The sequence below is a fragment of the Thamnophis elegans genome, chromosome 5 (assembly GCF_009769535.1).
Source record: "Thamnophis elegans isolate rThaEle1 chromosome 5, rThaEle1.pri, whole genome shotgun sequence".
Lineage (NCBI taxonomy): Eukaryota > Metazoa > Chordata > Lepidosauria > Squamata > Colubridae > Thamnophis > Thamnophis elegans.
The window spans coordinates 70,310,579-70,454,757 of NC_045545.1; positions in this window are offsets into that span (position 1 = coordinate 70,310,579).

The window sequence follows — 144,179 nt, forward strand, 5'->3', positions numbered from 1 at the left end:
CTCCCGGAATCAACAAGTAATACCTCGCTTCTTCGCCACCTCTCCAGGGTGACCCTAAAGACCTCCTATCAGAGTAGAATCAGCCGGGATATGTGGAACACCCAAATGGAAGTCCACAATAATAAAAATTGTTGATGACAAGGGTAAATTGGTTATGAAGCTCACGTTGGAATGCCGTAGTCCAAACAGTATGTTAGTAAAACAGTCCATTAGTAAAACAATATCCAAAAAGGCCCAATACGTTCTGGAAAACCAAAAGAATAAATACTTGCTGATACTTTTCCAGTTTGTTCATTTAATCATCTTGATTGCAGTAACAGTAGAAGCAGCAGAAATGAGATACAAGTATATATCAAGATGGAATGGATGGGGAGTTTCAGGCCCTCCCTCATGGAAGTCATTTAAGGCTATCTCAAGCTACTTATTCACCTATTGCTTGGATTCTTCAGGGCATTTTCTCTGGATTCCTAGAGCCATTCCTCCAGATTGTTTTTGGCTTCTTCTGGGGATTCTTGACTGAGTTTTTGCAGAGATGTTTGTAGCTATACTCGCATATCTGTTTTGAATGCAGTAGAAGCAGGCTGTCTGGAACTTGCTAAAGATGTTTGAAGCCATCCACCCATCCTTCAGTTTCTTTCAGAGCAAGCAGGTTCTACCCAAATCACTCTCTCCTTCGTCTTTCCCCTGCTTGTTTTTGATTCCTAAGATTATTTGACATCCTGGATGCCCTTAATAGATGCTTCAAGCCATTCCTGAGGACCTACATGGGATGCTTCATGGTCCTTCCTCTTTGAAGCTGTTTAGAGATTCTTCAAGCCATTTCTGGCATCTTGTTTGTATGTTGCAGGACCATTTCCAAGTTTTTCAGGGATTCCTAAAGCCATTTTTCAAGAAGTGGTATAGGTTCTTCAGAAAATGCAGAGCTTTCTAAGGATCCTTGAAGCCATTGTAATATATTTTCCATGGTTCCTTCAGAACATTGCTTCTTGAGGTTCTCTATTGATTCTTCAAACCTTCTCATCTGGACTTCTGTAGATCCCGAATGCTTTTAATAGAGGCTTCAAGGCATTCCTGAGTATCTAGGAGTGGCGTTTTAGGTCCTTCTTCTTCAAGATTCTTTACAGCTATTTCAAGCCATTTTTTGGCATCTTGTTTAAATACTTCAAGACCTTCCACTTTCAGATTTTTCAAGGACTGATCTAGGTTCTCTAGAAAGGGACAGGCTTTCTAAGGATCCTCGAAGTCATTTTAACATATTCTTCAGATCCTTCAGGACATTACTTCTTCAGGTTTTCTATTGATTCTTCAAGCCATCCCTTTTTTTCCCTGCTTCCACGAGACTCTGACTTAAACTTTTGTAGGATATCTCCTTGTCCGTTTAGGGGGTTCCTCCTATCCATGGGGGGATTTGCCTTATCACCCCAGCATCTACAGAGTATCCCCTTTAATCTGTTGACCCCTTCAGGATCAACACTGCTCAAAAAAGAGCCCAAACAAAGGAGTTAGAGTTAGAAGTTAGGAGAGCTTCCTTCCCTCCCCTCTTAGCACGGTGACGTCACCACAGAAAGTCCCCTTCTTCAGGTTTTCTACTGATTCAGCAAGCCATCCCTTTTTTTCCGGCTTCCATGAGACTCTGACTTGAACTTTTGTAGATGTTGAATGCCTATAATAGATGCTTCAAGCCATCCCTCCACATCTAACTTGCACGTTTCTGGCCCTTTTTCCTGTAGATGATTTATTGATTCTACTAGCCAATCATTCACATCCTCCCTGGCTGCCTTAGCACATTCCTCCGGGAGGTTGGTGACAGATGCTTTAAGCCATTCTGGCAGAGTGTGTTTTGACTGTTCAGAGGAATCCTCTTTTTGGAGTTTGAGAGTTTTCTGCAGCCACCCCAGAATATTTGACCCAGGTTCCTTCGTTTTTTTAATTTTTTCTACCGAAGCTTTAAGCCATTTCTGATTCAATTCATATTCCGCCATCTGAGGCTTCATTTTCTCTTGAGCTTCTGTCTTGTCTTCCATCTGGTCTCTGTGTGTCAATAAGGTGCAGCGGCCTATCCTCAGTAGTTCCTTTCTGGAAAAAAATCAGAATGTTAGCTGTGAATCTGGGCCAACAACAAAATATTCTTAGTTAAAATAACAGGAACTTCTTTGATGTCAGGAAAGTCTCACTCTGAAAGTTTATAAATATTGTTGGGCACCGGGGGATGGAGATTGAAAAGTCTCTTCTATACTTATCTTCCCATTCCATGAGACTAAGTCCTAGATTTCTATATGTAAAAGTATAAGAGCCATAGTTTGTTAATTTCTTTCCGAAGTAAGGAGAATGTCAGGTTTTTCCAAGCTTTCTAAGATAAGAAGACCCTAATATGAAATTCTGGAATAGTTTGTGGTGTCTATCTAAAAATTTCTCACCTGCACAATATTTCTTCGTACGCTCTGAAGATCTCATCTTTCTCATCGCTAAGTTCAATATTTTTAAACGTTAGAATTTCTGTTTTGTTTCGGAGCTCTTGACTTTCTACGGTCAGTTTTGACATCACTGCCATCTTTCTGTAAATTATGAGGACCAGAGAGATATTAGCCCTCTTAATTTGTTACTTGAATTACTAATTATTATTGCATTCCATTATAACTATTGCTCTTCTCTTACTCAGTTATACATACATATATACATACATATATACATACATGAATGGAATACTTCTTTTATCCAGTATATCTGGCCTAAAGGATCTAATAAATAAATCTGAATTTGAAAGAAAAAGTCAAATTGCTATCTAAATATTTCTCACCTATAAAGTTCTTCTTTGAGATCATTATTCTCGTGTAGGAGCTCTGCTTTCTCCGCAGCTTCTTTCTGAGCCTTGCAGCGGAGTGTCTGGTTCTCTTGCCTCAGTTTCTCCAGCTCCCCAAGTTCCTCTAAACTCATTTTTCTGTAAAATATCAAGAGCAAAGTGTAATTAGCTCCCTTAGGTTAAAACTTGTTTAAAATTAAAACTAATTGAAATAGCTGAGAAAGGAAGAGAAAGTCAGGGTGGTTATCTAAATCTTTTAACCTGCTCATCTCTTCTTTGTACTCGTTATACTCTTCGCAGAGCTCCTCTTTTTCTTTGGCCAGTTGGTGGTTTTTCTTTATAAGCTCCTGAATTTGGACTTTCAGCTCCTCTTTTTCTTCCAGAAGTTTTGAGATTTCCATTGTCTTTCTGCAAATTATGAAGACCAGAGAGAAATTAGGCCCTTGGGGGTTTATTTTTTTTACTTGAATTATCAAACTTTTGATACAATTACAACACATTCCACCTTTTTTTCCCAAGCTTTACTAGAATATAATTTTCCATCCCTTGTTTCATAAAATGGCCAGTCCCATTGCCAATGGAGAAATGATGAATGTTGTATTGAAAGTGTAAACTGAATAGGGTTATAAAAAGATGTGATGAACTATGCAAAGACTTACATATAACTCTGGTCCCTTGTTCTCTTCAGATCTCCTTCCAATTTTTCTGTTTTTGTCTGAACAATCTAGAGAAGTCAAAATACATCACAAGTCAGGAATATATTTCCATATCAGCCCACTCACTACCCCCTACCCCCACCCCATCACCCCCACTGGGCTTCTTCACCTCTTCTTATGACATGAATTGTCTCTTGGTACTGGACTCTCAACAGATTCCTCACATGCTAGGTTGCTTACCCGATGGGAACGCATCTTTAAACTGATGTTCTGGCCCATGTGCATTTCTGGACTCCGGAAAACCTGGCAGTTCCATGAAGAATGAAAAGCAAAATGAATTTTAAATGCTTGCTTGATAATTTCCTTCATTTCATGGTCATGAGAAGAATTACATGAATTTGTTTTCCATAAATTCTCTCATGTCAGTGTAAAGAAGATATTTGTTGAAACATCCTCTTTAGGAAAAAAAGTCTGGGGTGTATACAAGCATATTTGTGCATATTAAAATCATGCATGTCAAGATTAGCACAAATGTGCAACTCCCGATTTATTGCTGTAGGCGTTCAATACAGGCAATAAAGGTTATTCTCACCGTGATAGAAAAAGAAAGATTTAGTGTTAGTTCATTTGTTTAGGAAATGCAAAACCCAGTGGTTCAAACAAAATCTGAATCATCTACATTTTATTTCACTTCCATTGGTGTTGTATGTGGCCAAAGAAACTAGCTAATATGGCAAAGAAGGAACCAACCAAGAATGAGCATGAACTCTGATAATTGCCATTCTTGGATAGAAGTTACAAATAAACTAGTTTGTATTGAATAGATGTGTGTGTATGGATTTCATCCATATAGTAGAAATATAAAGCGAACATATATACTCTATAAAATATGCTGCACATGCATTATTCACAATTACCAATTGTGAAGAAATCATTTGTTTTTATTTTTCTCATAAATATATTCTAAGGTGAGCTACAAGTATACATTATATACCTCAGCATGTCTCCGTTCTTCGGTGGTAGATGACAGAAGAGGAAATCTCGATTGTTCCTCCTGCAATGACCAAAGACCCTATTTTTAATGATTCTCAGGGACTGGCTGGATGAGTCCCTGCAGTTTTCTTAGCAAGGTTTTTCAGAAGTGATTCAGTGTTGTTTTCTTCCTAGGGCTAAGAGAAGCTGACTGGCTCAGGGTGACCCACTTGGCTTTGCTTCTAAAGTGGGGCAAGAAATGTCAGTCTCTAAGTTTGCAGGTTGATGCCTTAACCGTGGCGTAACAGAAACCACAATTAATATTCTTTCTGTCTATCTCGAACTACCTAATCTGTCTGTCTGTCTTTCTTAAATTTCTATACATTCCATCCAGTGGTGGGATTCAAATAATTGAACAACCTGTTCTCTATCCTAATGACCAGCTGGGTAGGCAGGGCTTGGTGGTCATGTGTCTAGGTGGGCGTGGCCAACTCAATGTCACTCACATCAATGGGGGCTTCGCCTTAGCTGTTACAATGTAATAAGGGTTAACCAGAGAGGCAGTTTCTGTAAGCAGTGCAATAAAGATTAGGCTAGAAACAACACCAGAATGTTTCCTCCCTGCCTTCCTTACAGGATTAGCCCTGTAAAGCGGAAAAAACCAAAATCAGATTTCTTCCAACAACCGGTTCTCCGAACTGCTTAAAAAGTTAACAGCTGGTTCTCCTGGATAGGTGCAAACTGGCTGAATCCCACCACTGATTCCGTCACACGTTTACTGTGACAGCCTATGAACAAATATTTTCTCTTACCTCTTTATGGAGACACTTCATGTTTTCTCTTAATTTTCTCAACAGATCGTTTTCCATCGTAAAATCAGTGATGGAAACTAGAAGATAAAGAAATAGGTGACAAGGCAGAATAGCTTTGGCATTTTTTTTTCAAAAATTGGAATGTAAACTTGAGAGACAATGTCTAGAATAGGGCATGATTGGTTAATTACATTTGCCCTCAAATTCCTCTACTCTGATCCTTTAGGACAAGCGTTGCCCTTCCCTCCCCAGCAGTTTTCCCTTTCCTTTTTTTCTTTCAACTAAATATTTGGCATTTCTATTCCAATTGATAACGTCCCATAACCTTAAGCTACTTTTTCTCCTATGACTTACAGGGGAAGTTTTGATCTTTTTCATGAAAGCAGATGGATAGACGATTCAACATGTGAGCGACATTCCTGTTCCCCATGCGATTTCCACCCGTTCAATTATTTCTAGAAACTACAACCTACATATCTAAACCCCACATAATTCAATTTTCCTATTTATGTGTGGCCCATCTTACCTAAAGGCAACACTAGGCAGCTAAATGAAATAAAACATTAACAGATTATAATGGGTAACATCAAAACTAACATTGCTTTAAAAATGTAAATCCTACAATGTAGGGGTTGCAGCAGTGATGGGATTCAAATAATTTAACAACCGGTTCTCTGCCCTAATGACCAGCTGGGTAGGTGGGGCTCAGTGATCATGTGACTGTTTGGGTGTGGCCAACTCAATATCACACAGGTTGATGGGTACTTCACCTTAACTGTTACAATGGTAATAAAGGTTAACTGGAGAGGCAGTTTCTGTAAGGAGGGCAATAAAGATTAGGCTAGAAACAGCACCAGAATATTTCCTTCCTGCCTTCCTTACAGGATTAGCCCTGAGATTTCTTCCAACAACCGGTTCTCAGAACTGCTCATAAAGTTAACAACTGGTTCTCCCGGATAGCTGCGGACTGGCTGAATCCAACCACTGGGATACAGCCATGGATCTGTGAACTATCTAAAATGATCTATATAACGCCATCAATATTCCCCATGAAGAGCCTTTCAATTCAAAGAATGTTTTTTCTCTTTCATACCACAACAGACACAAACAATTCAAAACAATTTCTAGAGGTACATGTTTTGATTTAGTGTGTGGGAAAAGTTTTCACTATGCAAAGGTATCCCAACAAGTTACTTCCTCACAGTACCATTTTGTGAGGTTGCATGACATCACAATTGCATCAACAAAATTTGCAATAGTGATGAGAGCTTATTATGCAAAACAAGCTCAGCTATTGATGTTTGCAGCTTTTTTTCTTCAAAGTTTGATCAGAACGGAGGTCGAGAAATAGCAGAGGTCTTCTTGATACTCTATATTGATTCTATGATTTATCTGCCTTTAAAATGGTGATTGGCAACAGGATTTTACAGACATCCACCAAAGTGTCTGCCCCTCCCCCCCCAATTTCACTGCAAAAACTAAATACTGAAAGCAAACATGTCATCAAGGCTTGGTGCAAGGTGGGCAATGACATCTCAGCTCTAGAAGTGTGACCTGTGACCCACTGGACCATAATTCCAGAAGTGTGTCCTTACCCGGATCTGCTGGTCCTCCACACGTTAGCACCTCAGCACCTTAGCACTTCTGCACCTGCGCACTTCAGCTCCTCAGCACTTCAGCACCTCCGCACCTCAGCTCCTCAGCACTTCCGTACCTCAGAACCTCAGCACTTCAGCACTTCCGCACTTCAGAACGTCAGCACCTCAGAAGTCAGCACTTCAGCACCTCCGCACTTCAGCACCTCAGAACTTCAGATCTGTAGCACTTCAGCACTTCAGCACTTCCGAACCTCCGCACCTCAGCTCCTCAGCACTTCAGTGCCTGAGCACTTTAGCACCTCAGAACCTCAGCACTTCAGCACTTCAGAACCTCCGCACTTCAGAACCTCCACACTTCAGCACCTTAACTCCTCAACACCCCCGCACTTCAGCACCTCAGCACTTCAGCACCTCCGCGCTTCATCTCCTCAGCACTTCAGCACCTCAGCACTTCAGTACCTCCGCACCTCAGCTTCTCAGCACTTCAGTGCCTGAGCACTTCAGCACCTCAGATCCTCAGCACTTCAGCACTTCCACACTTCAGCACTTTAGCACCTCAGAACCTCCGCACTTCAGAACCTCCGCACTTCAGCACCTTAACTCCTCAACACCCCCGCACTTCAGCACCTCAGCACTTCAGCACCTCCGCGCTTCATCTCCTCAGCACTTCAGCACCTCAGCACTTCAGTACCTCCGCACCTCAGCTTCTCAGCACTTCAGTGCCTGAGCACTTCAGCACCTCAGATCCTCAGCACTTCAGCACTTCCACACTTCAGCACTTTAGCACCTCAGAACCTCCGCACTTCAGAACCTTTGCACTTCAGCACCTTAGCTTCGCAACACTTCCACAATTCAGCACCTCAGCTCCTCCGCTACTCAGCACCTCAACTCCTCAACACCTCAGCACAAGGATTGGGATCCTGGATATATATATGTGTAGCAGTCAAAGTCATCACAATCAGTGTTTCATGACACAGCCTTAATATTTTATCTAGCTGTGGATAGGTGCTAAGGGTGAGCCTTATATGGCTCACAAGAAATGGGCACCTTTGAATATGAAGGGGGACAAAGGGTGCCCTCATGCCACCAAAATAAGGATATCATAGTTCTAATACCAAAGGCAAATGGCAAACCTTTACTCTAAAATCCCCATGGTTCCTCATATATGTGGTGGTCTCATCTGCTATTTTTGCATTTTTATAAACTTGAAACAGCAGAAACAAGAAAGAAATCCTACATGAAGGTTTTCCTGGGGAAAATTATATCTACCGTGGTATCCCCTTTAGCCGAAGAATTCAATTTAATTCAATATTTTATCATCCCAGTTGTTGAAAAAAATGAAAGAACATCACCAACTTGCTACATAGGAAACACTGTAGAAAATACATTTTCCCCCATGTTTAAATTTGCAAGATGAGATCTAATGGAAGAGAATCTTTGTAGCTCAGGGTTGAAATGTAGAGTCCTTGGTGCTCTCTGAGCTTGGTTTATTGCTTGCAGACATTTCATTACCCAACATCATCATCACAGGGACATGCAGTCAGGGGAGGTGGGGCCTCACCAGCGTCATGAGGAAAAGAAAAGTATAATTAAAAAGAAAAAGGCTGAGGTAGTTGCTGCCAGAGTCACAGTGGATGACTCTGCTTATTGCTTAACTGCAGTGGGAGGTGAGAGAATTACGGGCCTCCTTTACTCTAGCTTTATGATCACTTGAGCAGAGTTAAGCAAGGGTTAAAAGATGAAAAATTTCTTATGCAAAGGAGGCACGTGTTCTCTCGCTTCCTGTAGAGGGCATTTTTAGAGGCTTTTTTTTTTCTTTTCATGAGGGTAGGCAAAAGCCGAGTTGAAATCCTCTCTGTAACAGCTGGAAAAGGTCCTTGTGTGGGGAGGGGGAGGAATTCAAAAAGTTTGATTGCATGCAGAACCACGTTTCCTTTTCAAACACACACACAAACACACACACACACACACACACACACACACACACACACCTGGATAAAAGTATATAAGCCCAGCTTCACTGATTACAAGTTTGAAAAGGCAACGTGATTCACCTGCAATCAAATGCTCCGATCAGAAGGCAGCAGGGGAAGGGGGGGTATGGCAGAGGAGCTGCTTTCAAGCCTTTGGAAAATATATCCAATCCAACTTCTGTGTTTGTGTTTGTTTGAGAGTGAGTGAGTGAGAGAGGGATCCAACTTCTCTGTGTGCATGTGTCTGTTTGAGAGAGGGGGGAGGGAGGGAGAGAAGGAGGAAGGAGGGGTAGGGAGAAGAAAAAGAATGGGAAAACTTATTTTGCAAGGGGGAAAAATTCTGTCGCTTTAAATTGGAACTGAGCATGCCTGGCTGTGGAATTCTAGGAGTTGAAGCCCAGAAGTCTAAAAAAATTGCTGCCTCATCAGCCATAAAGCTCACCGCACGTCACTGGTTAGGCTGCAGTACTGCATTCTAACTACTGTGCCACCTAGTGATCAACATTGACAAAGGGAGGTGGAGGAAAATCCAGCAAATACAGACCAACCAGATCAATATACAGATATTACAGATCAATATAATTTTGTCACTGGAATTTCTGATTATTTATTTATTTATTAGAATTTTGTCTTGCCTTTATTGTTTTTATAAATAATTTGAGATGGCCAACATATTTAATACTCCTTCCTTCTGTTTTTCATACAACAACCCTGTGAGATGGATTGGGCTGAGTAAGAGTGACCCAGAATCTTTGAGTATGACATACAAAACTTCAGTATGTTCTCATAAACTCAAATCATATCCCTTCCTTATTATGAAATGTTGTTTCTCTAGCCCTTTACTTTCACTTTTGAATGTAAAAAATAAGTGCATTAAATTTTATGAGCAGGATTCAAAAGTCATATACATATACGTATTTCCAAGAACTCTTGGATCTCAAACTAAAGTGAGCAATTGTGGATAAGAGCATGGATTAATGCAACCAGCTGAAATTCTGATGAGATAGATGATTACCTAGAGTTCTAATGTCAAAGCTGGAACTGCAGGACTCAAAATGACATTCTGCATAAAAGTTTTCAAGAGCCTGCATACAAATTTCCAATTCTTAAGAAAATCAGTAAAACTGAAACATGCATATTTCATGCTAGGAGATATGAAAGCTCCTGAAAATAAAACAGAAAGAAAGTAGCAATCAGAATAATCAGAAATTCCACAGGTGAAAAAGTGCATATTCGGATGAGATACAAGGTCACCCATTTAATGTCATCATATCTGACAGTTAGACATGAAGGAATATCATGAATGAAAAAAAGGGAATGTGAGTTGCTGCTGTACATTGTTAAAATTATCTTCATTCTTCAATGGGCAAGTATGAAATCAAATAGGCAAGAAAGGAATTTTAATTTTTTTTCTACATTTAGACCACTTATCCAAATTAGGTTTAATAAGCATGCACACATACATGCACGGATACACACAGAGAGAGACATACAGACTACATATTCCTAATGATTTATTTTTTATTTGATCACTCAAATTTTAATTTACTCTTATTCATCATTAAGTGTGGTTATCTAACGGTTGTGAGGGACTCAAAAAAATGAGGAACAGCATTGGACTGTCACATTTTTCTTGAGATTGTTGAGTGGAAGTGAAGGTCTACAACTGTCCACTCACATATGTCAAGGCCCTGTTTAGACGTGACAAATTAACAGATTGACACATTGCCTGGCTGCTAAGTGGGGATGGGTGAATCCCTGAAGCTTTCAACTAACATTGCTAAAAATCATCAAATAATAACTGAAGGTGTCAGTAAAGCTTGTTAAGAAATGTATCCTGGGGATAGCAATTTCACTTTGAAGATCAAGTATGACACACAATTACTTTAGGCTGTTTGCAGGAATTCCCAAAGCCATAGTAAGTAAAATTACCATCACCCATCCCCACTGTTTTGAATTCATATTTAGATTATAAATTTAATTATTCTAAAAGATTTGCTAACTGAAATTTCTAGAAAGTGTGACTTCCTATAGTTTAGTGACTGTAGGGGGATCCTGTTAGACATTTTGCAGTGCCTGTCTTTTCATCTGGCAATGCTGACTCTCAACTGTACTGCAATGAGGTAAGCTTTAATGTGTATTTAAGTTCCTTTTGGCCAACTCTGCAGGACTGAATGGTGTTGCCATGAACATGAGCAGATTAGGCAATGCAGCTGAACTCAGCAAAGTGACTTTAAAATATCAGCTATCAATATCATACAAAAGGTTGTAAAGTTATCCCACTGAATGAACTCTTTCTTTGGACTATATTTCAGTAATGACATGCCTCTATAGTCTCATCCTTTATGTACACTACAAAGAATGACAGGCTGGTTTTTCAATAGTTGTGTGACTATGGTAGTAGAACCAAATATCCTGTCATGCATCTCTCTCTCTCTCTCTCTCTCTCTCTCTCTCTCTCTCTCTCTCTCTCTCTCTCTCTCTCTCTCCCCCCCCCCCCTCTGGCAATAAATTTAACTAATGAATGGAAACAGTGACTGACCCCTTCTGAAATGAACATCACTCTTTTTTTAAGATTCTGACATCAAATAGCCTTCTTCTAATATCTTCTGCTCTGTGGTTGGTTGCTCTTACTTTAACTTTAATTACCAGACCAATCTTAAATCAATCTGGATTTTTCATCTCTGTCGATCATGGATTTTGGCAGGAAGCAGTTCATTCATAGTGGTTAGTGCCAATGGATTAGAAGACTATAGTAGTCTGGTTTTAGCCGGTCTGTATAGCCAATATTTTCCTACCACTGGAATTAATACATGCTTTCTCCTGCACTTTTTCCTGTCCTGTCTTCTGGTTGCCTTCTCCAAAGTCATTGCCATCACTCCCTACAAAGCTTTATCTCTTCTTTTATTCACTTTGCAGAAAGAAAAACATACAGTGGTATTTTAGAAGTACTTTCTATAGTATTGGAAATTCTTAGTCATTCAGATTATGGTTATCCCAAGGGTGCTTTTTCAAAAGACAAGTGAACTTTGTTTTTTCTTGAAGACATTTCGCTTATCCTCCAAGAAGCTTCGTCAGTTTAGTTCAGTTCAGTTCTTCTTCAGACATGAAGAAGAATCTTGGATGAGAAGGGAAATGTCTTCAAGGACAAAGAAGTCCAGTTGCATTTTAAAAATGCATCTTTGGGACATCAAAATAAAAATTTCCAAATGGAAAGCTAAACATGAAACTTTCTTATTGGACTTTGTTTAATTTCATTTACTAGTCCAGCTGGCATAGAGAAATATAAGACTGTATTAGACCTTTAAATAATAGAATCAAAATGCTGTTGAAAACCCAGTGGTCTTTAAAAAAATTAACTGCTATTTTTCCTAGTCCATATTGGTTTACACAGTAAAATATAAATAATTATATTGCTAATAGTAGTCCAATGTTTCTTCTTTTTAAAATGTCTAATTGGAGCAACATTTAAAATTCCAATATCCCTTTTGTGGCTAATTGTTGGACATTTCTTTCCCCCACTTGGACACACTTTTAAAAATTTTACTGAATAGCAAATGCACTGACCTTTTCATATTTTAGAAATTCTATTGAATTATTTCAGTACTGATTATTCCCAATTATAGTTATTTATAGAATACTGGCCCATATGGAAACAACAGTTTCTGAAGTATACTATTCCTATAAATATAACTACTCTGTAATTATCTTGTGGCTGATTCATTGTATAGAAAGAACAAGGACAGTCACAAGTGCCTCCATTATTATTTTTGGAGATACAATCTCCATGTAATATTTAACCCTTGATAAAACTCATTCTCATGATTATATCATGAAAATATGAAAGTAAGATAGATTCCCTTCTATGTAGAAAAGTATAGATAATGTTATGCATTTTATTTTTTGTTACTTTATAAATCAGAGCACCCATTAGTACTTCCATGAATATAATGACTCAGTTCTCCATACTGAAGGTTGTAATTTCAACTCATCTACTTTGAAACAGGGATGAAATTCAGCAGGTTCTGACATTTTCTGGAGAATCAGTAGTGCAAAGTTTGAGTAGTTTGGACAACTGGCAAATACCACCTCTGGTTGGCCCCAGAGTGGGATGAGAAGGGAGATTTTGCAATATCCTTCCCCCAGGAGTGGGAAGGAATGGGGATTTTGCAGTATCCTTCCCCTGCCATGTCCATCAAGCTGCACCCACAGAACTAGTAGTAAAAAACTTTTTGAATTTCACCACTGCTTTGAAGGAAGAGAATTGGGTCAATAAATATGGCAGGCCTGCCACAAATGGGCTTACTAAATTACTAAATGGGCTACAATTATATATATATATATATATATATATATATATATATATATATATATATATATATATATATATATATATATAATTGTATATATATATAATTATATATATATATGCAGTGCAATCCTAAATGTTGAGGTGGGTTTTTTTGCAATTGAATGTGGCTTTCAGGTACTGAGGAAAGGACTGGAGTGTATTTGATTTGGGGTGAGGCTATAATTGGTCTGCTAACAGGTATAACCTCAATTGTTGTAAAAATGGAAGTTCACACAGCTAGAATAATACCAGCAACCAACTTTTTGTGTAATATACAGTATATATTTGATTTCAGTGTCATAGCATTAGAGGTTTTCAGCAAAGTGCTTTAACAATTTAACCATTATATTTACTCCACTCATTTTCCTACTTGTTTTTTAGCTCTATCAGACCCTAGTGTCATTTTCTTTCTATCATATCTGTCTTAGTCACGTTGCAATGAAAAAGAAAAGGAACTGAACTTAATATAAACTGCAGAAGACATTGGAAAGGAATGGAGGATTGTCAAACAATCTTCTCTATCTGTTTCTTTGTACAAAATGCCTCAAATATCTGAAGATTTCAAGATAATAGACCATAATCATGGCTGTCATTTTAGCAGAGGTTGCCAGATTCTCATTAACTCGTTCTTTGTGTTTGCCAGAGAAGGTGTGCAACTCCTCGGCAAATTATTTACCAATTATGTTGTTAAGAACAGTTGACTAATTTCATCTATTAATTAACACAACTTTCATAAGCAGACAGCTATGAATATAATTTTAGATACATGTCACCCTAGTGACAGGTCTTTTTCTGAGCATTAAAAAAATGCCTTCTTAAAAGCTATTTAGAGGGCTGAGTATTAAAACAATGTCATAGTCTAGAAATCTAGTTTTGTTTATTGAAAATAGTTTTATCCTTTAAGAAACTTGAGAAGGTGTACATATGTATACCAAAGCCAAGCCCTTAAACACTCTGTCTGTGAAGAACCTAGCAAGGTTTGAATGTAATTACTTTGCTTAGCACTTAGGTTCACATAAAGATGAATTTCTTAATCATAATCTAAAAAAATAAGAATCCCTAAACCTGTGAAAAAGTGGTAGGCTCGACTTACAGGGATTAATTAGAAATAAATATCACAGATTTTCTGTACTCCATAGCTTCTAAACTAAAGCATGAAATTGCAATAAATAATGGATACTTATTGTTTTATGTTTATTCTGAAATTACATTATTGAATGTAAATGAGCAATACATCCTCACTGCCTTTCTCTAAGTTATGCAAAGAAAATAGCATAATAATATGAAACCAGAAACAGGAGAAGAACCTTAAGTCATTCCTGAATACTTTCAATTCACGTTGTCTATGAAACAATCCTAACTAAGCTAATTTGCTGGTAGAGATCCATGAAGTGCATATACCATCCATTAAAATATCAAATTCTGAACAGGTTATTATTAAGAACAACAGATTCTTTGTTTCCAAGAACCAAAATTATTGCAAAGCTCTAACTTTGCAATTAGAAAAATTACATTACAAACACATTCAATACAAAGCTCATAATTTTCTGATAATGCATACATTTAAATCACCAAGATTCTTGGCCCTGGGCACCTGAAGCCGCTTTACCATACTACTGTACATTTTGCATACTACCTTTTATCTGCATTTCTTAATATTTCTCCATCCATTTTTCATCTTCTGTCAAATTATACAAATTTAAGTTTTCTATACTGATACCATGATAATTCAACCAAAACACCTAGTATCTCCTTTCATTATGTCTTCATCATTTACATATAATCTGCAGTTATCCATTCCACTTTCCATGTCGATGCAACATTGGCTTTCAATTTCATTCTCCAGGCTTACAACCAACCACTATTTACTGCCAGATCAGAGGGTCACTTTTTCCTTAGCTGTGGGATGTACTTTTCTTTTACTTTACCTCACTTGAATACTGTAGATTCCTGCAGGATGGGATGTTCCCTAACAACACCATTCCTATTCACCAGAGGTGGGTTGCTCCTGGTTTGGCCTGGATCGGCCAAACCAGTAGTAACATCAGCAGGAGGCTCCGTCCAACTGCCCAGTCACTTCTGGGCATGTGTGAGATACGCCCGAGTGCACCCAGACTGATAAGTAACAAAATTGGCAACCCACCACTGCTATTCACCAATATCTATTATTAGACTTCCAACTAATTCTTCAATTCTTACCCAAGTGCAGTTGTCTCCATTTGTAAATTATCCTCCCAGCACCTATCTTGGCAAAGAAGCATCCTGGGAGCTACAATCAATTAGGTTTTAGAAATACAATCAATCAGGTATTAGAAATTGTGCTAGCAGTAAGCTCTATAACTATCTCACTACATCATCCAGCCACAGAATTCTGCATCTCGATCAGATTGTTATGACTAGGGTAAACTTGATTTTTCACTAGACTAGATATTAAGATCTATCTGAATAGAACACAATTGTCCAGAGTCTCAGATATTTTCTTAGTATCACTCCAGTAGCATAATTTGGGCAGTAAAAGGCAAGAAAGATAAAGCAAGCTTATGCAACCTTCTTTAGCCTAGATCCATGACTAATTATTTAGAAACATGTTGGAAGTTGCACTCCAAGAAGTGGGTGGGACAAGGGCAAACAAACTAAGCGAGAACAAATGTAAATGAAACTATATTGAATTAACATTCATTTATATTACATTTATCAAAATTAAATTAAACAAACATAGTTAATATAACTTTCACAGTGTACTTAGTAAAAGTCCACCCAATGGTCACCTTACCACTGTAATTCGGTGACAGTTTGGAATGTCTTGGAAGGCTGCAAGTTATGTGTGTATAATGAGTAAGGAAGAATAAGGAAGTTTTTCTTGATGGAAATATGCAAAACCTATTGCTAGGATGGTGGATGTAAAACATATTTTAAGACTACACCTTAAAGATTTACAAGATTCTTTTATTATAGACAATCTCAATAAAAATAGTTTTAGCTTTCTCAGGGAGTGAATTTTTTTGGTCTGTTCTATCTAATTGCAAGATAGAATTTGTATCTTTAGAAAATTTTAGATACTCATATTCCATCATATCCTAACAATAAGATTTCCATATAAGCAGCATGGTTAAACAGATTTAACCTATGATATATAGTATACAGTAGACCACAGAATTATATTGGACTTTAGTAGTAAAGTTATTTTCAATACTCAAAAGCAAGGAAGATGCTTCATACACCATCATGAATGGTTAAAAGCAGACATCAGACTTCAGGTGAGGAACCTCTACTAAATCTTGGTAACAGTAACATATCATAACAGGGTAATAATAATTCACCTAACCATAACAAATTGATATTAGAGTGATCAAATAATGAAGGTCCATACATGCAGTCAGTTATACCTCTTCACGTCAGCAGCATCACATAGGCTATAAAATACTTTGCCTAACTTGGGGACAGGATCAACTCTTGTGTTGTAATTCCATGGATGTTATTTTTAGCATTCAAGATATAGAAGGCAGGACTTTGTCTTCTATTGCATATTTGTTCCCCGGCGGTCGCCCCACATATCCCAGGGTGAAATTCTCACTGACGCAGGCCATGATTTATCTGTTTTAAACTCTTTATTCTTAGTATGTTTTTCTACTATGAATTAAGCTGAAAAATGGTAAATGTGTCAAGAGTACCAATAAGCTTTGCAGTTGTGCAGCATCTGTATTTAGAATTCTTTGTGGCTGAAGTTGAGCATTATATAAAAAGTATTACCTGGCTCAGTGCAATGAGAAGGAGAATAAAGTAAGTCTTGACAAATATAAAATAAAATAAATGCAAAGTAAGATCATAAACATCAATAGGAAAATAAGAAAATAAATTAATATGACTTCTCTTTTCCCAAAAAAGAGAAGATATTTTTCCAGATGTAAAGAGGGGAGGGGAATATTCTAAGTAATGCAAATGTTGGGAGAACATAAACAACTTGGATATTTTAACTAGCACTGAACCACTACTGGTCGAAGTTTAAAAGAAAATTATTGAAACTATGTATCAGAGGTGAAAAGGAAGCAAATGAGAATCAAATTAAGGTCCAAGATTCTAAATATCTCCGTGGTCAGTAATTCCATGAAAGTGAAGGATAATCCATTCATAATTTGACCTGACTGTGGGTGAAAACTCAAATATTTAAAAAAAATAAGTGAAGGAACAATCATGGCATCACCTCAGTAATAGCTGTAATAAAATTGACTAAAGGTACACTATAATATAGATGCTAAAATAGTGCACTGTGGTTTATGTAAAAGATTTAGCTTTACTGTTAACAAAACCATCAGGGTCACACTCTTGGAGAAGTGGGGAAATTCTTAGGGAATTTCATGTTGTATTGTATTTTTATGTTTTTCCTTTTTTAAAGTTGCATTTACAGTTGTTTGGGAGGCATTGTGTTGCATAAGACAAGTGGCTATTTAAATCTTTTAAATGAATACATTAAACTGTTGAAATCCCAAAGGACTTCACCATATCTTTTAAATTTACTCGACACCACTGATGTTGAAGAAAAAATCAAAATGTAAAAGGACAAAAAATTAGAAAAACAGCCTTGTTTGGAATCTCTTACATATTACAAAGTTACACCCATGATTCCCATGGCTCACAGACTATAATGATAACTATGGTACTGACAAATCATGCAAATGTATCTAATTGAAATAAAGAGCACAACCCCTACGCATATCAGATCTACATATTTTTATTTGACAAAATTATGAAGTACTTCTATTTACAATTTCTACTAGGAAATAATGAAAACATGTTCTGCTCACAGATCTAGTTGTAATTCCAATCATAAAAAATGATATGATATCTTTACATTCCTACCTAAATTTGATTGATAAACAAACAAATAAATAAACAATAAATAAAAGTTAAAATCTATATTTTGGCTTTCATTCAAGAAGCCTCAGAGAATTATCTCTCGCAATAAAGATACTTTGCTTTGATGGTTTGTAAATCCCTGTTCAATAAAGGAAGCTTTATATCTATCAAGAAATAAAATAAAATATGCAATAATATTAATCATTCTGGAAATGTATGACTAGAAAAATATAATGATAAAAGGACACCTACAAAATGTGTTTCATATTATCTGTGAGTTACTGCTTGCACTTACTCTGTGCATTAACAAAGATTGTCAACATAAATCATAGTAGGCTGTGAATTTGTTTTTGTCTCCTGAGTGTGTGTCGAAGAAAGGTAGCTATTTTAAAGACTCTTCATTGCCGGCATGATCACAACAATTGGAACATTGCCACCATGATTATGGGAATAGTAGTTGGTCTTGTCTTGTTAAGCTTTCTATATTTTATCCATACAAGGGGACCTCAAGGACTGTTAATGGTACAACATTCTAGTATACATTTGGGCTGAATTTTTAAGCATTATTTATTTTTAAGCATTCTCATTTTACTCACCTCGGGAGGAGGGAAGGCTGAGTCAAGCTTGAGCCAGTGAGAATGCCAAACAGCAGCCTGAAGCCAGCAGAAGTAGCTTACGGTACTGAATTCTAACTATTGCTCGCCATGGCTAGATAAAATATTACACATAGATAGATAGATAGATAGATAGATAGATAGATAGACAGACAGACAGACAGACAGACAGACAGACAGACAGACAGACAGACAGACAGACAGACAGACTGACCTTGGAAGAGTTCTAAACAGCACTGTAGATTTGGGGAACCTCTTCTATAGAAGAGGTTACAACCGGCAGAAACCCACCCTGGTGTATGTGTATATGTGTGTATATATATTTGTTACACACATTGCTGTTTTTCTATAAATATAGGTCTGTGTGTGTGGAATGTTGGCTTTGTTGCTTTAAATGGATTGATTGGCTCTGTTGTCCCATCTTGATTGGTTGATGGAATTGTTGTTTGGTGAGGGTGATTGGTGATGGTGTCCTGTGTTGTTCTGGGTCCTGTGTTGGTTTTTGCGGCTGGGACTCATTTATTGGCTAGGGCTAGTTTCCAGATGTCTGGTAGGCAGGAGGTATCATCATGTTTATTCATGTTGTTGGGGTGTTTCTCTATTTCGATAGCTTCCATAATTATTCTCTTGTTGAAATGTTCAGTTTTGGAGAGTAATTTGGTTCCTTCAAATCAATTTCATGTCCTGTTGCTTTAAGGTGCTGGAAAAGGGAGGACGTTTGTTCTTCTTTTCTGACTGCGTTCTTGTGTTCTGCGATGCATGCATTTATTCTCCTATTAGTTTGTCCAATGTATGTGGCTGGGCAGATTTTGCATGGTATTTCATTGTCTCCTTGGTTTTCTAGCTGGATCTTGTCTTTGGAGTTTGTTAAGATGTTGGCTATTTTTTGGTCAGTGCCGAAGGCTGTCTTGATATTGTGTTTGTGAAAAAATTTGCTGATTTTATCTGTGGTGCCTTTTATGTAAGGGAGCAGGGTGATGCCATTGTCATGTTCTCTGTATCGGTTCTTGGGGGGTGTCTCCCTTTGAATTAGGTTGGTAATTGTGTTTTTTTGGAATCCATTGGAAATTAATACATTTGTGAAGATGTGTAATTCAGTTTTCAGGTGGTTTTTGTCAGTTAGTCGTTTGGTTCTGGAGATGAGGGTCTTGGCGACGGAGTTGATCTGTGCAGGGTGGTGATGGATTGTGTGTTTAAGTAGCGGTTGGTTTGTGTTTTTTTCTGGTAGATCTACAATGCCGTTTAGAACCAGTTCCAGCTCCCTCCCCCCGCATGTCTGCACATCATCAAGATGAAGAGCAAGAGGAGGAATTCTGGGAATTGAAGTCCACAAGTCTTAAAGCTGTCAAGTTTGAACACCGGGGGGGGGGCGGTTCTAAAGAGTTAGGGGTGCAAGGGTCTTGTAACTTGACAGCTTTAAGACTTGCACACTTCAATGCCAGAGTTTCTGAGCCAACATTTTGGTTGCTAAGCAACAGTGTTGTTAAGTGAGTTTCACCACATTTTACAAGTTGGACATTCCCCACCCAGTCACATGACTGCCAAGCCACTCCCATTTGATCACATGGATGGCAAGCATCTCCCACAAAGCAGGCCACACCTACAGAAGAGGTTCTAAAATTTTTTGAAACCTAACACTGACACATGCACATTGTTTAAAAAGAAATTCCTATATAGACTATAATTCTAACTAAAAACAATTCTTGCATATAGTCTTGTCTATGCATCATAACATAATTCCTCAAATCTGGTTTTAAAGTTTATATCTCAATTTAATATACAGTATATTCACTTTCTTGATTTAATACAGTGTATTCTTCATTATATAGATTTTGTTTAAAGTGACGGTCTATGTTAACTAAGCAGTTAGAGGTTAAAGTGGAACAATATGCATACCTTTGGATTAGAAAAATGGATATGAACTATAATATCATACTCTTTTATTGATGTATTGGAAAATATTCATTTATGGTATTTCAGGTTTATTTTTTATCCATTGGCATTTCATTACTCATGCCTGACTCTTCTGTTTGTATCATTTATTTATTTGAGTCTTTCAAAACTATATAATATTAAAATGGAAAATAGAAGTGAAAGGAAAAAAATAATTAAAATAGAACAGTTTATTTTATACTATTGTCTTTTTTGCATTTTTTTTATTGATACCTCCCATCTTTTTCTACTGCAGCATTTTACATGTGAAAAAATGATAGCTGGTCCAAAACAAAGCAGAGCAAAACAAAACATTGGGGGAAAACATCTACAAAGTGCCTTTCTTTTCTCAAAGATGTTCAATAAGAAAGGTGTTTTTCCATAAATATGACTTTGAGAAAATTCTCTTCATTTTACTGATTTGCAACCATAACATGAGAAGGCAGTACTCTACATGCATATGGCTTTTATTAACAATATGGTTTTCTTATTACTTCTGAGCAATGTCATGGAAACAAAGGAATAACAACAGAAATATCTCTCATTCCCCTCAGCAGTGTTTCTTTGAACTGCTTCTATCTCCTCTTGGTGCCTTTGAGCACCATTCCTCTCATCTGGAATCTTAAGTTCTCACTTGACAAGCTGAAGAAATGTGAATAATATTAAAGGGAGAAAATACCTTCCAATTAAAATAGCATCTTTCTTGTACTGAGGAGAAAAAAAGTTCCAAGAAAAAAAGGACCCAAAGAAACACATCTCAAGAAAGGCAGAACATGTTACTCTGTCATGCTTGCCCTACTATCGTTAATCAGACATATACTTTTTTATGTTTGTACGTATTTATCCTACACAGATAAGCATCATGCATGGGAGAATAGCTGTCTCTGTTAGAGATAGTGTCTGCCCTGTTGATTCAACCTGGTAGAGTAGTCATATTCTGGTTTCCTTTGATTAAACAATGTCATCTATCAGGTCTCTGAAAGGTTACCCTCTCTATAGCAATGCCTGTACTGGAATGCAATTCCCTCTGAAATTAGATATGCCACATTGCTGGAGTTTGGAAGAGTCCTGAAAACATGGTTCTTCACTCCAGCCTTTCCTTTTATCAAATAATATGAAATAGTAGCTTTTGTGAGGAAAAGGAATGAATAACTCTCTCTCTCTCTCTCTCTCTCTCTCTTTCTCTCTCTCTCTCTCTCTTTCTCTCTCTCTCTCTCTCTCTCTCACTGACTAACTGACTGACAGACCGACAGACTGACTGATTCATTCACTCACACACTCACACACTCACACACTCACTCACTCACTCACTCACTCACTCACTCACTCACTCACTCAATCTGTCTAAATTTCCATCTTGTGTAGGCAAAATGCAGAGCATCTTGAAGGGGAGCACTGTTCTTAGTTTTGTTAGACGCTCACAAATAAATCCATGTTAGCCTGATTAGGTATGACATCATGCTGATTGTGAAGTATGATATACATTGGGAGGGGCCTCGCAGAAGGTGTCGATTGAGATAAAGTGACTGAAGTAACTGAACTAAAGTCTGCTGTGTCCGTGAAAGCCAATTCTATCTGCTTCGAATGCTCACTGACCAATGCAGGATTTCTGACTAATACGAGTAGATTTACAGCTCCATGCAGTCCACTTGTCAATATATATCTGTCTATTCCTGCCTTGATTTTTCTCCTGGGTCTGGTTAACCTTTACATTCAATGAGCAAAATATTCTAATTTGGCAGAGAAGAAAGATCACCGGGACTCTCCATTTGAGAAAAAAAAAGGCCCTTGTCCAGATCAATCAGTTCAGCAGGTCTTGTTTTTACATAACCTGTAAGAAGACTAAACTCAATGCTTTGTGCTTCTGTGAAATTTGATATAGGCAAGTCAAATAAAAACCTAGGAAATGGAATACAATCTACTGGAGTCATGAACACAGTTGCATCAGTTTTAGAAAGAATACCTGAAAGTGCAAGATAAGCAAAGTTAAGCTGACTGAATATGAAGCCTTTTTGGTATTCTGTAATGGAAATCTGTAGATCTTTACATTTTCAGCCAGTTGGCAAATAACAGTCATATTGAAATAGTTGCTCTTGAATCAAAAGCCCTGGATCAAAGTGCTGTTTGAATCATATGTTCAGGACTGCCTTATGTTTTGTTTTGTTTCTTTTTTTCCACTTATGAAATACAGCCCACGTTCACTTACAAGTATGGTGATTGGGTGGTCAACACAGATCTGATTTGGGCTAAAGTTTCATGGAAAAACAAATATTACTGAATGAGAATATTTAAAAATCCTTATGAAGTTTTATTGGGTCACCTCAGGCATAGCATTTCCTAGTAAGAGATTTACAATTTTATTTTCTCTCAAAGCTTTACATATGGCTTTATTTTAGGATACTGTAGATGTAAAATGGCAATTCAATCTCTCTCTCTCTCTCTCTCTCTCTCTCTCTCTCTCTCACTCTCTCTCACTCTCTCTCACTCTCTCTCACTCTCTCTCACACACACACGGTTGGCAATGGTTTTACAATATCCTACTATAGGATGAGAACATTGTGTAACACACACAAAAAAGAAGATAGATAAAACCTGCGACTTTGAGAGGGATCTTGGAGTCTTAGTGGACAACCAGCTAAATATGAGCCAGCAGTGTGCAGTGGCAACCAAAAGAGCCATTGCAATCCTAAATTCCATTAACAGAGGAATACAATCAAGATCAAGTGAAGTACTAATACCACTCTATAAAGCCCTAGTAAGACCACTCCTACAGTATTGCATCCAGTTTTGGTCACCATACTATAAAAAAAAGATGTTGAGACTCTAGAAAAAGTGCAGAGAAGAGCAACCAGGATGATTAGGGGACTGGAAACATATGAAGAACGGTTGCAGGAATTGGACATGGCTAATCTAGTGAAGAGAAGGACCAGGGGAGACATGACAGCAGTGTTCCAATATTTGAAGGGCTACCACAGGGAGGAGGGGGTCAAGCTATTTCCAAAGCACCTGAAGGCCAGACAAGGAATAATGGATGGAAACTGACAAATGAGAGATTCAACATAGAAACAAGGAGGAACTTCTTGACAGTGAGAACGATCAACCAATGGAACAGCTTGGCCTCAGAAGTTGTGGGGCCTCATCACTTGAGACTTTCAAGAAGAAATTGGACTGCCATTTGTCAGAAATGGCTGCTGCTTGAGCAGGAGGTTGGACTAGATGATCTACAAGGTCCCTTCCAACTCTGTTAATCTGTTAATCTGTTAAATCTTGTGTAACATTCATGCACATAAACACACTCACAAATAGACACACATTTCCTTTAGAAGAATACTCAGTATTCTTTTACGGAGAATGCCAAACAAAAGTAAATCAAGTATATCAAGAAGAACATATCTATGGTAGCTCTTTAGCGAACTCATTGTCTTTCAGTTTTTGAAATTTCCTTCTATTTCAAGCATTCAGTCTTGACAAAAACTATAGGTATTTAGAATAATTCACCAGATAAAGGGAAGAAAGAAGAAGGTCATAAAGGGAAGGCATTTCAAAATGGTTCTATTAAAAAATATCACACTGAAACCTTGTTCTTGTTTTTTTACTTCACTCATATCACATTTTAAACTCCTACACAAATTAATGTAGTGTGGCATAGGTTGTAAGGGGAAAACAAAGGTTAATACATCTGTCACAAATGACTACATAACAATGCAGCCTATTTAGCTATTTTGGGAATACAGCCAAATAAAATATAGCTATTATCTTTTTTTTCTGTCTCAAAATGGTTCTATTGTTTAAATTCATTAACTCCTAAATTAATAATTAGTTTCTTCTTTTCAAAAAAAGTGGAGACAATCTGAAATTTGTTCTTACTTTGTGAATTAGAAAAAGTAAAATGGTACTTTTAACAATAGAAAATATAGATTTAAAGTTCTATTGACTTTTGGGTCCAATTCGGCACCAGGAAAGAGGAGAAAAGGCTTCAGGCAATCAGCAAAAGCTGTTTGCCCATGATATGATTTATGACCTTTCTGGATTGAATTACAGTTGTAAATTGAGGATTACCTGTAATCTATCTGTTACACTTCAGCTTCACCCATTTCAGATCTTGCTTGGAATATTGTACTCACATTTCAAAAAGGACATGGTAGCACACTTCAAATATCTAAACAGTAATAACACAGAAGAGGAAGTGACTTATTCTACATTGTCCAGAGAGCAGAACCAATAGGTTAAAAACTACAAAGAAGCAGATTCTGGCTAAACAAGTGGAGGCAGTTTATAAATATACAGAGAGTGGAAAAAAGCTGCCACATGACTTTTCCTTCCATGGAAATCTTCAAAGAAAGCCTGGCTTATCACTAATCTGAGATGCTGATGAAATCAATTATTAATTAATTTTCAAATTACCTTCCAACTTTATTAAAGTGTCTTCACTAAAATTCTCTTGGAAATTTCTAAAAAAAATCTTTCATCAGATTAGAAGAGGACTAGTAGAAGAGATACATAGATGGGTATATTTTGAGGCTGTCATTAATTTTATCTATAGATTGAGGCACGCATACATCACATACACAACTTGAAGCTACAGAGTTCCATGTGGTCCTTGGTACCTCTGAATTGTGATTCCAAATGGAAAAAAAAGGGAATTTGGGAGGGAAATTTAAAATGGTACTGCAAAAGGGGATGGAACTTTGGTCATATAATAGCTATTAAATAGACAATTACAATCCATCTATCAAGTTTACATATTGCTCTGCTTAATTTTTGGAGTGTGGATCTCGGCATGTTACGCAAAAATCAGATGCAATGCACAGACAAAAACAAGGTGTGGACATCTGCAATAGGTGACACTCATACAAGTAATGTTGTTATTTTTCTGCCCAATTTATTTTTTAAAAAAATTAAAAGAACAGACATAAAGTTCAAGTATCTGTGTAGCTGAATCATCTATGATCCGCCACTTAAGTGCTCAATCAGTTACTAATTTTCCATCCACTGCCTCATTTGCATCAATTTGGATTCAAGTGTGATTGGTACAAGCGTGATTATTACCAGCACTCCATTCGTTACAGGGACAAGCTACAATTCAGTATACAATAATTCAATTCACTTTAGGGTTGTTAGGCTCACATTCTGAATCATGTTTATATTTAGGATGAAATGTTCATTAATCCTACTTCATCACAAACAACTTTGCATCAGGGAAGGGCAATGGGGGAAAGAAACTTCAGATAGAAAACAAACATTCAGACAGGAAAATAAAAATAATGGGAACCTTTGCTTCAGATTGGCTTTTCACTACAAACAATGAGATAGTTAGTTTGTCTACATTTCATCAAAGTTAAAAAAAACCCTCACTTTTTAAATAGAACAGGTGTTCATATCCATATTTCTTTCTTTCTTCTGATTTAGCAGGGGAGCATTTATAGCAACTATAGAGAGAGCAAAGTAGTACGTTTAATAGGAAAGGACATATGATTTTTTTTTGTTTGTTTCTTGGCATCCATGACAAAAATGGCACTAAAAAACTACCATACAGGTTAGAGAGGAAGAACAAGCAAATTGAAATTCCAGGGAAGCAGATTTTAACCAGCATTATAAGTTCTTTAAGCAACAGAAGATACCCTCAAGCAATATACTCTGAGAGGGATATTCCAGCAGAGATTGCAATTGCATTTTGTGTAAAGCATACTTCAGCAAATAGGAGCTGACCTGAGTATCACCGTGTTCTCTTTCACCTGAAAAAAATAGATCTTAAAGCTCATTGCATTCTGAGGATTTTTCCTGCAGTACTTGATGGCATATAAATCAATTAAATAATAATTACTAGTGGCAGATGCTATCCCATATGATTCAAGTTTGGAAAATGCAGTAAAAACAAAACAATAAAACCTGGTTACTGATCCTATCTCCCAGTTAACTAATTTCACCATACTGTGCTGGCAGCATATGATCCTTGATGACTCAGTCATCGGGCAGCCATTAATTTTCTTTCTCCCACAAAGGAAATGGTGAAACTATTCCTTCCTTTCCACTTCTTACCTGTTGTATTTTAATGCCCTTCAGAAGTGGCTGTTCTTCAACAATAAGTGATGGGGAGACAGGACAGTAATGATAGAGAATGTATTGGCATTTCCTCCTAGCTATAAGATGAAGCAAAAACAAAACAATAATGGAGGGCCTAGAGAAGCCTTATTTTTGTATTCCTTTCTAGGGTTTTGTCTTGATCACAGACAGTAGAAAAAGAAATTAACTTCCCTGTATGTAGGACATGACTGGGTGGATTCATCAATATAATCAGTCATGACTAGAAATACTCACTCATCTGTTTGGGCTAAATTATTTGAGAGAATCAATTACATTAATGTATTCTTGTTTAGTGAGTTCAAAGCACACTACCATACCCCATCCCACTCTCTTAATCCAATTATAAATGTTCTAGGAACAGAGCCAATACAGTAGAGAGAAAGGGCAATAGTTGAAATGCATCACCTTTACCAGGTGACAAAGCGATTGCCAAGAAAGGACTGTTATTGTTTCACTGTTAAATAGCATTTTAATAATCTCCATCTGGATTGCAGATGCTGACCAGCAGAGCTGAACTTGGTTTTTCTTTTTCTTCCTTTTTGTTTAAGCCAATATATATGGAGTCTTGATATTTATTTGTTTTCATTTTCTCAGCACATTTTATTCAATTTTATTAGGTCATTTAGCAAATAATTTTAATTTTCTGCTTAGATCTGACTTTCTGGAAGTAATGTACTGTTGTACAGTTAATGAGTCTGCTAATAAGCTCCAAGAAAATGTGATTTGCAAATCATTCCCTGACATAACTGTCAGTCAGACCCTATGCCAATTAGCATAATCATTAGCAACTATCCCCTAAGAGGTCCTTGAAATTTAAATGAGATTTCCCAAGTTCCCTTTTTTACGAGGATAGTAGCTGCTTCCTTATATCAGGCCACTGTTGGGGAAAAAGAAGCAATAGTTCTTTAATAAAAATGTATCATTGAAGGTAAATGGTCTCCTGGGCTTTTCTATCATTGCACTGCATTAATATACAAAAATGTTTATTTATTCTGTTAAAGATATTTAAAGTGATTGAGATGCATGGAAGAGCACACAGTAATACAAAATGAAAACTCTAACCTCACGTGAAATTTTTGGGTACAATACAGCATACTATCAGCAGGCAGAAATTCTGAGGTGGCGGAGAGGCCTGCGATCTAACCCTATTAATCTGAAGAATTTCACCAAAAGTAACAACCAGCACTAGTAGTCTGAAAAGTGCCCTTCATATGCAAACTTTAGATGATCTTTATTTAAGAGGCTCCATTGCTCAAATATAGATTTGAAAACTGACATGCATTAGATTGAGGCAGTTGATATGCTTTACATTTAACTTTCTTTCATCCATACATCAAACTGCTTTCATTTGGATTCACTTTTGCTTTGGAATGTTACAGGTCACCACATGAATGGAATAGTAATATTTAGTTTTGATCTCATTATTCCTCTGAAATTGACAATGTGTGCCATCTGGATGTTTCTTGATTAAATTACAATAAATCTAAAATGCCAATTTTATATACTTCAGACTGGGAAAAAAGGTTCAGCAGGCTCCTGTATTATTGAGCAGGAGGTGTGCAAGACATATCTATAGGGGTGGATTCAGCCAGTTCAGACTGCTTCAAGCAAACCACTAGTTTTAGTGAGCAGTTGGCCCAGCCCACCCACCCCTGTCCTATATTTCCTTGTTTTTTTAGCTCAGCTGATTTACGCGGCACAGTGGATTGCCATGCACCAGCTATTTATGCATTGGCGCTGACATAAAAGGTAAATTTTTAAGCTTAAAATGGGCGGTTTTTAAATGTAGCAGGCATACGCAAAGCACACTTTAGATGTGTGTGTGTGCAAAGCACACATTTACATGCTCATTGACCTGGTTGCTAAACCGGTTACATCCCACCACTGCATATCTATGTTTATTTAACACTCACATTTGTATAGCCTCCCATCTCAACAAATGTGACTCTGGACAGGGCACAACAATCAGATAAAAATCACAAACATAATAACAATATAAACATGTAGAAATTAATATTAATAAACAGTATATATTGAAGGCCTTCAAGAATGTTAAAAGGGATGGAGATAATCTAACTTCATGGGGGGGAAATGTTCCCTAAGGCCAGTGCCACAGCATAGAAAGCCCATTTCTGGAACCCACTAAATGTAGATAACTATTTGATGGTACCTGAAGCATACTTTATATATCAGATCGAATGGACCACCTAAAAAATCTGTAGAGAGGCATATAATATAATGATATGATGTGAGATGAGAGGATATAATAATTCCTAAACACAATCAAAGAATTTCTTACAATCAAATAGTTCAATTCTAGATAGCAGCAAATGTTTATCTCCTAGGGCATTAAAAATATCTTCTGCAAACTCCATGTGGCATCAGAAAGGGTATCTGATCACTAAATGCTCATCTTCATCCCTTTTTTAAAGCTCCCTTTTTATGACCCTGTAATCATTTAATGTTGGTAGATCTCTGTCACCCGACTCTACCCAGAATTAAGGGATTACGGGGTCAAAAAATTAAGTTTTAAATTAAGAACCAAAGGAATATTGGAATAGGAAGGTTCAGCTTTGTGAAATGAAAAAAGGAATGGAGCAGCATACATTTCCACAGGGAGAATGTAGCAATAGCATGGATGGTGCTACTGAAAATGTCTGCCATATTATCTATATTACCATCAGGCAGAAGACATCAAAGTATAGCCAGCCAAACAAACAGGTTTAAAGATAGTTTCTATCCTTGGGTTGTGAGACTTTTAAATACAACCACAATCACTCCATGCAGACGCTAGTTTTTTTCTTTTCGTTTCTTTTTTCATTTCTGTTATAATTTTGCACCAGTGAGGTTAAAACCAATGTCATTGTATTTAAGTACAATAAGATTATACTTATATATCCCATATATTTCACAAAATGGAGGAGCTGTTGTTTTGACAATTATTATATCTTGCTTATCTATGATAAGCATTTTGAATTAGGTCTGGGGTAAGATTTAGTGTCCCCAAAAGAGGAGTTACCTTATAATATTGGATTTGTCTAGTTAGGGCCATCACATTCTGCACCAACTGTAACTTTCAAATTATCTCCAAAGTCAACTCCTGATAAGGTAACTTCCAGAATAAGTGCAATATTTTTTTGGCACCTTAGAATAGTGATATATAACTGGGCATCATCAGCATAATGATCATATCTGCTCCTGTACCAATGAATAACCTGTCCCAATTCAAGACATTTAGCATTAAAGATGTTAAATAACATAAGGGAGAATGTTAAATCCCATGGTACCTTGCTTTGGAACTACAATGGATTTAAATGATTTCCCTAATAATATTGCCTGGAGCATCCATTAGATTAAGAGTGCAGTTGTCATTGCACAATAACCCATACTCTCAACTTTGCTGGCCTCCAGAAGGATAAAACTTCTGAGAAGTCTAATAGGACCCAAAGGGATGAACTCCCGCCATCAAGAGCTAGGCAAATGTTATCCATCAGAATAGTCAATGTAATTTTTCTGGCTTAAACCTGGACCAAAATCTTGATGGAAAGACATCAGAAAATCTATTTATAGGTTTATAGGTTTATTTCACTTTTATGCCGCCCTATTCCCAGAGGGACTCAGGGCAGCTAACAAACCACGGGGAGGGGATAATACAACAAAAAACAAAGACAAACGAATAAAATACGAAGACAATTTAAAAGCAATCAACAGCCACACAATTCGAGCGGGGATGGGAACTCATCACCTCATTTCCTGTAGGATTCTTTTTTATTAGATTTCTACTACCTTTTCTGTTAAGATATTTAATTTAGTAGCTGTAACAGTGGGGTTCAGAACAGAACACACAGAACACAGTGGAATTTAGAACAGAACACTATAACAGAACAGTTATAGTTGATTAATTGGAGAATACTGGCTGCTACATGAGGCAATCTGCACTGTGATTGGTTGCTGTAGGTGTGGAGGGGAAGTATCCCGCCCGCCTGCCTTTTGTTTTCTGGGTCCTCTGTGTGCCCTGATGATTTATTTCATATTGTAGTGATGTACCTGACTATCTCTTTTGCTGTATATTTAGATGTAAAATATATTTATTTATATAAAATTACAAATTCACTCAGCATCTCTGACTCCATTTGGACGCCTGCTATGCAATTCCATGGCATTTTCTCCAAAAAGGAAATTTGAAGCCTGGGTAAACATGATCAAAAATAGGTCCTGATTAAGAAAAAATTTTTTCAAGTGAGGGAGCAGTACTGCAGGCTACTAGAGCCAAGGTGGCGCAGTGGTTAAAAAATGCAGCACTGCAGGCTACTTCAGCTGATTGCAGTTCTGAAGTTCGGCTGTTCAAATCTCACCGGCTCAGGGTTGACTCAGCCTTCCATCCTTCCGAGGTGGGTAAAATGAGGACCCGGATTGTTGTTGGGGGCAATATGCTGACTCTGTAAACCGCTTAGAGAGGGCTGAAAGCCCTATGAAGCGGTATATAAGTCTAACTGCTATTGCTATTGCTTTAAGGCACATCTTCAAAGAAGCCTCTTCAACCTAGTTGCTCCTATCCTGCTTTGTCGCCTGAAGGAGTCTGCATCAGCATAGATCTAGCAGACTGTGACAGAGTTCATTGTACAAAGGATCCTATTTCCTGAGGTTCCATAAAAGAATCCCAGATCATTTTACAAAGTGCTGCCCAATTCACCACAGTGAACAGGGACAACTTTAAAGCCGTGTGCATTTAACAAGCAGGATGGTATATTAATAATACAATCAGCAAACATTGCAGATGATGCTGACATTTCAGGTTGTGATTCTGACAGAGGGCATAGAAGCACAACAAATAGGTGGAGTCGGGAGTACTGAAATGGTGTGAAATGTCAATCATTAATTTAAAAGCTCTAAAAGAATTGCTCCTGTTCATAAAAGAATAAAGCTCTTGTTCTTTAGATAGAAGCTGCCATCTTCATGTCACAGCTGAAAAGATTTGCTGCCTTTGCTTTGTTGCTAAAACCTAAATTAAGTTGACTATACAGTGCGATCCAAACAAGGTTCAATTTTCTTTTTAAAGGGATGGACACAATCTATTTCACTATTTATTGTTGGTATAACTCCTATTCAATAACAAATAATTATTTTTGCATTTATTGCTATTACATTTTTTTCCAAAAAGAAGTATCTGTACGATTTTGTTCCAAGTTGTCAAAATAACTATTCACAAAGCTGGATTTTACCTTCGTCCTTTTTATGACTTATAGTAGGAAACTACAGAAATCAACAAGCAGAAATAAAATATTTAAGATTCCTTGGGGCAAAAATTATTTAAACTAAAATGAGGCTCAGCTTGGCCCTGCTGGAGGGCATGTCAACTTTTTCAACTTTCAACTTTCAAACATTAGGGGTGCTCAAAAATTATGACATGCCTTGGGTATTGTAAAGATATTTTGATATAATTTAGATGTGCTTGGTAAGTAACTACATAAATATAATAACTTTTTAACATTTTGTTTAGAGGAACCAATAATTAGCCTAGACTAGTGATGGCTAACCTTTTTGTTGTCATGTGCTGAAAGTGTGTGCATGCATGCACCTATAATGTGATGCACGTGTAACCCCCCCATGCTCCACCTCCATGCATGCATGCATGACCCCCACATGCTTCCTCCATCCCCACACATGCATGCATGACCCCCCCATGCTACCATGCCCCATGCATACATGTTCAACCCCCCACATGCACCCCTCTTCCTACACATGTGCCCTGCCCCCAATCATGCTTGCACAATCCCCGTGAATGCACCCATAATCCCCCTTCTCCCCACACATGTGACAGAGACTCAAAAACCAGCTGGCCAGCAGGTGGCATGCACATGTGCGGTGGAGGTGAGCTGGGGCGACGGCTCGTCTGTCTGCAGAGAGGGCTCTGCGTGCCATAAGTTTGCCATCACAGGCATAGACAAAGAAAATGCAACCAGATCCAGATTTTAATGGAATAGCTGTTTATATAACTTAGGATATCCATGCAGCCTGCATCTATGCATACATGACTCCTAGCTGGATCAGAGCACTATATTTGCTGATAGTTACATTAAGAGTTTGGGCTTCTCAAAATTGGTTGTACTTTTAGCAGCAGCATAATAGAATAAACAAAGAAGAGCAATATCAGAAGTAGCTTTCATTACAAGCAACTCTTTAACAATCCCTTGATGTATTATTAGCTTCAAACTCTTCAAGGATTCTGTTTAGAATTTTTATCTACAAACTTCAATAGATGAAGTTTTTTGGGTTTTTTTTTTACCAGAACAGATCACCACATCCATCACAGAAATAATCTACATAAATATAACTTCAAATCATTGGGTGTGTATGAATATGTTTTAAATATGTTTTCCATAGAAAAATAATTCAAAAGCTCATTTTTTAAACTACCTGTGAAAGAAGAAGCAGCAGAGGACTTTTGTTTGTTTGTTTTTGCAAAATGTGCATTTCTTTCTTTTTCTTTTGGAAAATCTGACACGTTAACATTCTTTACTCTTGTTAATCAAAAGCATAGTTTTGATAATTAGTACTAATGATGGGAGAGTTTCTGCATATATCTGAATTTCTGTAAGGAATTATTTAATTGGAAAAAATACTCTAAAAGTTGATTGGATATTTTGTCAATTTTTCTAAAAAAATTAGAAGAAATAGATTTTTAGAACTGAGTTTGAAGGACATTGAACATACTGTTTTTTCTGGGTCAGAGAAACAGTTTATTGATTTTGCTAGGGTTTACTAGCAAACCCATTACTTTATCAATTAGCACTGCCTGATTTGATTGAGGTGTCTTCTGGCACAGCATTGGGAAATGCTCAATATTCATATTATTTCCTATTATGATAATTAATTGGAGGTTCACAGTGACAATAACCATGAATTGTCTCAATATATCATCTGGCCTATGCAGAAGTAGAAGGCAGTTAATTAAATCCATATTTATCTGTTCCCTAATAGAAAACCATAGCAGAGAAAATGCCAAATGAGGCAAATTAAATTTAAAATTATGGGTACAATGCAAAGATTTAGATGACCCACATAGAACACAAAGACACTCATTTGAATTGCAAGTTTTCTACTTCACTGGTAACTCATAGTACAGAAAAGTCAAGCTGAAGCTAGTAATTAACACAGGGAGTCAGATGACCTTGGGCTGTGTATGCCTTGGGAGGTTCTTTATTTTGCAGAAACAGAACAGAATTGAATTTTAAAAAAGAAAAGTTGAGGCTTCTATATCTCAGTCAGGCCTCTACGATATCGGGTAGCAAATAACAGTACGGGCTGATATTGCTCCTCATTCAGACCTAAGTGTTGCATCTGCCAGTGCTATTGATCTGGCTGCCCAGGTCTTAGCAACATAAAAAATGCACAAAGATGCAAAGTACCAACAGAGTAATAATTTAACTATAGATTTCCTTTTGATTGAATGTGTATTTTGAGGTGAAAATAAGGTGAAATGATTTTTTTCAATCAGAAAAATGGGCAGATCCTTATTTTATATTTGATCTTCAGAGTATGGCCTCTCTCTCTCCCTCTCTCCAATGTGCATATGAGAGAATCAGATCCTACACCTTTTTTCCTTTCCTTTCCACCTGCCTTCCATCGAAGACATGTATACTGCACGAGCAGTGGTGGTTTGCAGGAGGTACGCCCCAGCACAGGCGTATCAGAGCCAGCCCAGAGCACCAGATACTGTGCCATTCTGGTGCTCCGGAGGGCCCGCCTAACCATGTTTTAAAGCTGTCAGCGCTCCCGTGCACGCACATGGCGCATACAGCGCCTGTACGATGCTCCACTGAGCATCTAGAGTGTCACAGAGGCTTGTGGAAGCATCATTTCCAGCTACAACACATGCACATGCCACATGTATATATGTGGGTGAGTCTGTGGCCGTTCCAACCATATTGGTTGGAGAGGAATCCGGAACCCACCACTGTGCACGAGTCAAAAAGAGGGCTGTGAAAATAACTACAGACCCTCACATCCTGGACATACATTGTTTCAACTTCTACCTTCAAAACAAAGCTACAGGATACTGCACACCAGAAAAACTACAGTAGATCCAAGGACAATTTTTCCCAAATGCCATCACTCTGCTAAACAACTATTTCCCACAACACTGTCATATTACCTTCTAAGACTGTATTACTATTATTCTTCTCTTCCTTCCTAGTACCCATCTCTTTCCACTTATGACTATAACCATGTTGCTTGTACCTTTAAAATTTATATTGTTTTATTTGTTTCCTAGTATAATTTGACTGCTTATTAGTAACCTATAACTATCACTAAGTGTTGTATCTTATGTTTCTTGATGTATTTCTATTTTATTTTTCTTTATGTACACTGAGAGCATATGCACAAAAGACAAATTCTTTGTGTGTCCAATCACACTTGGCCAATAAAGAATTCCATAAAAACTTATTCTATTCTATTCTATTCTATTCTATTCTATTTCCTTCCCTTCCTTTCCCTTCCCTTCCCTTCCTTTCCTTTCCTTCCTCCTCTTGTCCTGTTTAGACAGAAGTAGAATATTTATGTTAGCACTGCTAACCCCACTGCAAACAGCACAAACAAGACCTGCCTAAGTGTGTGTCTTTTTTCTGCTCCCTCACATATAACTGCTGTGATTTCTATAACAACAGCCGTACAACCTGCTCCAATAGAAAATTCAATTTCAAAGCTTATTTACTATATATGCAGTATCCACACAGAGTTAAACTTCTATAAAACTGCTATGCTGTGGACCTCAGCAAACTACAAATCTTACTTCTCTAAAGCACTCAGGCATGACTTCATGCTCTACATCATAAAAAGTCTTATGTTCAGTACGTCAGTATTTTGCAATCAAACAGGATTGTTACTTCATTGAAGAGCTTGTTTATTAGCAATTTTGTAAGTGACAGAAACCATACCAAAATCTATGCAAAACGTTTTTTAAAATATGCTTATTTATCTACTTATTTATTTAATCAGCATGGCAGGTAACTAACTACTAAGCCTCTCAGCAATTTACAATGAAAACCCATTTAAAATCAGGACCTTAAAACAGTTAAAAGAGCAGTCAACATAAATAACAAATTAAATAAAATTAAAATGTCAAATTAGCAATTCTTATACATTTACAAGCTTTTTCTAAAAGATGTACTTGAAAGGCATTTTTGGAAGCTAATAACTATGCCAGGGCTCAGTTGTTCAGCATTACATTTGCATGTAGCAAACTGTAGCAAATCAACCCCACATTGCTCACAGATGACCTTGTAACAAATGTAGAAAAACTTCGTCAGACAATCTCAGAAAGAAATATAAAGAGTCTTCTTTATAAGAGCCGAGGTGGCGCAGTGGTTAAATGCAGCACTGCAGGCTACTGCTAGATCAGCAGTTCAGCGGTTCAAATCTCACCGGCTCAGGGTTGACTCAGCCTTCCATCCTTCCGAGGTGGGTAAAATGAGGACCCAGATTGTTGGGGGCAATATGCTGACTCTCTGTAAACCGCTTAGTGAGGCTGAAAGCCCTATGAAGCGGTATATAAGTCTACTGCTATTGCTATTGCTTCTCAAATTGCAGTGTTGTTCTAGAAGATTGTTGTAATGGTGAGAAGTGTGCTCCTTTTTTCTGAATGCTTTTTCTTTTTTTACTCCTGTGAGTAGAATGGCCACACAAGAACTTAGACCTTTAGAAGCCTCTCTAGTACCCCCACACTCTGTTGATTCTCATAATTAGCAATATTCAAATATATTTATGCTTTTTTATCAAACACTTGATTGGATTATATGCCATCAGGTGCTTTTTGACTCCCAGCCACCAAACAGATTTTGTCCCTAATCTGTGGAGATCTTCCAATAGTGTACTCATTGCCACTGTGACTAAACCAGTGGTGGGATTCAGCCAGTTCGCACCTACCCGGGAGAACCAGTTGTTAACTTTCTAAGCAGCTGGGAGAACCGGTTGTTGGAAGAAATCTCCTTTTGCTTTTTTCCACTTTACAGGGCTAATTCTGTAGGGAAGGCAGGAAGGAAACATTCTGGTATTGTTTCTAGCCTCATCTTCATTGTCCTGCTTACAGAAACTGCCTCTCCAGTTAACCCTTATTCCATTGTAACAGCTAAAGCGAACCGCTCATTGATGTGAGTGACATTGAGTTGGCCATGCCCACCCACTCTCTTGACCACTGAGCCACACCTACCCAGCTGGTCATTAGGGCAGAGAACCAGTTGTTAAATTATTTGAATCCCACCACTGGACTAACCGATCTATCACTGCTGGTTGTCCTCTTCTGTTTCCTTCCACCTTTCCCAGCATTGAAGCCTTCTACAGAGAACTGGATCTTCATATAATGTGTCCAAAATATAATAGCAATAGCAATAGCAATAGCAGTAGACTTATATACCGCTTCATAGGCCTTCAGGCCTCTCTAAGCGGTTTACAGAGAGTCAGCATATTGCCCCCAACAATCTGGGTCCTCATTTTACCCACCTCGGAAGGATGGAAGGCTGAGTCAACCCTGAGCCGGTGAGATTTGAACCGCTGACCTGCTGATCTAGCAGTAGCCTGCAGTGCTGCATTTAACCACTGCGCCACCTTGGCTCTTAATTTGAAATAATTTGAGCCTGGTCATTTGTGCATTGATTTAGAACTCTGGGTTGATTTGTACAATGATGATTGCTGTCTATCACCATTTTCTCGCAGTCTAGCTATCTGTAGAATTCTCAGGAATCTTTTCCAATACCAAAGTTCAAAAGTCTCAATACTCTTCCTATCTTACTTATTGTTCTACGATGTTGGTTGTAAAATCAGCCAGATGTTTAGACTTGATTTGGTATTATCTACCCATTGAGTTCTTCCCAAGGATCTAAGAGAGACAGTTGTGGTTTGATTATGTTAAAGTATTGCCACAAGATTAAAAAAGTTGTTGTTATTATAATTTGTTATATCATTCTACCTCATAAAAAAACAAAATATGTTTCTCTTTTTTAATGATAAGTTGACGCTAGAACTTGTATATCAAACTGATCTTATGGGTCTCAATTCGGAGAATGCTGAAATAGATGTTTGAGAAAATCATCTCAGTACATTAATGGCTGGGGAATTTTCATAAAGAGAAAAGAGAAATCTTTTTTAATGTTAAAAATAATCAGCATGTCATATTCACTACAGCATGAAGATCAATGAGTTTAGCGTTATAGTGGCATTAAAAATGTTATTTGTGTAATTTTATTACCAAGAATAATGCATACAATTACATACACTTTTTGGAACAGTCAAACCATAGGCTGCTAATTTTAAGAAAGCAATTATGCCTGCTATTTTGTTTCTGACAGTGCTGCACAATTACAAGCTCGATAGTTTGGGTCTATTTTTAAGGGCATTCATCAACATTCATCTCATTATTTTCCCTTCAGGGCCTGGGCACATTCATTTAAGATGCTCAGTTTGGGAAGGTGGGTACAAGGAGCCTTTATATTATCAAGGCTGATTCTCAGCCTTCCTTCAAATAGACACAGGGCAAAACATCCACATTAGAACATGATATCAAAGCCCCTGGTCGTATGCTACTTTGTATTAGATCCCATTTTCCAGAGGTCATGGGTATCAGCAGCTAGTGTTGCAAGACTGATATGCTTCTCTCCATTTTACCAAATGAGCCTATAGGAATAGGTATTATGAACCCCACCACATAATATTCTGGGATTGAGTTTGAGTGGTTTTGCTTCAGGAGAACAGTAATGGGGTGAGAATTAGTGTTTAGTTTTCCTGATAAAATTCAACATTGGGCCATGGGTAGTGGACATTAAAAAAAAGAATAGTGCCTTACATTTTCTTGTTATAGCATTGCTATAAACTTGCTCAAATCACTCACAGCAATGTGGGCCTTCTTGGAAATGCCACTGGCTTTCACCTTTTGAAATTACAGCTGTGGCTTCCATTTGAATCAGGGTTCCCATCTCTATCTTTGTGACATATAGCACTGGCAATGTTATTTCTGAAAGAAAGGTGGCATAGCAGAGGAAATATATGTAGGGTACGTGAGATTGTGCTTAAGCATTGGGAAAGCTAATGATAAATCTATGAAACAGAACTGAACAAAACAAAATACTCTTTTGGACAATGGTCTAGGTAATGGAGAGAGAGAATGATATTAAAAGTTCTGGCAAATTAAAAATATTTTTCATCTCAATGTAATGCTGTTGAAGGGGTGGGCGAATATTACTCACCCTACTAGAAGCTGTCATTTGAAAATAAGCAATTATCTCTATGCTTGTATAAAATTCTAAAGAAACAAATGGATCTTTATAGTGCATTGCCCACAGAAAATGGCTTTATTTGGAGATCTAGCCAAACAAGTTAATTTAAGAAAAGCAGCTGGTAGATTACTAACATTGTCAATGTGTACTTCCTGGAGTATAGTCATTTTTACTAGGTAAACATTTGTAAGAGGTTCTCTGGTATGCAAACTAAATGATTAATTTGAACCACAGGTATGATTCTTTAAATCCCAAACCTTTAACTGTTTAATAGTTATTGGCAAATAGTTTTTCTTCTCTCTGGGCAATTCATTGAATGGTTCTGTTTAGAAGTTTGTTTCTCCTAAACTTCCATGGGAATGTGATTTCTCCTTACTTAAAACCATGATTCTATGCTCTGCACTCTGGAATCATAGAGTTTTAGATCTTAGAGCTCTTCCTGTGACATCTTTTCACATACAGTACACAAATATGCTACTGCCTTGGAAAATTTGATGGGATTTCTTTGGAATAATAACATAAATGATAGCAGATCACTTCATGGTGAAAACATCCTCTGTCTATTCCCATTCAGGACTGCTTGTAATTGGAGACAGAACTTACTTGGAGAAGGCTATTGTAATTGTGACACAATTGTGGTGCAAGCCAAGATCTTAGGTAAAGAGAATGAAGTATAAGCTGTGAATTCCAAACATGGGCATGGAACCATGAAAACAGTGGTGCTATTCAGCCAGTTCTATCCGGTTCAGGCTCTACCCACCTTCCCGGATGTCATGACATCCCATTTTTGATGCTCTGTGCATGTGTGGAAGGCCCTGTGCATTAGTGAAGGTAAGTTGATTTCACCCCTGCTTGAAAACATATATAAATTTTTGAAGAAAGAAGAAATTGATTGATTTAGCAAACTCTGTGGGAAGGCCCTATTTTATTGAGGGTCATTTCAGTAATACCTATACAACAAAAGCTGTGAAAATAATAATTAGAGAAGTTCAATTGGTAGAAACTAAGAGGTTGGTGGCAAAGAATGTAACTGAAGAAGTTAAGTCATCTGAATAAGTTTTTGCTTTGGTAACAACAAGAAAGGAAAACAACAAGGAAATAGTGGAGATAGAGCTTTTAACATCATTTATCATATCTCTTTTGTTTTATATGCTTTCCCATGGGCAACACACAATGATGCCCCTTATTCTGAAAAACCAAAAAGGGGCTGCAGTGTTACTTTGATGATATAATTATTTTTGATTATACATATTGATATACTGAGAAAACAGCCAAAAAGACATGAACATTATTTGAGGATAATTTGCAATTGTATTGTTAGGAAAGTTAGGTCTTAATTTGGAAAAAGTGCATCTGGAGGCAAACAGAACTTTCTTTTTGGTTCATCAGTTTCAATATATGGATTATATTGCTGAACATGTAGATGTAAGTATCCTTCAGTCATGGAATAGGTTAGACATTATGTCTCTTCTTTGCTCTAAATTTTTGAAAAACGTATTTCTGTGTGGAAAAAGAACATTCAGAGTGATTGAGTCTCCTGTGGCTTCTCTGTCTCATTCCTAATGTAGATGTAGATGTAAATCTAGATTTACATCTATCCAAGATATTAATGTAGTATTACCAATCTCCTTCTGTAACCTGCTTCTTCTTGTGTTCTTTTTTTTTTTGGCTTCTGGCCATAAATTAATTCAGTGATTAGTTATAGTCTCTTTTATGATTTCACCTCTTGGTATGAAAAATGAATTCAAAATAAAGTATAACTCCTTTGTGAGTTATTAAGGGGAATTACAATTTGGAAGTGGATAGTGACTGTGTTCAGACCGTTAAAAAAAGCTGTTAATCCTGATTTGATATTGTATGATCCTGAGTTAACAGATGCTTCAGATTATGGATTGAGATCTGCATGTAAATTATTACATAAAGGGACTGTAGACAAAACAATTACATTTGAATCAAGAACATTTAGTAATTCTGAAAATAAAGTGTTATTGACCAAGAAGCGCTTGCCTCTGTTTGGGCTTTTATTAAATGAATAACTTCTTAGTGGAGTCATACATTTAAATTATGTACAGACCATAAACCTTTGACAGCCTTACTGACTACAAAGGAATGAAATGGGCAAGCAATTTTATTGCTATGTGGTCAGCAAAGTTGTTTTCCTTTATATACGAAATGGACTATAAATCAGAAGTACAACATGTCTCGGGTAATTGAATTCAGTTTATTTAATTGGAATTTGAAAACTTTTTAGCAGAGGGCAATATTACACATAGGAAGGCATCAATGTATGGATTGAAAGTTTCAGTCGCATTCTGAAAGATAGCTTATAAGACAGCTAAGATCTTGTTCCTGAAGTCTTACGCAAAAATTACTCATTTCAAAAAAAAGAGATCATAAACTGAGATGATGAAATAAAGGGAAATACATATTAAGTTCAACATGGTTAGTTAATATAATCAAAAGAGGTTACATTAGAAGACTATATCAAGAAAGGGGTAGAAAATAATAAAAGGCATTCAGAAAATACAGTATATATAAACATTTGTGTGGCATTAAATTTAAATTTCTACATACAAGTTTAGAAATTAGAAATTAGGGGTAATGCGGAGATTAAATTCCATCACAAATGGAGGGATATCATATTTATAAATTGTTAGCTGGTTGAGTATGGAATGCTTTCTACATTGTTCCATTAATTTATGAAGGAGGAAATACAGCACAGACAGTATCTGATCATTCTAAATTAGCCATGGGATTAAAAAATAAATTAGAAGACATTCTTCAAGTGAATCCTACAAGTTAACCAAGTAATTAAACTGTTACTTTTTCAAGTATTTTTTTTTAAACTCATAACATGTAACATCTATGGAAATTGTCAGTCTTTCAGGTCATGGTTGTCCCAAAGGTTTTTTTTTTTCAAAAGACAACTCAATTTTCTTTGTTTTTGCTTGATTAAATTATGATTTGAATTGTATACTATGCTTTTTAGACATTGGTAGGTTAAATTCCCAGGGAAAGACTAAATAGGCAAAAATGAGAAAGCTTGAATTGGAATATAGGTAGTAAAGAACAAGAAAGATGCATTCCATCAATAAATTACAAATCTGTTTTTTATTGACTGATTCTTTAATTTTTGCATGGAAAGGCAATGACTTCCAGGTGAATTTCATTTCCCAAGCTATAGGCATCTGTGGAAGAGAATCAAGAAAGTCAACGTGATAGTTTTGATTCCATGACTGAAGCCCTGCCCCTTTTGTATATGTGTCAATATTGCATGCAAATACAAAGAACTGAGGCTTTCATAATATTATTATGGTTGGTCACACGTTCAGTCAGATGTTTAGATTGGATTTGGAAATTTTGTCCACCTATCAAGTACCTTCTAAGGACTAGGGATAGAAAAATATTATTTAATAATATTAATTGTTGTTAGTTGTGAAGTCACGCCCGACCCATTGTGACCCCACGGACAATGTTCCTCCAGGCCTTCCTGTCCTCTACCATCCTTTGGAGTCTATGTAAGCTCACACTGATTGCTTCAGTGACTCCATCCAGCCACTTCATTCTCTGTCGTCACGTTCTTCTTTTGCCTTCAATCTTCCCCAGTATTAGGCTCTTCTCCAGTGAGTCCTTCCTTCTCATTTGGTGGCCAAAATATTTGAGTTTCATCTTCAGGATCTGGCCTTCTAAAGAACAGTCAGGGTTGATCTCCTCTAGGACTGACCACTTTGATTGCCTTGCAGGCCAAGGTCCAATCTTTGCAGTCCAATACATTTCCAATATTAAATGTATCATTGTAGAATTTAAGCTGTTCAAAATAAAGTTGCCTTTTGCAATTGACTGGTGGTGAGTGTATCAGTGTCAATGGAATTCAAGTGGTGCTCCAGATGTTCTTTAGTTAAGCCCAGAGTGTTATATGGCAAATGCTAAGTCCCAGAGCAGTTTAGCTTCTTCATTTTCTATTATTTTGTCTATTTTGTGGTTCCATAAGTTCTTGCTTGCAGGCAAATGGTATTTCTTGCAGATATTCCAATACATCTTTGTTGATACTTTATCATGCTGTTGTTGAGGGTTTTGTTTGTGAAAATTCTAGCTGACATTTTAAAGTTATAGTACTTTTTTGTAATGCTCACTTATCCTACAAACTTGAATTCCTCCTCCTCCTTTTAAAAGCCATTTTAAAATGAGGTGGTTATGCAGTTCTTTAGTATCTATATTTCCATAGGTCTGTTATTTATGGTACTGCTGCATATATTTTAATTCTATTAAATACTCCAAGAACATTTCCTGTTTAGACTTGAAATTAAATAATAACATTTGACTTTTTACTTCTCATTGGATTATCCATTTTATATAGTGTTATTGTAGGTCATGAGATCATATAAAATAGGAAACCTTGCAATCTCACATCCTCTTTTAATTGTATTTAATTGAATGTAGTTGAATTTAATTAATTTAAATCAAATTAATATGGCCACCTATCACACAAAATGACTCTGAGTAGCATACAATTAAAAAAGAACACGTTGCAATATTAAAACGCAATCTAAAATTAAACATTAATATTATTATTAAAAAAACTAAGAGGCATTAGATGTTGCAAACAATAAAGCCACCACAGCAAGCCACTATTCCCTTGTGACCCCAAAGCCTGTTGACATATTTTGCAAGGAGGCCAAACTTATTTCAGGAGGATGATATTTCACAAGGCTGGTGCTGCAATAAAAAAGGCCTGTCTCTTAGGCCCTCAATCTATATTTATTATAGTCACAGACCAGTAATGGTATCCTCTTATCTTCACTACTGGTTCAGTAGCGGAAGCACGTGCTAATGCAATTTTGATCTTCACTCCCCACACTGAAGATTCTGAATTGGATTTACTGAAAAACATCCCATGATCATCTACTCTTACAGCACTTCCAATTAGCTTTTCAGATTTTATATTCCATTTTAGTAACAATGGAACACAAGAGCTGCGGTGCTGCAGTGGTTAGAGTGCAGTACTGTAGGCTACTTCTGCTGGCTGCCAGCTGCCTGCAATTTGGCAGTTCAAATCTCACCAGGCTCAAGGTTGACTCAGCCTTCCATCCTCCCAAGGTCTGTAAAATGAGGATCCAGATTGTTGGGGGGCAATATGCTGACTCTGTAAACAGCTTAGAAAGGGCTGTAAAGTACTGTGAAGCAGTGTAAGTGCTATTGCTATAATAGCATAGTTGATTTGTGAAAATTAGAGGAGTTCCCATTTTTGTTTTAAAATTAAGCATTTGTGGACTTACAGAAAATATCTTGAAGCAGTTGTACTTCTCTACTAGATGAATCATTTAGCTATAAAGCTTGTGAAGTGTAAGCTTTTAAAAAGAAATGTTAATATGATTACTATTCATAATTCGTACAAATCCAGAATATCAATTCCCAACAAGAAATGTGTCTGGAAGGGCTTTCCTCACTCATATTCTGAGCTAAATTAGTAACTGATTATAAATCCTTACTAGCACTTTCATCTTATTTGGACACACCAAAAGAAATGAAAAGACGAATCTTCTGTGTTTTTTTTAAAGCATGTAACATTCATTTCTCATCAGGCTGATACATCTGTCCTTTTATCTGCCATTTTATTTGAAGTGATGTTTCTGGGAATACCTTCTAGCTCCCACCCAAAAGCATTTGGGAATATTAATCAAAGCTTTAGCTATGAGTGATTGAGAGGGCAAACAGGTTGTTTTGTAAGAGTTCTAATTTGTCCTCAATTGGTGCATGGAAAGTAGTGCAACTGCTACTTGGGAATTGCTTTGTGGGAAGGCAGAGGACTGCTAGGCTTTTATTTGTTGTGCATCAAAAGTCTTGATGTCCTGGTTCTGATTGGCAATTATAGCCTGATTCCAAGCAGCAACATAGCAAATTATATCTGCTTTTCTTTGCCTACTTACTTACAAAAGCTTACTGTTACCCCATTTCTACCCTGGGAACTTCTCAAATTCCCCTAGTGGCTTTAAGAAGTTGATTAAATAAATTACATCCATGCTAATGATATCTCAAGATGTTCATTAGTGTTATCATAGTTTAATTTTTTTCCTATCCACACTGACCTCTCTATTGCATATGACCTCACTATGATAATATATCAAATAGCCTGAACCATGAAAGTTGTAGTTTGGAATATTTCATGTTTTTGATTAAGATAAAGTACAGTTTTCCCTTTTTTCCCTTTATCAACTGGTTCCATACCTTATGCTTAAGACCTGAACATTTATCCCCACCAGGGGTGAAATCTACTAACCTTCATTACAAGGCTGGGTTCCAGCAGTCATTACTGCCGGTTCACCAATGGGCGTGCCACACGCATTCTTGATGCACGCTGGGTGCATATGCACAGTACAATAAAGATTTTTTGTATTTGCACAGAAGCAAAAAACAAGATGGTTGCACCTATGGCGCCACCCAGAGAACTGACTTGGGGGTGTGGAAGGCTTGGTCGCTGCTGGTTCCAGAGACACGAGCCGCCAAATCACTATGGGTTTGGCCAAACACTGAACTGATAGGAACCAACCACTACTGGTTCACTACCAGTTCACAAATGTGAGTGCATGCGCAGAGCATCAAAAACGGACCTGATGACCTCTAGGTGGGTGGGCGGAGTCTGCTACCAAGCGCGCCTGCAAAGGTAAGTATAACAGCGAGGGGGGCAAAATCCGCTGTGCCCCACAATTTAGGGTAGCTAAATTGCACCTCACATTTTCAGAAATACCAGTTTGCTTGAAGCAGTAGCATTTTTTAAAATATTGGTTTGGGCAAACTGGTCCAAACTAGTAGCATTTCACCCCTGATAACCCCTGCCCCAGAAAAACACCAAAGGAAACTATATAAACTAACTAAAGAAGATCTGGAAAGAAATAATGGTTTTAGACCTTGACAACTGCTCCAAAGCTTCCCATCTGCTGCTCTTTTCTGCTTGCCAATGCAATAAACTTATCTCTAATTCTTTTTTCCACTTATGGACACAGTGGTGCCATTTATTAACCTCTATTGCAAACATAATCCTTTAGAAACAATTTTTTTACGTAGCTATAATTGCATTTCTTTAAGGAATTAAGAAATGTTTAACAGCTTCTATATCTTTCATTTACCAATTTTATATTTTTTGAAAGATATGTGCTTCTTTAGTAGGATACTCATATCTGAATTGAAATAGCTAGATTCCTATTGCTGCCATCCAGGGATTTGCCAGTTGTTGTTTTCAGAACAGATATGGTAACCCTGTTATGTCTCTCAAAGATGAAAAATTAAAGAGTGTATATAGAAAGGAGCATTTAAAACATTATATTATTTGCTTATTTACTAGATTAGAATACAATGAGCTGGAAGGAACCTTGGAGGTCTTCTAGTCCATCCCCTGCTCAAGCAGGAGAACCGTGTAGGTGTACATTTCAGATAAGGGTCTTGTCTAGTTTCTTCTTAGATACGTAAGATCAAGATCATACAATGTGATATTATGTCTGTTATTAAGACTAACATTTATCAGAGGAGAAATCCTGACACCATCGCTTGTCAGGGTGCATCAGAAAGTAACAACATTATTTACCTGCAGACTGTGTTGTATCCAAGAGATCTGATACCACAAATCTGGGTCAAAGCAGTTACCTAGTTGGCTAGTCTTTAGGGTTGTTGTAGGCACAACACTGAGAAAAATGGAATAATAAGGGGAGAAGTTTTTATCTTCATTAGATCCTAGAGATGAAAAACCGGAGCTTTTAAAGACGCTCAAAGTGAACATACATTGTTTTATCTCTGTTTTATATAAAGAAGCATAATATGAATAATGAACATATTAGGGGAAAAATAGACCTTTATTTCTTAAAATAACATTTTAGTATTGTATATATTGGTATTCCAAGTGAAATAAATATGTACATAAAACACATACCATATTGCAAGGCAGTATGGATGGTTTGAGAAGCACAACATTTTCAATTTTAATTAAGCAATAAGGTAAAGGTTCCCCTTGCACATACATATGTGATAGTCATTCCTGACTCTAGGGGGTGGTGCTCATCTCTGTTTCAAAGCCGAGCATCTTAGCCACTGAGCCACTGCATCTCTCTAATGAAGCGATATAGTAGTAATAAAGACATAAATAAAAAAGAGAATAAATATATACATATGTTTTTCTCTTTTTTTTAACCCCCCCTTCTTTTTATTTTTTAACAATGTAATGAAATGTGTGGATGGACTTTGGGTAACAAACGAAAGAGAGGCCACCTAGGAAACAGGCAAGATAAACCAAAGGCTTATCTTCAAAGGAAGAAACCTAGAAATAACCCACCTTAATTGATCAGATGATTAAAAGTAGGGGTGGGAAATCTGTACTTTCAGACTTGCAAGATTGTGTTAATGTAGCCTTACAATAAAATAGAATTAGCTCATCTAGTCTTGTTTCCTGTCTCATTTACCTGGGGGGACTGACAAATAGGCCATTTAAGCATTAATATGCTCTCCTGGTGTTTTGTTCAGTGATCTATGCTAATCAGGACTAAAGAGCAGCTGGAGAGTTCTGTCAAAGCCTGGTCAGAATTCTTTTCAGTAAGAAATAAACGTTTTCCCCTTCACCTTAGTTATCATACTGAGTGTCATTGTTAGCATCAGAGTAAGCATGAACATTGTGCTTCACATCAGCTACTGATTTCTCTCTTCTGTTCCCCTTACTTTGACTCCTAAAAAGAGGAGGGTTGCAAAAGCTACCTCTACCTGCAAGGTATCATACTAGAGCTTCCTTGGAATCTGGAAAAGAAACTGAAAGCAGAGCATCCTGCTGCACACCACTGTTTGAAGATCTTCACAGAACTCAACAAATTTTCCTTGCCCCCTACCCTAATTACTGATTAGTAATTGTACTTATTTAAATGGGTTCAGATAGCAATCCCATTTCTTCTGCTAGGGCCAATATTTTAAAATGTCAGAATAAAGAAACCTATTCTTATCTTTCATTCTCTTTATCACCACTCAGGATGACACTTGAAGCAAATTTTCTTAAGCTGCTGACAAAACCAGCCCTGCTTTTCACTACCAGCTGATTGTCAATTTGGGGTTCGGAGCTTTGCTTGATGCAATTGGTAAATCAGAGTGCCTATCATCTCCCCAGTTGAGAGACAGAAACACTGTCAAAGTGTGATGTGCAGAGCCCTGGGAAAACAATTGCAAATATCTGTGCAGCCTGTTTATTGGGGAAGGAATGTCACAACCTGAGATATTGATTCTAGTGACATCTGGGGACCTTGTTCAGAGCTCTGGGATGTGGTTGATTTCAGACGTTGGAGATTCTAGTGTTCTCTCTTCCTGTCCTATGGTAGACTGAGCTCACTAATAGGAGAAACTAGTTTGTGAGTTTTCCAGTTGGATTTTGCTGGAAAAATTTTCTATTTCATCTAGACTGCTCTGGATGGGGAAGCATGTTTCCCAGCAGCTTAGCTGTTTTATAATCGTCTTAGAAATGTTATGCTTAAATGTATTTGGCTTGTCTGGGGTATTTTTGTATATTGTTAACTGCCTAGAGCTTGTGGGAATCGGTGGCATAAAAACAAATAAATAGATAAATAAATCAAATCAATAAATAAGCTAGCAAACATATACAAGAAACTGGACAGCAGTGACTTGACCTCTTCAATCAATTGCTTTCATAGAGTTAACGCAGTAGGAAGAACCTGACTTGCTTGTTAACTATCTCATTAATACAAAGAGCACTAAGCTGGCAGAATCATTCATTTCTTTGAACAACCTAAGTGAAAATGCACCCAGAGAGACAAATGTAAATGCAACATTTGATGAAATAGTAATCAACCACAACAATGATGTACCTCCCAGCCATATAGTACTTGTGTGCCTCATTCACCATGCTCTATTACACAATTAAGCTTGAAAATATGGGTTGGGTTTTAATTAAAAGTCTGCTGGCATTTTGTCCTGCAACAGTGTATACATTTCAGGTTAACTCAATTAGCTCTCAAGACTTATTTTAGCCATATATAAAAACTTAAACATTTCCCTAAGGCAAGTTCAGCTTCTGCTGACTTCATGGACATGTTTATATTGCTTTTGGGGGGAAACATTAGGGTAGTGATTTACCCTTCTCATCATAAGTCTACTGTTATTATGTGAAAATTTTATTTTGTTTTGCTTATTTTGTGGAATTTTAGTCTCTTACAAATCTTCCATTCTATAGTAGTCTCCAAACATTAACCAATCCCAATGAGTTTTTGGAGCTTCTACAAGGATAGTGTAATTAATTTACATTGACCTGTCATGTCAACCTTTGGCTAAGGAAGAATGGATCCTACTTTCTGTCTCGTGCACCCCATTGTCCCTTGCACATAACATAATAGGATAGAACATCTTGGGGAATTGTACATTATACTGAAACTCCATTCCTTTTAGCAATTATTCCAACAGATGCTTCCAATTTTACTTACATTTCCATACATCACTAACTTCCCTAATGTTTCCCTTTCCTTATGTTATACTGAACTTCAGAGCTCAGGGCCCATATTGCCTAGCCAACTAAGGAGGAAATCTTTATTCAAGCTGCTACCAATAAGAGTCAGCCCCAAACCACAATATTTGTGCACATATACAATTTCCCCAATTATTACTAATGAGAAACAACTCTTATAGATCAGTCAACTGAAATCACATAGCATACATTATCCCATCTAAGAAATAATTATGTCTTCACAAGATCACCTGATTCACAGATATTCATTAAGTAATGATAGAACAAAAGATGAACATTAGGGATAAATGTATATTCATTAAAATATTTCTTTAAGTGAAAGAGAAGACATGTGATATTCCAAAATCAAATTATTTTAGATAAACTCAGTTCACTTTATAATTTGTATGTTACCTGATTTGTTCAGGGTTTTTTGTTCAAATGTAACATTTGCTATACATATCAAATAGAACTTTTATTTCAGGAGTCCCCAACCTGTTGGTTGCAGTTCACTAGTGGGCCATGATGGGTTTGCAACTGGGCTGCAGAAATGACTGGCAAGCATGCCCGCACATGTGTGTGCATGTGTGCACATATGTGCACCCCATTTAAGTGAGCAGCTGACTGCTTGCATGAAACCATCCTCTCTCCCCTTATGCCAGAAACATTGGGGAACTCTATTTTATTTCATTAGTAATCTTGTATATTTGTTTACCTTTGTTTTTATGGTTACATGATGTCACACAATAATTAAAAAAAAACACATTGCAAAGCAAATAAGAAAGCCTCCCCCAAGAAAAATTGGTAAGTGTCAGGCCTGTAGCCATCTTTTCTTTTGGATCTTTGGCCTGCCATACTTTCGATTATTCTATTATGCATTTTCTATTGTGGGAAAATGGGAGGAGGGATTGTATGGAATTAGATGATATGTAGCCATAACAAAATTATTTCTAGAAATCTAAGGTCATCCTTTGTCTTTGCACCTTTGCACCTGACCAGAACTGGATGGGTGGAACTTCTAGCATGACAGTGGAAGATTGGACCATGTGGGAATGGGGGCAAGATCTTGAACTTTCAACTGGGTAGGAAAAACTGGGAAGCTTTCAGATTCGGGTTTTCCCAGATGTGTCAACATGGCTCTCTTAATAAATTGTAACTTTGAGGAATGCTTTGCCTCAGACTCTGATTTAATTTTGGATGCTATTTGGAACCTTGACAGGTAAGATTGTTAGGGAAAACATTTAAGTCCAAGGCTCAGTTAGGATAAAAAAAACCTTGATTCAAGTAATGGAAAACAACAACCCTTATTTGTTTGTTTTCAAGTTAAAGATGTCTAACCTGCCCTCCTTGAGTCTGGTATGATAACACTTTGACCACAGAGAAGAAGTTCTCATAAGAGACAGAAAAAGAAATTGGTTATGGCAGCAGACCTATTTATTATCCAGGTGCGAGTTTTCAGATTGTAATGCAGCCAGCCAGGTCATCTCTTGGAATGCATGCACAAATTTATAACATTCTTCAGGCTTTGTTTGCCTGACAGCAAAAGAAAATGAAAACTTGGGGACACAGACAGATTTTCTAGTCCTTTAGAAGAAAATAATCAATGTATAAATATTCATCAGATCTACCTGAGTAAGGTTCAGAAAATTAGTATTGAAAAGAAACTTTGACAAGATATAAAATGCTTGATCTTAGAATTTTACAGATAGACACGTGAAATTCACAAACATCTATCTATGTGTTTTCCTGATCCAGTCGCACAGGAGGTGGCATATTAGATTGGTATTACAATATGTAACAATTTCTACCACTACAATGTAAACATTACGTAAATTGTAGTTTTTTTAATGCTTGTTTATTTTTCTAACAGTATCCCACTGTTGTCAATATCTGTAGACAGTAACAAATTTCCCTTAGTGCTCAATAGACCCCTGATTTTATTGTCTTTTTACAAAGTCAAAGTAGTGCCATCAGCATAGCCTAGGTTATTGATGTTTTTTTTCCTCCAATTTTAAAAGCAACTCATCCTCTTCCAATCAAGTTTGCCTCAATATATATTTTGCATATAGATTGAATAAACAAGAGGAGAAAATGAAACTTTAACTTGCACTTTTCCTTTTTTCACTATGTTCTGTCCATACTGATCTTCCTGATCTCTATACTGTATAAGTTTCCCAAAAGGACAAGGAAATGTTCTTTTAGGATTCTTTTTCAATATAATACATATGGACTAATGCTTTCAAGACAGAGAAAGGGGTAAACGTTCAAGACAAAATTAGCCAAATCTAATTAAAACTGTCATATTTTTAGTGATGCTCTAATTGTATGCTGAACAAAATGACTGGTACAAAACTTCTATGGAATTTATTCTTTATCTTTCAGATTAAAATTTCAATGATTATATTAGTACAATTAATCCATAGGATATCATAGTGTGGTGTAGGAAATTTTATCTTGATAAGGTGCTTGTTCTATGAAGTTAACACTGTTCAATTTTCTTAAGAAGAAAGGCCAAACAACTTGTCTCAACAAGGTACAGTACAACAAGGTCACAACCATAATTTGTTCCATAACTTTGGTCCCAAACTGATTTGTTCGTGGCCTGAACCTAATTTTGGAAATTTGGCACTTACAAAAAAAAAAATGGCATGGAAGGGGAAATCACCCACAAAATATTTTTTTTGGGGTCGAAACCCGATTTGGTCATGGTCAGAAGTGTTTGTGACCAGAAGTTTAACTGTACTTCCCTTTTTTGATTCATCTTTGCCTCTTCTGGTATTTACAAGGACCAGAAAAGATTTCTGTAGCAGTGCCGCAGAAAGCAATTGACCAAAAGTGTCAGAAGAGATTGCCATGGAAGGTTGAGAGAAACAATATGGGTATGTTTGTTCATGAAGCAGCTTTGAGTACTTTGCTCAAACCTTGTCAAGTTGAAATGTCTTCTCAAAGTTCTGCATCATCCTATGTGATCAATTACTTATATTAGAGGTTCTTTTTAGATGGACATTCAAGAGTTTCCAGTTAAAAGGCATTTTGTAATTATTCTGCCTTTCTTTATTCAACAATTATCTTTGTTGGGGCAGGAGGGGGAGTAGGAAGAGAGGAAAATGTAATTTAAAAATGTAAGATTGAATTGCTTAAACCAAACTTAAAATTAAATGGGAAAAAGCACTACACTACTGTATTTAAAAGCAAAAGCAAAACAAATGAAGACTTAAAAATTACTCACAGTATTTCCAGTAAGGTTCATGACTTTTCAAGCAGATTTATAGTGAACCAATACTGCCTCGCTTTCCCTCAAGATCCTTTTTTAAATAAAACAGAAATTCAAGAAAACAAGATTAATATTTGATTCACAAATCTGAAATGTGTTACTTGTTTTTGCTCTAATTTGCAGCATTACTAGTATCTGATAAATATCTTGAAACTAATACTGCAGTTATGCATATAAAATGTATTGCTTGTTCCATTTACTAAAAGAGAAGCTAATGCATTTCAAAATTATGTTGCATATGCAATGAGGAGATAATTTTACTTGCCTAAAAGACAATAATTAACCAAGTAAGATTATCAGTTGCATGGTACTGCCAAGCAAATGAGATAAATGTGATTGTTGAATTATTAAAAGAATTATATTTATTTGTAATAATTTTCTTGTTTTCAGATCTATATGCCTGAAGCAATCAAGCAGTATTACATAGATATTTTGGGTTCATGTTGAATTTTAATGTATTTTCGTATAGTTTGGTCATATTTCTGCAATAATATAGGTAGCTGATATTAACTTTTTAAAAATTTACTATCCCTCTTCCATGGCAATCTCATTTTTAAATTTTTATTGGTGATAGCATAACTTTATTATGGATAATTGGATAATTTTTATAATAATCTTGGATAATTTCCAAGACAGAAATAAAAAATGCATAACTAATATACATACATGCTCTATATGTAATTTTTTCCACAGAATTCACTCTGAAAAGGTCAGACAGATTATGTAGAGATGTACTTAGCACGCAGTGGTGGGTTTCAAAATTTTTAGATCTTCTTCTGTAGGTGTGGCCTGCTTTGTGGGAGTGGCTTGCTGGCAATGTGACTGGGTAGGAGTGGCTTGCCAACCATGTGACCGAATGGGAGTGGCTTGGCTGTCATGTGACTGGGTGGGTGTGGCCAACTTGTTAAATGTGGTGAAACTCACTTAACAACGTTCTTTCTTAGCAACCAAAATGTTGGCTCAGAAACTCTGGCATTTGAAGCATGCAAGTCTTAAAGCTGTTGTGTTACAAGACCCTTGCACCCCTAACCCTTTAGAAAAAACAGTGTTCAATGTTCAAACTTGACAACTTTAAGACTTTAAGGTGTAGATAGGGCTCTTAGAGGCGGACGGGCGATTGGTGAGCCAGCAAATCAGTGAGCAACGGGCAGGGCAAGCGTGGTGTAGATGAACAGGGGGAGGGAGCCGGAACCGGTTCTAAATGGCATGGTAGATTTGTTAGAACTGGCAGGAACCCACCCCTGTTAGTACGTCTCTACATAGTCTGTCTTCAGGGGAGGAGAGGGAGAAAGGGATTAATTCTGTTTTCCAAGAAAATATAGAATTCCAATACTTTTAATGAAGCATTTTTTCAAGAAATGCATCTGAGAAATGCATCTGAATTTTGGGACATTTGGGACATAAACTACATATCAAAATGAGTACCAGTATTTAGCTAACATTGACCAATAATGATTTTTTTTTTAAAGCTAAGCAATGTTGCACTTGTTTATGGAGATTCTCAGTCATCCAGTTCAGGGTTGTCCCAAAGGTGCTTTTTCAAAAGGAAACTGGACTTTGTTTTTCTTTGAACATATGAACCATATATATGTGTGTGTGTGTGTGTGTGTGTGTGTGTGTGTGTGTGTGTGTGATATTTGTGCTGATAAATAAATAAAGGGAGACTAGTATGGATCTATTTCAAGCTATTTAGCTCTCATCAGCTAGCCACAGAGTTCAACTCCTTATCAGCTGAGCCGGGATGATAGGTATCTATTCAGAGTTACAAGCTGATAAGGAGTTGAACTCTGTGGCTTAGTGGTTAACACATCTGCCTAAGATGCAATACAGCACAGGTTCGAATCCCAGTAAGGGTATGGCTAGCTGATGAGAGCTAAATAGCTTGAAATAGATCGATACTAATCTCCCTTTATTTATTTATCAGCACAAATACAACACATATGTAACAAAAAGGCAACAGTAAAAATATTGGATTTCTGTCTGGATGGTCTCTTGTGACAAGCCGATGGACAGAGAATGGAAGTAGTGAACTTCCTCCCATATTTGGGCATACCGGGGGTTGTAACTCCATATATATATATATATATATATATATATATATATATATATATATATATATATATATATATATATATATATATATATATATATATATATATATAAATAAATAATAAAAAAACACAAATATAACAAAAGGCAACAGTAAAAATATTGGGTTTCTGTCGTGATGGACTCTTGTGACGAGCCGATTGACAGATGTTGGAAGCAGTTAGCTTCCTCCCATAATTGGGGCTTACCAGGGGTTGTGACACTAATATATACCTTCTTCCCTGGCTTCTGCTGATAAGGAGGACACCTGTGGCTTGATGGCTAAGACGTTTGCCTAAGATGCAATACAGCACAGGTTCGAATCCCAGTAAGGGTGTGGCTAGCTGATGAGAGCTAAATAGCTTGAAATAGATCTATACTAGTCTCCCTTTATTTATTTATCAGCACAAATAAAAACACACACACACACACACACACACACACACACACACACACACACATATATATTAGGACAGGGAGCAGTGGGGAGCAGTGCAGGGAAGGTTCTTGGAAATAGCAATAGCTACTTATGTGCTATTTCACAACACTCTCTGGGTGCTGATACAGAATCAGCATATTGTCCCCAACAATCTGGGTCCTCATTTAACCAGCCTCAGAGGATGGAAGGCTGAGTCAACTTTAAACCTGTCAGGATCAAACTCCAGACTGTGGACAGAGTCAGCTTGCAATACTACACTGTACCACCAGGTCTTCTTATAGAAAACAAGGACAAATTACCATATTGTTGTCATGAAAACTGCATGGATATGAAAAGGACATCACCATAAGTTGGACTCAAGTCTTTACATGCACTAAAATCCATAATTATTAAGGCCCATGGTAATGAAAATGGGATACCACAGTGTTGCTGATAGAATGTGACAACAGTTATCTTCCTTCTCCTTCATTGTAATTAGAGTGAGGGTTTTAACTATGCAGCTGTAGAGTTTGCATGGCAGAAGACTTCTTTACAGAATAGTAGTTAATTTGAAGTTATTTGATCTGTGGATTCTGAATTACCATCAATATATCCCTTGGAGTTTTCAGTGGCATCAAAATCGGAAGCTTTTGGTATCCTAACTGTTGTTCCACCTGTGGTATTCCACCTGAGTTGATAAAGTGTCATTCAACCCCATTTGTTATAAGAGCTGGTCACAAATGGCCCTTTGAAATTCTTTATCAAATCTATGGCCAAATATATTGAGTAGATTACATTTCTACATTGTTTCAGAAGATGGAAGAATTTTCAGGTAACTTATGAAGCGAAAGATCTATAGATGATAGAAATCTAGTACTAAAAAAGACCAATGAGTGGAATTCATTTCATAAGCCTTAGAATTTTTCTCATACTTTCTACTATGTTTCAAGAAAAAGAGCCAAAATCAGTTATTTTCCTTCCATACATCAAACACTTTTGAATAAAGTCGAATCAGTTTATTATGAATAAACATAGATCCTTACCAGCTGTCTTAGCAAGTTGGAGATAGTGAACCATTGGAGAACATTTTCATTTGGTCAGTGCCATGCACTTCTACTGGCTGCCCTGCACAGCAAATATAAAAAGACATCATTTATTGAAAGACTATGTCCTTGTGGCTCTGGAGAGGTGGAGACTGTTGGACACGTACTCCATCAATGCTCTTTTAATAGCAATAGCAATAGCAATAGCAGTTAGACTTATATACCGCTTCATAGGGCTTTCAGCCCTCTCTAAGCGGTTTATAGAGTCAGCATATTGCCCCTAACAACAATCCGGGTCCTCATTTTACCCACCTCGGAAGGATGGAAGGCTGAGTCAACCCTGAGCCAGTGAGATTTGAACAGCCGAACTGCAAAACTGCAGTCAACTGAAGTAGCCTGCAGTGCTGCATTTAACCACTGCGCCACCTCTGAGTATATAGAAATATCCCCCCAAAAAAGGTATCCTGATCATTCCAGCACTATTTGTCTCCAGTGACTGCTTAAGGATGAACAGACTGTGATTGCAGTGCAGATGGTTAGATTCTGTGTAGGAGCACTGGGGATTCGTTGGAAACGAATGATTAATCCATCATAGCTATTTTACACAATTAATGCAGCAAATCCTTTTGCATTTTCACTCTCTTGCATTTTAGTATTTAATCACTATGGCCTTTATAGTTTAAGGATTGATATTATGTTATAGTTAGAGCATGCTGTGTTTTGTTCATGTGCAACTGACAGATTGGATGCCAAATTGTGATTTTAATATAGATTTTATTTATCTTTTATTTTAGTCTAGAATTTTTAACTGGGTATTCCTTCTGTGCTTTTAACTTGTTCTGGTCTCTGGTCTTTGACCATAATAAACATTGACATTGACATTGAATCAACATAGAAAGGAGTGGATCAGACAGATGAGAAATAAACTAAAGGGAGAATGTACTAGGAGGGCGGGTGATGAATTAGCTTATTCAAACATATTTCATTCATAAACAAAAGAACAAGAAATGTCATTGTTAAACATATATTAATTTTCTTGTGACCACAGTTTGTCCTCTGAGAGTTCTAGATGTCACAGGCTTACTAATCACATAAATCTAGGGTGAAATATCTGAGTAAATCACAGGCATCAGTAACAAATTATAGTGTTTCATTTCAAAACTAAAATATATCCTAACCAAAATTAGGGACATTCAACCTCATGTTGTACAGCTGGGACATTTTTATGACAGTCTTAAACTTCCCCGCCCAAGAAATGTAAACCAGGGGTTCATATTTACTGTATATTTCATTATGCAGACACTATTAATGGGCTATAACACTGAACTATAAACAAGCCAGAGAAATCAAACAAATTCACTGACTAATGAGGACTACTGGCAATGAAAATAATACAAAATAATGTCCTACTCTAAATCTACCACTTTCTTAATATATACAACTGCTTTCAACATATCACACTCATAAATGCACATTACATTATGTTTCATGCTGCAATCAGACACTCCAGTTCTTAAATTATGTCTTATTAAATAAATACTTGTGCTGAAGATATTTTTCCAGTCCTAAATCCTTTACTTTATAGCACAAGAAATGAAGGAACTTCTATACTTCACATCCCATTTTGTCTTCCTTTTCAAATAACAAAATGTATTGGGATTTATGGCCTAATATTGTTTTATGGTAAGTATCTATTGCCTGAAGTATAACATTCAGTTTGTGTCATCTGTGGTGAGACATAAAATCATTGGATACTAGGCAGGATAAACAGTTTACTCTATTTGGGAAAAAAAGTTCATATGTCAACTCTTATAAAAGAGTTATAAGAATAGTCGTATCTGGAGATATGACTATTACTAAGCCCATGAATATTCAGACATTCTTTTTCCTGATAAATATCATAAGCATTGGACCAAAGGACTAATTAGGCAAAACAGAGTACCGTATATACTCAAGTATAAGCCGAGTTTTTCAGCCCACTTTTTGGGCTGAAAAAAGCCGCCTCGGCTTATACTCGAGTCAGTGCCCGTCCCCGTTTCCTCGCCTGCCCGACCGCCCGCTCATTCATTCCGTTTCCTCCCCTGCCTGCCCGCTCGTTCATTCCGTTTCCTAGCCTGCCTGGCCACTCGTTCATTCCGTTTCCTAGCCTGCCTGCCCGCTCGTTCATTCCATTTCCTAGCCTGCCTGCCCGCTCGTTCATTCCATTTCCTAGCCTGCCTGCCCGCTCGTTCATTCCGTTTCCTCCCCTGCCTGCACGCTCGTTCATTCCATTTCCTAGCCTGCCTGGCCACTCGTTCATTCCGTTTCCTAGCCTGCCTGCCTGTAAGATAATAAATGACAGTAAAAATATAAAGCATAATTATTCTTTTTCTTTGCCATTCTTATATTATTATTATTCCATTTGGAAGGTTATAAGGTATAGTTTAAAATGCTTTGAAATCCCCATTCCCTCCCCACTCCAGGGGAAGGATACTATGAAATCCCCAAATCCTCCCCACTCCAGGGGAAGGATACTATGAAATCCACATTTCCTCCCCACTCCAGGGGAAGGATACTATGAAATCCCCAATTCCTCCCCACTCCAGGGGTAGGATACTATGAAATCCACATTTCCTCCCCACTCCAGGGGAAGGATACTATGAAATCCCCATTCCCTCCCCACTCCAGGGGTAGGATACTGCAAAATCCCCATTCCCTCCCCACTCCAGGGGTAGGATACTATGAAATCCCCAATTCCTCCCCACTCCAGGGGAAGGATACTATGAAATCCCCATTCCCTCCCCACTCCAGGGGAAGGATACTATGAAATCCACATTTCCTCCCCACTCCAGGGGTAGGATACTGCAAAATCCCCAATTCCTCCCCACTCCAGGGGAAGGATACTATGAAATCCACATTTCCTCCCCACTCCAGGGGTAGGATACTGCAAAATCCCCAATTCCTCCCCACTCCAGGGGAAGGATACTATGAAATCCACATTTCCTCCCCACTCCAGGGGAAGGATACTATGAAATCCCCATTCCCTCCCCACTCCAGGGGTAGGATACTGCAAAATCCCCATTCCCTCCCCACTCCAGGGGTAGGATACTGCAAAATCCCCAATTCCTCCCCACTCCAGGGGAAGGATACTATGAAATCCCATGGTGCAACGCGCCTTCAAGAAATGTGGCATTAGTAATGCTATGGATGGCAGTGAAGACAGCGCTTTGTATGAGTTTTGAAGTATTTTAACTCTTGCGTTTTAGCTTGGTTGCTGAATGAGCTAAGGTTTTTGTACTTTTAAAGTTATTGTTGATACCATATTGTTTTTATTGACCCTCTTTTCCACTTACAGAGCTAGTTTACTGTTTTTCTTTTAAATAAATATTCAAAAACATTATTGGTATCTATTTTTATTTTTGAAATTTACCGGTAGCTGCTGCATTTCCCACCCTAGGCTTATACTCAAGTCAATAACTTTTCCAGTTTTTTGTGGTAAAATTAGGTGCCTCGGCTTATATTCGGGTCGGCCTATACTCGAGTATATATGGTAACTGTTTGCCTTTGCTAATGAAAGGAACCTCATCCCCTACCCTGTCACTTTCATCCCCAATGTGTGTTGCTTGATTATGATTTTTACTGTGTGAGGCAAATAACTGTTTTGCAAACTGCGATTATGGTTTACTGTAGGTTTTTTTTTTAATGTGAAGGTTTCATTCTGACTTCATGAATAAATACATTATTTTATTTTGCCCCAAAGACGAAGATCCTGATTTATTAAACGTGTGTGAAATTTTCTGGTTTGTCCTGACAAAATTGCTGATTTTGACTCAAAACACTAGATAAGTCATGTGGTGGTTTCAAATTAAAGATAATATATCACTATTACTGATAATAGCTTTAGGCCCATTCCAAACCTGTTTTAGAAACAAGATAAATTCTTAAATGGCTTTTTAAAAGAAAAAAATATATTTTCCATGCCACTGTTTATATAAGGAAAAGTGGCTCTTTTGCAGTTGGAAATTACTTAAGAACTTTGAAGTAAGAACTTTAAAAATAGAACAATAGAACACAAATACACACCTACAGGTAGACTTCTTCCCACTGCCTCACAATAGATTGTTGTAATTAAACTTCTGCTCACATAAACAAACTAAGAAATGATGTAAAAGTAATGAGCTGACAACCTGGTGTGTATTATGTTTGGCTTCTAAGAGAATTTAATTTGAAGAAGAATTATGCACAAGCTGAAAGCTTAAAGCAACCTAACTGTCTGGAAAGAGATAAAACAAAAAAAATGTGTTCTACCTCCTGTGAAATAAATAGCAAGTTTCATGTTTCTTTCACCTTGTGGCTTTAGCACCTTTGCAGACAGGAAACATCTGGCTAGGTAAGAATGCCAGTTCTTCAGAAGTGGAGAGAAAAGCTTGCCAAAGTCTACTATGCTGAGTGTATGAAAAGAATTGCTTCTCAAGGGGGCTTCACGCTCTGGCAGATGTGGCCATCTCAATGCCACACAGGTCCTTGGAGATCATAGTAAAATAATGATATAAAAGAGCTGGAAATGGCAAGAGAACAACAAAAGTTATTGTTTCTTTTGAAAGTGAAATCACCTTTACTAATTCAAAGAAGAACCTTGAGATTTCAGAATTTCATGCAGCATAGATAAGTCTTGGTTGTGACTCCCAGTACACCTTCAAACGTTGGCAACAAAATTATAATTCCAAATGTGATTAAAGAAGAAAACAAATACATGGACAACCATCATGATAACTGTATGTATGTATGTATGTATGTATGTATGTATGTATGTATGTATCTATCTATCTATCTATCTATCTATCTATCTATCTATCTATCTATCTATCATCTATCTATCTATCTATCTATCTATCTATCTATCATCTATCTATCATCTATCTATCTATCTATCTATCTATCTATCTATCTATCTATCTATCTATCTATCTACTCTGTGTATGTGTGTGTGTGTGTGTGTGTGTGTGTGTTTTAAGGTTTAAACAATTTAGAATTAAATCAAATGTTATCCACTTTTATCTCTTAGACCTAATTGTTTTTCAGAGTATCATGCAGGGGTGGGTTCCTGTCAGTTCTAACCTCTTCCATAGAAGAGGTTCCACAAATCTACAGTGCCGTTTAGAACTGGTTCCTGCTCCCTCCCCCTGCTTGTCTGCACATCATCAAGATGAAGAGCGATAGGAGGAATTATGGGAGCTGAAATCCACAAGTCTTAAAGCTGTCGAGTTTGAAACCCTTGGTTTTTTTTTCTAAAGGGTTAGGAGTGCGAGGGTCTTGTAACTTGACAGTTTTAAGACTTGCTTGCTTCAAATGCCAGAATTTCTGAGCCAACATTTTGGTTGCTAAGCAAGAGTGTTTTTAAGTGAGTTTCACCACATTTTACAAGTTGGCCACTCCCACCCGGTCACATGGCTGGCAAGCGACTCCCACAAAGCAGGCCACACCTACAGAAGAGGTTCTAAAAAATTTTGAAGCCCACCACTGGTATCATGTCACTAAAAATAAGAAGAACAAATACAGCCTTTAAGCTCTTCCAATTCTTCACTCCTTTTCTAATGATTGGTGTGAAGAATTGCAGAGGTGTGGACTCTTAGAATGCTGAAACCAACTGTTTGGTCACAAGAATCTCTATGAAGATTTTTTTTTTGTCTGAGTAGAGGGCTTTCTCCAGACTGTTGCAGATTTTCTCCCCAGTGGCATACCAAATTTGAGGCAGTAGGAACAATCCATCTCAGATGCAGGCAATTAGGTGATGCATTATCTATAGAGAATTTAAAAATCAAAATGATTAAAAGTTTTCCCCAAACTTAAGTGGTTTTTCTACTATGAATGTTGATACCATAAGTAAGGTGGATTTTGAGGAGAGCCATTCTCATTTAATGTCAGATTCTGAAAGCTTTGGTTATAAAAGAAAAATGAAAAATATCTTGTTGGAAAATATTGTGAAAAAAAACCATGAAAGCTGACCTTGTTCAAACAAATAAATAGGATATAATTATCTTCTAATCTCAACTTAAAGTATGAAGCCAGCCAACTGACATTGGCCCAGTGTCTGTCTCTCAGCCCTAGGAAGCAGGCAACGGCAAACTACTTCTCAAAATGTTGCAGGGATTAGTTGGGGCAGTTACCAGAAATCAATAGTGATTTGAAGGCAACAAAACAAACAAACACCTTTCAAAGGTAGTTTAAAGCATACCTGACACAGATTCAGGCCGTTTTGGTAATTTTCACCTTTCAAACAGTAGAAGCACAGATTTGGAGCTCATAGAAAATTGCCAGCTAATTGCTGGTCCAGAGAAGCTAATATGACTTTAGAGCAGATGAAAAATTACAAGAGGTGACATACAGCCTGCTGGTCCTGTATTAGTCTTTTGTGTTGGTCAAAAGCTGCAATTCATAAAAGAAGTATGATTATTTTCTTTCAGTTACATTTTATGAAATTGGTGTAGTTCTGGAATACTTGGCAAAGTAAGTAATCAAGAATAAGAATGTGTTTTAACTACTGTTGGCCCTATTTTCTTCTTGAATGAAAATCTGAAGACATCAAATCCTAACACTGTGTGTTTTTTGAGAGTAATTTGTGTACATAACAGACATTCTGTGAGTCAGTTGATACATCTCAACTGCCCTTTATCATGCTTCCTATCTAAAAACATTACCTCCTCTTCTTGTAAGAAAATCAAAATCAAAATTAAAGCAAAACCTAATGAATTCTAGCAGAAGGCATTTGTTTTGCATACTGGCAATAATCATTTTCTATTCTTCTATAGTAGAAACCATTAGAATATATATGAATATATGAAAGAAATTCAAAGTATTTATCCTTTACCATCATATTTCAGAAACGTGGGCATACAAAAGGATACTTATTTGACCCTTTCTGATCCTCTTGCTGTATTCACAAACATGGCAGGAAAAGGGAGACTGTAAAACATTTACTGCTTCAAAAACTATTGTCACACATTATATTATCAACCTAACAACAATCTTTGCTAGAGTGCTGTATACCTTTAAATTTATCCCATTGTGAGAAATGACTGAAGGGCCGTTCTGCTGCTTGAATTTCATTAGCCAGTCTTCAAATGTCAGTAAACTCATTGCTAGATTGTTGAAATGTACTCCTTTCAGGACTGTCCTTGAAGATAATACCCCCCCAAAAGTATAATCATGCTGAATTCAGTCTCCAGGATAGTCTGCAAGACATTTAACCAGGGCCATGTCCTGCCAACCTTTAAATTACCAGTTTGGATACATGTAAATCATTATATCAACTTCTCTTATGGTGACCTTGGGCTAAGAGTATTCCAGCAGGAACATGCTGATTTCCATGAGAAAATACAGTATAAATAATCTAATCTGCATGGAGGGGAAACCTTAGGGAGATGGGTGATTCCTACGCTCTATAGGAGTCTAATTGGTTTACTGAAGGACCATCTTTCCCATCTGGTCACAAGGCATTATGCTCCCATGACCAGCTGTGCTTTGCCTGCTAGAAAGACCAGAGCTTCATCTGATAGTCACTTGTGCTAACATTGTTTGGTAAGGAGAGTATGTCTTGGAAGGCACAGAGAGGGAAATCACATGAACACGAATAAATAAAAATCCTTAGTGAAGTTGCTCTTCAATGTGCATATTTTGAACATTGTGAAAAGATAGTGATTTGGTTAGCTTGTGTACTTCTACTTTCTAGTAAGGAATTAGACATGGAAGGAGGGCAGATATGGAAACAATAACAATAGCATTTAGACTTGTACACCCACAATAGCACTTTATAGCACTTTCTGGTCTGGTCCATGTAAGCATTATTTGCATATTCCCCCCCCAAAAAAAAAATTGGGTCCTCATTTTACTGATCTCGGAAATATGGAAGCTGAGTCAACCTTGAGCTCATCAGGATCAAACTCCAGTCTATAGGCAGAGTTTGCCTGCTGAATTTTAACAATGGCATCACCAGAGTGATAAGTTGAAGCGTCAGAATGTTCTGTCCCACAGAATCCCTTTATGAGGGTTATGGCTGGTTTTAAAATTTGAAAATAAAAATAAATTATAAGGACTGAGTTTAAACAGATGAGGAAATGCAACATGGACAGCCTTCATTAGGATCAAAAGTTGCTACTTTCTGTATGGATAGCATAGAACTGCTTAGTTCTATTGTTATCTTTCTGAATACTGTACATGTCTTTTGGGCTTCCTGTGTCAGCACTCCTTCATTGGATAATCAGGAAACAAAACCACAAGACTCCATTGATAGAAATCAAGTGTACTTTTACTAATTATAAATGAACAGAAGCATAGCAAAGCGAAGACTGATTATTTAGGCACGAAAGCAAATGATATATAGAATCCCTTCCAGTCGGGTTTTAGGCCTCGCTACAGCACGGAAACCACTTTGGTCGCATTGATCGATGATCTCTGGAGAGCCAGAGATGGAGGTCATGCCTCCATCCTAGTGCTCCTTGACCTCTCTGCGGCTTTTGATACCATCGACCATGGTATCCTTCTGCGACGACTGCGGGAGGTGGGGGTGGGAGGCACTATTCTACGGTGGTTCTCCTCTTACCTCTCGGACAGGTCGCAGTCGGTGTTGGTTGGAGGGCAGAGATTGACCCCTAGGCCCCTAACATGTGGGGTGCCGCAGGGTTCGGTCCTGTCCCCCCTCCTATTTAATATCTACATGAAACCGCTGGGTGAGATCATTCGACGGCACGGGATAAAATACCACCAGTATGCGGACGATACGCAGCTGTATCTGTCTGCCCCGTGCCAACTCAATGAAGCGATTGACGTGATGTGCCAGGGCCTCGAGGCTGTTAGGGACTGGATGGGGGTTAACAAGCTTGTACTCAATCCAGATAAGACCGAGTGGCTGCTGTGCTTCCCTCCTACTAATTGGCCAAGTGTTCCATCTCTCAGGCTGGGGGGTCAAACAGTAAGCCCCTCAGACAGGGTCCGCAACTTGGGAGTCCTCCTGGACCCACAGCTGACTTTTGAACACCACTTGTCAGCTGTGACCAGGGGGGCATTTGCCCAGGTTCGCTTGGTGCACCAGTTGCGTCCCTACCTGAACCGGGAGTCTCTCACAACAGTCACTCGTGCCCTTGTGACCTCCAGACTGGACTACTGCAACATGCTGTACATGGGGCAGCCCTTGAAGAGTATTCGGCGACTTCAGCTTGTCCAGAATGCAGCCGCGCGAGCGATTGTGGGTGCACCTCGGTTCACCCACGTAACACCTATCCTCCGCGAGCTGCACTGGCTGCCTATTGGTCTCCGGATACGCTTCAAGGCGCTAGTCGTCACTTATAAAGCCCTTCATGGTATTGGACCTGGGTACTTGAGAGACCGCCTACTGCCAATTACCTCCACTAGACCAATTAGATCCCACAGACTAGGCCTCCTCCGAATTCCATCTGCCGGCCAGTGTCGACTGGTGACTACCTGGAGGAGAGCCTTCTCTGTGGCTGCTCCGACCCTCTGGAACGAACTCCCCGTGGAGATTCGTACCCTCACCACCCTCCAGGCCTTCCGCATAGCCCTTAAAACCTGGCTGTTCCGACAGGCCTGGGGCTAAAGATTCGCTGCCCCTATCTCGAAAGGTATGATTGTTGTGCTTTTTAACTATGTATAGTTTTGTGTTCTTGTTAAACTGTTTGTATCCCCCCTTCCCTTTTTGAGTTGTGAGCCGCCCTGAGTCCCCTTAGGGAAAAGGGCGGCATACAAATGAAATAAAACTCAAACTCAAACTCAAACTCAATAACCCATTCCCCACCCCGTGGCATCCCAGTCACAGTCCAATCATAATTCTCCCAAATGTCAGGTGTGAGATAACTTCGAAAGGCATCACCAAGATGGAATGTCGGTGCCGTTGGCCTTGGCGGGAAACCTCCTCCGCATGTGCAGTAAGACAGGCAGCAGAAACTCCAGAATCTTCCTCCAGCACAATTAGTAGTCCCCTCCCAAATACCATGCCCTCCTCCCCATTTCAATGGCAGCCGAAGCAGCAGCAAAGCAGAGGCTGACATCCTGCTTCTTACTCCCAAACCATCATTGGCTCCATTATTGTTGGATGGATCCTTTCTGAGAAGTCACTCAAACCCCAAAATGAATTTATTTCAGATGTCCGCAGTCAAATTCAATGTAACTAAAGAAAGTATCCTACCTTCTCAAAAGTACTTAGATGGAAAAGAAGCCATGCTGGTTACATTGAAAATTTAAGCTCCAATTTTTCACTTAATGATCCATGTCAGTAGCCAGACTGCATTTTATTTCCAGTCAGAATCCCGAAGCTTTCTCAGGATAGCTTTCTACACTCAATGTGGTACTGAAACTATTGGACATTCTGTTAGATCTTTAGCTTTCAGGTCATTTTCTTGTTTGTTATTAGCAAGGGATTAGAGGTTTAAGGTCTCCGTGTTTAATGGCCTCAGTGGGTGGAGAGCACAGCTCTAGCTGTGAAAATGACAAAAATCAATAGCTAATCCAGTGCATTCAGTCAACCTTTTCAAAGCCTCATCTGTATTGATTTCCAAGTGCTGCTCTTCTTGTCTCTTGACGTAATCAGCCTGTTTGCTAGGTAGATATACACTCTCGGGTGCCTTAATCATTTTCCTTTTCTTTCTCATGTTTAAACTTAGACTGCTTTACTCATTTGCTGCTGGCACCTGAGTATAAAGACACAAGAGGCTGAAATGGCTTTAAATGAAATCCAGAGCCTTATTAAATAATTGCTTCGGTAAGCGTAATAATTAATTGCTCTATTTCCCATCCCCCATGCATGGATACATTAGTATTACAGAATGAAGATCAGAGGATTATGAAGGGGAAGGGGGAAAAGATTTTTGCCTGGCTGTTGCCAGTTTTGGAGTTATTAGGTTATGGTGAGGCATATCTTGCCACTGCCTTCTAGCTGTAGGCCTCCAATATATATACATCACAGTGTGCGCGCGTGTGCGCGCACGCGCCCACGTACCTGGTGGGAGACTCCATCATATAGGTGAACTGCCACATTTGAGGACAGTGTTACTAATGATCAGTTATTTACAACACTTATGCAGCTATTTAGCAGGAAACCACCTGCTAAACAATTTAGCAGATCCTGATTCCTTCAGCCTCTTATGGAGGAACACTTTAGTTGTCCAGCATATTATTAATGATTTCAAGGTGATCATTACTGAACAAAGGTGTATGCATTGTTGTGGCCACAGCACAATAGAACAAAATTACTGAAGTAACAACATAATTTTATTATAGGCATATAGTAAATAATGTATATTGGGCTCCCAACAATATCACTCGGGATCAATAAAGCTTACTGTAAATGTTTTCTTACAACTACTATATAAGGAGCATCTCCAAGGTTTGGTAGGGAATGCACCTTACCTATGCGCAGTGGTTAGGGTGCAGTACTGCAGGCCACTTCAGCTGACTGTTATCTGCAGTTCAGCGGTTCTAATCTCACCGGCTCAAAGTTGACTCAGCCTTCCATCCTTCCGAGGTGGGTGAAATGAGGACCCAGACTGTGGGGGCGATATGCTGACTCTGTAAACCGCTTAGAGATGGCTGAAAGCCCTATGAAGCGGTATATAAGTCTAACTGCTATTGCTAACTGCTATTGCTATGTCTGGGAAGGAATCTTTTACCACCACAACACAATCTCTCTCTCTCTCATTCTCTCTTTCCCTCCCTCCCTCTCCCTCCCTCTCCCTCTCTCTCTTTGAGATTTAACACTCTTTCCTATGCATTAAACAAAAAAGTAAGCTCTTACCAGAGTAAGTGTATTAATTACTTTCTCCTTTTTTGAATGTCCATAAATTGTACAGGGAGTAAACATGAGAACTTATAGATTATAACATATAGCATATAGCATGAATGTTAAAGTAGAGGAGCTACATGCTTGTGTTACAAAATCTGGTTACAACTACAAACAGCTGAGAGTACAAGGCTGATCTTTTCTGGCAAATCAGAAGAAAAATTAATGTTTTTCTTCTGCTACATGTTGCTCATTTTAATTCATATTAAATATTTCAATTTTAAGCGGATGTTCTATTTTTTATTGTGGCAAACTATTAGATAGTAGGTAGAATATTAATTTTAATAAACAATGAGTCAAAATAGTTCCTTCTAAACCTCCTAAATGCTTAAGGAAACTAAAGAAATTTATACTTGCATACTAATATTAGTAGTTGCACTTGCCTGCTAGTGCTGGTCATTGCTCAAAGATTTGTATGTACACCGTGGGGTATTCACTTTGGTATATGATCCATTACAGTATGAACTACTAACTTGAATATGTCCCTGACTAATCCCATCCTAGTGTAATTTTGACATTGCTCAGGCATGAATTATAGTGCATGCTATTATTATAGGATGAAAAAATACGAAGGTCTTATTGGATGTTACATGCTAAGTTTAGATTAAACTAAGTCATACAGTACTAAAAACAGTGGTTTGGGCAAAAAGTAGATTTACTTTTAAGTAAACATGTAGCAGAATATACTTAAATAAAAAATTGTTTTACCTCTTACATATTTACCTATAACTTATTCTGATTTCATGCTTTAATTTGTTAGTAAGCAGTTTGTGGCCATTTAGTGCTGCTTTCTTATCTCTTATATCAGAATACCTATTATTCTGCCCACCTTCAGAGGCAGCCACTGAAGTTGTTCATTGGTGCAAAAGATATGACATTTGATTAGGCTTTTTTGAACCATATAATTTTGATTAATTTCCTAATTCAGATTTCTTCGATACATATTCAGGAAAGTCTTCACACTAGAAGTTCGCAGCAGAAATTAATAGTGCTGTTCAAATTGAGCATTATTTTCCATGACATATGTGCATACTTTAATTCATATTTTAATTCATATCACATATGTTTCTAAGACTTATTGAATTTAAAAGTGCATACATTTGGTATATAGTCCTAATCAGTGACAGAAATTCGCTCTCACATTTTTAATAGTTAAATCACATCATTCATAATCTAAATGTAATACATACTGCTAATTTGTAGCAATTAGATGTATTAGATGTATGCTTTAGTATTGGACAGGAAAAAACCATAGTACATAGCAAAGTACACTAAGAAGTCAAGCAGTTGTTGTATGGATGGATGCAATTTTATTTAAAAAATAAAGAATCTGAAGAAATTAAAACTGGAAGATTAATCCTTCACAGATAGATAGGTCATCTGGTTAGTTTCCATTTCTCTTTAATTATAATTATTATTTGTATATTTTACAGTCATTTAGTGGTTAGCAACTATTTATATGTACACAATAATAAAAAGTAATAAAATTATTTTTTTACTTAATGCATGCACTTATTACTATATCACATGTGCCTGAGAACAAAATTCTTCAACATGAAACTGATTAAGGGCTGGTCAGTTTCAGGCAGCAATACCTTCTAATCACTTAATTAAATCACAGAGTTTAGCTTGTTAACTTGAAGCTAGCCCTTTTAGGGATATTTTAAGTTAAAGATTCTTGTTAATTTAAGTAATCTCTCCCTCCTGTGAGGGGCAAAAGAAAAAAGAAAAGAAAATGGCTTAAGGATCCAGATTGTTGTTAGGGGCAATATGTTGACTCTGTAAAGCGCTTAGAGAGGGCTGAAAGCCCTAGGAAGTGGTATATAAGTCTAACTGCTACTGCAATTGCTATTGCTATCATAGACACAGTACGAGTGAGGACTTTATCTCACTGAGAAAGCAACGACCAATGATTTTTCAGTCTTTGTGTTTTGTGTGGGCATGTCAGTGGTGGGTTACGACTGGTACGCCTGCTGGGTACGCGTGCCAGGAGCACCAGGTACCGTTCTGGTATGGTGTTCCATAGGGCCCACCCACCTGCGCATGCTCCTTACCGGTATTTGAGGTTTTCGAGGCTCACATGCATGGAGAATACGGTGCATGCGAGACGCTCTGCCAAGCAGCTGGAATGTCATGGAGACATTGTGGAGTGTCATGGGTGGTAAATCCACATGCGTGCACTGCGCACATTCTTGTGGTGGACGCCCAGCCTCGTTGCACCGTACCGGTTGCACCGGGATCCGGAAACCACCACTGGTGCATGTATTTGTGTGTGTTATGTGGTTCACTTGGCAACCATTTTGCTTCATAATCGCTGGAATGGATTGAGTCACTAAACAAGAAGAAGGTATATTTGTAAACTATGCATAATATCAAGTTATAAATCCTAGGCATATAGAAATATTGGCCCGTTTCTGGGAAAACATAAATATATTAAATGGCAAAAGTAACAGTTATAGCTGAATGCCAAAACAAAGTCTACCTTAAAATATATTTCCTTAAACCCGGTTCCTTGGCTAGATAGGACAACACTGATTGAGTATCTGATAAGGTAATCTAATTGTTTAAAAAACAATTAGCCTCCATTCTCACAGAGGAATTAAATTCCTATCTTTTCCACTTTAGTGTTCTAAACAAACTGCATTTGGTATGTGCAGAATGATTGCTAATTACTTTCCCCACACGTTCATTAAACATTTAACCAGCATTTCTCTGTACAAATGGCATATAACAAGGTAGCTTTTTACACAATCATTTTGTACATAGTTCCAAATACACTAATTGATGTTTAATAGTTTTGTAATTGATCTTTGTCATATCATACTGAGGGGAAAATGCTAGAACATATTTTATTAAAATGAGAATCAGAACAACATTACCACAGTGACATAAACTAAGTTTACTTAAACAGCAAGGAAGTCTGATAATAATTTTGATTTTTTTAAATTAAAATGCTAATTAAATCTAAATTGGGAAGTATAACCATGAGCTGATTTTTTTTTAAGTTCCATTGACAATTCCTTCCCTGGTCTATGTGTTCTTCATTCATTATTATAATTCTACCAAATAGTAGATTTAGTTCAGCCTGATCTCTGTCTAGAATAAGAAGGGTGGGTGATTATTTTTAATTTTTTTCTTTTTTCTTTAGTTTGTCAAACATGTAAAAGATAACAGGTATAAATATAAACATAAATATGAACACATTATGGGTATGAATAAATGCAGACAGTAGACACGCTAGTGCGTTTATGCATGGCCCTGATTAATACTGTACCCCTATTCTAATAAACTATAGCACTACTATAAGCCTAATGAACTCACCATCCTCTGAGAGCTTTGAACTCAGAATTATTCCAACTGAAAAAATACATCTTTCCATCTGGACTCATGGATATCTCTTGGAATTCTTTCCCACTGTTATCCTTACTGCTGAAGAGCAAGGAACAAAAGGCTGATAAGGGAAAATCATCCTTCACTTGAGATTACTTAGAAGAATAGAAAAGTAGATGAGAGGACAACTGCATGAAATAGACAAGACCAGGAAATCAATTCTGCAGAAAAGTTGAAATATCTTTTATTGAAATTTTCTATAATTGTCTAGAATCTTGCAAATCTGATTGGGCTATATCTCCTCCTTTTTTATAGTTCAGTAAATTAGGGAGGTATCTGTTTGAGAGTATGCTAAATGTAATCTCTTTCCTGACTTAAAAAAAAGTGCTTCAGCCCTTTTTGCCTTGATAATGGTTCCTGCCTATCTCTATTGAGGTCATCTTACTGATTACAAGAAGGCACTCATAGATCATTCTTATGTCATAAGACATAAGAACTCCAACTCCATTTGCAACTTTCAATCTAAGATATTTTATGTCTGCAAAGTCTTTGCAAAGAAGACTAAAGAAACTAAAGCTAAGAATAAGTCTTCTACAGCCCTTTAAATGGTTTGGAGTACATCCCACATTAAGAAACCATTTAAGATGCTCAATTACTAATTGGAAACAATTATAGGACTCCAGTAAGCTTCATAGATTTAGATTTCCTGAGAATACTTGAGGAATTTTACGGGGCCAATGTTTAGTGAGAAAGTGAATAGGAGCAATGATTAGCAAATAGCAAGATTTGCATTGAAATCCCTTCCTTATGTGAGTCATGCTGTCCACATTTTTTAAAGCATACAAGTTACCCCACAGACAAATCAGCATACGCATTACTAGAGAGAATATACTGTATGTCTTGGTAACCAACAAAATTTTGCATCAGTTACTACCATGTGTGTTACCTTTTTTTATAGCTTTCTTGTACAGAACCATATAAAGATTTGAACGATAATTTCTTTAATCTGGTGAATTTAATATTTTTCAAATATTTCTATCTGTATACTTTGGGATAAGCATAGATCTGGGTATCATTTCCCTTTTGGTGAGTTATCTTGTAACTGAATGGTTTTATGCATTTATCTTCTAATCAGTTTGTATTCCTCATACTCAATTATGCAGAAGCTACCATGCATTAATTTATCATATTTATATAACTGGCATGCACTTCCTGGTAATGTCACATAAGTTTTCAAGTCTGATATACTCAACAGCAGATAAAAAATTACAACTGCTCAAAATTCAAGGAGAAAAATGCTTGAATTCTTTAGGAGAAAACAGCATTGAGAAAATAGATTGATGATGATGTTATCCATTCAATTGTGTCAATTGGTGATTCTTTGGGCCAGGTCTCTCTAGGTCTTCTGATCTTGCACTACTTCTTTGAATTGTTCTATGCTCTGCCTGGTGTAAGCTTTGATGTATCCAGCCACGTGGACTGGTTTCCTTTTATCACTAACTCTTCTCAGCACAATTTCTTTTTCCAAGGAATTCCCCCACATGACATTACCAAAATAAGTGAGACACAGTTTTGTGTTTTTCTTCTTCCATGACATCTCTGGTGTTATGCACTGCAGTACTTCCTTGTTAGTCATCTTTGCTGTCCAAGGAATATGCAGGAGCCTCCTCCAGCCTTCTTCAATATCACAGCATAAAGAAGTCAGTTTTCTTAATGCCTTGCTTTTTTTTTAAAGGATAACTTCCACAACTGTAGATAGATTAAAGCATGCAAAATCAAATTTGGGTCAGTCACTGAAACCAGACATTTACTCTTCTGAGCTTTTGGATTCATGCTGGATTCCATCTTCAGGGAATTTCTCCACTGATATTTGGGCTGTTCTATGAGTTGTGTTTATGTGATGCCTTCCTATTGCTGATTGGTGTGTTGTTTATTTTTCATTTGCTGTCATTTCCATTATACTATAATGAAGCACATCTGACACATATAAAAATAAATATATACATTTTCCACAGAATTGGAAATGAGCCGTGGTGGCACAGTGGTTAGAGTGCAGTACTTGAGGCTATTTCTGCTGATCACCAGCTGCCAGAAGTTTGGCAGATCGAATCTCACCAGGCTCAAGGTTGACTCAGCCTTCCATCCTTCTGAGGTGGGTAAAATGAGGACCCAGATTGTTGGGGACAATATGTTGACTCTGTAAAGCACTTAGAGAGGCCTGTAAAGCACTGTAAAGTGGAATATAAGTCTAAGTGCTAAGTGCTAATTATTTTAATATATCCAAGGAAACAACAACCGACAGTCATCAACATACCAATCAGCCAACAGAAAGGCACCACATAAACATGACTCATAGAACAACCCAAATCACATATTCCAGTAGAGAAATTCCCCAAAGATGGGCTCCAACATGAGTCTGAAAGTTTGGAAGAGTAAATCTCTGGTCCCAGTGACCCACCCAAATTCAAGTTTTATCATTATCATAGGACATGTATATTTGCCTTCATTGGTGAGATTAAAGCATGATTCATGTAGTCTGACAGTGAAACAGACAACATATTGATGGATATAAAATGTATTTAAAATAATCTTACAAATCAAGAACTTCCATTTCTTTAGGATAAAGATACTTCCTTGATTTTGAAAAAAAAACCAACATTTTTATATACAATTCCAGTTTTAGAATCAGTAATATATGTATATATAACAGTATAAAGGTCTTCAGTTTGCTGAATCTTTAATAACAATAAAATAATTCATCCACATTTTATTTTATAAATATGTAAATACATTTATTTAACTTGACCTTGGTTGTACAGGAACTGCCAAGGGTAGCCTTTACTTAGGCAGCTTAGGAAGAGGAGCATTGTGACTTTACAATTGGCATTAGAACAGAATTGATCTGTATTAGCCTTTTGTTCTCTTTCTGTTACTTGCTGTTGTCAATATTCCTTTCAGAGCTTTGTCATCGGAGTTACCAACAAGTTACCGGACTTGTTTATCTTCATCAAGTCATTTTCCAAGCTGTTTAATGACTCCAAATATCAAACATTCTCTCATTATGTCCTCTTCCTCTCTGTATAAATTATTACTTGGCAATGGCTAGTTTTTTTCCTGACATTTGGCTTCAGAACTAAACTCTCATACCAAATTGACTTTTATTTGTATGCTGGGGATTTCCCTCCCCCCCCCCCCGTCACCTTCTTTTTAAAGTCTGTAACTTAAAAAGTAGTAAGTATGCAAAAATACTGCTTTTTTTTGCTATTAGTTATTTTAAAAGCTGAAGTCACATGGAAAAACACATAACCTTTTGTCATTTTTAATGCTATTTTGCATGGTTTTACCTTTAACAAAGTTTATTGGAATTAAAAGGAAAATTTTATGTTACTTAGTTATAAGATGGCTAATGCAATTGTATGCTTTCCATATTACAAAGAATATTACTTTCTTTCTAAGTACTAAGTACCATTACTAAAACTTCATTTTTTCTATAAGAATGAAGAATTTAGTATGAATTTGTTAATGTAAAACTAAAATAGAAGTATTTCAACAAGTGCCTATTCCCATGACCAAATTCTTTAAAAATATTTATCCAGAATCATTATCTTTCTGTAGCAATTATTTTGTGTCCAAAATAATCTTAGTGATACTGAGGAATGTTACTTATCTTATGTGTTATCGATATTCTTCATTGCCCAAGGAGGAAAAGTAACTCTATCTTATTGTTATTATTTCCCATTTCCTGGCTTTGTTTTATAAAGCTGGATAATGATTTAATATTGTGAAGATTAATGAGCAATTGTGTTCTTACTTTAGCTCTTGCTCTTAATGTATTTATGCCATCATGAAGAATGGCTGCACTGAACAGTCCATTCTGTGGCAGCCAAGAGCCAACAAGTTTGTTGGACAACAGCAGCACCACACAGGAAGCACCATCTGTACAATTTCCCGCTGATGAAAATATTAGTGAATCACATATTGAAAAATCTGAGAGAAAAAGCCTTTGAGGAAAAGCCAATGGAACAAATAGGATTCTAGGGAAGAAGTTGTTGATTGATTTGATTGAAAGCATTCTGACTACCTTATTCCAAAATATCAATAAAAGAACTAATATCCTGCACTAACCACAGAATAAGGAATACCTAGTTACACATTTGGAAAACGATTAAAATATGTCTAAAGAAGAGACTGCATAGATATCCCACCTATTGAGATTTATCTTATCTTATCTGATCTGATCTTATTTCAGGAAATATACATTGATAAAATATGTTTGACACAAATATATCGAGGCATATCCTTGGAGGGCATGCTTCAGGATTGTGTAATTGTAATGCCAGTTCTTCCCCTTTCATGTCTTATAAACTAATCAAAGAGTAAGAGCTTGCATTGCAATGGTGTGATGCTGCTTTTGGCATTTTGGCAGGCACCTCTGTCAGAGGATGAGTAAAGATAGGAAGTGATCCAGACACATGGAACTGAGAGTTTAATCAAAGTGACATTAATTATTATTTACCAGGGATTGCAATAAAGAATTATGGCAATTTATGTGTGTACAAATGAGTCCAAACGAAGCTCTAGGGATAAAATTAACATAACAATAATATATCTATTTAAAAAATCCCTGTCAAAAAGTTCTTTAAAGTTTCCTAGCTTCCAAATACATGACACTTTTGCTTCCTTCCTCCTGCTGTAGTTGTTTAACTTAATTGCCTTAATTTGAAACACAATTTCCTCCTTCGTTAGACTTGCTTCTGCTAATGTTGGAGAAAAGTACTTTTCCTTGAACCCAAACTTTCTGTTCAGCCCCTTGGTGGCATTCTGCAATGGTACTCAGTCTAGGTTTTCCTTTTACAAATGGTTTTGGTTCCAGCTGATGTTCTCTAGAATCCGCTTCAGCCTTGCTGGCGGGGGGGGGGGGGGAGGAGAGAAATAAATAAAAGATGGAGCAGAAAAAAACCAATGTAGAAAAGATGGAGAACTCAGGGATTAAAAAAGGCAACAGAGGAAGACCTTTTGCTAGAGTCTCCCAAAACAGCATAAAATAAAGAGATGTTTAACTTGAAGTTGCAGAATCATTCAAATCAGAGGAGGTATTCAGCCGGTTCTTTCTAGTTCAGGTCAACTGGTAATGGCAGTTGCAGGAGGCTCCTCCGGCCTGCTCCGATATAATGTGCAAGCACTACGCATGCACAGAAGACGCATGGCGAGCACAATCACTTTTGCAAACTAGTAGGGAAGGTAAGTGAATCCCATCACTGATTCAAGTCATGCTGGGCAAAATCACCAAGCTTCAGAGCCAGACTTCACATTTCAACTGAAGGAAACTGGTTGTTTAAACCATAAATAGGGTAAATTGTACCAATAATCTGATTCAGAATTGAGTGGCATGGTGGCCTAGAGGCAGAGCTCTCACCTCACAAGAGGCTGTGATTTGATCCCAGGTAACCACAGATATTTATATGAATGTTACCTGGTTAGGATAGTGAAATGTCTTCAAGAAAACAAGCAAGCTCAGAGAGCACCAAGGCCCCTTAGATATTTCTCTCTTTGGGTGCAATGAATAATTGTCTGTTGTGAACTCCACATAGGCATCAGGAAGGGTATCTGTCCAGTAAACACTCGGGCTCTGTTCAGTCGCCCTGACTCTATCCCAATGTAAGGAATTACAGGATTGTTAAAAGAAAAAAATTCTGGTTCAGAATGTTACTGACACTATTGATTTCTATCTCCTTAATACATTAAGAACATATGCTTCCAAGATCCTATGAGGAAATTAGACTTCACATGGAACTACTTTTGTCCATACGATTGATGCTGATGATTCCTTTGGAACACATTAAAAATGGTGGCATCACCATCAGTTCCCTTCCCAATAACTATATTTACGATCCTGTTCCTATAACTTTGCTCATAATACCACTGATACCATGAATATGTTCTCACATATCTGAAGAAATATGGGATTTCTAAGTGCTGTAATAATGTATAACTTTATATTCTAGAAAGTTCATCTTAAAAAATATAGATTTAATACTTTAATTATACAGTTCTCAGTTACAAGTATTTAAGTCTGAGGAAGCTGAAACAATCAGCAATATATTGATTCCTTTTATTTGTAAAATCCCTCCCCACTTTGACATTTTTAATTGTTAATTCAGCTCACTGAAATTTAGATTATATGCAGCATAATAGCAATTTGAGTCACTAGTACACAAAAATATTTTTAAAATATAATTTTATTAAACGTATCAAAATATAAAATGCAAATAAAAATGAAAATAGTGGGAAAGTGAGGAAGGAAAAAAGGGAGAGGGAGAAGTGTAGGATAAAGAGAAAAATAAAGAAAAGCATTAGCTTCCAATTCTTTTTTCAGTGCAGTAGACTAAAAACCAATAACATTACAGCTTCAGGTTTTTACTTAGACATACTTAATATGTAATAATTATTTCTATAACAGTAAACTTCTCTAATAAGCAAACCCCAAAGTAGAAGTTTCATTTTTTTTATTTTAAGCACAAAATCCAGAAGTGATTTCCAAGTAGAAACAAAGTTCAGTGTACCTTTTATTTTTTATTTTTTAAAAAAGTAGCATTAGCATTCCAACATCACTCCATTTTTGTGAGTTATTTGAGGGCAATATCCTGGTTATCCCTAACAGTACATACTATTTGAATTCCTGGAAATTTTTCAAGAAGATATCATTTTGTCAAACAGGCCCAAGGGAGAGACAAAACTAAAGAGCAATCATTAATCCTATTAGTGCTCCATTCTTGTTTCATAGGGAACAGTAATTGCTGCTCTTTCTCTATTATTAATGGGCTGTTGTCTCATTTAGGCTGAATTGTTAAAATACTGGCAAATATAACAGCAAGACCAGTTTTTATGAAGAAGACTATTTACAGGGTCAGAGTGGAATTATTATAAATATTCCATTTGTACACATTGGAAGCGCTTCAAGGTAGAGAAAAAGAACAAAAGATATGTGTTCTCTGTCACCTGTGAGAAATGTGCATTAATACATTTGATTTTAGATACATGAGATTTCAGGTAGGAAGTACATGATGAGATAGATCTATTATAGTCTAATTGTACTAGATAAGAAACCTGGAGTAGGAATCATTTACTTGATCATTTACATGAATACTGCAATGTGCTCTACATGGGGCTGCCTTTGAAGTGCATTCGGCGACTGCAGTTAGTCCAGAATGCAGCCGCGCGAGTGATCGTGGGCGCACCGCGGTTCGCCCACATAACACCCATCCTCGGCTAGCTACACTGGCTACCTGCCGATTTCCGGGTGCGCTTCAGGGTATTACTCACCATCTTTAAAGCCCTCCATGGTAGTGGATCTGGATACCTGAGAGACCGCCTCCTGCCGATCACCTCCCTCCGACCAATTAGATCACACAGATTGGGCCTCCTCCGAATTCCATCCGCCAGTCAATGCCGACTGGCGACTACGCGGAGGAGAGCCTTTTCAGTAGCAGCTCCGACCCTGTGGAACGACCTCCCCGTTGAGATTCGCACCCTCACCACCGTCCAGACCTTCTGCACAGCCCTCAAGACCTGGCTATCCCGCCAGGCCTGGGGATAAGTTTCTAATTCACCCCGCCCGAGTGTTGAATGCTGAATGAAACTTGTGTTTTTTACTGTTTATTTTAGTCACATACTGTTCTTGTTTTATATTGCACTTCCTCTTTCCCTACGTCCCCTCAGGGAAAAGGGCGGCCTATAAATCCCAATAAATACTAAATTAAAAAAAATACTAAATACATGATCTTTTTCAAAAACATTCCTTTAAAATCATGCTGTCATACGGTTTTAATTCTAGCATATCTTGCTTGAGAGCATGAATTTAGGAAATGAATAAATCAAAACACCTCATAATAACCTTTTTCAGACTTTCCATCAATAATCTGAGTAACCAATTTTTTATTAATAAGTTGAGGAAGTTTACTTCTTGGAACAAAATACTTAAGCCAAGACTGAAATTCAGAAAAAAGAACTGAGAAATTGGATGTTTTAAAAATAAATTGAGGAAAATTAATTTCAGTAGTCATTACAGAGCTGCAGTTTGACTTATAATACATTAGTCTTTTTTGTTCTTTTTCATTGCTTTTCATAATTTTACCCAGTTTTGAAAGAAGAGGGAGGAAAAATACTAAGAGCATTTGTAAAATTAAAAGACTCTTTTCTCATTTTAAGACTTTTAAGTGCAAGACTTTTCAAAAAAAGACTGTGGAACTCCTGCATTGATACTACTTCTTAGACATACAGGCTTTTCCAACATTAAATAGAAAGCCCGTGATTCATTAATTAAGAAGAACACAATACTTGAAGTTTTCAGATTAATAGTGTTATATCTCTAGTGTTATATCTCACCTGAAGTTTTGCTCATCAGCAAATCAACATATTAAATACTAGGCTGATAGAAAAATGCTTCCCAATCTCATGCCTATTCTAAACTTTCCATCATTCTGCTGATGATTGCCAGGTGATGAGAAGAGACAGCACTGAATAGAAGAGAAATAGAAATTTTGCATTCATTTTGGATTTTAATTTGAGTACTGAAAAATGTTCTGGAGATATAATGTTTTTCCTACTTGAGATGAGTGTTGTGAGCCAGGAACATGAAGTTGGATTACTCAGATATTCCCTAATCATGCAGTATGGCTCAAGAATGTTGCAACCTTTGATATAATTTAGTTGCTCACTGCTAGTAATAGTTATTCAAACTTAAATAGGGTTGGGTTTTTTTCTTCCTTGCTTATTTCCATTATTCATATAGTATAGCCTTTATTGTCATTGTACAAAATAAATACAACAAAATTGGCTTTAGCCCACTGGTGCAATTCATGACAACAAATACAAACAACATAAATAGTATAAGCAATAAATGTGCATGTTTTGCTGGTTTTTCCCCAAGAACACATTTAATGGGTAGCCTACTTTAATCATCTCTATAACAGTATTTATACAAACCATAATTCCTCACAAAATAGGTTAGGCCACCATATTGGCTCTTCCTCCTGGGCTGTTGTCATCTCTATGAACTAAGGACAGTAATGGCTACCCAAAATGCTCACTTAAACCTATCCAAAATCCAGAACCAAGAGATGCTTATTAGCTTTTAGTCTAACTTGGCTTATTAGATCAAATAGTTCAGTACTCTACTCTTATGCAACAAGAAATTATCTCCTACCTTATTTCCACCCCCATGCACACCTTAACCACCAATGTACAGAACTGAATTTTCTTGGCAAGGAAGAATGTTTCTCATTTTTTGATAATGTAGCAATAGCAGTTAAACATATATGCTTCATAGGGCTTTCAGCCCTCTCTAAGCGGTTTACAGAATCAGCATATCACCCCCACAGTCTGGGTCCTCATTTCACCCACCTCGGAAGGATGGAAGGCTGAGTCAACCTTGAGCCAGTGAGATTAGAACCGCTGAACTGCAGATAACAGTCAGCTGAAGTGGCCTGCAATACTGCACCCTAACCACTGCGCCACCTCGGCTCTTATAATGTCCCTATTATAGCAGTGTGTGTCAACTCTGAAGTGAACCTGGCTGAAGCCATCTTTTGCTGCCTCATAGTTGCCACAAACCCCGGGAAGAGGAAGCAGTGGAGGATAGATAGACTGGCTAACAGTCAAAACAAAAAGTTTTTCTTCTGGGAACCAAGGTCATCTCAAAAGGTGGCAGTGAAGGAGGAGAGAACAATGTGATAGGTGACATCTGGGAAGGGGGAATATTTGCTCTTTTAATTAGGTGAAAACCCGCAATAACTTTTAGAGTTGGTTTTCACTGGCTGTGCCGATATGATATATCCAATAATCATGTTCTTTGAAGAATCTACCTGCCTTGGAGTTCTGCTTTTGGTGGATGCATTACTTGGAAAACTGACAATGTGTCAATGAAAATGTACAAAATCTTGTACAAGCAAAATATATCAATACAATTGTTTGTTACAAAACAACAAAGCCATCTATAGCTGAAATATATGAGCATGATGGTAGAAATAAAGTGGGAAAGGTAGAAGACAGTAAACAGGAATCACCAAAAATACTCACAATCAGATTCCCAAGATTATTAACAAAATGCCCAGACAATTATCAGCCACCAAGAAACAAAGTATTATAATTGAAGACTGAGAAATAGAAAAACTGGAGTGCACTGAGAAGATGAACGCATATACAGATTTTTAGATTCTGGCTCAAGGCCTAGAATTTTTATTTTTAGAAGGTTCAGTTTCTTGTTCAGATTTCCTTCACCCAAAATTGGTCTTTTTCCAGCAGTCATTAAACTTCTTGTACATGGATTGGTTCATGCAGAGGTGGCCCTTCTCAGTGAATAGCCTGAATCCCAATAACTGAGATTGGCATCACAGCAAGAGTCCATCATTCATGTTATCTATTTCCAAATATATTCTCCTTATTGCTTCAGACATTATTTTTCTTGTAAACAAATGCTGAGTTTCAGTTCCCTCCCTTTGTACTGTATTTATTTGAAATTGTACAATAGGAGAGAAGGGTCAAAGAGAAGATAGGCAGTTGGTTCTATTTTCTAAAAAATACAGCATAATTTTCACCAATACAGAATACAGGCCTTTCCCTTCTCAATGTTTGATCTTTACTCATTGCTAGCAAATTGAATGTTCAATAAAGTCTCCTTAGATATTGAAAGCAAACATTGATGGACAGCAAATATACAGTGATAATATATCAATAGCAAATAGTTCACTGTTCTGAAGATATACATTACGGTAATTATAAATCAGTCTTTAATAATCAATAGTCACATGGGATTGCTCTACCATGTAAGTTGCATCTAAGCCAGGGGTGTCCAAACTCGGGAACTTTAAGACATGCTGGCTGGGGAATTCTGGGAGTCCACAAGTCTTAAAGTTCCCGAGTTTGGACACCCTTGATCTAAGCCAAGGACTCCAAATTCCAGCAAACAACATTCCTCTCTATAAGTATCTTTATGTGGATACCACATATAAGCATCCACACCTCAGTTTTTCTCAACAGGACCTTTGCATGATTGAAACTCATCCTTTTGTAGTGTATTGACATGCAATGCCAATACCCTTACACATATGGTGACCTTTCAATCATGCAGTAGTAACCACTATCTTGAATGTTATGACCCTTCCTATAGATGCCATTGGATTTGGATCACTGGTTTCTATACCTAGTCATCTTTTATGTACCAGTTAAGTAAAAGCATAAGTAAAGGAAATAGTCAATACTAAGCTTATTGTAATTTTAATTCCTATCCATGTCTAATATGACATAAACGTAAGAGGTTTCAATATACTTATAGTAAAATCAAATGAGTGTTTTGTACAAAAGGATCTAGTTAGTTAGTTATATGGATGCTACTTCGCTCAGGATAACTTACTTGGACATAGCTCAAGGTGGAACTGAGAATATGACAGTGAATTGATTATACTATGTGATGATGTTTAGGATTTTGTGAAATATATGTTGTCCATAATCACAAATGAGGCCATACACAAGTAATCTATAAATGCAATAAATAAGTGGCAGCTGTTTTATGGTATAGGGGTATAGATTGAATAGATTTATTACACCACTTTCTAGAATCTTTTCAAATATTTATTTTTCATTAGACAAATAATGTTCCTGCTTTATTATTTCTGAGTGCCTCATTTGCTTTTCCAGGGTATGTTTGTACCAGATTGGGGGCCATCTTTCTTGCTTGTTTCAGAAATTAGTCCAGTCCTGAACATATGCAAGAATAAGGTATTTTCTTCAATAGGCTTTGAATAATAAGGGAGGCTAATTTGTCCTTTTTATTGTTACTTTTATGCAATAGCCAGCATAGCTTCTCTTCCACTCAAAGTCTTTAAATATTTCAAAATCATTTTATTAACTCTGCAATACAAGGAGAAGGTTCCTGCATTTGATTTACTTACTCAAAATTCTATTATAGGCAATTATTAATTCATAGGTAAAAGAATTCTGTAGTATTAAGCATCTGGGATCATCATCACATTGCTATACCTTAACTGAAAAAAATCTAGGTGATCACTAGATTGCAACAAAGAGATACAGAAAACTCCAATTCTTTGCTACTTTTGGGGTCATCCAAATTATATTTCGGCCCAGAGATATGGTAGCCCTAATCATCCAAGGATTCAGATGAAGTAAAAGACTACACAGCTATAGTACATATAAATATTGATAGAGCAGAAAACATAGCACAACAGCTTTCCCCATAGGCATAACTAGCTTATATATGCCTTGTTTATATCCTAGCCTGCGAATAAGAAATCCATGGCCAGTGATGGCAGATGGGTTTTTAAAAATGGATCTCTTTAGTCTTTCATTAGTTATAGTAAAAGAACCCTATTTTTATTGCATGGCTAGATTGTGGTTTATGTCTTCATTGTTGTTGCAGCTGGCTAGGTTGCATGCACAAGCTGTCCACTTCTGTGCTTGGATCCAAATTTATTACTTCCATCAGAAAAATATCCAGGCACCAGCCAATCAGGATGAGTTTGTTTTGAGTATTTCTGTTGAATCATTCATTGCTTAATACAAGTTTCTACTTCAGTGAGAAACGAATGCAGTACTGCCAGTTTGCAGTGCTGAATGTAGCATCGATCACTTGCTATGGTGATGACTGACAGCATATTCACCATTCTGTCACAGAACTTCAAACCCAAATGAAAATACTGGGATTTTGTACTTCTTATTAAAATAAGGAGAGAGTAGTTGTATTTTTGTTGTCAGAGACCCAGTGTTTTTTTCATTTCTAGCCCTCTGTAGAAATATTTAGATATTGATATACTCTATTAGCTTGTCTTTTCAATTTCACTGGCTTGCCTGATTGACTATTATTGCTACAATGGCCATATGCTGTTTGAAAAGAACCAAAAACAGCCTAGCATATTAAAGCCATTGTAGCCAAAGCTTCTTCTGCATGTTTCTACATTTATTTCTCTTGTTTTATAGCCAAGTTTCTGCCAGCTTTTGGACTAGTTCAATACACTCTACTAAATGCTCATTGTATCTGCGACCTTCTTATCCTATTTCAGTAGAAGGAAATCAATAGGAATTGATTAAAAAATGTCCAGCCTGATCAAGTATTAACAGAGAAGATGGTGCTACATAAGGATTTAAAACAATAACAACAAAGCATACAATGTGGAAAATGACAACCTGAGACTAAAAGGATGGTTGGACTCCAACTTGTTTAACAAATCTATCCTTGTCATTGCCTCCGGCTTTTGGATGTTGCCAATTCCCTCTTGATGATTGTCTGCTAAATCTGGATTTCTGCTTCTGGTGAAGGAAAAAATGTTGCATTTGGAAATACGAATGATGCCAGCAAATGCTATTTCAGCAATTATCCATGTTTAGCAATTATGCTAATGTTGATTCTCAAAAGGCTGTTATTTGCTCTGCATGTTCTTCCTTCATTATCTCTGTACCTGTCTAACCCTGTATTTTCGCTTGAGCTATTACAGGTTTTTTGTCAATTTAAGTGATGTTTTCAGTAGTGAGTGTTGTCAAGGCAGTGTTGCTTTAGTGAGATTCTGTGTATGCTTTTTTTTTTTTTTGAAAATCATCTTCAGTACCTTACATATTTTATGCCATTGTGAGAGTCTTAAGGGAAAAGGAAGCAATTCTGCCAGGCTCATATTGTGTACTTTGGAAAACTGAATGGTGCTTCAGCTGAATAAACAGGTGGCCAACTCACCATTCAATTTTCTGTTGCCATGATTGGTAGGGAGAACTATTGGCTTATAAATATCAAAAGCTAGCAATTCAATTGTTCTTTAACAAGTTAGAAAGATTGTGGTACACCATACCCCTTTCATAATGCATATTGTAAGAAGCCAAAGCTTTGGTTAAATATGAAACAGTATTCATTTGCTATGGAAAATCTCCATCCAGTAGGAACATGGAAACTGGATCAGATCCAGTTTGATTTTTTCTTTTGATTTAGATCAGTCAAGTGATCCAGTTCAAAGTATGAGTTTGGTTTGGATTTCTATATCAGTATGATTCAGATTTTGAAATCAATTATTGAATCGTGTTGGTCCAATCATGTTGAGGAAGTCAAACTTATTGTGGGCGGGAGAGACTATTTGTACATATGAAAAGGCTAGTGAACATTCAAATCAACCTGAAAGAATAGACCTCTTTGATTATTTGATTTAAAACATTAAGTTTGAAAAATCAAGAATAGATGCAATCACTTTCCAACTGAATGTCCAACCTGAACTGTTGTATTATCCTTGCATTATTACAATCCAGGTTCAGGAAACATGGCATTGCTTTTAAAATCCAATATAAATTTGCCCACATGTTAAGTTTAGCTTTTGAGGTTCTTATCTATGCTTTGGCTTCATAGATTAATGAAGATAACCTCTTTTGAATGTTTTCCCTATGAAAGAGGAACTTTCACATTATTTTAAGGGCCAGGAAATTTCATTGCATTTTATTCCTTTGTTTTTGTGGTGCTGTGTTGTTTTAATTGGGCTGACTTGATCTTGTGCTCTATTTTTATTTGTAAAAATAAAATGCTCTAAAAGTTTAATTGAAAAACAGGATATTTAATAAGAGCAGGCACTTATTTAGCTGAATACTAAATTGAACTGGGCAAATGTAGGCAAGCTGTATGATGCCAACATAAACAGTGGGATTCCTATGAAATAGCCACAACCAAGCGAATATATCCATGAAACAAATTACGGCCTCTGGGAGTTTGGTTCTCTAGAAGTAGGAGAATGGGGAAGAAGGGTATTAAAATTGAATGACTACAAATATATCTTCTAATCACAGGGAATGTTTCATCAGGTGGTAGATAATCTAAGTACTTTACAGTGCAATGTTGAGTCCTTTGCTTGCAAATGTCATTAAATCCGATACAATTGTTTTTAAAAATTACAAACACTCCATCTTTAAAGAAAAATCAGAATTTAAAGAAGCTTAATAACTTCTGTAATTTGGCAATTTTTTTATCTACACTGCCTGCATTTTCACTGTTATTGACATTGTGCATAAAAAAATCCTATGAAAGATTAACGAACCTTTCTTCTCCCAAATCCAAGAAGATTCTTATTATATCACCTCTCTCCCCTCCCACCAAACTAGAAGTGGATAACTTTGTTACAGAATCATAGAAATGAATAGGGTCATCTACATTATTTAATTCAACACTCTGCTTAGTGGAGGAATCTGAATTAAAGCACCCAGACAGATGATCTTTTAGCCTTGATTGAGTACATCTACTACTTATCACCATTTTATTTGCTACTGTCAGTTTACAATATTTAGCAATAGCAATAGCAATAGCAGTTAGACTTATATACTGCTTCATAGGGCTTTCAGCCCTCTCTAAGCAGTTTACAGAGTCAGCATATTGCCCCCACAGTCTGGGTCCTCATTTCACCCACCTCGGAAGGATGGAAGGCTGAGTCAACCCTATCAACGTTATTTATCTACCCTATCAACTTTATTCCAAAAAGTATCCACATGTTTGTCTTTATTTATTATTTTATCCAATTTTGTGTCACCTACAGAATCGGTAAGCATTCCTTTCACAACTTGAAATCACTAATAAAACCTACTGAAGAGTAGAGGATCCAGGACTATGGTTCTTCGCTTGATACCTCTCGCTATTGAGGAAGCATTGATAAGCATTCTTCAGATTTCTAGCCAACAATATATTCCCTTCATTGTTGTGCTATCAAACTCACTCTTACCTAGCTTGTTGATATGTATTTTGTGAGGTGTTTTGTTAAATCCTTTGCTGAAGTCAAAATATATTATGTTGATAACATTTTTGCAATTGGAAATGTTAACAATCAAAATGAGACACAGCTGGCCTGCTGATGTCTGATAATCACTGCTCTGTCTTCAATGGGTTTACAGATCATATCTTCTTGAACAGCTCTAAAGTATTTTTGGATATTGATATTAAGCTGGCTACTCCGTATGTTGCTGAATTTTTATCCTCCTCCCTTTGTCAATATTTGCTCTTCTCATCTTGCATTTCCTTCTACTCCAGAATCTTTCAAAATCTGAAAAAAGTAGAATTGCCTTTTCTTTGTTGTATGTTAGCATACAACAGCTGGTGTACTGATCCCTTTCTTTGTCTTTTATTTGGAAACATTCTTTGTTATTCTTAGCCTCATTCTTTCATTTCAGCTCATTCCAAGTGTGTGCTTGCCTAACACGGATTCTGCTGTTTCAGACTACTTGTATGTAGCCTTCTTTGTGATCTTCCTGCTTTGCATTTCCTATGTATATCTTATCATCGTTATTGATTTCAGATCCTCACAAAGCATTTTGTGCAGACATATTGATACCTTTCATTGTTCTCATTTTTTACGTCACTGGAATCATTTGTGATTTTTTTTCCGCCCTTGGAAACCTCTATCCATTTTGAGTTTCTTTTCCCATTATATTTTCCTGCTTTGGGATCCTACTTACTATTACTTTGAGTTTATTAAAATTAGATTTTTACTTTTCCTTAAATAGTTAAGAAATCTAACATTATATAGTAATATATCCCCCAGTGTTTCTCTTGTTATGTCTTCATCTTTCAAGTCTCCCTCCAATAACTAGTGTTAAGTCAAGAGTAGCTGATTCTCTTATGACTTCCTCTACTTTCCAAGTGAGAAAATTGTCAGATGTCAGACTTTAACTCCAGGCTGTGCAATAAATCTTAACTCTCTAGCCAATTTGTTTATAGCCAAAGTTTTACAGACTTGCATGTCTAGATAAATAGCTTTATTGGAGATAACATAAAGGATATACAGTATATAGGACAGAATATATATGTATGTGCATTTATGTGCACATGTATGTGTCTCTGTGTGTATTTCTAAAATATTGGCTCATACATTTGATGCATGATTGTGATTGGCCTACAGGATTTGTATGGCCCAATAATGAAATCTCTTCCTTTGGCAATATTTGTGTAGTCAGTCATTTGTATTATTTTTCTTTCCTTTTCCATCCTCTTTCATGAACTGGAAAGATGGACCAAAATGCTGGCTGAGCTGCCAGGATTTTGAGCTTTTTTAAAATCCATGGCACTTCATTTGTATTCTGCAGTATTGTTTGTCATACGTACTAACAGCAGGGGATAATTGTCAGTTGATCAATGCATGGACAATAAACCAGACAGCAATGTTTTGCAATCTAACATGTGATTTCATGGTTTGTATCAGCCAGTAGCAAAACAATATAATAGGAAGCAGATCTGCTTGGATAATAAACAAGAATGAGTGTAACAAGTGATAAACATGCACTTCTATAATATTGGTAGTAGATTAAGACATGGCTGACTGATTCCACCTCTCTGAAGTCAGATCAACAGTGCCATTTGAAGAAAGGAAGGTTCACATTAGCAGCACTGTAAAACTGCGGAGAGTATTGCATCAAAATACACTAGTGCAAATGCCCTCTTCAGTTTGGCCTGAGCAAGCTCATATATGTAGTTTATCAACTTATAAAGACTCTTACCAATTATTAAACACACAATACAGTGTGGACAGCAATGTCTAACAGGTTTTAACAATTCTTCTTCCTTGGAAGTTCAATGATAATTAAGGTTGATGAATGTATGCCTATGCTTAACGATCTTTTCTTTTATGTGTACTGAGAGTATATGCACCAAAAATTCCTTGTGTGTCCAATCACATTAGGCCAATAAAGAATTGTATTCTATTCTGCTGCTCTCTATACATTCAACTTAAAGGGTTATCATGCAGAATGAAAGAAATAAAGACAAATTGTAATGTATAATTTTCACTAGCTGCTCCCAATTCCACTATTTAGTGGAAGTTCCAAAAACAGCATGCAAGAACTTTCAATTTGTTCCAGAAGATAGCACAACTTTGGAGTTGTGTCCCATATAATAATTGGAGGAGTACTTTCCCATTGAACCATTTAAGAACTGCTTATACCACTATAGAAAAATAAATAAATAAATAATAAAAAGAACTGTCACACTTTTCTAGGCTTCCTATGTTATATGGTTTAGATAGGAGCTCCAGAAGCCATTATATTGAAAGACAATACCCAAATATTGTAAAGCTTTGTCTGCTTTATTTGTTACCCATTAATTTGCCAAATATATTCATTATATTAACTTTAGAGGAGCACAATTCAATTTTTTAATTAAGTCAAGGCCTTCTTCCCAGAATAAGGAAAACGTAAGGACTCTATGTAAGGCAATTTCAGAAAACAAAAAGAAATCACAGTGTCATCCACATATAGCAGAGCTGGCATTGGTTTACAAGCTATCTTTGGAGAATGGATGTCATTCAACCTGCATGTAGGGTTGAAATTAGAGAACTGACATCAAATTTAAACAAAAATAGGCCAAAAAAACCTCTGTTCATAATCAGTAGAACATAGAGGTAGTCCTCACTTAAGTTACTGCAATTTGGACTGGCAACTATTTCACTAAGCAATGTAAGTGCATGCCAGTTGCTGAACATCTGAATTTTGATCACATGATCATAGGTCATGTCCCAAAGTGTCACTTGCTGATGACCTGGGACTTCTTGATGGCTTCTCCACTGATTTTTCTTATCAAAGGTTGGTTGTGAAATTCGCAAATGGTGACCTCTTGACCATGCGACTCTATGACTTTCATAAACAGTTGCTAGTTGTGAAGTGCCCAAATGGTGAATATAAGACTGAAGTATTCCCGGAAGGAATGAGGCAGGAGGCTCCTGAGGTAAGTCAACAGCAGTTTATTAGAACAAATCTGTACAGTAGACAGGTTAGCAGTAGACAGGGACCTCCCCCTGCTTGACAGCTATTTATACGAAGCTGTCAAGCAGGGAGGCCAATAGCTGTGTATCTGACAGCCCCCGCTCAGCCATGCCGTGCCTTAGCCAATGCGGTGCGGCCTGGCTGTTGCTGGCTGTCAGTTGTAGCTATGAAGACTAAACAAAGACTATGGGATACTTCAATCATTGTAAGTTCATGGACTGGTCACAAAGTTATTTCTTTAGTTTTGTTGTTAATTTGAATGGTCACTAAACAGGCATTAGTTAATTGAGGACTACCGTTACAGTTCAGGATCACCTACCATTAATAAGTAATAGGTTCATCCCCATCTCCATTTAGCATATGATTACAGAGACCTGGAATACAATTTTTGGAAAGATTTGTTTGTTCATTCCATAGTTTCATTTGTATACATGTATTCTTGTTATTGTCCCTTTGGTTAGTAATATTTCTATAGATAAATTTGCAATACTCTGTTTAATATTGCAATAGTTTCTATAATCAGTGTAACTCTCATTTCAAAGGTAAGGTTTTAGGTTTAAGGTTTTATTTGTTTTGTATGCCGCCCTATTCCCGGAAGACTCAGGGAGGCTAACAATCAGAAGGTAAACAAAAGGAAAACTCCCAAACCATGTACTATCCATGGAAAATGTGATTTCCTTAAATCAAAACATATTAGATAGAGATCCCATTACAAGGCAAAAGGTTGAGTTTCATCTAGGGAAATTTAATATTCCTTCATTGAAGGAATGTGATAATAGTATGATCATTTTCACAAAGACAGATTCATCATCAAACATTCAAGCTAAGACTGGAACTAACTTGACAAATCTCAGCTTTGAAACAAGAGAGAGAGATGAACAACTGAACTCTAATTGTGTTCTGCTCAAGTAGCTAAATTGCAGCTGTATTGAAAGATGGCTCTTTTCACCTTTTAATGGATAAAGTGTCCTTCATTGAATGTGAGGGATTTCCCCCCCTTTTTGGAAAGTCTGCATCAAAGATCTTTTTCTAATATGCTGCTCTATTTCTGAGTGGCTTAGTGTTCACTGCTTACCTCTTGTTGCCTGCTGGAAATTCCTTTTCAGTGAAAGTTTTGAAGATCATTTTAAAAGATCAAACTTGACCCATGATCTTTAACCATGTAATGGTCACTGTGTCAGAAAAAGGGCTATGCTGGAAATTATTTTATAGTGGAATGGTTTAAACATTGTGTTCCTTCATTGCTATATTATGGCTGTCCTGAATGTCTCAGATTTTCAAACTATGGTTCAAAACAATGCTTTCAGAAATGTCTGTATTTGTTTGTGTGCAGGTGTCGGTGGGAAGTGTGGGAAGAGATCAATTCCCTATATATATTCAACATATATTCGAATATGTTTTTCTGTCTTCTCCATTTGTTGCCATTTCTGCTGGTGCTTTAACATATTTTCTCTCACTTATTTTTGTTAATTCTGTTTCTGTTTCTGAATAGTCATCTTGGGGGAATCTAAATAATTAGCAGACAGATAGCTGTGTTATCTGGGGCATAAAAACACAATTGTATCATTACAATTAAGCAGTTTTTATGACTTAATCACAGACTACAAAAGGAAGAGAGACAGAAATAGAGATGTCTTGCATACTTTCAGCTAAAAATCAGTGACGGGTAAGTTTAAAAATATATTTCAAAACTTCGGCACTTTGAAATCTGGAAATGCTCGAGATAGTAGTGGTGGTGATGAAGATGATTAATAGATTTGTAGACATGTCACTGTTGAAAAATGACACAGTCACATTTTGGTTCTGAAAGGTTTGCTCCCAGAGCCTAGATTTTTGCTCCTGTTAACGTTTTCTCCCTCGGTCATTTGTACAACAGCATCCTAGATCATGATAGGCCAAAATTTCCTAAAAGATTTGCCAGCTTACACTTTAGTGCTAGATGCTTTTCTGTGCCTGAATTAACATCCCGCACCAACTATTCTGCTGTATTTGTAAAGAAAGATGACTCTAATGCTGCACATGAAGATTAGAGTTCGTTTCTAATAGCTTTGAGCTTAAAGCAGTTTGAGAATGGAGGGAGATATCTGATTCAGAGAAGAAATATAATAATTTGTATCTGGAGGGAAATGTAGGGAGAGACTTGCTCAAATTGGAATTACCTTTTGGTGTTCTTTTGCTGCAAGTCTTGCAACTCCAATTACAGAAGAAAGATAAACTGTTTGATGGTGTCTTACAACATCCTAGCTTGTACCTGACTTAATCTATCCAATAAGTCTTAATGAAATCATTATTCTTATGATGTATAATTATAGTTATTCAGGCATCTAAGTACTGTGAAATACAAAGAGGAATATTGAACTCAGTACTAAATGGGGAATAAATGAAGAGACTGAAGCTAAGCTACCATAGTCCTTCCGAGGCTTTGTATTAATAATTTTTCATCAGCAAAAAAAATGATGCATAGTGCACCTCAAGGACTGGTGTTAGGTGCTCGTTTGAGTTACGCAACATTTGATATTTTCATTTGGCTTGAGCTGTTTCCTAATGCCTTCTGTTCTTGTAGATGACATACTATGTGCAGTTTTTCCTCCCAGGTGCTTCCTGATAAATTATCAATCATTCAAGATCGAGATGATTAGAAACATCCAGATGGGAGAAGAATATAAGAGTTTAATCTTCTGCTGCACTGGAATGATAGTTCTGAAGCTTAGCTTTGCAAGAGATATGCACCATATATCTAACTCACTCTCCAGAGAAATGGGGTTTATTTGGGATTTTTTTCTCTGAACCTTTTCTTGTATCAACTAATAGGAACCATAAGAGGCTGAGATAGCATTGAAAGAGATAAGAAAATGACAGAAAAGAAAAATGCATGTGTTTGTGTGAGTATGTGAATATAAAGTCAGCAATGCAATGCTACATTGCACTAGAGTGGCTACTTTGATATTATCAGAGAAGGAGAAAGATAGAATAGTTTATATTATTGCAAGGGTGTCAAATTCACGACCTGCAGGGTGGATGCATCATGCACTGGCCACGCCCACTCTGGTTTAGCGGAGGAGAAAAAAGTTGTGATATGTCACATGATGATAACGTGTTATCGCTAGTTTGAGACCCCTGTATTATTGTAATATACTTTAGGCAGAGGGAATATTCAGCAGAAGATGGTTTTGAATAAGAACAAGCTACAGTATATTCAGGGGCATTGCAGAGTTAATCTTTTTCTGGTTTAGGTTACTGTACCTAGGAAGAGATTGCTTTAATGAAGCAATTATCAGAGAACTGAAATGGAGAAGTTTCCATATTCGATTGCAATACTGTACATCAGTGTTTTACAAACTTGGCAATTTTTAAGATATGTGGGATTCAACGCTACATAACACTTATACCTTACTTTTATTCTCAATCATTGTAATAAATATTCCAACATGTTTTATTTGCCCTGAATGTTGAGTCAGATGCGAAATCTGAATAATTGAATTTTAACACACTGGCTATATTTTAAAACTATTTTAATATATCCATATCATAGGATTTCTGGGCATTACATATTTATTTAATATAAAACAATGATACATGAACTTAGTAAGTAATACATGAACCAGTAATAATACATGAATATTTAAACATAGATATATAAAGCATTAGGCATGTCCCAAAATTAATGTAATAAAAATATATCAACCCAACCCAAAATAGTGGTGAATTAAAAGTATCCAAAGTATGGAACAGATCTGTAAAACAGACAAACATGTTTTAGGCATTAACATAACAAATGTTAATGAAAATTTAAGCAAACAAATTAAGTCTTAACAATGGCGAGAGCATCCGTTCAGCTATTTATTGCTGATTTCCAGTTGCCATTTTTTAGGATGCGGTTGGTTTTTTTAAAAAAAGTTTTTAGGTAATACTCATAGTTGCAGTTTGTGAGTGAACTTTTATCCAAGCACTAATCAGTCAGCTTTGCTCTATGAACATTAGTTATTATTGGAGATTTCATGTTTTATATCAGGGGTGTCAAACTCAATTTCCTTGGGGGCTGCATCAGGGTTGTGTTTGACCTTTGGGGGCTGGAATGGGCATGGCCAGCTTGGCATTACTCCTATCAGGGGTGCCTGTGGTGTCCCAAGCACTCCACTAGTGAAAATGGGCTCCCGAGCTCAGTTTTCACTGGCAGAGGTTACAAGAGGCCATGGTAGCTGAAAAGGGAGCTTGGGAGCCCATTTTCACTGGCAGAAGCACTGTGGGCCGGCCCTTTGCTGTTTCCCCATGGGCCAGATCTAAGTAACCCACAGGCCGAATCCAGTCCTCGGGCCCTGAGTTTAACACCCCTGTTTTAGATCTATGAAATTCAGAATGTTGTGTATGGCTAACGTAGACAGTTACTGTTAGCACAATCTATATTTTTAACAGAATGGAAACTATTCTGGACACTGAAGCCAGTTTGGTGGAGTGGTTAAAGAGCTGGTCTAAAAACCAGGAGACTGTGAGTTCTGGTCCTTCCTTAGACATGAAAGTTGACTGGGTGACTTTAGACCAGTCACTCTCTCTCTCTCCCCAAACCACAGCATCTTCCCACCTAGGGAGAAGAAAAGAGTGTTATGTATGTTCAGTGCCTTGAGTTACTCATAAAAAAACAAAGGTGGCATAAAATCTAACAAATAAATGAATCTTTATGATAACCAATGTATCTGCAGTACATTCTGAATATTAACACACACACACACACACACACACACACACACACACACACAGTTCATTGTATAGGATGGAGGAAAAAGTTCACCTTACCAGCAATTTTTAGGAGGTCATGTATAACTTCATTAAAATCATGAAAAGTAAACTCTGTTTTGAAATCATAATTATCTGAAAGCTTTGCCAGTCTTTTATCAGACTCTGCTTTCAGCAACTTCTTTCATACAAACATAGTATTCTCCAGTCCCACTCATACAAAGTCCTCTGCCATGAGCTTTTTGTTTCTGACTTATCTGTCTTCACTCAGGAGCTGACATTTAGATAGATGGTTCCTCGAGGCACACTAAATGAAAGAATTAATGCCTATAGCTAGTCTGAATGATAGAAGGTTCAGAGTTCCTAAACTGGCAGAAGTTGTAGGGGGAAACTTTTTTATATATATCAAGGACCCTTTTTTTTCTGCTGCTCCTGCTGCTAGCCATGACCTTATCAGAAAAATTGCTAATGGTTTGATGATTGTGTTTTATTTCAAAGGTATCCATTTATCAGCTGCTGCCTTCTTGCCTGCTGGCACCTAGTATCTGTTTTAGGAGGCTTTCTTGCTTGCTGTTGAATAACTACTATAACCATCACTTCTGGACTTTAGACAGCATAAGTAACCATAATTGATCTCCAAAACCAGCCTTCAAACATCATATCACATTTTTATCCTTATCACAATTTTGTGAAAGAGTGTGGCTGAGAAAGAGGGATTTCAGAATAATAGAGTAATAGAGTTGGAAGGGATGTTGGAGTTCTTCTAGTCCAACCCCCTATTTAAGCAGGGACAATATACCACTCTGGACAAGTGGCTGTCCAAACTCCCCTTAAACCCTGCAGAGATGGTGTGTCCACAATTTCTGCAGGAAAATTCCCTATATAACAGATAACAGATTAACAGAGTTGGAAGGTATGTATAGGTCATCTAGTCCAACCCTCCACTCAAGCAGGAGACCCTACACATTTCTGACAAATGGCAGTCCAATCTCTTCTTGAAAGTCTCAAGTTATGAAGCCTCCACAACATCCAAAGGCAAGCTGTTCCATTGGTTGATTGTTCTCACTGTCAGAAAGTTTCTCCTTATTACTAGGTTGAATCTCTCCTTGATCAGTTTCCATCCATTATTCCTTGTCTGGCCTTCAGGTGCTATTTGGAAAATATCTTGAACCCCTCCTCTCTGTGGCAGCCCCTCAAATATTGGAACACTGCTATCATGTCTCTCCTGGTCCTTTTCTTCACTAGACTAGCCTGTAACCATTCTTCATATGTCTTAGTCTCCAGTCCCCTAATCATCTTGGTTGCTGTTCTCTGCACTTTTTCTAGAGTCTCAACATCTTTTTTTATAGTGTGGTGGCCAAAACTGGATGCAGTACTGTAGGTGTGGTCTTACTAGGGCTTTATAGAGTGGTATTAGTACCTCACTTGATCTTAATTGTATCCCTCTGTTAATGCAATTTAGGATTGCATAGGCTTTTTCGGCTGCTGCTGCACACTGCTGGCTCATATTTAGCTGGTTGTCCACTAAGACTTCAAGATCCCTCTTGCAGTCCCTGCTATTAAGCCTGGTTTCACCCAGTTTTTATGTGAACTTTTGGGTTTTCTTACCTAAGTGTAGGACTGTACTAAGTTAAAATAAGATAATTTTTTATAGATTTAAAATACATGCAAAGACTCCCTTGTTGGATTAGTCTCTACATATTATGAACTGAATGGTCTATTGACACCATTTATAATTTTTATTTTATTTTATTTAGTTTAGTTTAGTTTAGATTGTATTATGTTTTTATGATCTTGGAATAAGAAATACACCAAGAAGAAGGCAAGGAAAGTGCTGAATAAAGTTGACAAAATCCTGAAAAAGATAAGATTTTTTTAAAACAAAGGTAATGCATGAAATGGTATGTGAATATGATGAAATCAAGGATGGTTTATGAAGATAGAAAGTTATGGAAAGATATTGTGAGCTGGTATAAAGTAGTTTTAACTATTTTTCTTTTGTTTTTCTTATATCTTGCATTTAACGTCTGCATTTAATTAAAAATATTATTTTTATTCCTTTTCTGTAGTCTGCAGAATGCCATTTATCTGAAAGGGAATAAAGTGATAGGTTCTTATTTAATATATTAAACTTATCATCTTGTATGAATGTTTGAACTTGGATCTTGATTTATTTCAACATTCAATTAGTATTTGCCTTACTGGCAGATTTTTTTTAAAAAAAAATGTATTATTTGTGCTCCTGTCTTCTAAATAACAGTCTTGGTCTTCACTTGCTTACTCCCCAAAGTTTCCTATCCAAGAAAATATCAGCTCATTCAAGGATCCATGTTGCATTTATTCTGCATGCTTCATGTTACCCATTATTAGGGAAGCAGAAGCTGTCTCACAGCACATGGTTAAAGTTACTCAATTTACATTTTTAGTTATTTTACCTGAAGTACTTCACACTTGGACTGCTTTCAGAAATACTATACTTAATTCATATTTATATTCTAGCTTGCACTCCTCCTTTCTTGCTGATTTAGCTTTAATAATATTCCAAGTTTTCTTTGTTCCTCTGGATTGTAAGAAAAAGCTTGATATTTTACACATTTAACAACAATTTAATTCTAAGTATTGTCAGAATAACATACATGTTATGTAGGCATCCTTGATGAGAAATCTACACCAAGAAGGCAAATGACCTGTAGCTTGAGGACCACAGGATGCTGAGACTGGCAATTCCAAGAATTTGCTAAAACAACATAAGTGAGGCCCATATAATAAGTATATTTAATATAAGTTTTATAAAAGGAAGAAAGAAGATCAAGATTGTGGTGAGATGTTCTGAAACTCAGAGTTTCTAATTTCATGATTGAAAATGGAGATCAATAGTTTTTTTTTTCATTTATGCATTTTGTTTGTTACATTTATTTGCTGCCAACAATTGCTTACAACAATAAAAAGGAAGAAATTAAAACAATCTAAACAGACAAGTAAAATAATGGAACAATGAAATAAACAATGAAAAATGAAACAACAAGAATACATCCATATGGTAACAGAAAGATGGATGGGTGAAGACCTGAAAACAAGATATGCTAGCCCTCCATCATTGAGGCTTAATATATTGTTCATATATCAGAGGTCTTTTGTAGAGTTCATATTCTGGAACAGCAGAATATGTTTCTTACAGCAGGGTGGGTGAATTGAGACTGCATGTATGTCTAAACCCCCATCCTGGAAAGCTTTCCTTAAAAATTAGCATTAATTTTTTTTTGCTATTTTGAGGAATGAAAAATAATCTGCTATGCTATGAAGTAGATGCATTGTCCTAGCTGATTTGTATAAGAACTGGGCTTCTAAAGTTTTATATCTGATAATATTGAAGCTCAATTCATAAGCACAGGATGCATTCTCTCCATATAGAATGGCATTGCTATGGGAAAAATGTGTATACTGTTAGATACTGTCTAATGCAAAAAGTACACAAATAAATATTTTCTGTGCTATAGATAAATATTCATGTTTATTTGATATAAATCTATTTAGCCTCCAAATGGCATCTCATTCATTGATTCACTCACTCACTGATTCATTCAATGTATGTATGTATGTATGTATGTATGTATGTATGTATGTATGTATGTATGTATGTATGTCTTATTGTTATTTTTTTGCTTATATAAACAGCATCAAAATATATAAATACTGTGAGGCAAGATCTACACAATGTGTAATGAATAAGCTTGTTAATGATATATTCTGAAACAAAGTTCTTGTTGGAATTCTTTTCCTTGCACTGATGATTCCATGATTACTAAAATTTGGTTTATTGTATAACTTTTATATAAGAAAATGAATAACAGAAGAAGAAAGATAGAAAAAGTAAAGAAAGAAAAAGTGATCCAATTAAAAGATAGGGCATTTGCTATATCTGGCTTCTTATGCAATCATCTATTATCATACATCAGTTATGCACAATGTAAAGCACTGAATCCTTTGATTCTATTTTTAAAAGGCTGAACAGTTTTAAAAAAATTATATATATATATATAATAGTTTATTTTTATAAAAGGAAGGAAAAACTGCGCAGACATTTTAAGCTATGTTAAAAGTTCTGTGACCCAGATTCCATTTTTCTCCTATCTTATGCAGATGTAGCAATGACTGCACTTACCTTGCAAGGTAATTTTGAAGAAAGCAAAAGACAATATTTGGTTTGGCTTAACTTGATGTGCTGATGGGTGAGTAATCTGATTAATTTGGAGATACAGGGTGAGATCACACACCATACATCTAGGTATGAAATCCAATAAGGTATTTGACATATAAATGGCTAGACTGCTCTACTAGTTCATTAAGGGATGAACCTAAGCAAAGATCTCTTCAGAAATTCCCTTTGTATTTTTTGAATGTGAGCTAATGTCTAGGATTTATCCTTTAAGAGGTAGTTTTGGGGTAGAATAATTTACATGACTTACCAGAATATTAAAAACTTCAGCTACATTTTACTCAAGTTATTTTCTTGATGTGTATTCAAGCAAGGCTAATAAAATACTGGAATCTTAAGAATTTAAGGAATAAGATTCCATATTAGTTTAGCTCTTGCTTATCAGCAGGAGCCCGGAATAGCATCAGCCACTGAAAATGTTTTGTTATAGAAATAATTGATTGCTGTGACCAATAAACTGAATATACTTAGTGTGAAATGAGCATCAGAAAGTCATATTCCTGTCCTTATCAGAAATTGATAGATATGACTTAGTGGAGCCAGAAAGCATTTTGGCAGTTGCAATTCTTTATTAGGTGGACAACTTTTGTTATCTGCTACTATTGTGTTTGGAAAAGATGGGATTCTATTCTTCCTCAGCTCCCGCTCAACCCATAGCAAATGATGGAAAATTATTTGACTAAAAATCAGCATTATTCTTCACCATGAAGAACTAATTGGATTTTATTTTATTTATGGAGTTGTTTTATTAGTTGCTATGCATTTCATAGAGATGGAGATGAATGGGACTCTTCAGTCTCTTAGATCTAAATATTTTTCATTCACCTGCAAAGATCCAAGATCAGGACCCACATTATCAATTCAGTGCTGCGTGGTTCATTTCACCCCCTGAGACAATTAATTAATGGGACAATTAAAAAGAACAATGAAGAAACAAGGTGGTGAAAACTGGCAGAAAATAGAATGTGAATTTTTCCCAATAACATTGCCTTAGGTCATGTAACCTGAAAAGAGGGAGGCTAGAAAGCAGCATCCCAACCGGGTTCCTACCGGTTTGGACCGGTTCAGCTGAACCAGTAGTAGCTTGGCAGCCTGGGTCCCTGGATCTGGCAGTCCGCAAACCGGTTCTCCTGGTGCCACCTATGGTGCCGCCATCTTGTTTTTTGCTTCTGCGCATGCACAGAGCAATTTAGTTGTACTGTGTATGCGTGCTGTAGCATGTCTCTGAGTGAACGAGAGCAAACATCTTTGCCGGAATCCACCCCTGATCCCAAACCACCATTCAACTGTGTTTCCCATAAGAATGAACAGGGAGGGGGGGTCTTTTCCTGTATTCCTTTTTCTCTCTGTAGCCCCTATCCCCATCCGGTCCATTTTTAAAACACAATCTTTCTTTCTTCAGTGTCTCTTAACACACCACATTCATTCATGTTCTGGTTAAGTTCCATAAGGTTATCCTGCCTATGGACAGATAGGGTCTTGACCCAATTTACATTAATTTATTTCCAATATTCTTTTATGTTGAAAAGAATAAAAATGAATTTCCACCTTTGGCTTTGCTGGCCTGATCCAATGGGATTTTGAAAATAGATTATATATCATTTTACTGAAAGAAAGAGAGAAAGAATATTGTGTTGTGCAGTGGCATTTCATGACTTCTCAAATAACAATGATGAAGAATTGGATTAGTGAGCAAAGTATGTTTGGTATTCAATTTTGTTTTTGCAAAAATACTTCAAGGACTTAATCCAACATGGATGAACAATATTCAATTGGTAGGGTTGATCAAGGATGCGAATTCCAAGATGAGGGCAAATTTAACATAAGATGAGAAATAAAGCACATTATAGAAAATAAAACCTGGAAATAAAACCTTCTCAGTCTGACAGCTGAAATTTTCTACTGGAAAGGAACATTTGCAGAAATAAGACAGTGCATTCAATTTCTAAAAATGAATTTAGGGATATACAAATGAATGTCAAATCTAGGTTTCTTGCTTGCTGATTTGTTTATGGATTTATGTTTATGAATATACTTTATATGCTGCCACAATCTAACATGATTCTAAGATCATTTGTTTACAGAATAAAGCAACAAAAGAAACAAGTGGACAAGTGACACTATCTAGTTCTTCTTATGGCAAACATTCATTCTTATTTAAAAATATATAATTTTATTAAATTTCAAAGAATAACAGAATAACAGAGTTGGAAGGGACCTTGGAGGTCTTCTAGTCCAACTCCCTGCTTAAGCAGGAAACCCTACACCAACTTCAGACCAATGGTTAACCAACATCTTCTTAAAAACTTCCAGTGTTGGAGCATTCACAACTCCTGAAGGCAAGTTGTTCTACTGATTAATTGTTCTGTCAGGAAATTTCTCCTCAGTTCTAAGTTGCTTCTCTCCTTGATAAGTTTACACCCATTGCTTTTGTTCTACCCCCAGGTGCTTTGGATAATAGCTTGACTCCCTCTGTGGCAACCCCTGAGATATTGGAACACTGATATCATGTCTCCCCTACTGCTTCTTTTCATAAGACTAGAGTAAGTAAGTAAAATCTTTATTACGGTCAAAGACCAGCAATACACATTAGTTTTTACACTATATTAAAAAAATACTAACATTAAAATATAATTAAAAAGTATTGACATTAAAAGTGGATAATAACATAATGGTCCAAAGATTGTTAAAGGTATGTCCAGATAATTGGTACAAGATGGTACTATACTTCTGTAGCCAATTTTTTTCTTATGGACATTGCAGCAGCACAGAACTTTGCCACTGCATAAGTGGTAACCGGGTTAGTGTCCTGGAGGAGAAAGCCTAGATAAAAATGGTCTGCCCTCCTTGGCAATCTTTCTAATAAGGGTAGAATATGTGCAGACCTACAAGCTCTGTATAGCTCGCAGTGTAATAGAACATGTGAATTATCTTCCACTTCTCCTTTACCACATATACAAACGATACATAAGACTAGACATATGCAGTTCCTGCAACTGTTCTTCATATGTTTTAGCTTCCAGTACCCTAATCATCTTTGTTGTTCTTCTCTGCACTCTTTTCTAAAAAGTCTCCCTACAATTCCTCCCTATCAAGCATTTTTAAACATACATACTGTATAATTGACCCTGTAGCTAATACATGTAGTCTATATTGCTAATATAGTTCTACAACATGGAAAAGCTGGGTAAATAATGATAGATTCATGATATCATTATAATGGGCTAATTAGAAATATCACTTAAGCAAAGAGATTTCCCTGTTCTTCGAATCAAATTGATCATTTTTTTGAAATAAAATCTTCATTTCAACAAATCGTTTCTCCCTTGACTGTGGTTAGTAATTTCTCTCTCTCCTTCTCCCATTACTTTTTCTATTAATGGCTTTACAACTCAATGCTTTGATTTTACTCAGTGTATTGTGTTTTTCTGTAATTTTTCTTATCATAGTTGCTTGTTTGCATGCTCCTATTTAATTCTATAGAGACAGTATACCTAATTAACTTCTATTATTCAGACATGATGTTCTATTGTAATGCTATAATAGCTAATATACAGAAAACAAATTGCAAGAAATGAGAATTAAAATGGTGGTGTGCAAAGGAAGCAATAAATAATGATGCCTAATAGGAAATCACAGATAGATTTGTTAACCATTCTGCAGAGCTGGGCAAATTCCAGCATTGATGTTTAGGAGTTCACATTGAAATAATAGCGGCATGACCATTGACACAATGCAAAGCATACTTACACTCAGTGATGGAATTCAGTCAGTTCACACCTAATTCAGGAGAACCAGTTGTTAACTTTCTAAGCTATTCAGAGAATCAGTGGTTGGAAGAAATCTTATTTTATTTTTTTCCACTTTACAGGGCTAATCTTCTTAAGGAAGGCAGGAAGGAAGCATTCTGGTGTTGTTTCTAGCCTAATCTTTATTGTCCTGCTTACAGAAACTGCCTCTCTAGTTAACCCTTATTACATTGTAACAACTAAGGCGAAGTGCCCATTGATGTGAATGATGTTGAGTGATGCCCACACAGGCACGTGACCACAAAGTCATGCCTATCCAGCTGGTCCAGTTGTTAAATTATTTGAATCCCACCACTGCTTACACTGCACCTGCCAATTTTTTGTTGTTTAGGAAATCTTATCTTGGAATGAAATTAGCTTAATGCTAATTAAATTTCATAAAAGTTTATTTCATTTTTAGCTGTATCTTGCCATTATATAGAGTAGTTTCTACTGCTTTGACACTTCATGCAGCCCATCAATTGTATTTTTTAAAACTGAAATCTAATGGTATCAAATCATGGGTTTGCCTGGTGTGTGTGTGTGTGTGTGTGTGTGCGTGCGTGCGGGCACACATATTAAATTAGATATATAGGTACTGTCAAGCACACAATAAAGAAGATTTCTTCTGAGCTATGTTTCACATACAACAAATATGTGTCCTTATATTATGTTAACTTGGAGAAAAGTTGCTTCTAATTTCTAAAGCAAGATTATTCCATTGTTGTTATTGCGAAATATCAGTCCAGTTCACGAACAGAGCACTATATTCTAAAGCAAGGAATGATTACCTAAGAAACATTACTGTGACATTCAGAAGAATTACAAACATAATGAACATATTAATTTCCTCTGCTACATGAATGTTAATGTATATTACACTTTGAGGAGACCATTGAAACCTATAGAATCGGTGGGGGGCTCCTATCAGTTCAGACCATTTCGGACCAACCGGTAGCAGTTTGGCAGCTTGGGTTGCTGGAACCGACAGCAACCCAGGCCTGTCATGTCCCGGAACTGGTTCTTTGGGTGGCATCATAGGCTCCACCATCTTGTTTTTTGCTTCTGCTCATATGCAGAACAATTTTTATTGCATTGTGCATGCCCGAGTGCATTGCACATCAAGTGAGTGCATGGTGCACACACGAGCGAACCAACAGTAGTGCCTGCCGGAACCCACCCCTGTATAGAATGAATTTAAAGCTTAATACATTTTAGGATTAATCATAATATATTTCTAGGTTTGATCCATTGGTTTTAAATGTACAAAGTATATTTATCTAAAGCAATTTGTCCCTAGTCAAAAATAAGCTCCATTAAGTCTAGGTTGCTTTAATTTGGTTTGCTGCATTCAGCAGAGCATTGGACCCAATATCTTAAATGTCTTCTTTCAATTCTATAATTCTTTGTCAATAATAGTATTCAATGTGTAAACTATTGTGTATTTATCTCTGAAGACCTCAACTTACAAAAGTTCATTTAGTGACTGTTCGAAGTTACAATGGCACTGAAAAAAGTACCTTATGGCCGTTTTTCACACTTATGACTGTTGCAGAATCCCCATGGTCATGTGATCAAAATTCAGATGCTTAGCAAGTGACTCATAGTTATGACAGTTGCAGTATCCCAGGGTCATGTGTTCATTTTTTGTGATAAGAAAAATCAATGGGGAAGCCATATTCACTTAACAACTGTGTTACTAACTTAACATCTTCAGTGATTCACTTAACAATGGTGGCAAGAAAAGTCATAAAACGGAGTCATAAGTTGAGGACTACTTGTATTTTTTCTCCAATATTCTGTGTCTTAGTTTATCATCTCTTTTGCAATGTGGGAAGTTTTTTTTTTGCTTCCAGATATTACCCTCCCACCCTCCTTCCCTCCCTCCCTCCTTCCCTCCCTCCCTCCCTCCATCCCTCCATCCATCCCTTCCTTCCTTCTTTCCTTCCTTCCTTGTCTCATAGTCTCATGTCTAATCAATGCTGACATGTTCCTTTTCTCCCATTCAAATATAAGGCTAGCTGCCTGGGAACCTCTTGCCTACTTAGCTAGGAGATACGTGAACTTTTATCTTTTTTCACTGCAATAGGAAGAATAAATCAGAGCAAGTTGACAGCTTTGTCTCTTCACTGTGTTATCCATGGGCAAGAGAATGGATCCCTTGAGATCCCATTAGGTGTACTTTCTACACCACTAAATTTTCAATAAGCACATTCTCTAAGACCTGCATGTCAAATAGAGTCTGCCAGTTAATGATTGCTCTGAATTCTCTTTCTCTTTCTGTTTCTTCTCCAGCTTTTCTTTTCTCTTCCCCTGCCCTTACTTTGATTTCAAGTTATTAAAAAAGCACTCCATTTAATATTTGTGAAGCTACATCTCTCAGAACCACCAAAACTTTTTTCAGTTAAATGCATGCCTCAATTTCATACCCTTGCCTCCAGTACAGTGTAGGGTTCTTACTCTGTTTTGTTGCAACATCATTAAGTTAGCAGTTCTTGACTGCTTTTGCTCTGCTGAAATTGGAGGAGGAAAGATAGAATGCAATAGCCAGTTGTACTATGAAGTCAGGATTCTGAGGAACAAGCATGCTGGTGTGCATAATGTGCAGTGAAATACAGTGAGGCCAATCCTGAAACATCAAAGAGATAATTGAGAACCAAGAGGTGCCAAAGAAATACAGCAAGACAGCTAAGTAGTGCCTTGAAAAAATATAGACACAGATATTAAAGGAGTGGAGATATCAAACATGGTAAATGTGGGTTGTAAAATAAACCTAAAGCTAACAGAGAAGAAGTAGAAATGTGCTAATATTAAGAGGTAGGATTCCTCTTATCAAATGTATATCATTGTCTGTCTGTCTGTCTGTCTGTCTGTCTGTCTGTCTGTCTGTCTATCTATCTATCTATCTATCTATCTATCTATCTATCTATCTATCTATTTATTTATTGTTGTTGGATATTTAGAAAACATTACAAAACTTTTAAAAAGAATGTTGGAAGTTGTACACAGACTGGTGAAACACACTATTTGAACCTTAATGTCACAGAAAGATTAAATGTAACAGCAGGCCTTTTCCTGGGAAAGAAAGTGTGAAATCTTGAATTTCTCCAGATGTTGTGCCCTTTAGGCTGCACAGCAGTACTGAACTGCCCTCTGAGTCTTCATTAAAGTGAAGGCTAGTCAATAACTGAGAAGACTGAAGTTGCAAATCCAGGCTTCAACCCGTGGAGAAAAATGCAACAGTAAAGGATCCATTCTTCCCTACCTCTCCTGTTCCATACAGGGCAATGTCATTTTCTTTGCAGATGCTTGCTTATTCAACAGAAATAAATAGAGCATCCTCATAGGGAAGCATAATCTCAGCCACAAAAGGGACTTAGGGAAGAAAGTTATATATGAAGAAGAAATTCTCTGCTTTCTTTCTCTCTCTTTCCATATTTATTATTTTACAAGTGAGTTCAGCCTCCTGAAAGAGTGAAAGCAATTTCTAAGTTGCGCCCTTCTACAGAAAAATGCCACCTACCATGCTTTGACAGAGTTCCTACACTATGTCATATATAGAGGATATTGACCTGAGTTATCGGTATCGTAAGTCTGGGCCAAAGAATATCTGAGTTTGCAATGGATATGAAGTGGTAATGGTGTCAAGATTTAATTAATATAATCTTTATTGTCATTTTTTTTATGATGAGCATACTGGCAAACATTAAAAATGAAATTTTGTTGCCTGCTCTCAAAAGAAAGTATATACATACACACACATATATAACACACATATACACATGCTATATAATACATACATACATACATACATACATACATACATACATACATACATACACCCATGCATCCAGATGCATGGATGGATAGATAGATAGATAGATAGATAGATAGATAGATAGATAGATAGATAGATAGATAGATAGATTATTTATCAGCACAAATACTACACAAATGTAACAAAGGCAACAGTAAAATATTGGGCTTTCTATCTGGATGGTCTCTTGTGACGAACCGATGGACAGAGAATAGAAGCAGTTAGCTTCCTCCCATAATTGGGGCATACCAGGGGTTGTGACTTTAAATATATACCTTTCTCCCTGGCTCAGCTGATAATGGATCAGAGCCTGTGGCTTAGTAGTTAACACATCTGCCTAATATGCAATACAGCCCAGGTTCAAATCCCAGTAAGGGTATGGCTAGCTGATGAGAGCTAAATAGCTTGAAATAGATCTATACCAGTCTCCCTTTATTTATTTATCAGCACAAATTCTACACAAATGTAACAAAGGCAACAGTAAAATATTGGGCTTTCTGTCTGGATGGTCTCTTGTGACGAGCCGATGGACAGAGAATGGAAGCAGTTAGCTTTCTCCCATAATTGGGGCATACCAGGGGTTGTGACTTTATATGGAAAAAGTAAAAGAGGGAGGGAGGTAGGGACGAAGAAAGGAAGGAAGGAAGGGAAGAGAGAAAGAGAAAAAGAAAAAGAAAGAGGGAGGTGCTAGAGGAAACTCACTTTTCAGTCGGGAGATTCAGCAAAGGAGAAAAACAAATGCTGTCGCTTTAAATTGGAGTTTCCAAACTGAGCATAGCTGGCTGTGGAATTCTGGGAGTTGAAGTCCACAAGTCTTAATGCTGAAAACTTTGGAGTCCTCTGCTTTAAATTGAAAAGCTGCTTAGAATGAGGTTCTTAATTACAGAAGCAAAGTCACATTCAGCAGTTTGTGTCTGGGTCAGCTGAACAAAAAAACTGGATAAAAGGAAGGATTCTTATATGGTTCTGTTTTTGAAGTTTTGGGGTTTGTGCAATATGGGCTTTGTGTTTCTAAAAGGGTTTAGATGATTCCCATTGTGGCTAAATGACGTTTGTCCTGTGTCGGATCTTGAGTGTGGGGCTGCTTATTCTCATTCTATTACTCTGTTTTGTTAACTGCCAAATCTTGCCATGGGGAAATTTCAAAATATCCTGTCTTCAATGGGTTTTCTATGCATCTGTTTGCCTGCCTGTGTGAATGGAGCCAAACTTTCTATAGGCTCATTATCTCTATCTCCCAGGAATGGGGAATGAGCCTCAGGCAGGTTTGTTTGTTAGCACCTTGATTTTTCCTTGCTTTTCTGGGAACCTTTTCTTATGAGTAATATTTTATTTGGGGGGGGGGGTTGCTTCCCACAGAGGGAAGGGAGAAAGAAAGAAAAGACAGACAGACAGACAGACAGCAAACACATCAATTTAGGGCTAGAAGGCTACTCGGAAGTCATCTACTCCAACCCTCTGCTGCAGCAGAAAACCTTACATTGTCTGGATTATTTTGGTGCCTCTAACAGAGAGGAAAATTACCAGAAAGGAGAAAGAGTTTATTAGGACAAGGCTGCCATGCAGAGAAAGGCAGAGATAGTCCTTGACATATGACTACAATTGAGCCCAAAATGTTGGTTGCTAAGCAAGAACATTGTTAAGTGAGCTTCACCACATTTTACTCAATCCATGACATCTCCTGATGAGTAACATCAAGTTGGCCATACCACTCAGTTTCATGACCAACCAGTCACATGACCATGGAGCCATGCCCACCCAGTCACATGACCAACAAGCTATGCCCACCAAACAAGCCACGCCCAGAAACCAGTAGTAAATTTTTTTAAACCCCACCCCTGGATATGTGGCCATGCCTGCCTTTTCTGAAATTGACAATGATTTCTTCAATTTTTTCCTGTTTAAAAAGAGGTTATTTTTTTATTACACCAGTTCACCAAACTCTCTACTTCCCTGTGATAAGCACTACTGTTGTATCATTCACATAGGTTTGGTGCACAACAGTCATGAGTCAACAGGGTGAACAACAGCGGACTAATACATTTTTTTCACATCTATTTATAGTAATGGTAAAAGCTGCTGAGTGCAGGTTGAGAAGTAAGATACTACGTTTCTAATTTTGAAAATCCAGTTTAATATGTACCCAAAATAAATTGAGACTGCTTGCATAACCATTAACTTTATTCTGACATCAGGATGTAAGAAACAGATCTGCAAGTCTATTGTTGCTTACATAGAAAGGGCAGTCAGCCAATGCTTAGCTTTTTTGGCCAATAACTAAGGACAGAGAACTGTGAACTCATCAATGCTTGTTTGCTAGTCAGTAACTAACTGCCTTATCCTAATCCCATCCTCAGGTTATTTTTTCCCCTCTTCATAGACATCAAATGATAAATTGCTAACATTTCATCTCTATCTGTGCTTGTTGTAGTGACAAATTTCCATTGTCTTCAAAATGTTGCTGCACTAAAGGTTTTTCATTTGAGGTTTTTTAATCAAATCATTTCAGTTTAATGCTATGTCAGAAACTTAAGAGGCACATGGAAATTTAATGAGGTATCACCAAGGTGAAAAATGTGATGATACATACAGCCCTATTTTCATAAAACTGACTGGGAAGTATAAAAGTAATTTAATAAAATACATACACAGAAATGAAGGTTTTGCCAAGCTAGCGATTAAAGCACTTTGCCAGCAAATCTACAATTTATACTAGAAACCGAACAACAGGAAAAAAAAAAAGTTCACTTGTAAACAAAATCTTTGGTGTAATATATTTATATTTTATTTATTTATATTTCCTATTTCTTAACCAGCTTTTTCTGCAAGTGAAAGTTCATTTCTTAAAAAGAAACAAAGCAAAACAGCCCTGAATTCCTTTTGACTTGATTTTAATAACATACATCCAACATAGGAAGCAATGATATGCTTTGCAGAATATTGGCTTAGTGTTTGGGATCAATTCAGACATTGTCATTTGCAATCAATTGTTTGCTTCATATACTGCTTGGACTGCAAGGCGATCAAACTGGTCAGTCCTAGAGGAGATCAGCCCTGATTGCTCTTTAGAAGGCCAGATCCTGATGATGAAACCCAAGTACTTTGGTCACCAAATGAGAAGAAAGGACTCACTGGAGAAGAGCCTAATGCTGGGAAAGATTGAGGGCAAAAAAGAAGGGGACGACAGCTAGATGTCACCGAAGCAGTAGGCATGAGCTTAAATGGACTCCGGGGGATGGTAGAGGACAGGAAGGCCTGGAGGGACATTGTTCATGGGGTCATGATGGGTCGGACAAGACTTCACAACTAACAACAACAATTTTTTATTCCACGACCTGGATGAGTGAGAATACATAGACATTTTATTCCAACCTAACTCCAGGCAACTATATTTAATTGATAGCTGTTTATTAGAAAACCATGAGATTGATGGATCCAGTATGAAAACCATGTTTTCTTTCTACATTCTAACCCTTGCAGATGATGAAGAAAAAGACCTCCACCAGTTGCTAGGTGTTACAAAAAGTCTGTGTTTTCTCTATGTGTATGTTACAAACAATTTCCCCTGAGAAACTAATCAGATTACAGGAGGAAAAACAGGCAAATTCTGAGACTTTGGGGGAAAATAGCTCTGCTTGAGCAATGCTACCAATAATTACAGAGAGCACTGAGTCTCAGTGTGCATAAAATAATTTCTTATTTGAGGATGGATAGAAATTAGAGACAGATGGCTTGATTTGAGAATTGCTCTGTATAATTTCCTGACTGACATCACTAATTCAAAAAAAAAGAAAACAGCAAATACATATATAAATTAAAAGGTAAGAAAGACTAAAGACAAAGCAACAGTGAATCACCCTCCGTGCTCTAGAGATTAGAGAAAATGAGTTACTTTAGTCAAGCACAGTCTTTTGTTTCAACTTAATGTACTGTAAAAGGTTTAGATTGAGTCAAATTAAATTACAGACATATTATGATCACATATAAGCCAACAAACACTGGAATTTTGCTGGCTTGTGGCTGTTTCATAATTTTTGGGATTAGCATTTGGCCTTTTGATTAAGATCAGTTGTATTATATTTTACAATAAAACAGTACCAGTAGTCCTTAATTTAGAATTCGGACTGGAACCTTGGTTGCTAAATGAAGCAGTCATTAAATGATTTCTACCTGATTTTATGATTTTTTTCTTGCAGTTGTTAAGCATTCCATTGTTAAGAAAATCATAGTTATTAAGTGAATACAGCTTCCTCATTGACTTTGCTTCCTCATTGACTTTGCTTAGTTATTAAGTGAATACAGCTTCCTCATTGACGTTGCAAACAGCAATCACATCACCCTGGGATGCTGCAACCCTTATAGATTCAACATGATTGCCAAGTGCCTGAATTTTGATCATGTGACTATAGGGATGCTGCAACTATCATAAGTCCAAGGACTGGTTTAAGTCATTTTTTCCAACATCTTTGTAAATCTGAAGAGTTTTTAAACAAATGGTCATGTCAAGGACTACCTCCTGTTGTAGCATTTCTGCAGACAGATGATCATGATCTGGTTACTCGACAATAGACTCAAAATTGCAATATCACAGCATCCCTGGAGCTGGGGTGGCTCCAGGGAGCTGTGATGGCACAGTGGTTACAATGCCATAATGCAAGCTAATTCTGCCGAATGCCAGTACTTTGATTCTCACTGGCTCAAGGTTGACTCAGCCTTCCATTCTTCCAAGGTTTGGTAAAATGAGGACCTAGATTGTTGGGGAAAACATGTGGACTCTGCAAACCACTTAGAGAGGGCTGTAAAGTGCTGTGAGGTGGTATGTAAATCTAAGTGTTATTGCTATTGCTATCCCAGGGTCAAATAATTACCAGAACTTTTATTCCCAGTTTTTGTAAGCAAAATCAATCAGGAAACGAACAGGAGGTTGCAAATGATGATCACATGACCTCACACTTAAAAATGGCATGGGATGTGGCACTGTCATATGGCATTGTACTTTACAACCATGTTGCTTAGTGACAAAAATTATGGTCTCAATTCCCATTGTTAACAGAGGACTACCTGAATATGCATCTGGCACTAATATACTTCTTGTTCTCAGTATTGTTCATATGCAAATAAACAAGGTAATTAATGGAAATGTTATGCCATTTTCTTTTAATTGCTAGTCAATAATGACAACATTATTGAAAACCTCAGACCAACAGTGGTGGGGTTTGGGTTGGTTTTTTTTTTTTGGATAACTGGATACACAGTTTTAAGCAATGAAATTTATATAATAAAATGTTGTATGTCAAGATGTCTACACTTTGTAGATGCGTAATCAAACTGCCAATCATTTCTGGATTAGGAATTTCAACTTTCTTGACTTTCCCATCATGAAATTATATATGAAAGCCGGTAGCTGTCATATCCAGAAGAATAGACATGTCTGCACTGATGGCAACCTGCTGCTAGTCCATAATAATTCACTTGTAAACTGAATCTATAAATGTGTTAATAATAGGTCAGCATCAGCTAACAAGCAGCAGGAAAACAAAGGAAGCTTCTGAATGTTTTAGAACTGGAGTGTGAGACACAGAAAATCATCTCTGTCAGTTATTCATCAGGAATGGAAACTTCTCCTTTGACTGGAACATCAAACTGCAACGTGACAGCTCCAGGTGGAAAATTATTCTACAGTTTAATCACTTTCTGACAGCATCAGTTACTCCTTTTCTGCATCTATTAACCTTTACTTCATATGTTTTGAAGTGGTATCTATGAAACTGTTACATAACTATAATGTCAGCATCTAAGGTGATTGATGATTGATGATAGATAGATAGATAGATAGATAGATAAATAGATAGATAAGCTAGATAATAGATAGATGATAGATGATAGATAGATAGATAGATAGATAGATAGATAGATAGATAGATAGATAGATGATAGATAGACGGATAGACGGATAGACGGATAGACGGATAGACGGATAGACGGATAGACGGATAGACGGATAGACGGATAGACGGATAGACGGATAGACGGATGATGGATGATAGATAGATAGATAGATAGATAGATAGATAGATAGATAGATAAGCTAGATAATAGATAGATGATAGATGATAGATAGATAGATAGATAGATAGATAGATAGATAGATAGATGGATAGATGGATAGATGGATAGATGGATAGATGGATAGATGGATAGATGGATAGATGGATAGATGGATAGATGGATAGATGGATAGATGGATAGACGGATAGACGGATAGACGGATAGACGGATAGACGGATAGATGGATAGACGGATAGACGGATAGACGGATAGACGGATAGACGGATGATGGATGATAGATGATAGATAGATAGATAGATAAATAGATAGATAAGCTAGATAATAGATAGATGATAGATGATAGATAGATAGATAGATAGATAGATAGATGGATAGATGGATAGATGGATAGATGGATAGATGGATAGATGGATAGATGGATAGATAGATGATAGATGATAGATAGATGGATAGATGGATAGATGGATAGATGGATAGAAGGATAGACGGATAGACGGATAGACGGATAGACGGATAGACGGATAGACGGATAGACGGATAGACGGATGATGGATGATGGATGATAGATGATAGATAGATAGATAGATAGATAGATAGATAGATAGATAAGCTAGATAATAGATAGATGATAGATAGATAGATAGATAGATAGATGATAGATAGATAGATAGATAGATAGATAGATAGATAGATAGATAGATAGATAGATAGATAAGCTAATAATAATATATATAGATGATAGATAGATAATAGATAGATGGTAGATATTTAGATAGATAGATAGATAGATAGATAGATAGATAGATAGATAGATAGATAGATAGATAGATAGATGATGGACAGAGACAGACATAGATGAAAGATAGAAGATATAGAAGACAGACAGACAATAGACATACATACAGATGGAGTGAGAGAAGGAGGGAGAAAGAGAGATGAAGATAAATAGTTTAGTTTCAGGACACGATCAGCCACTGATTTACCTATTTAACTGGAAGTCTAATGAATTGAATTTGGAATAATTTGGCATACAAAATAAATATTTTGCCCCTCTTAAAGATAAAATAGCACCAGTAGCACTTACAGAATTTAAGGTAAAGGGGGGGGGGGAAGCATGCATCAAGAAAAATAGACACGAAAACGGATATAAATTCTCATGCAGTTTTTAAAATGATCTCAGACCACTAATGAGATAAGAGAAAGTGAAATAAAAATAGACAAAATGATAAATGAGGAGTAATAAAATTGATAGATTTATTTATGTTAACTTCTGCCTTACTATCCTTAACTCTTATTTTAAAAGTAAATTATTTTGAAATTAATTTCCTTTTGCATTTTTTCCAGTTTCAGATATATGGAGGATACAGTGTGTATCCATATACTGTATATCTCCATATATATGTGATTGTGTATGCATGTTTGTGTGTATGTGCTTGTGTATATTTTTAAATATTCATAAAATGATGGAAATAAAATTATATCTCTTTGAGTATAATGCACCAACAATCAGTTTTATCACAAGCAACATATATGGAGGCAAGGGGAACAGATACAGAACAGTTTTATCTCTAAGTACATTCACTCATGTTGTATGGTGTAGTGCAGTGTTTCTCCACTTTGGCAACTTGAAGATGTCTGGACTTCAACTCCCAGAATTCCACAGCCAGCATTCGCTGGCTGTGGAATTCTGGGAGTTGAAGTCCAGACATCTTCAAGTTGCTAAGGTTGAGAAACACTGGTGTAGTATTACCCTTTTCATCTTCTCTACTAGCCCCCATTCATATCATTATTTTGGTTATTATTAGTCTGTTGCTTTGCATGTTCACTAAGAGCTTCTGCATCAGAGACAAATTCCTTAGTTGTCTAATCACACTTGGCCAAATAAACCTATTCTGTTCTGTTCCGTTCCATTCCATTTCATTCCATTCCATTCCCAGTGATATCTGTGATTCAAAATCTTATCTTGGAATACATTAAGGCAGTTATAAAGGACATGACGGCATTTGCAGTATAAATCTTTAAAGACTTACATCAATGTAATACATTATTTTAGGCCATCAAATTTGAATCCTATTTTAAATGTCACAATGACAACTCAACCTCCAAACTGTTTGCCAAGTGATTAGTTAGCCTTGAATTTCTTTGAATTAAAAAAAAAATGAAAATGTGTGAGAGAGAAAGACAGATAGAGAGAGAGAGATGGGGGGGGGGGGAGAAGATGCTAAAATCTAAAATGCAACTTTGATATGTTTCCTAAAACAGGAAAGTATCTAAAATAGAATAACATTCTAATGAAAATTTCTCCCTCCTCAATTTTATTACCAACTGTAATTGAACAAAATGTCCTTTCATACTAAAGAGCTGTCATTTCTACACAATTTACTCTTTATTTATTATTACTATCATAATGAACTGGAGCTAGGAAAGAAAAATCCCATTAAATATTGTATAATATAAAGATTCTACATCTGTGATAATTCTTTTAAGAAATAGAAGTCTGACACAAAACAAGATATACTGTATCATCAAATAATGCAGTATTCCAGTACAGAATTGTTAGTGCTGCCTGAAATTTTAATTGAAAACAAAAATATTTATTGCATTATTAATTTCAACATGGTAAGTATCTAAACCATAGGTTTTGCTGTATAGGTAGTCCTTGACCTACAACAATAATTCATTTAGTGACTGTTCGAAGTTACAAAGGCACTGAAACTTTTGACCGTTTTTCATACTTATGAACATTGCAGCATCCCCATGGTCATGTGATCAAAATTTAGATGCTTAGCAATTGACTCATATTTATGACGGTTGCAGTGTCCCGAGTTCATGTAAGAACCTTTTGAGAACTTCTGACAAACAAAGTCAACGTAGAAACCACATTCACTTAACTATCACATGATTCACTTAACAACTGTGGCAAGAAATGTCTCATTTAGCAATAGAAATGTTGGGCTCAATTGCAGCTGTAAATCGAGGACTACCTGTAGTCATTTGCTTGTTGTGCCTCTTCATCTCTTATTCCTACTCAACTTGCAAAAAAACCTTGCTTTGCATGCAAAGTTTACATAAGTAAAGCTAGAGGCTTAAGGTATATTGTAAGTCTAAAAATATTTCACCTAGAGTTAGCCCCATTAAATAATGTTGCATTTCTATTAAACTAGTAACTGGTTCTTGATGTGCTTATACTTAAATCCCATTCCAACTGGTATGGTTGGAATGGGGCTGGCGGCATTCTCATGGATGTGCGTAGTGCGTGCGCACATGCACGCAGTGTACACGTGTCTTAGCGCCTCCATGATTCTCCATGATGCTCCAGCTGCTCTGCAGAGCATCGTGCAGGCACTGTACGTGCAGCGCAAAAGCTTTAAAACAAGGTAAGGAGCTCGGGCGGGCAGGTGGGCCCTCTGGAGCACCCTACTGGAATGGTATCTGGTGCTCCAGGATGGCTCCGGTACGCCCGTACTGGGGCATACTGCCTGCAACCCACAACTGTGATTACCTCAACAGTAATCACAATCAAGTGACTATATAAATTCCAATTCAGGTGGTTCTCAACCTATGACCAAAACTGGGACCAGAATTTCCATTGCTAAGTAAGGCAGTTGTTAAGTGAAGCATGTCTGATTTTTGATTTTTTGCCATGTGTGTTAAGTGAATCACTGCTGCTGTTAAGTGAACATGCAGTGGTTAAATGAATCTGGTTTCCCCATTGACTACTCATGTCCAAATCTGATTGCTGAGGTCATAAACGCCTATCTCATGATTCTATAGGCTTGATCAACATAAATACATGCCAGTTGTCAAATGCCCAAATTTTGATCACATTACCATGGGATGTCTGTAGAGATTCTTGATCATGCATGGTTGTCCCAAAGGTGCTTTTGCAGGAAGCAACTGAACTTTCTTGTTGTTGTTGTTTTTTTGAAGACATTTCCTTTCTCATCCAAGAAGCTTCTTCAGCCCTGACAGGATAGTGACAAATGGAAGGATTTGTATTTGTTGCAGATAGCTGCAGACTACAGTAATAAGGAGCATTACTCAGGTGATCCTGAGGACACAAATAAATCTCCAAGAGCTTTAATGACCCCCTAAAAGAATGTGGTCTGCAAGGAATATAAATCCTTCCATTCCCCGCTAGTCTGTCAGAGCTGAAGAAGCTTCTTGGATGAGAAGTGAAATGTCTTCAAAAGAAAAAAAAACAAGAAAGGCCAGTTGCCTCCTGGAAAAGTACCATGGAGGTACTGTCATGGTCATAAATGTGATGACCAGTCATAAGTCACTTTTTCCCATGTCATTATAACTCCAAACCAGGAGTAAAATTCAGCAGGTTCTGACAGGTTCTGGAGAACCAGTAGCGGAAATTTTGAGTAGTTTGGAGAACCAGTAAATACCACCTCTGGCTGGCTCCAGAAGGAGGGAATGGGGATTTTGCAGTTTCCTTCCCCTGCCACGCCCATCAAGCCATGCCCACAGAACCGGTAGTAAAAAAAAAATTGAATTTCACCACTGCTTCAAACACTCACCAAACAAATGGTTGTAAGTGGAGGACTACCTATACTAAATAATTGCCACCATATACATTACATATACAGATTTGTTAGAATGAAAAGTCCTTTGTGATTTATGATTACATCATTTTCTTTTAAAAGGGTTAGGATCTACTTTTATCCATCTCACTTGTTAGAGTAGTACTTTCTAATCTATTTCATCCATCCTTGAGCATGATATAAAACTCAGTGCTCCACTACACTAAATCTAATGGCTGTGCCATATCTCCTTTGCCATCCTGGTGCTCCTTCTCACTCTGTGCATACTTTCAAACTGTGTGACAGAACACACTGTAAAAGGAAAATGGTAATTAGAGAGAACATTTGTGCAAGTTAACTTGTCTGGAAAAATGCTTTAGTTAACTAAAACAATAGAGGTTGCTTTAATGTGTTAAACACAGAGAATGAATTAGACATATTTTGTTCTCTCACAATCTGCATGTGCTTAAGAACAATAGATATCTAGGGCAAAGGAATAAGTAAGAGTACATTAATTTTCTCATTGCTGAGTCAGGGCAACTGAATAAAAAAATTCCATACTAAGCAGTAACAATTTGATGACAATAAGCAAAATGGAAGCTAGGGTAGCCAAAGATCTAAGATTATATATATTTGAGGGTGTAATAAAACTTTTATGTTTTTTAAAGTTCAGCGTAGAAACTGGTAGCAGTGAATTTGGAAATTTCACTAACCTAATTCTGCATTTCCTTATTTCCAAAGCTTTATCAAAGAATGGAAATTGTTTTCTTTCCCTCCTTTTTATAACTTTTAAAAAGTTTGGATTCATAATAGGCATCTTTTTCTTGAAATTTCTGAAACTGCCATGGAACCACAGAGGGACATATAGTCACAATGTTGGTTGAGGAAATGCTAGAAGCCGTTCTTTAAAAAGCCTGAAATGATATGCCTATACTGGGCTTTTTAATGGAAGAGGATCAGAAGAGGGAATCTTTCCCCAGATTTAGGTTTATAAAATACAAACTCTGTCTACCCTCATCAGATCTGAAATATAAAGAACTGAAACTACTGTGGAAGATACAGGCCATATTGTCTCTTCTCCTATATACCTTTGTCCATTGGAAGGAAACCAGACTGAGTTGCTTTGCAGCCATGCTCGTACAGAAAAACAATAAAAGATGCCTGTTTCTTCCTATCTTTTGCTTCATTTGCCATCCATAACAAGAAAAGCAAGGCAGGAAAGGAGGACTGAATCTTTTTGTGATCCCACTTCTCTTGCTATATGGTTAGGGGAAGCTGGAGGGAAAGAAGTGGACAGAGAGAAGAAGCAGAGAATGCTCCTTTAAATGCCAGTTCTCCAATCCCACTGATGAGATCAGAGAACTGACTTCAGAAAAAACTGTGAGATTTCTACTGCTGGTAACTACAACAAAATGAAGATTTTCCCACTCCATCTCCTTCTCTTGGTTCTGAATGCAGACATAACACAATTTCTGCTTTGTTGCTGAGACAATGTTTATTGCTGGGGTGGGAAGCCCCCCCACAAAAGAATGAAATATTTTGGGGAATATTAAAGGAGGCAGAATAGTATATTTCCCCAAACGAGAAATGGAGAAAAGTCTTAACAAAAGAAGAAAACAGCCCCAGTCTTCCTGCCATAGCCTCAAGCAGAAGCCCCCAGTCTTTAGAGATGGATATTTTGTGGGGCATATCTATTCATAAACAAAAAGCCTTCAGCTACAGCTCCCACAGAAGGCTGGACCTGATGGAATTAAGAATTTACATTCGCCCACCCAAATTCTAAGGACAGGACATGACCTTTAGGACATAATAGGATTTACCCACCACCATTAGAATAGCAAAAGAAACAAGGCTAACTACAGTGCATGATCCCCTGGAACATCTCAATCACCAAACCCCAGAACCCTATAAAAATCAATCCACTCACTCAGCCATTTCGTTATCCACCCCAGAAACTTGCTGCCGTCACTGAAGTTTCTGGAAATCAAATAAACAGAAACCTTCTTTCATTGCAGTCAGCCTGCATTTTATTTTTCAACTTCTTTCTCCCAGCTTGGAAGTGGACTGGATTTTTTCCCCTACACTGGCATAACATCTAAACTGGAAAACAATTCCGTAGTGTTGAAATGCAAAAGAACACTAAATCAGTAGAAGCTAATGTTTGAAACTATAGTACTATAGACCACACATTTAATATACATCTTTTAAAAATTGGACAGGTTTTCCAGTGGCTATTAGTTTATTGTATAAACTTCAGAAAAGGCTTAGTTGTGAGCAGTAATGGACAACTGCACAAAACAGTTCTGAACTTTGCTGATCTTTTTTCCTCTCCCTTTCACACACCATTTCTGCTTTCTTCCATGCATCGGTTCTTATGCTCAGGCAGTTAAGCAAGATTTTAAAAAACAGCTTGTCATAAAATAAACAAACAAAAATACGCTAGTAAAGAATTTTGAAAAGCTACTTTTTCTGTTCCAAGGAGGGTACAGCTTGCTTTGAATCAAAAGCAAAGTATATGCTCTTTTTAAAAAACACTCCAAAAAGAATTGGTGGGATCAAGACAAAAAGTACTGAATCAGGACTTAATTTGCTTCCAATTTACATTAAATATGTTTAACATGATTATTTTCCAATCGTGCATTACTTTTCCCTTTCCAAAATTGCCTCCATAAAATTGCCAATACAGTAGCTATTCACAGAAGTCCTTAAAGGGTTGGCAGCCCTGGGATTCTCTATTCAATCTTAGGTCTATTTCCTATTGGTATGCGTGGAAGTGCAGTTGTTTCCTAAATATTAAAAATTTTCTATGGCAGCCCTTTTATGAAGCGGACCCTGCCAATTCTGCTGGGATATTGACCCTCTAGGTTGAGGCCTATGAATTCCAGGAGTTCCAAAACAGAATAAATTAATAACTAAATCCATACAGTCTATTAACCAACACTCGAGACTAAAGAGTGCTAAATAAATAATTAATTCATCTCATTAAAGGAGAGAAAAGGTAAAGGACTGCAAGGTCAGTATCATCAATTCAGGAAGAAAAAAGATGAAGCAGTCTGTCAGAAAGTGACTGGAGAAATAGGAGAAAAGTTCAAGAATTGATTCACCTTGCATAGTATTCGGCTACCGAAGAGAAAAAGAAACACAAGATCCTTGCTAGAACAAAGGGAGCCAAAGCAGGTTTTTTGCAATAGTAAGGCTGGAGAAATATTTTGCACACATATTTGCTAAAGAGTGTGTGGGGCTGGGCACTTCTTACTCAGGCACTATTTTACTTTGGATTGGAGAAATAGAATAGAAAATAGTTTCTGGATTGACAGGGAGAGAAGGAGGAATATGATAAAATCACTTTACCTTTGCAATTTGTGAACATAATTCTGGCTCTTGGACATCATATCTTTTAAATCTGAAGTGGTCATAAAATTGGGGTCCTTGTTAGTAACTAATGCTCTTTGATCAGTCTGCTCATAGGATTCATTGGCTTAATGAACCAATATTCTGGAGCTCAGGACTCAGACCAGTTCAAAAGTAAGAAGTAATATCCTGCTTGTCTGTATGATTCTGGATCCAGCTAATTCCATTAAACTGGCTTCTTCTTCCAACTTGTGAAAGCCAACTTAAACTGTCTACCGTGGACCTCACCCAATTTTTAAAAGGTCTGTAAGGAGGCATGCATAAGCGCACCAGTGTGCCTACCATTCCTGTCCTACTGACCCATTTATTGGTACTCATTTCCTGTGTTCATCTCCATGTTTATCCTTATACCTGTTATCTCGTACAAAATAACAAAAACTAACAAAGATGCTTTATGCACCCGAGAAGGTGCTATCAAGGGCAATATACTGGAGGGGTTCAGTTCAGCTTCAGTAAATCCCAAAGCCTGCTTGAAAATCATACTTGCTTGGCTCAGGTCCAATCCATGAAGCCTATCTGGCTCAGGTGATTCAAAGAACCTTTTCTCAGGGAAAATCAAGAGGCAAACAATTAAGGACAAACACTCCGAACTAGCTGTCCCTTTTTGCAATTCTCTTCAAAGTGACTTCAGCCATGAATGGAATAGAAAGGAAAGGAAAGGAAAAGATAAAAATGTGGGCTTTTCCACTTCCTTTAAGTGATTTCTGATGTGAGGCCAATATTTTTCCCATCCATTTAGACCAACCTGGAAGAAAATAGGGAACAAAAGAGATTTGGAACAAGGAGTATCCTTTAAAAAGGTAAAGGTAAAGGTTCCTCTCGCACATATGTGCTAGTCGTTCCTGACTCTAGGGGGTGGTGCTCATCTCCGTTTCAAAACCAAAGAGCCAACACTGTCCAAAGACGTCTCCGTGGTCATGTGGCCGGCATGACTAAATGCCAAAGGTGCATGGAATGCTGTTACCTTCCCACCAAAGGTAGTCCCTATTTTTCTACTTGCATTTTTACATGCTTTTGAACTCCTAGGTTCAGAAGCTGGGAGAAGTAATGTGAGCTTACTCCATAACGCAGCACTAAGGATTCAAACCACTGAACTGCTGACTTTTCTGATCGAAAAGCTCAGCATCTTAGCCACTGAGACACGTCCCTTGAGTATCCTTTAGAAGTACTTATTTTTAGCATGATCATTTAAATTTAATTGACAAACATATAGAGCACTTTCCCCATAATGATTGAAAATTCATCTGTAATGTACAGCATGTTTTTATTTACAAGTTGGTAGAAACATTAGGGCTATACAAAGCATTTGGAGGGTGGCTTTGTAAAATGAATCAATCGTAGGCCCTCCCTAATCTGATGTTCAAAATATTAAAGTGTCCAAATCACTTCAAGCTTCTGAGCACCTATGTTTATGTTCTTTCCTGATGATCTGATCTTACATGTGAAATGCATGCATATAAAATTCCTGTTGTTTTTATTAATAAAACAGCTGTGCCTTCCTTCATGAATAAATTTTGGTGGGAATATTTTGTTGCAAGCACATGCACATCTATGTATTGTTGAATCCTCATTGAATTTGATCATCTCAACACAGCAAGTAATGCACCTTTGGATAGTTAGCATAGCTCCATAATCTATGTAGTTGGATGTTGAATGTTTTTAACTGTATGATCATCTCTCTAGCTCCCTGTGTTTTAAGCCTTTAGGAAGTTATTCTGACTCTTCAGTCCAGGAAGAAAAGAAAACAGAAACAGAAAATCAAGGTAGAGCTATGGGGAACTGTATAGAAGATACAGTAGAAGACACAGAGAAACAATAATATAGCAGCATCTATCTTCGCAAATTTCTAGTAATGGGGTGTTAAAATAAGAATACATTCTGAAGTATTCTAAGAATGAACTTGAGAAGTAAAAAACATGAAAAAATGTAAAATAGATTTTTGCATAGTATTGTTTTAAGTGCCTAAGTCCGAAGCATATAAATATACTGTTATTTTAGTATTAAGAATAGTCTGTATTCATTAATATACATGCACAAGAAAGCAAGAAACAGAGACTGAACAGGGAGGGAGAGGGAGGGAGAGAGAAAGAGAAAGCTTTTTATGTCAACTCTTCTTAAAACAAAACTTTGTAATATTTGCATAATGAGGTATAACCTGGCAAGACAATGGAAGCACAACCCAGCATTATATCTTGTAGTTATGCAATGACAGGTGGGTGTTTTTTGTGACAGTACTTCAGAATTGTTAGCACGATGCTCTTACACACTTCTGCAATCTTTCCAAGAAGACTTCAGAACTCAACAGACCATTACTACTGAGAGAGAGAGAGAGAGAAAAAAAGCTGCTTCTTTTCCATTTTAACTTTTTAAAATTTTGGATCCTTGATGGCAGACAACATCTCCTCGTGTTCAGAAGCCAAACTCTTTTCCATTGGTGTGGTGAAGAGTGTGCTGATATAGCAGTCTCTGTCTCAGCAGAGCTGCTCATTATGTGTCAAAAAATCACTTTGATTCTTTGGCTCAGTCAGGTTGAAAGCAAAGTTGCTGGACTAAATCTAATGGGATTCTAAGAAAGTGAAGTGCTGTGCTCATAGCTGGCTGAAGAGTTCGAAGTATTGTGACTATTTTCACTGTGCTAGAAATAAACCTGAACACTGTCATTTAAAAATGCGGTTCTACTTGAACGTGCCCACAGTGAGAAAATTTATCTCATTGAATAACCTGCCATTTGACATTCAGTTGTAGGCTGAAGCTAAAGAAGTAGAATGGAAAATGGATTATCTAGTCATCTAATAATGAGGAAGGTGGGAGAGAGAAAAAATCAGCCACTCAAAGAGGTTGTGTCAAACTTTTCCAAAATTTTGTAATTTTATCCTTGAGATGGAAGATGTGCCATTTACAGCTTTTTTCCTCTTTCAAATTCATTATTTGCCTGTATTTTGAGTATGTGTCATCAAGTCAGTGTCCACACTAACTACATAGATTGACTTTGTGAAGTACAATTGGTCTTCAAACTGATCTTCAGATCTTCCAATGTTGTATTCATTCAATAATTTAGTATATCCACTTGCTGTTGATTGTCTTCTCCTCTTTTCTTTCCCAGTGTTATGACTTCTCAAGGATAAGGGTCTTTATTTCATGTGTCCAAAATATGCTACTTTGAGCCTGATTATTTGTGCCATGAGGAAGAATGCTTGATAGATTGATAGATTGTCCTATGTTTCATTTTTTCTTGGCTACCTGTAATATCCTTAGGACTTTTCACTAACAGTACCAAATTTTAATTTTAAAAAATAATAATCATTTTTTCTATCTTGCTCCTACAAAGTTCAACTTTCACTTCCATAAAGTGTCACAAGGGGGGGGGGAGAACCATTGCCTACATCAGGGGTGTCAAACTGGTGGCCTGCAGACTGGATGCATCACATGCAGGTCAGGTCCATCCCACATCATGATACATCACATGATGATATGACATGGTGAGTTTGCCACCCATGGCCTGCCTACATGATTCGTAGGTAGCTTTGGAGGTACAGCATGGAATCTTAATTACAAGGGCTTTATCGATAGTCTGAGGTGTATTTCTTGATTGCTATCTTAATTGTAAATTTTAAGGCTGATTGTTGCATTTATTGTTATTAATTTATATTTGTATTTAACCCTAATGTGTTCCTTGACTTTCCTTACTAGTGCTTCCAGATGATTTCCACTTTCAGCTATCAAAGTTATGTCATCACATTATATAGGTTATTGATATTTCTATCTTCAGTTTTAAAAGCATGCTCATATTCCCTCAAACCAACCTTCCCCAATATATACTGAGCGTTAACATCTGACCTGAAGACCAGATGAAATCTTGTAGTCTCTGGTCCCAAAAACAAATAACCCAGTCTATCCAAGGAAGATAGCAGCTGTCCATTTGGGACAGAGATGGGTGGTGGTGGAAATAATTATAATGTGAGAGGAAGTACACTGAGATTGCTGTCTGTGCTTGGGAAAAGCAGGTAGAAATGCTATCCACCCTACTTGCCCAAGTCTTAAGACTGTTCATGTTTTTCCCCCAAAGGGCTTTAAAAGTTTACAGTCCTAGAAACTTGAGAGATCAGATAATTAATTAATTAATTAATTAATTAATTCATTCATTCATTCACAGTTTACTTACAAGCATCCACACCAGCTTTCCAGCTGCTAGACTAATTGAACCACATCCTGTGGTTTTAGGAATATGCTGACACCCAGAGGCTACCTTTCCTCACCATTACAAATGCAGACGCTAAGATAGATTGTGGATGGGAGTACAGGTGAAAAGGAAATAGGAAAAAGTGAGTGGTCAAGGCAAGGAAACTAAAAATGACATCTGGAAATTTATAGCTATTACAGACAGGCAACTGCCAGGAGCACAAGCTATGGTAAGCAGCATATCTTGGGGGCATTGTAAAGGCTTCCATCCTTCTGAGGTTGGTAAAATGAGAACCCAGATTGTGGGGGCAATATGCTGACTTTTCAAACTGCTTAGAGAATGCTGCAAAGCACAATAAAGTGATATAAAAGTCTAAATGTGATTGCTATTATGCTACCACTATAATATTGGTAGACCTGTAATAAACCTTTGCCTCCATATAACAAATAAAATTAGTAATGCAAGCCAGTTGCCAAGCACCCAAGGTGCAATCCTATGACCATGAGATGTGTGTGAACTCTGTATGTGGGTTGCAAGTAGACCTTGAGAAGTCTTTCACAATTTCATTAGGAAAGGACTACCTGCACTAAAAGGAAAATGAAGATTGGTTAACATCAGATAAAATCAATTTGATCCAAGAAAAGAGGTAGCACCCAGCAACTACAGACCGATTACGTGCTTACCAACAACTATCGTATTGCTAACTGGTGTGGTAGCTGATGCAATCCAATGACAACTATTGAAAATAAACTATTTCTACCTGAGCAAAAAGGAAACTGCCCAAACAGCAGTTGGGCAAAACCTCAGCTTCTAATTGACAAGATCATCTTGAAAAAATGCAAGAGAAGGAAGGTCTTCTTGAATATAGTTTGTATTGATTACAGGAAAATATTCCACATTTTGCCACATGACTGGATAATCAAGAACTTTGAAGTAACAGTAGAAACATCAGAAATTGGGTATAAAGATCAATGATACAATGGAAGACACAATGGAAGATGCTGGTCAAGAGTAATATACTGGGAGAGATTAAAATTAAGTGAGAAATATTTCAAGAAGACTAATTATCATCACTATGGCTTGTCATAGAGCACTGATTCCTCTGTCAACAGTACTGAACAAGTCAGACCATGCATATGAAAATCAGAAGTATCTGCCACGCTAGTGATCTCCTTTGGATGATTTGAAACGGGACTCAAGCAGAATTAAAATTTCTGCATAGGAAGATCAGATAAGCAATAACAATGAATCATGACCTTCTTCCATCCAGTGACATTTAACACCATCAACAGCAACATCTGCCTATCCCTGGTCCTCAGGGAAGCTTAATAGGTGTGTGTGTGTGGGGGGGATACTAAATCCGGTCTAAACCTTTGATAGGCTGTACAACCATCCACAATAATTTATTAAACTTGTATGCCTGACTCTCAGTAATTCTGGAGGGCTTTCAGCAATCAAAGATACTACAATGAAATCAATGAAACATAAAAGATGGCATGAGTGATAAATAAAGGGGTATCAGTTTCCCTTGCTAAAAGCCTGAGTGAAGTAGCAGGACTTCACTGCTGTTCTAAACTAAACAACAGCAAAGTGGGAACAATCCCAATCTTGGGGAGAACATTATTCTAAAGCACAGGCACTATGACGTAAAAAAAACATGTTTCCAGTGATCCCAAAAGATGACATAATTTAATTGAGAGAACCTGGAGTGCATTAATTCTGCAGGATCAAATCAAGCAGGTAGATGTTATGGGAGAATGGTGCCCCTTCAAATAAATAAAATATTAATAATAATTTACTGTTTTGATAACATTACTTATTATTATTATTATTATTATTATTATTATTATTATTATTATTATTAATTTGTCTTGTATGCCGCCCACTCCCGGAGGACTCCGGGCGGCTCACAAAAGACAAGGGAAAGGGGGGAACGAGACAAAGACAACATATTAAAAACAAAACCAACATTCACAATTTCCGTGGAGGTAGATGCTTCTCAGCTCCCCCCAGCCTGCTGGAACAGCCAGGACCTGGTGGCTTTGCAGAAGGCCAGGAGGGTAGTAAGGGTCTGGATCTCAACAGGGAGCTCGTTCCAGAGGGCCGGAGCTGCAACAGAGAAGGCTCTCCCCCGGGGAGTCGCCAGCCGGCATTGGCTGGCAGATGGAATCCGGAGGAGACCTAACCTGTGTGATCTAATTGGTCTGAGAGAAGTAATCGGCAGGAGGCGGTCTCTCAGGTACCCAGGTCCGATGCCATGTAGGGCTTTATAGGTAGCGACCAGCACCTTGAAGCAGATTCAGAGACTAATAGGTAGCCAGTGCAGCTCGCGGAGGATAGGTGTAACATGGGTGTACCTTGGTGCACCCACAATCGCTCGCGCGGCTGCATTCTGGACTAATTGGAGTCTTCGAACACTCTTCAAGGGCAGCCCCATGTAGAGTGCATTACAATAATCCAATCTTGAGGTCACAAGGGCGTGAGTGACTGTCTGAAGGGCCTCCCGATCCAGGTAGGGTCGCAATTGGTGCACCAGGCGAACCTGGGCAAAGGTCCCCCTGGTCACAGCCGACAGATGGTGTTCTAGAGTCAGCTGTGGGTCCAGGAGGACTCCCAAATTGCGAACCCTCTCTGAGGGGCATATAATTTCGCCCCCCAGCCTGAGAGATGGAACAGTTAGACAATCTTTGGGAGGGAACATCAGAAGCCACTCGGTCTTGTCTGGATTGAGTGCCAACTTGTTTGCTCCCATCCAGACTCTAACAGCCTCCAGGCACTGGCACATCACTTCTACTTTTATTAACTACAGAGTTGAATGTTGATCACTCACATACTGTACATGGTCTGTTCTCCCCATGAAAAAGGAAAGTTGACAATCCCTGATATGGTTTGTGTAAATTAGGAGGGAGTATGTAGCCTTGTCTCACTTCCTTGCCACTGTTAAGCCAATCTGCTTTGCCATATTTCATCTGAACTGTGGCTTCCTATCGTATATAGCAGGGATGGCTTACCTTTTCCAGACTGAGTGCCCAAAGCACACACATGAACCTACAATATGCAATGTGTGCGTGACCCTTGTGCATGTCCCCTCCCATGCATGCATGTTCCCCACCACACTGCCCGTGCATGTGCGGCAGGGACTTGAAGACCAGCTGGCCAGCAGGAGGTACATGTTCATGCGCAGCAGAGCTGAATCAGGGCAACGGTTCGTGTGCACACAGATAGGGCGCTGCATGTGACACGTGCCATAAGTTTGCCATCACGGCTATATAGACAGTTTGCATCTGAACAGTAAGACTTAAAAGACTCCAATTTTCCTAAAGATTTCCTGCTTTGAAGATCTGAAGCAAAATCCATAAAAAGTTGTATGCAATTTCCAGGAGTTTTTTTTTTCTATACTGCCTGGTATGCACTTTGTTCCATAGTATATCAATTAATTGCAAACCTTTAGCATACTCTGAATCAATTCTGGAATTTTTTCCCCTTCGTATGCACAGTTTAATGTGCATATTTTATTCACCTTTGTGAAAACATACTGGAGAAATGCAGGGTTTTATTTTTTCATTGGATTCAGAATGTTTATATTAAATTTATTTTTATGTGACACTTATTTCACTCAGCTGCAATTTTTTACTTATAAGTCTGATTCACAAAATCATTATGCTCTCCATCAATGTGTCCAAAAAAGTTAAGGATGAAGAGGAAACTTCAGTGGAATCACTGACTTTTATTGTATAGTAAGAATCACTCAGACAAATGTCTGTCTATATATATATACTTAGTCTGAATCTTAATGACAGTGTTCTTTTGAGTTCAATTACTTCAATTTTAAACAGTCTAGTCAAATCAATCAATCTAGTTTAAGTTTAAGTCTGACTTCAATTAAAATCTAAACTGAGCAAATGACAGATCTTGAGAATACTGAAATATTTAGTAGGTACATATCTGAATGAAAGGAAGTGAATATGCTGAATGAAAGGAAGTGAATATACTGAAACTTCAACGTGTAGGCACCCAATTAATTGCATTGATATGTAAAGATTAAGTTTTCATTTGCTCCTAAAATAATGGACAATTCCACTATTTTCAAAATTTGTTTATAGACCATTTCTGCTCAAAAATTTGTACTCTGTGGATGTGTTGATTTGCCCAGTACTCTTGCTCACTCTCCTGGTAGAGGCAATATTTGATTTTGGAAGAATTTGAGCTTTATTTATATTAAATTTCTCTGTGTTTTAAATTTAACAGATTTTACTGAATTTACTTAAACCATCAATTTATTATGTTTTTACATTGTAATAACATGCAGCAAAATAATTTGCCTATCTTACTCCCATATGACACTATTTTTAAGCATTGATGTACTGCTACCTAAATTATATATAATTCTTCACAAATGCCAGTAATCCATATATGTCCTCCAGATTAGCAACAAAGAAAGATAACTTTTCTTTCCTTGCAGATATCATCTTGTCTATTATGACACCATAGGTGAGTAGATGGGCAATCAATAAGAGATTAATAGGTGGAAAGAGCACAGGTATCATTGGTTTTTGCAGACTGTGTTCAATTATTAATAATTGCTCTGATCATATATGCAGAAACCATGTATTTTAATTTCATTTAACACTGGATGCAGTGATATCCCTGTGTAAAATAATCCAGATCAGGCAGATGGGAAATGAGGAGTTTAATCCATTTAGTGTATTTGTAGGATTTATAAATGTAACTAGAATAGATCGCCCTTAATGTACTTCTAGTGGTATTCCACTAGAAATACATTAAGTTACTTAAAAATAGAAGAGGAAATGTAGTTGTTGTTGCTGTTGCTGCTGCTATTGCTGCTGCTGCTGCTGTTGTTGTTGTTGTTGTTGTTGCTGCTGCTGCTGCTGCTGCTGTACTTCTATTCCTGCTTTTCCTATTGGCATTTGATTGGGTTGTAGCAATAGAGTACCAGAATACAGCAATAGCACTTAGATTTATATACTGCTTCATAGTACTTTATAGCTGTCTCTAAATGGGTTACAGAGTCAGCACATTGCCTCCAATCCTTTGGGTCCTCATTTTACCGACCTCAGAAGGATGGAAAGATGGATCAGTTTTGAGCTGGTCAGAACTGAACTCATGGCAATGAGCAATGAGCAATGAGTTAGCTTGCAATACTGGATTGTAATCACTGCGCCAACACAGTGGTGGTATAGGAGCATTGGTATAAGCTATTCTCATCGAATCCTGGAATATTGGTAAGATAAAGTATGTTTGACCCCTGAAAGAGGGAATTCAGCCAAGTGAAATGGAACAAATGTTACGAAGTTTTTCAAGTGGGGGGAATAGATTAGCTTGATTTTAATTATGTGAAAAAGCTAATCTGAGATGCATCATAAATTTCACCTTCAAGGAACGGTAGCAGGCATTTTCAACCAGATCTGTGCAAAGCAGCTTAGATTTGCCTTGATGAAAAGTTCTGTGCTGCAAAAGGGACATTATTCTTTTCACAGAGGGAAGGCGGATTTGTCTTGATGAGAATTCTTGCATGAACTCACACTTGACCATGCATTTCTAAAAGCTGGAAGAGACTTATCTGCAGGCACTAGGCATGCTTAAAGTTCTTTTCAACTAGTATTGGTTGAGGCAGGTGAAGTGAAGTGATGTCCATGCTTAAATTGCCTTGTAGAAAATAAGGTCCTGCATTATTTCACAAAGTTACAGGGTGTTCACTCAAACCTTTATTGAAATAGTCCTATTCCAACACGCTTTTTGTTTGCTCCAAAGAACTATACAAGGATTTTGCAAAAATCAACCTCCATATGACATACCTAAAGAGCCACTTTAGACTAATGATTAATGTCCTGGACTAGAAGTAAGAGAAGCCAAGTTTAGTTCTACTTTGCATCAAAGCCAACTAGGTGACCTCTTAGCCCTAAGAAGAAAGCAATGGCAAACCATTTTCAAAAATTTTGCATTAATTATTACATCAGTTGGTCTATATAGCTGCCAGGAATCACCCACACACACCCATACATATAATTTTACTGCTGTTCCAACTGGGTAAATTCTCCACTACAGGAAAAGTTTCCATATTTTCTTCTGTCCAACCTAAAAGCACTTTCTTTCTCCCCCCTCCCCTTTCTGTGAATTCCTGTCAAATAGCTGAGCCAAAAATAGTGGCCTATTTTAAATCACTTTTTGTATATCAGGCTTTTTTCACCTCATGCAGCAATGAAGGGAAGCGGAGATAGAACTCAACTAAAGAGTTGAATTTTCAGTAGAAAATTTCTGTGAAGGATTCCATAGTGGCTAAATCACAAACATCAGTTCTTCCTGCCACATCACACTTACCTCTTTAACAAATTTTGATAACTAACTTTACAACCCTTTTTTCTCATGGTTGTTAAGTGAATCATGCAACTATTAAACGAGATCAGTTTACTCCTTTGACTTTCCTTGTTGGGGAATGCCATCACATGATCTGGGATACTGTGATTGTCGTAAACACATGCGAAGCACCTGAATTTTGATCATATGGGTGTGGGAATGCTGCAACAGTTGTGTGAGGACAGATTGTAAATCACTTTTTTTATTCCAAAGAATTTTTTTTTTATTCTCTTACATACCATTTTAAGTATACATTCACATAATTGATATTCTTCTTTACATTTATCATTCTTATACATTTATTATTTCATTTAATAAGTTTTAATGTACAATTTGGGTTGCTTTATTTACCATCCCTTCCTCCTTTTGTAACATCTCCTTGTTTTCCCTCTCTTTTTCCTCCTCCCTTCTCTACTTTCTTCCTTTCTCCTCTCCTCCCTTCTTCCCTTACCTTTCTCCTACTCCTGCTCTTCCTCTTCCCCTTCCTACCCTCTCTTCTTCTCTTTCTCCCCCTTCCATCCTCCTCTCCTTACCTCTTTCTTCTTTCCATGTCTTTCTTTCTTTCACTCTCCTTTTCTTTTTCTATTATTGTTGGTGTATATTTCAAAACTCAGTTTATGTTTCCTTGGCATGGTATTTCCATCAGCCCAAATATAATTTAGTATCATTTCTTATTCCCTTACCTTCACTAGTCTACCCTGGATATGTCTCCCCCCCCCCATTTATATCTCATTCGTGAATATATACTTATATGATTAATATTTTCTTTCCTGTTTTCCCCTTCTTCCCCCCTCCTTTTCCATTTAACAGTGCATCATCTGGGTACTTTATCTTCTCCCTATTTTCTTTTCTAGCTTGCTTTCTCTATCCAGTCATAAAACCTTCCCCACGTCTTGAAGTACTCCAATTTCTCTTTATCCTTTATTTTCATTGTCAACCTATTCATCTCTGCACAATCTAATATCTTTTTTATTATCTCCTCATCTGTTGGTATCTTATTTAATTTCCAATTTTGGGCAAATACAATTCTCACTGCTGTAGTTACATGTATAATCAAATAGGCATCCTCTTTCTTGAATTTCTCTGAGATAATACCTAGTAAAAATATCTCTGGTCTAAATTCTATTTCTTGTTGTAACATTTTCTTTAACCATACTGTTATTTTAGTCCAATATTTCCTTGCTTCTGCACATGTCTACCGCATGTGGTAGTATGAACCTATTGCTTGTTGACATTTACAACATTTCACTGACTTTTCTTTAAACATCTTAGCTAATTTTCCTGGTGACATGTGCCATCTGTAAAACATTTTGTACAAGTTTTCTTTGTAAGCTGTTGACATGGTTAGTTTATAATTCATTTCTCATAGTTGTTGCCACTTTTCTAGTTCAATCATATGGCCAAAATTCTTTGCCCAAGTTAACATTGTATCTTTTACCACTTCTTCTTCTAGCATAGTTCTTAATAGGTAGCTATATAATTCCTTGATTATTCTTTCTCCCATTCCCATTAGTATCTTATCCAACTCTGAACTTCCTAAGTTACAACCATACTCCCTTTTATCTTTTTCATATCTTGATTGTATTTGCAATTGTGAAAACCAACCTATATCAATCCCTTGTTTTTCTAATCCAACAGATTTCTAACAAACCTAGCAGACAACTTCGTTTCCCAAAAATTAGAGATGGGAACAAGGGAATCAGCCATATTGGACTTAAGTCTCACTAACAGAGAGGAAATGATAGAAGGTGTTGAAGCCACAGGAACCCTCGGGGCAAGTGACCATGCAATATTGGAATTCAACATTATGCAAAGAGAAGTAGTCGAACAAAGTGAAACTAGAGTCTTGGACTTTAAGAGAGCTAATTTCAATAAACTTAGAGAGAGCTTGGGAAGAATTCCATGGATTAGAATTCTCAAGGGGAAAACAACTCAGAAGCTTGGGAAATTTTGAAAAATGAGATTACAAAAGCCCAGTCTAGCACAATACTAATGAAGAACAAAAATAACATCTCACAAAAGAAACCAGTATGGCTGCATAAAGAACACTCTGACAAATTGAAAGACAAAAAAGATAAGTATAAAAAGTGGAAAGAGGAGCACATAACTAAGGCAGAATATCAGCAAACAGCCCAAGCCTGTAAAGATGAAGTGAGAAAATCTAAGGCTCACAATGAAGAAAAGTAAAAAATAATAATAACAAAAAAAGCTTCTTCCAGCATGTTAAAAACAAGAAAAAGGTTAAGGAAATAATTGGTCTATTGCTGGGAAAAGTGGCAAGAAGGTGACAAACAACAGGGAGAAAGCAGAACCATTTAACTCATTTTTTGCATCTGTCTTTACACAAAGGGATAAAACAGTCCAACCTATCAAAAACAACACCACAAAAATCAGATTAGGAACACAAGTTGAAATAGGGAAAAAAATGGTAAGTGAGCACCTGTCTACCTTAGATGAGTTCAAATCACCAAGACCGGATGGATTACACCTCAGGGCTCTGAAGGAACTGTCAGCTGAGATCTCAGAACCACTGAACAATATCTTTCAGAGCTCCTGGAGCACCAGGAAACTGCCAGAAGACTGGAAAGAGCTGATGTGGTTCCCATCTTCAAAAAAGGAAAAAAAAAATAGATCCAGGAAACTATAGACTATCAGCCTGACCTCAATACTAGGAAAGATTCTGGAAAAAATAATCAAGCAACGAATTAGCGAACACCTAGAAGTAAACAAAAGCCAACATGGGTTTGTCAAAAACAGAACATGCCAGACTAATCTTATAGGATTCTTTGACAAAGTGACAAAATTAGTGGACCAGAGGAATCCTGTCGATATAGTTTACTTGGACTTCAGTAAGGCATTTGATAAGGTAGACCATAACCTACTACTAGATAAAGTAGAAGAATGTGGGTTAGACAGCATCACTGGATTCGTAACTGGCTAACTACCGCACTCAACGTGTAGTCCTCAATGGAACTGCATTTACATGGACAGAAGTATGCAGTGGAGTACCCCGAGGCTCTGTTTTGGGCCCAGCACTCTTCAACATCTTCATCAATGATTTGGATGAGGAAATAAATGGGGAACTCATCAAATTTGCAGATGACACCAAGCTGGCAGGAATAGCCAACACTCCAGTAGATAGGCAAGATACAGAAGTAACTTGACAAACTTAAACATTGGGCACTATCTAATAAAATGAAATTCAATGGTGAAAAGAGTAAGGTTCTACATTTAGGGAACAAAAACGAAATGCACAGATACAGTATAGGTGGTACCTTGCTCAATAGTAGTATTTGTGAGAGGGATCTTGGTGTTCTAGTGGACAACCATTGAAATATGAGCCAGCAGTGTGCAGCAGCTGCCAAAAAAGCCAATACAGTTCTAGCCTACATAAACAGAGGGATAGAATCAAGATCATGTGAAGTGTTAAGTGAAGAACGGTTGCAGGAACTGGGAATGTCTAGTTTAATAAAAAAGGACTAGGAGAGACATGATAGAAGTGTTCCAATATCTCAGTGGTTGCCATAAAGAAGAGGGAGTCAAACTATTCTCCAAGGCATCTGAGTGTAAAACAAGAAGCAATGGATGGAAACTAATCAAGAAGAGAAGCAACTTAGAACTGAGGACAAATTTCCTGACAGTTAGACCAATTAATCACTGGAACAGCTTGCCTCCAGAAGTTGTGAATGCCCCAACACTGGAAGTCGTTAAGAAGATGTTGAATAGCCATTTGTCTGAAACAGTATAGGGTTTCCTGCCTAGGCAGGGGGTTGGACTAGAAGACCTCCAAGGTCCTTCCAACTCTGCTACTGTATTGTATTATATTGCAGCCCTCGTGTCAAAAAGCCAGAAGATAACATTTCTGGCTCATGATATGGAAAGAATGAAAAGAGAAGGTTTTTGTACAATTGAAAATCTTGCCATATACAGAGCCTCATTGTAGTGGCCAGGGTGATTGCTATGGTCATATTTCATGTTCAAAGTAAATCAGCAAGCCATGACAAATAATGTCAAATTTAAGAGTTAGAACATATCAAATTGCAAGAAGGGCTCTATTTATTAAATAAAATAATTTTAGTATTCTGTCATCATAAAGATAAAATATATTTTTCCTGCAACACTGATATAATTTATCCTATTGTATCATTAATATGAAGTTGAATGAAAATAATATGTATGTGGCTATTGCATGATAAATCAAACTTAAAAATAGGACTGTCATCAATACTGAGACAGCAGAATTAATACATATTTTATCACCATGCTAGCTCAATTCTTCTTTCTGCATAGGATAGTTAAGTGCCTCCCTTTTTAATCAAGGACCATTGACAAACACTAGCAAGTTTCCTCTTTCCATTCTTTGATTGCCTTCCTAGGAAGATGATAATCCTATCCTGTAATCAACAAAGTACTTACTAAGGGTGCACCATGAGTCTTGATCATAGAGTTATTAGAAAGGGAAAATAAATTTAACTTGACCAGGAAAAAGAAAAGGATTCTCATGTCAAACTAAGCCATGTTGTTCTCATCAAGTTACCTGTAATATAACATACCTGCATACAAATGGCAGGTAAATCCTGCTGATTCTCCAGATGTGGTATGAAAATCTCCTAGCTCTTCATCTACTTCGATCACTTGAGCTTTGCTGTAGACTTTGACTTGAAGCAATTATTGCATCATTAGAACACCCTGTACACAATCAGACTATTGATGTATGTTTTTCTTTTGGATTATCACTGACTGTCAGTCTCTCTCTTTGGTTTTATGCAGGAGTTTTTTTCAGCTATACCTAAAGATAAGAAGATTGGGGTCTTTTCTATGCAAAGCATGTGTCTTACCAGCAAGAATATACTACTGTCTAGGAATATATATCATGAAAGCCATGTTAATCTTTTTTTTAACAAAAAGAACAAAGGAACCTGAAAACTTAATAAATGAATTCTTGCCTGCCTGTTCTCAGTACATTTCAATGTTAAAGATGAAAAAAGATAATAAGTGAGAGCAAGACTCTTTTAATGATCTATTCACAGTTAGCACTTCAGAGAGCAGGCTGAGCAAAAGGCACCAGATCATTGGATCACAGTTTTCTCCAATGGATCACAGTGCCCTGGATTTCTTTCACTTAAATAAGAATAAACATAGTTAACAATCAATTGCAATATACATTAAAATACCAATTTCATTAAACTGTTGAACTCATTGGATAGATGCAGAATTAGGACCTTTCCAACTGATGGATTGTCATCAACTGCCTTCATTTCTATGCTCAAAATTTCCCTTTCTTAGTTGTTTTTCTCCCTCTGGCAACAATAAAATTTCATTTCCTTTACAAACTGAAAATGATGGGAAAAAATGTACTACAGAAAAAAAACACCTCTCTGCACTGTCACAAATAGTAAGGGTCCCCTCGCACATATGTGCTAGTCATTCCTGACTCTAGGGGCAGTGCTCATCTCCATTTTTAAGTCAAAGAGCCAGCGCTGTCCGAAGCGCTGTTACCTTCCCACCAAGGTGGTTCCTATTTTTCTATTTGCATTTTTACATGCTTTTGAACTGTTAGGTTGGTAGAAGCTGGGACAAGTAACAGGAGCTCACTCCATTAAGCAGCACTAGGGATTCGAACCACCAAACTGCCGACCTTTCTGATCGACAAGCTCAGCATCTTAGCCACTGAGCCACCACATCACAAATAGTAGGTATGCTGATAAATACAGCAAAAAGACATGTTAAAGCATTCTTAGAATGAGTGATTAAGCCTTCCTTGGAGAAGAAGAAAGCTTTCAAGAAATTAGAAAATGGGTTTTTACTATTTCAGCAAAATAATATTAATAAAAATCCACACTCAGAATAAGGGGAAGGATCAGCTATGGGTGGAGTGCCACTTGTTTTGTGATAGACCCTCCTACTGTGTTTTGAATAGAAATTAGATAACACAATTTGGATAAAATTGAGGGACATCAGAGGGAAATAATATTTATTCATTTGCCTATACTGCTCTTTGATAGTTTGAGCTCGATGCTAAAGTCATCTGTGCTAACTTTGTGTCAAAAGTAAAATGTAAGGCAATGTTTATCAGAAGTATTGCTACTGGCAAGACTATTGTGTTATCACAATTCTTGGTACCATTACATTAGCTCAGCTCAGTTAAATGTGGATTAGTTCATCCAGACATGATTTCTGCTATTCTGTGAGATACAATTTACAATCACGTTTCTTCTCTCACATTGGATATAGAACTATAAGTGTGGCAAGTTAAATGTGGAGCATCCATCATTCCCATTAATGGCTGGCAATGCTGGACAGATATATTGTGTGGTATGGCTTTAATTACTTTTTAAGGAGGCTACTATATGTTTCATTGTTGCAGCGGATGAAATACAGAATTGTGTTGGAAAGCTGCACCAACTGATTAAAATTGCCCACAGCAACCTTTGTTTGCCAGTAGAAGAACTGGCATATATACAAAGTAATAATTTGGAAACATTATTTTGTATTTCTGCTTATTGCAAATTAGGTCTTTTCTTTTTTAATGTTTTGAAAGTTTGCAATGCTTTAAGATACCAGAGGCCCTATTAAATATATAATATATAAAATATGTTCCCCTATTTTGTTATGTTTTATATATTCTGCAATATTTCTGCAAACAATATCTTAATAAGCTTATGTCTCAAAAAGCAATTATTATTTCTCCAAATGGGTAGAAACTAAATGAGTAAAAACTAAAAATGAATCAAAAGCTTCAGCAAGATACTATAATGTCTATTTAGATTTTAGTCTCTTTGGGCTGAATCTAGATTTTAATATATTTAGAGCAAATCCATTGAGATCGATATGAGATTTAGGATTAACCATGACTAATTTGTTCATTGATTTCAGTGAGTCTACCCTTAGCGAGACTAAATTGGATTTGATTCATTAAGTTCAAAGAGACTTCTCCTTAAATAATTGCATTAAAAAATGAAATGAGTGTTAATGGAGCTTTGTAAACTTGCTAGACTCCATAAATTTTCAAATAATTCGAGAGTTGATGCTATGGCTATAGAGAGAACACCTAATCTAGTTTGGGACTTGATTTGACTCTACAAAAATAGCCTGAACCAGAATGGCTCATTGTTTGATTTACTACAATAAATAGATCAAAAGAGACTGAATTGGAGATGCTGTGTTACAAATTGGTTACACATAGCCCTGCTCAGACCAAGCATAATATGAAATATACATGGACAAACATTTTTATTGATACAATTTATGTGGCTGCCAGTCCATGTCATGGTAGTGATACTGTGGAGTGCCACTAATATAGAAAAATAAGACTACAAACAAAAATTAGCAGAATGCAGCACTAGTGATGATCGGTATAACATAGCTATTTTTCAAGTGTTTGGTGACTGTGCACTAGCTACTTAAAGGGAAAATTCCTGATTGAAATGAACTAATTAAAAGATGCAGTAAGTCATCTATATGTACGGTATATATAATAGTCAGTCGTACAAAAATTTATTTCAAGAAAACTTGAAACTCTCAGTGTGAAGATAAATTCAAATTAAAATAGTTGTAGGAAATAAGATAGTTGTAGGACATAATGGTTCAGTGGCTAAGACACTGAAAGGTCAGCAGTTCAGCGGTTCAAATCCCTAGTGCCGCATAACAGAGTGAACGTCCATTACTTGTCCCAGCTTCTGCCAACCTAGAAGTTCAAAAGCATATAAAAATGCAAGTAGAAAAGTAAGAACTACCTTTGGTGGGAAGGTAAGAGTGTTCCATGTGCCTTCAGCATTTAATCATGCTGGCCACATGACCACGGAGACATCTTCGGACAGTGCTGGCTCTTCGGCTTTGAAACTGAGATGAGCACCACCCCCTAGAATCAGGAATGACTAGTACATATGTGCAAGGGGAACCTTTACATTTACTTTTTAGGAAATATTTATAGATTTCCAAAATTATACCTCCCTCTCTGCAAATCCCAGCAAGGAATACTGAGATGTGAGTATACTTTTTTTTTTTTTTGCAAAGACCTCCACTTAATAGTGGAAATATTTGAATCAGTTCAGACTGTGACTCCCAAAATAATATTGTTTGGAGAAAGGAGAGCAATCATGTTGCATCATTGATATATTCATCCTGGACTGGAAAAGTCCCCGATAGAAACTCTTTCTTCACAATGGGCAACAAGGAATTTTTTCATTTTCAACTTCAGCAAGTAATAACCTATTTTATATGGTAAAATAACACCCTTAAACAGAAAAGTCTTCCTACACTGTACTATATTTGAGATTGAAACATTAGACAATCTCAGCTGGAAACTATAATTTCCAGCTATATTTATATCTAAGTGAAAAGAAGTGATTAACCATAATCACTGTAAACTGGTCCTTAATATTCCTTCTGAAATCTTGTTATTAAGAGAATCTTCAGAGATGAAGTCTTCATACCTGGAAAAAATGGCATAGTAATGGAACTCTGTCTTCTGTAATTGCTGCTATCCATCATTCTCCCCAACCCACTTTTCTGATGTTGACAAAATGCAACAAAACATTTAAATATATTATTTATCTTCAGAAGTTGAAGGAATTAAATGCAGCAAAAATTGTCAGTATAATTAGCAAATAACAGAACCCTATGGATTAAGCAGGATTTTCTAAATAAGTAACTATTGCTTGAGATCGGCATATGTGGCACTGATTGGGATAGATTGAAGGGGAGGAAGACACTGAAATATAATGTTATCATATTTTATTTATACAAATATTACATTATTGTATTTTATTCCAATTTCATTTTAAATTGTATTTTATTCCAATTTCATTTTAAATTGTATTTTATTTCAAAATGGAAGGACTGCAAGGAACATAAATCCTTCCATTTTCCAACATTCAGACAGAACTGAAGAAGCTTCTTGTAAGAGTGAAACATCTTCAAGAAAAAAACAAAGGAAGTCCAGTTGCCTCTTGAAAAAGCACTTTTGGATATATTAAAGATCTTGAGATTGATTTGTACATGCACACCCAGAATTTTTTTATGTCTAAGTGTCACCTAAACTGAATTTATTTCCTTTTGATCATTGCAGATGACCTCTTCAGAAATCCATTTGAAAGATAGCATTTACTATATAACATAAATCCTTCCCAAATGCAAATTTGGGAGATACGAATTGGGGAAAATTTATCTCTTTATTGTTATGTATCTACAATTATGTATTGGGGATATCTTAAGTATTTACTAGCTAATGCGGACCCAAGCTGGTTCTGTTTTACAATGGTGTATACAAAATATGATTTTGTTGTAGAATTACAATGATATCAAAATACACTGAGTGAGTTTCCATGAATTCATACACTGTCACAATAGTTTTTTTTTCTGTGAGAAACAACCTTTTCCTGTATTAATATTCTTATTCTACATGAATTTTAAAAACTAGGGCAATCCATCTTTTACCATTTTTGAACCATTCTAACTTTAAAATACATTTCTCACTAAGCTGTGGCATGAAATTTGACTACTCACTTTGAGATGTTAACTGCAGATTTTTTTCCCCTAGTACTAGTATCACTAATTTTGAAAAGCACCCAAAGACTTTTTCCTTGAAATTTGTTGAGGAGGCAAGGATCACAAGAACTATAATATTTCTTGTGCTTGGGGCATTATTCTCCAGTGAAGTTAGAGCTAGCAGACAGAGCTCACTAACTTCAAAGACAGTGAGTTGAACTTTACTCTTTATTTCTCATACTCTCAAATATCTTAGTTATATTGCAACAAATGAACCTGCAATAAAATAATAGAAAGAAGAGATGCATACCAGATTTGTCTATATCCTGACTCATGAATCTAATAAAGACATTTCAGTGGAATTCCAAGTCAGTGTAGAATTCTCTCCAAAAAAAGCCAGAATAGAAGATGGAACTTCATGAAAACTTGTTATTTTCCTTTCTGATATTAGGGTACTGTTTTTGCTTTATGTCAACAATTCAAGGTAAGCCGTGTCATGAAACAGTGCAAGGATTACCAAAGGACAATTTCAGTGTTGTAGGATACAGTGACAAAATCTTGAAAGCCTGCCGAACTTAATTTCTGCCTGTCTTCTTTCCAAATTCAGTCAAGTTGGGCTTATCTTGAGTTGGTTTCTTACACTTTCTCCAGGACTGAGATATCTTTTATTTTCCCTTAACTGGTTCTGAATAGCTTTATCAAGGTTATTCTTGTATTTTTTTTACACTTTACACTGTACCTCTCTTGCTCTTTATATTATGACCTTTAGAACATAGAATGCAATTTTAATGAAATCATTGTGAATTAAGCAGCTGAGGTAATTTCCAGTACTTCATCTCTGCATTGTACATGCAAATTCAATGCACATTTGAATCAAATTGCTGGATCAAGTTGTATTTTAATCTTATATATGACTAGAAATTTTGTTTCAGAACAAAAATATAAATATATAACAGTGAAAAAAACTTCAGATATAGAACTTGTGAGCTTGCCATTTCTGAAAGTTTTAAAGAAGTAGCCAAATGGCTACCTATCATGAGTCCCATTGGAATTTTGGAATGCATTTTAACATAAATGCCAGATAAGATTTTATTTTGCTTTTTAAAGCTTAGTTCTAACAAATATTATTTTTAAGAATTAATTTCTGAGACTGCAACTATATTTAAAGAGAATTTTGGAAGTGAAATTCAGTATTTATTTGTTTTCTTTGAGTTTTACTGTAAAAAACAAATGAAGAATCCATCTGGATATATTGTCTTGTGCTGCAATGACTTGTATTTCTAGCATAACCTTACAATCAAAAAGAATTTCTGATAGGACCTTACATTTCTTAAACCACACATTGAAAGTTTACAATCAAAAAGAATTTCTGATAGGACCTTACATTTCTTAAACCACACATTGAAAGTTATGGAAAACCACTTATTAAAAAAGGTGTAGTAAACAGGTTTTCAACATAGAAGTTGTAGGAGTTGAATCTGACTGGAAAATAGATGCTGTGTCCATTCCTAGCATAATCATACATAAATATCAATAAACTTACAAAAGCATCAGATGACACAGTGCAGTTCTAACAAATATTTTGAGTTTTGAACAACATAGGATGGGACTCATTTTTCCAATATATCATTTGTCTCTTTTAAAATGATAGATTATTGCAAAGTAAACAAATACAGCATGCAGTAGCTTATTAGAGTTCTCTATAATGGATAATATGCTTTATTTTTTGTTTTAAAACAGGAATATTACAACCATGCCTTTATTCCTATCTGTGAAATGTTGAAGGATATAGAAATCTAGGCTAATAATTAACAGACTCTCTGCTCTTTCATCTGTGGCTTATATAAAACCAATTTCTATTCAATTATATTTGAATGAATTAAGAAAAAGTCACTGCAGTATAACAGCTCTTTGTTCACAGTATTTAATTGTCTGACCATCTAATCTAATCACTGACATCTCATCTTGCCACAGAATCCATGTCCTATTTGTTGTAGGGGAAAAGTTCAATTTCTCTTGTTTTAAATATTAATTGGGAAGCAAGTTTGGGACTGAATTTTCGGTTTGCAATTTCAGCAGATCAGCAGACTCTGTTATTCATCTGCAGAGGCTGCACTATTCATCTATATAGGCTCTGCAGAGGGCTGCCTGGCTTCAGGATTGTGGGCCTTTAAGCAATGACAACATGAGACAAGACTCTTTCCAGCTTGGTTTATATATTTATTCATAAACTGCATTGTACCAATGACATTATTAACTCTTAACTGGAAGAATTTTCTGCTGCTTTGAAAGAAACAATGGTGAGATCAATTATTCTAGACTAGGATCAGAGATGGTATTCAGCTGGTTCTGACCGGTTCTGGCAAACTGGTAGCGGAAATTTTGAGTAGTTCGGAGAACTGGCAAATGCCACCTCTGTCTGGCCCTGCTCCTGATCTATTTACTACCTCCCAAGTTCCAGTGGATCGGCTGGGTCTTCTTTTGTTGCTCTGCACAGGAGAATGGATCTAGAAAGCAGGTTGGTGGGGTGGGGAAGGAATGGGGATTTTGCAGTATCCTTCCCCTGGAGTGGGGTGGAAATGGAGTGGAATTTTGCAGTATCCTTCCCTTAGGAGTGGGGTGGGAATGGGAATTTTGCAGTATCCTTCCCCTGCCATGCCACACCTACCAAGCCATGCCCACAGAACCAGTATTAAAAATGTTTTAATCCCCACTGACTAGGATTCAGCATTGTCAGTTAAGCAGTGGAGAAAGTGGTAATGCTGCATCCCCATGACTTGTTTAAGAAAAGGGATTATTGAGATTACGTGCAATATGCATTCATAACTGGATTTGGTTGCAGAATTATAATTCCTATTATTATGACAAATCTTCACCTCCAATGTCTCTCTATAAGGGAAGGGGAACCTGGGATTGTAATTCTTTCTCAACTTTTATTATTATACTACCTACTCAGAGTACGTGAAATATCAGGCTATTCATCAACTATATAAGAGGCCAGAAATATTTCTTGAGGACACTATTGCATATGATAGCACAATAAATAATTTGAAATCTCATAAGATAGCATCTCAGACATGCATTTAATATGTAGATTTATTGTTGCATACAAGGACATAATATAAACTCTGGATATGGTCACTGCTCAGATTGAATCACGGTTAGCTAATGTCTTTAGGTTGATTTGAATTAGCTACGATATTTTGGATCTAAGAGTTTCTGAGATCTACTTTATTTATTCACTTTATTTATATTTTGCTGTACTATTTAAATTGAATTCTCAGGTAACTATAATTTTAAAGGTATCTATAATTTTAAATACATATTGTATATATTAAATATATATTTAAATATATATTTAAATATATATTTAAATATATACTGTATATACAGATAAAAAATGGAAATAAATTTTAACATAA